The 122,934-nt window shown below is 50.1% G+C and overlaps 4 protein-coding genes across 6 annotated transcripts; 2 read left to right on the top strand and 2 right to left on the bottom strand.

Moving 5' to 3' along the window:
• Window positions 1-12,956: 12,956 nt before the first annotated feature.
• Window positions 12,957-37,276, bottom strand: RGS9 (regulator of G protein signaling 9). Its single transcript, XM_062506053.1, has 17 exons — window positions 37,214-37,276; window positions 31,464-31,560; window positions 28,908-28,958; window positions 28,636-28,742; window positions 28,117-28,168; window positions 27,022-27,080; window positions 26,550-26,626; window positions 25,068-25,149; window positions 24,642-24,713; window positions 20,390-20,419; window positions 19,708-19,769; window positions 17,435-17,548; window positions 16,448-16,563; window positions 15,814-15,901; window positions 15,169-15,307; window positions 14,453-14,538; window positions 12,957-13,128 (listed from the first exon to the last, which is right to left on the bottom strand). Exons 1-17 carry the CDS (start codon window positions 37,274-37,276, stop codon window positions 12,957-12,959), a joined length of 1,467 nt encoding a protein of 488 aa, XP_062362037.1.
• Window positions 37,277-44,267: 6,991 nt separating this feature from the next.
• Window positions 44,268-73,427, top strand: GNA13 (G protein subunit alpha 13). 2 transcript variants are annotated; one of them, XM_062506158.1, is made up of 4 exons: window positions 44,268-44,560; window positions 46,845-47,071; window positions 64,300-64,350; window positions 68,731-73,427. In XM_062506158.1, exons 1-4 carry the CDS (start codon window positions 44,278-44,280, stop codon window positions 69,301-69,303), a joined length of 1,134 nt encoding a protein of 377 aa, XP_062362142.1. In that variant the 5' UTR covers window positions 44,268-44,277; the 3' UTR covers window positions 69,304-73,427. The 2 variants fall into 2 exon arrangements, with proteins under 2 accessions (XP_062362142.1, XP_062362144.1); XM_062506160.1 differs by lacking the exon at window positions 64,300-64,350.
• Window positions 73,428-88,663: 15,236 nt separating this feature from the next.
• SLC16A6 (solute carrier family 16 member 6) lies at window positions 88,664-97,425 on the bottom strand. Of its 2 annotated transcripts, XM_062506023.1 has the most exons (6): window positions 97,293-97,425; window positions 95,112-95,353; window positions 94,362-94,505; window positions 93,508-93,636; window positions 91,793-92,614; window positions 88,664-91,223 (listed from the first exon to the last, which is right to left on the bottom strand). In XM_062506023.1, exons 2-6 carry the CDS (start codon window positions 95,344-95,346, stop codon window positions 90,985-90,987), a joined length of 1,569 nt encoding a protein of 522 aa, XP_062362007.1. In that variant the 5' UTR covers window positions 95,347-95,353; window positions 97,293-97,425; the 3' UTR covers window positions 88,664-90,984. The 2 variants fall into 2 exon arrangements, with proteins under 2 accessions (XP_062362007.1, XP_062362008.1); XM_062506024.1 differs by lacking the exon at window positions 97,293-97,425 and having other exon boundaries at window positions 94,362-94,685; window positions 95,112-95,226.
• Window positions 97,426-104,552: 7,127 nt separating this feature from the next.
• On the top strand, window positions 104,553-122,287 carry ARSG (arylsulfatase G). The gene is made up of 11 exons (XM_062506181.1): window positions 104,553-104,755; window positions 105,067-105,254; window positions 106,071-106,118; window positions 106,197-106,308; window positions 106,587-106,724; window positions 109,250-109,440; window positions 110,009-110,089; window positions 113,157-113,265; window positions 117,562-117,682; window positions 121,387-121,477; window positions 121,768-122,287. The coding sequence occupies exons 1-11, from the start codon at window positions 104,553-104,555 to the stop codon at window positions 122,085-122,087; spliced, it is 1,602 nt and encodes a 533-aa protein (XP_062362165.1). The 3' UTR covers window positions 122,088-122,287.
• Window positions 122,288-122,934: the final 647 nt, after the last annotated feature.

The raw sequence follows: 122,934 nt of genomic DNA on the forward strand, positions 1-122,934 counted from the left end.
CTGCAGAAACAGCCAGTCCAGGGATGAGTTTGCCTGGAGAGAGACAGACAGATGGACAGCCAGGCAGACACTGCAGTTTAGGATTTGCTTTAAGCATTTAGCCTTGAGAGCTGTATAAACCACCTCGAGCTGATTTCCGAGTGCAGATCTCGGGTGTTGTGTCCAACAGAGCCTGTCAGTGGTCAGGCATTGATGAGATGGTGGTGGAGTCACCGTGGGGAGCCCAGGGACTTGGTGGAGTCACTGTGGGAGTGTTCAAGAGGCATCTGGGTGTACTTGGGGTTGTGGTTTAGGTGCTGGGTGATGATGGGACTGGATGATCCTGAAGGTCTCCTCCCACACTGATGATTCTGTGATCAGGGGAAGCCCAGATAAGTCAAGCAGAAGACATGAGGATCCCATCTGGCTCCAAGGTTACCACTGAGGAACAACTGGGTTGATTCAGGTGTGACCTGTCCAGGATGTCATCAGTCTGACAAGCTCAGAGCAGCTCAAAGCCTCCCTGGCAGATGAGAACAACATTTCAGTGCATTCTGAGAGTGGTGGCTCCAGTCTGTGTGTGAACCACAGAGCCAGAGAGGGTACAAGACCTTTTCCCACCTCTCCATTTGATTATTCCTGTCCTCACACAGCACACACGACCTGCAGGTGGAATTTGTGACGAACAAGCTCCTCTCTGGCCACATAATTACATTACTGTAATAATCTAATTTTGATAAAATTAAAGGCAAAGAGAGCACTCCAGCAGGTCTAAAACATCACTCTTAAGGAAGGACAAGGCCAATTCCACTGAGAAAAGAGCCAAGCCCTCAAAAGCACACACATGTCTGCAAGTGTGCACATGTATGCTCAGGCACGGACTCCTGCACCTGAACAGGATAAAATCAGATCATCCCTTTCCCAAAGTCCTTTTACTATGATTTTTCTCCTCATAGTAACAGGCTCTGCAAAGTATTTTAAAGAACAATTCAGCAATAATTCCCAGGAAACCATTTGTTACCTGTGGTTAACATCCGATCTGCTCACGTGGCAGCTCAACTTTCTGACACAGAAATCCAGGAGAGCACTTGGAGAAATCAAGACCCAAATTGGTTCAGCCTCTGAGGATAATAACGACTTAGAAATATGTATAAATTTAAGTGGTTTTGAATAAGGACGGTGTTTCAAAAAGCACTCGAATTGTTACTTTGAAATAAGCCATTATTTTCTGCTTTTTAAAATTCCAGTCTTTAATAGGGGATGAGACCCAGCCTGCCAAGAACCAAGGAGAGTTTTTGATACAAATGAAAAGCGACATTTAAGATGTGCAAGTATCCCATAATAGAGCCCACACCACATTGCCAGCTCCCAAAAACATCCAGGGATCCATCCAGGCTGTGACACCAGAGCAAGGAGGTTTAGAGGACCCCTGACCTCATGGCTGACCTGGTTTGTGCTGCTGAGGCCTCAGGACTCACACCACAGCCCCACATTCAACTGTTTCCAGTCAAAAAAACACAGAAATCCCAACCTGGAGTGAGATCCACACACACACAGGCAGATGTGGCCACGCAGGGAAGGGATGGATGACAGGAGAGCTCCTGGAGGCTCCTTGGACTGGTTTTACTGACCCTACCCCTGCCCAATGTCCCAGGAAAAGCTCAGTGGGATTGATAAGGAAGGGCCATACTTGGAGGAAAAGACCTCCAGCAAAGAATCATCACTGGGATGAACATGAGTGATTCACACACCCAGCAAGGAGTTCAGGATCTCCACACTCAAACCCTCCATGGACACCCAGTACTGGCAGTGCCAGAACTCCCCAAGCCACTGCCTGGTGGGTGAGAGGGGAAAGAAGCAGCTCATGGAGAAGGCAGCTGCAGGAACCAGGCACTCCCTGTCCTCCCCATGCAGAGAGAAAGGAGCAGGACATGGAGGGAAAGGAGCAGGACACAGAGAAAGGAGCAGGATGTGGAGGGAAAGGAGCAGGACATGGGGAGAAAGGAGCAGGACACAGAGAAAGGAGCAGGACATGGAGGGAAAGGAGCAGGACACAGAGAAAGGAGCAGGACGTGGAGGGAAAGGAGCAGGACACAGAGAAAGGAGCAGGACATGGAGGGAAAGGAGCAGGACACAGAGAAAGGAGCAGGACATGGAGGGAAAGGAGCAGGACACAGAGAAAGGAGCAGGACATGGAGGGAAAGGAGCAGGACACAGAGAAAGGAGCAGGACACAGAGAAAGGAGCAGGACGTGGAGGGAAAGGAGCAGGACATGGAGAGAAAGGAGCAGGACACAGAGAAAGGAGCAGGACACAGAGAAAGGAGCAGGACATGGGGAGAAAGGAGCAGGACATGGAGAGAAAGGAATAGGACATGTCCTGCTCAGCACCAGCCCTGCCATGGCTCCTCCCAGGTGGCCAGGACAAAGTTCTGCCCTGGGAGAGCAGAGCCAGCTCTGCCAGGGACGAGCTGAAGTGGTGGGGAGGAGATGGCAGGAGGGGGTGAACCATGGAATCGTTAAGGCTGGGGAAGAGCTTTAGGATCCTCATGTTCAACCATCACCCAGAACCACCAGTAACCCAGGTGCCACATCCACAGGGTTTTTGAACCCTTCCAGTGGTGGTGACTCCATCAGTGACTCTGTGGTGACTCTGCCTCCAGGGGTGGTCACTGTTTACTTTGGGCAGGTTGTTCCATGCTTTACAACCCTTCCCATGAAAAATTAATATCCAACCTAATCCCAACCTGGTGCATCCCCAGAGGATGAGGCTCTGGGATGAGGCCCCTCATGCTGGGGCAAGTGGGAGGAGGGAAGGTGGGAGCAGGGAGGAACCTGGCACAGCAGGGGAGTGACAGAACAGGAGCTGGCCCTGGACAAAAGGGCCAATTAAAGCGTCCTCCTGCAAACAAACATCCCCACAGCCCAACTTTTTCAAAGAGGGCTCAGGAAAGAAAAAGGCCACGGGATCGGAGGGATCAGCCTAAGTCATGTACATCTATTTAACAAGAAAACTCATTGATAAGCAAACCACCTGATGCTTGCACAGCAGAAAAGAAAACACCTGGTTCTGCCTGTGGGTTGATAAGCCAATATCTTTAATCTTTTTTTTTTTTTTCTCTTGATGACTGAAGTACACACTCTGTGCGGCCCTATGCTCCAGCCACATTGGTAATAGTAACAAAGCTTTGATGTCCCCCTCATTCAACAGAATGTTGTTTAGTTCAAAGCGAAGAACAGAGGCAATTCTTTGCTTTTAAATTATTAGCTCCCTAAGTCTTCTGTAATGATATAGTTTGACTGAAGTGTGCAGTTTATTAACTACATAAAGACGATATTATTAGAGCGGAGAAAGGCAGCCGAAAGTTTTGCCTTTCAGCTCAGCAGCAGGGGTTTTTGATACTTTGATCTCAATCAATGCTAAATGTCTTTGTGAGATAGAGGGAGCAGCAGAAATTACCTTTGGCACCATGACTACATCAATTATTTAGTTCTTTTTCTTATAAATTAAAGTGTTCTTCAACTTTTACCCCAATTTTTTCTTCCTCTTCCTCTTCTTTTTTTTTTTTTTATTTTTTTTCCCTTCAGTTATTGGGGGGAAAAAAAAGCTGACTGGAAGAAGTCTGGCTGTGAGTATTAATAAAAATTCCACCAACCTTTCCCAGTCCTGGTCTGGGAGGGTCTTCTCTGTGTGAGGAGGTGGATTTATGGGAACAACAACAGCAGAAGAGGGGCTCAGGGTAATAGGCTGTTTAATCAAATGACTGTGCAGGCTCTTATTGCAAATTTGTCTCTATTTGGCCTAATTTCCTTTTATTTTTTTTTTCTCCTTGGTCTTTTCCAGTATTAATACTATGATTACAGCTGGAAAAATGGGACACCTGACAAGAAATGTGGAGGGAGACTATTTACAAGAGCAAGTAGTAACAGGACAAAGGGGAATGGCTTCCCACTGCCAGAGGGCAGGGTTAGATGGGATATTGGGAAAACATCCTTCCCTGCAAGGGTGGGGAGGCCCTGGCACAGGTTTTCCAGAAAAGCTGTGGCTGCTCCATCCCTGGAAATGTCCAAGGACAGGAACGCCCTGGGTGGTGGAAGGTGTCCCTGTGGGACTGGATGGGCTCTAAGGTCCTTTCCAACCCCAACCATTCAATGATTCCAGGAGTCCTGAGGCTGAAAGCAGAGCTTACCCCTGGGGCTGCAGCAGCTGCCTGCACACTGATGCTGCATGCAGAAACTCTCATTAAAGCCACTGGTGCCAGGTGATCCCACCCAGAGCTGTCACCAAACCCTACCCACACAGAACTCTTGTCCATCCTAAGAATTCATCCCCTAAAGCCAATAATAAACCATTCCCACAGCTGATTCATCCCAAGAGGGGTGACAGACTCCTTCCCTGAGGTGAGCAAGGATAACACAGCTCAGTGCTTCCCTTGGAAAACAACGAATGAGTGGATATTTCAGTGGGATTTTTGCTCTTTTGATACTTCAGGGGAGAGGCTGCAGCAGAGCCAAGGGAGGAGGGTGTCCCTGCAATCCTGGGGACAGCAGCTGGTGGCTGGGCTCAGTGCTGTGGTGCACCAGAGTGTGTTAGAAACCACTGGAAGCAGAACCTTGGCTGAGAACACGAGCAGCAGGACCACAGAGGTGCTGAGGAGGTGCCTTTAAACCAAGATCTAAAACACTGACCTCTGGCCAGAAAAATTCTTTGTGAGCAAGAAATAAAGGAGGTCTTTGCAGAGGTGCTGAGGCATGAACTATGAGAACTTCAATATATTTATGTGTAGAATGTGTTGGAGAACAACATAATTCTGTTTTCATGGTGATCAAAGTTTTGCAAGAAGGAGGACTTGAGACAGTGCAGTGAGCTGCTATGGCAACATGAATTTTAAAAAGTAAACTGACTTGCAAGAGCTTATCTTTTCCTCCTTAGTGTGGTGCAGAACAGATCAGGGAACCTCTACCTGAAAGGGATCCTGTGAGGTGCTCACCTCTGCTTCTGGGCCAGGTGTATTGCAAAATGCACAAAACACATCCCTCGTGGCAAGGGGAAAACAATTCCGTGACTGGGTTTGTCCTGCACCCCAAAGAGCCAAGTCATGTTCATTCTGTCACTGTGTGTTTATCACAGCTCAGAGGTTCAGATGTTGGGGTGGATGCAGCACGAAGCACTCGGGCTCTGCTGGCATCCTATTCTGGGAGCAGGGTGGGCTGCCAGGCTTGCTCAGGGGTGAATTCCACCCACGGGCAGGCGTTTCCAAGAGCACCATGACGTGGGCTCGGTTTACAGCTCGCCTTTCAAGCCACCCGCACAAAATGTAAGAGGCAGCGGTGTCAGGAACCCTCCCTGACAGCTCCTTTCAGGAGGGGATGCTGTGAGGAGCTGTCACGCTCTGAGTCAGCTGTTCTTCCAGGGCTGGCATTCCAGGCAGGAAGAGGAACCATCCCAACCACGCCGCCTGCCAAAACCACACTGGGAATCCCATGGGAACCAGCCCTCTCCCGAGCCAGCTGGTACTTCCTGCTCCCGAGGCCTGATCCTGCTGGATGCTGAGCATTCTTTGTTCCATTTTTAAATTAATGAGGCTTGAGCAATGCATGGGCCCAGACCCCAGGCAAGAAACGGCCCCTGGGTGTTTTCAGCACTTTGGCCGTGTGGCCCAGCTGGAGAGGAGAGGGAAATGTCAGGCTTTGAATGAAGGGAGGTATGAGAGATGCCTGGAGAACAAATCTGTAACCTGGGGATTTCATCCAGGTTCTCCAAGCTGGCCGTGCTCCCACAGCCAGCTCTCCTCCCAGCACAGGCTGTGACCCCCAGGACTGGCAGCCCCATCTCTCCAGAGAAGGATGAGGATCTCCAGCTCCAGTGGGGCTCGTTCCCGTCCTATCTCAACAGTGTCCCCTGGAGACTGCTGGCTGAGGCAGCTGGGCAAGAGCCTTCATGGAGGTGCAGGGGAACCCCAGAAGCTGCTCTTGTGTTCCAGGCTGCTCCAAACGACAAATCCCAGCACCTGTGGGTCAGCCTGAGCAAAGGAACCTGGAGGAGCCCACCTCACCATGGGTGTGGGACCTCCATGCTTGGGAGCGGAGCACTTGGAGAGCCACTGGGGTAAGAATCTCCTTCCAAGTTCATTCTGGGAATACCCAAAGCTGGACCAGGCAGCAGCTGGAGGGTGGGAGCTCCTGGGAGGGTCAGTGCAGCCATGGCAGGTTGGAGAGAGGAGTTTCTGCAGAGGGCACAGGGCTCCCTCCCTGCTGCTGCTGCTGGAATCTCCTTTCTTCTGGCAGCCAAGCAGCAGGGAGTTTCCTGAGGAACTGCCCACAGGGAGCGATCACTTTTTCCAGTCATTAACCTTACACATCCCTCACATTACAGGAATACCTCGGATGTCTAAGTTGCTGCAGCGAGCTAATTCCTCCAGGTGACTCCAGGCAGCGATAAGTGGGCTCCTGCACAGCCAGGGGTTTGAAGTGCCAGAGCTGAAAGCGCTCCCGACTCTGGCACGCCAGGCCTCCAGCAGGGGACACAGCCTCAGATGTCACAGCACGGTGGCAGGAGGGGTCTGGAGCTGTCATTTCCAACCTGCAGGCAGCGGGTACCCAGGGGAGCCAAGGCAAAGAGAGGAGATGCACAATGCCCCCAGGGAAAAGGGCAGGAGGTGAAGGGTACTGGGGAAAAAGATATTTGGAAGATGTTAGGGAATAAAAACCAGTGGCCTGAAGGGACAAATGTTGGGAACTGCAAGTGCTGGCCTCTGGGATAGGTGTGTACCTGGCTGGATGTCACTGCATGGGGTGTCCCAGCCCTGGCAGAGCAGCAGATTTGCATCTGAACTCCTTCCTCTGCTGTGGAAGATGAGCATGAGGAGTATTCAAAAGCAAGGAAGTGCCCAAGAGATGCCTGAAACCAATGAGAGAAGTATTTACAGTAGGATGGCTTTAATCATGTGTACATAATACTAAATAAAATATTATTTTCTCTGAAAAATCGCAGTGTCCTCCTGTTATGTTTCCTGAATTATACACCACCAGCATCCTGCCAGGACTGGCTGCGCAACAATATTAACACAAAAAAATTGCAGAAGATACCAGTTTTGTCTCTCATCAATAACAGATGTCCCTGTCTGTGACAGCAGAGCAGAACCAGGTCCCTCTGACCGAACAAAGCCATTGACAGCCAACGTGTGTTTGTACAAGTGGAGGACCATGGGCACTGAGGGCCAGCAGCCTCCTGCCCAGCTCTTGGCTCCCCTGGGAAACTCTTCAGAGATAGAAGCAGCCTTCTGATATTCCCAAACTGCCCTGTGACAGGAAGTGTCAGCCCAGACCTGGGAGAAACAGGGAGCACTGAGTGTGTGAGGAGAGATTCAAATCCCACAGCAGGACTGCGCATGTGGAACCACATCAGCCACACAGGAAAAACTCCATTTATAATCAGAAAGTACAAAACAGCAACATCAGAAGTCACAGGTCATGGCCAAGGTACAGAACAGGGACCCACAGCATACGCACAGTGAGGAAACTCCTCCAGGGAATAAAACAACCACCTTCAACCACTGACACAAGGAAGGGAACAATCCAATACTCATTATCAGCACAGCCTGTGGCAACACATCAATCCCGGCTTGGAGGGGCCCAAAACACAAACAGGGATTTGGCTTGGATCTCCCCGGGTGTTCCCAGGTCAAGCCGTGGTTTCAAACCCATTCCCTGGGAAGCTGGAGCTAAAGCAGGAGGGCTCTGCACTCCTTGATGCCTCTGGATGAAGGAATGATGCTTTGCCACTCAGCACACAGCTGCTCATGAGGGACACTCCATTTTACTTAATCAGAGTGCTTTAAAATTTAAAAATTGTAATTAAAAGGAGGTGGGCCCAGGCTGGGCACACAAACACACCCCAGTTTTTTGCACTGGAGCCTGAGTCCTGTTTCTGACAGCCCCCTGGCAGCCCTGCTCCAGCTGTGCTGTGTTCAGTGTGCTGACACCTCATGGCCAAGCCAGAAACTCCGATAAGACACAGGACATCATTTCCCAGGACATCACCCACACATCTGCTCCAAGGCACGAAACCAGGCTCGTTTATCGACAGGTTTGTCATGAGCAGAACGGAACACACCAAAGATAGGAAAGAAAACCAGTCCAGAAAGGCTCGGAGCTCTGGGATCACACCAGGGGCTGTTATCTGTAGCTGTGGTGGTCTGAGTGTCCCTGTGCTGGAGGATGGCTCTAACACACTTCTCCAGCAGCACGGTCCACGTGCTGAGCCGTGCACAGCGCTCTCAGGCCTGGGAGGAGCAGTGCTGGGGTTACTCTGCTCTCCCCTCCTCCGTGGGGGTCTCCCAGGGGCAGATCAGCTCCTTTGCAGAGTCCTTCCAAGCTCGGTGCTGCCTGTCCTCTCCCTGCCCGGAGCCCCTGGGGCAGGCTCCGCTCTCCGAAGGCGTTTTGACTTGGAAGAAGCTGCGTTGGGAAACAGAAACTCATCACATACACGCTTTTTGATGTGCTCCGAGGTGGAGAATGAGCTTGGCTTTGAGATTTCCACTGTTCCAGCCCCAAATCCCAAAGCAGAATTCCTGAGCATGAGCCCACAGAGAGGGAGGGCGAAGGGAATGTGTGCTGCCACCCCTTTGAAGCTGCAATGCCGTGTGACAGAGCTCTGGAGCCTTTAGCCAGGTAGGGCAGGAACCCTCAGATTTGGAATTTATAATGTGCACTCATCCACTCGGCCAGCAGCAGAGGTGGGTTAAACCAAATCAGAGAGTTACTGTTCCTGGTGAGGGACATGGCCAGGGTTTGGTTCCTGCAGGGGCTGCCTTTCCAGGCAAAAGTTCCCCATCTCTACCCTGGAATGACACATAGCCACTCTCTCTCAAGATTTCCCCTCCCTTGTCCTTCTGGTTCTCCTCTGACTCGAAACCACTAAACCAAACCTGAGTCAGTGCTCAAGAATACTGAGTGTTTCCAAATTCAGGGATTAAAAGTAAAACCTGGGGTTTTGCACCCTGAACAGGAGGTGAGAATAGCAGAGGCACTGCCAGCATGGGCTCCTGGCCTGCTCCCACTGGAAAACTGCAGGAATAGAGTCAGGGAAGAGACTCTTCCAGAGCCAGCGGTTTGGGGCAGGTGTGGCAAAGGTAACTGTTAGGTTCTCAGGGACCTCTCCCTCTGGCTAATCCCAAACCAAAGGGGTCCTGGAGCTGAGCCCTCTCCGGGGCAGGTGCCCAGGTGCGGTGCTCACCTGCTGACCGTGCCGCTGTCCGGCCGCAGCCGCCGCTCCCGCCCGCCCAGCGGCTGCACCTTCCCGTGGGGCACGGCCGGGCACCGGCCCGACAGCCTGGCCAGGCTGGCCGAGGTCCAGCAGCCCCTCCTGAGCAGGCGGCCCCAGGGACGGGTGGCCGTGGATCTCCTGCTGCCCGCCAGGAAGGGGCCGGGGCTGGATGCCCGCGGGTCCGGCTGGGTGCCCGCGGTGCTGCCCAGGGTCAGGCTGGTGGGAGAGGGGCAGGAGGTGCCCTGGGGCAGGGCCGGGGACCCGGGGGACACGGGAGGCAGGGTCTGGGGGATGGCTGGTGGTGATGCCGGGGTGCTGGGGCCGGCGTGGGCAGCTGGGCCAGGGGAGCAGGAGGCGAGGTGGCCTGGCTGTGGGGAGGAAAAAGAGAGGCTCGGTCAGCTCTGGGGGTGACACCCAGGGCTCCCCAGGCTTCTTCAGGAGGAGAATCCCTCTCTTTCTTTGGTGCTGCCAACAGAGAAGGGCTCAGCTGGGAGGCAGCTACAGCCACCCCAGACGAGCCTGTGCCAGTGTCCCCCTCTCCTGCAGCTCTGTCCTTTCCCTGCCCTCCCCCTGCCAGAGCACTGAGGTGTCACAACTTGCCTGCGGGGTCACTGCTGCCACAGCCCCAGCAGGTGCTGACAGATCCAGCCCCACACCCCGGGATGCTGGAGGAGACACCAGCTTGTCTCATTCCTCACAATGATTAGCTCCAAGCATGGAGGGGGCTGTCATCCCGGGAATGTGATCTTGGTTATGAACAGCACAACCACGTCACACCCACACACCAGACACCAAGAGACCCCGAGTCCCAGCCCTGATGGCTCGTAGTACCAATCATATCTCATGCTGGAGCCCCCAGTGTCCCTAGCTAGGGCTGGGAAGGCTCCAGCACAGCTCAGTCAGCCCTCAGGACAAGCCCAAGCACAGATGGGACAGGACAAGGACAGCACATGCTGCATGCCAGGCCCCCTCCCATTTCTCAAGGACTTACTCCCAACAGAAATGAAATGCAGCTCAAGTGTCCAAGGAGAGGAGCTAAGAGCAGAGGCACACACACAGGACATATACACACGCATGCAGAGATGGCACAGAGAAGGATGAACACATTGAGACACAACAGAATGATGAACTCTGTTCTTTTTCTGTTTTCTACATTTATTTTTATTCGACAGATGAATGCATGGAAGCCATGGCCAAAAAAACAAAACACACGGAAACAAACAATTTCTTGGCTGGCACAAAGTAAAGTTCAGCTTGTACCAGGCAACTTTCCTCTTTGGGGACTGAGCAGCAAAGGATGAGGAGCAGAAGGCTGGGCTGGGACAGCTCCATCAGCCTGTGGCAGGGCAAATACAGCTCCTGCCCATGTGTGAAGGATGGCTGTTTGTTCCACACACAGTAACTGGTGTTCCACATGAAATAACTGGTGTTCCACACACAGTAACTGGTGTTCCACACGCACAGTGACTCCCGAGCATGCAGCACAAACCTATGGCAGGGGAGCAGTGATGCCAAGAAGCAATGATAAAAAAAAATCAGAGAAAGGAATGGCTACAGAGAACATAACAAGTAAAGCAGCAGACAAAATAGAAGTAGAATCAGAGGGACTGATGGGAACACACAGATTTGTTATTTATTATTCATATCCTCACTTGATCTTCCACATGTTACTACATACTGGCAATGCCAACATGCTCAGTGCTCCTCCATGTTAAACAAACTCTGCAGAGACTGTGGAGCTCATCACAGCCAAGTAGCTTTGGGCCAACCCTGCCAGGCTCTGGAGTGTCTTCCAGTGCTCTGATGTCAAAGTAGGCTGAGGGTGCTCAGCACCTGATGTAACAAAGCCTTGGGGTCTTAAGCAGGATTTTAAAAAGGCAGCCTGAGCCTGCTGCCCTGTACAACAGTGCAGAATATGCCTGTGCTTCCAGCAGGAGTTGAGAACAGAGACTCAGCACAGACATCAGAGGGAAAATCTGGGGTAACTCAGTTTGATTTCCTCTAAGGAAGTTTATCATGGATTGGTAAGGAAGGGCAGGACAATCTCCCTGGCTCAGCCACAAGTGGAGAAGTGACACCAGATCAATGTCTAGCTCTGATCCTACCTCTAATGCCACACATAGGGAAGGCCAGAGTCACTGTTGGAGCTACTGGGGACACAGTGACATCATGACTGTCCCCTGTTCACAGGGAGCTGCCCTGCAAGGAGCCCAGGGCTCCAAGGCCCTGCATGCACCCCACTATCCAAGGGCTCCCACTCCCTGCCAGCTTTCTCCAGAAGCTGGAAGTGTCCAAGGCCAGGCTGGATGTGGCTCTGAGCTGCCTGGGATAGTGGAAGGTGTCCCTGCCCATAGCAGGGGTTGGAATGAGATGAGCTTTAAGGTCTTTTCCAATCCAAACCATTCTGTGGATTCTATGATCTCTCATTTTCCATAAAACCCTATCAGTATTAAAAAGGGATGAACAATATGAACTGGAGAGAGGCAGCTTCCCAGACCTCAGTGCTTCCATCCAGTTTTTCTGCTCCCCCAAAATTTTAACAAACAAGGAAGCTTTTCTGTCCCTTCTATTCCCTTTTACTGGGCTTTGCAGGAATCTTCACACTTCGGGTAATCATTGGCTGGGTCCAAACATGCTGGGCTTTTCCAGCAAGGCCTGGAATCTCCCTGAACTCTTTAGCACTAATGTATAGTATTTTAGCTTGCCTCATTCTACAGAGCAAAAGAGACAGAGCAAATGAAAAAGAAAACACTACTTAAAGTTGAAACCAGCTCTTAACACCTCTACCCTGTTCTCCCTTGCCTCTGGGCTACAAGCCAGTGACAACTGCAGCTACCTCCTGTTGGATTTTTAACAACAGAAAATAGAAGAGCAGGAAAAAGACAAGACAAGAGGTGGGAAGGATTGGATAAAATCTCTCTTGGCCTGGTGCAGGCTTTGGCAAGGGGCAGCTCTCTGCACCTGCACTCCCAGCTCAGGGCACAGGAGTCATGGGGAGAGCAGAGCAGAGCTCCCTGCTGATCATCTCCAGCGTGCCAGGGGTGTGGGAGTGTCATTCAAATTCAGAAGGTCAGCTAAACCTTCAGAAATGCTCCTGCTACTTACTGCTCCCACAAGCAGCTCTTCTGCCTCTGGTCCCTGGTGCCGGCTGGAGGCGCAGGGCTCTTGGAGTGGGGGTGTGCCCCTCTCAGGGGTGCCAGATGCAGCCCTTGGGAGGGTGCACAGCCCCCCGAGGGCATGGAGGCCAGAAGGGACACTCTGGGCTGGGTCACCTCACCCTGCTCCCCGCGGGGTCAGTCCCCTCTGCGCCAAGGAAGAACCCAAAGCACTGGGGCACAGCTTTACCATGCCCTGTGCCATCTCCACCTCCTGGAGCAGCAGGGAGAGGCAGCCGGGCTCTGCAGCCTCCCGGGGGGATGTGGGGGCAGCAGAAGGGATGTGGGGGCAGCAGAAGGGATGTATCTCCCCCAGAGGTGTGCGGGGTGCTGCACCCCAAGCCTGGCACAGCAGCAGCCCGGCTGTGCCAGCACTCCCTGCCCTTGCCTGGGCAGCCACATCTGCTCTGCAGCAGCCATGGAAACGTGCGGGAAGCTGGCGGAGGGCAGAGCCAGCCTGGGAAACCTAAAGCAGCACTGACACCTTCAGGAAGGGGAGACGAAGCTCAGCACCAGCCTCGCCTTGTCTTTTCCCTGCGCCCTGCGAGCTCAGAGCCTACTTGGGAGGAGCTTCCTTCTGGAGCTGGTTCCTGCGGTCCAGCTTGCTCATGACCTGCGTGATGTCCACGGTGTTGGCGGCTTCCCTGGCTTTGGCCTCCTCCTCCTGCTGCCTCAGGATGATGGGGCTGGGGCTGGAGCGGAGGTGGCGGCGTCCGAACAAACCCGTGCTGGGCAGAGAGAGCAAGGAGAGGGGGTTAGTGAGGAGAAGGGCACCAAAACCTCCCCCTGGGAAGCAAAGTTACCCAGGAGGGCAAGCTCGGACACAGAGATGGGCAAAGGTGTGCAAAATGCTTTAAACAGCACTGGGTGACTCAGTGTCACACACAGAACTGCTGGAAGTGTGAAAGTCCTGCTCCTGAGGGACTCCAGAGCCCACCCACCTCATTCCTTTGTTGTGTTTGCACGTAACTCACACTCAGCGTGAAGTCAAACAGTTCCCATCCGTGGAATTTTCTCCAGTGCCCTCAAGAAGATCAAGGCAGGGACCACTCTGGTGGACCATATGGACCACTATGTTTCTGGTGTGTGTGATGCTCCCAAATTCACCCAATACCTGCTTCAGCAAAGCCCCTTCCCCAGCAGTGGGAACAGGTGCTAACCCACCTCTGGATGAAATACCAGCTCCAGGTTAATGGGATGCTGAGGTTTGGGGGGGTCCAGAACAAGCACTGACAAACACAAAGGCAGGATCACTGGGATCAGCCAGCATCTGCCAGTGACCTCGTGATGTGTGGCTCAGAAGAACTGCCCAAACCTCAGGCCAGCCAGCAGCAGGACTTTTTCCACTGACTTCAAACAGGCTTTAGATGAACCAACAGTGTGAAAGTCCACGATTCCTCTTTCTTGCCCACTAGGTTGATGAGTGGAAGAGGAACAGAGAAAGAAACACCACCCAGTCTGGCACTGCACACTCAGCTGTAGGAGCAGCTGCAGTTCAAATGGCCTGAATTTGCTGTATAACCTTCATCTTCCTGGGAAAAAGCCATTTCCAAGGCTATCCACCTTGTGCCAGCTGTCACTCACAGGGTGCTGCTCGTTCCCACATGCCTGTCACCTTCCCTTACACCAGGGGTGAGCAGCTCTGTCCAGGCAGAGCTGAGCAGATCCTGTGGATTATCCCAAACCTTAGGTCTGTTTCTGCTCTGGCAGCCAGTGTTTCATGGGCAGGAGTTTTCCCATGCTCAGGACAGCAGTGCTCTCTCCTTCCAGGAAAGGAGCCATGAATTAATTCAACAACTCCAGCCCTTCTCTGCAGACCCACCAGAGAAGGCAGCTGAGCAATCAGCAGCTCCATTCCGACTGTTCACAAGCCACTTCCAAAGGGCTCATGAATAAACAGCACCATCAGTCTCCAAGCAAAGCATCTTCTCAGTGCAAAATTTTATTTAATTAAGAGAACATCTAAATCATAGCAATTTTGCTGCAACTTAGGCTTTTTCTACCCTTGCTACAAGAAAAACAAACCCCACAATTACAGCCAGTTTCACTTGCCTTTTTTTGACACCCTCTTGTGGCACAACAGCCTTGGCCAGCATTTCCTTGTATATTGGAGACTTTAAATAGCGGCCATAGGAGTCCTACTAGGAGAAAAAAGAGAAACTGGTAGTTATGGGTTGCAAACACCCTTATTAAAATCACCACCAAATACAGCTGCTCAGGAGCCAGGGAGGCTGGGAACTGGATAATCTCCCCCAGCAGCCCAAGGGACTTTGCATCTTTCAGGCAAATGTAGCTATTTAAACCAATATCCTTTCATCTTGCTGTAAAATTCTCAGGATTTTCCATCTCACAATAAATCTTCACCGGTAAGACCCAGATCAAAAGATCTGAATGAAGCTTAGCCTGAGCCAGCAGGGTCTCAGAGTCACTGCAAGGTGAGGAGCTTGTATTCCAGGAGCCAAACTTTTCAACAAGGGGTGAAAATCAGTCCAGTTCTGCTGCTTTCAGTTCATGAGCTGGTGGCCCAAGCTGGAACTGAAAATCAGGATTTGCAGGACCTGACCCCCTCCACCTTGGGGACAGGCTGCCTTGGAGGGAAGCAGCAGCAGCAAAATAAAAATGTCTGAAGCAGCACTTGCTTAACTCAGCAAATTTGAGGGCTTTTCAAACAAGAGCCCCTTGAAAGGGACAGCTGATAGCACACAAAGGCACTGAAAGGCCCGGAGGGGGCTGGAATCCCCCTCAGGCTCTGGCAACAAACAACAAACCTTTTTCATCAGCATGTAAATGTGGGTCTGAGCAGCATCTAGAACATAACGATGAGGGTGCTCCAGGCCTTTGACTGTGATGCCCATTGTTTTGCCATCGATGTTAATCCAGCGCCTTGCCCCTGGAGCCAGGAAGAGCCTGCCAGGAGGAGGAATCAACAGTGCCATTAGTAGCTGGAGAATTCAGATTCCTGTCTATGCATGAAAGGAAAAGTCCCTTCAGCTCCCCGCTGCAATCTGCTGTCCTGGTCTTGGGCAATCAATGTTCTCTTCATCAGAGACTGTGCTCACTTCCTCTTGTACATAATACAAGCCAAATTTTAGCTCACTGGAAGCAAAAAGCCTCTCCCCACTTTGCTTGTGGCAGCCTCAAAAACTTTGCTGTTCCACGCCGATATTTAAATTACATCCTAACACTAAAATGTAACAGAAAACAGAGAGGAAAAGTAAATATATATATTAAAAAAACACCTTCTACTTTCATCTCTAAAAACTCCTTTCCTACATGGGGACAAAAGATAGCCACATCTGAAAACGGCCCACATGTAAAAATCTTAAGAATTAATAATTTGGAGAATGAGAACCTGTGGAAGGTGATGGGACTCACGCACAAAGACTTTAAGAGTGGAAAATTTTCACACTCACTTGTAGATTTCTTCTGCTTTTTCTTTGACCTTGGATTGGTCTCCATACTTGAGATCCTCACAGGCTTCCCAGAAACCCAGATTCTCTCCTGCACAAAAAGCACACAATCGACAGAGAGTGAGACTGAGGAAAACACAATCCCATTTATTAATTCCTGGATTTGTTTGGCACAATTTGTTGGCCCCAAACCAGTCTCTCCAATTCTTCTGTGACTGAAAGAGGAAAACAGCTTTCCCCTGTTCTCTGCCCACTGACACCTCTAAGAACTTGTGAGCTCAGCCAGTTCCAGCTTCTCTGGGAGCAGTCATGGAATGTTTTGGGGTGGAAGGAACCTGAAAGTCTTCCTTCCACTATCCCAGGATGCTCCAAGCCCCATCCAACCTGGCCTTGGACACTTCCAGGGATCACACAGCTCCTCTGTGCACCCCGTACCAGGGCCTCCCCACCCTCACAGGGAAGAATTCCTTCCTAAAAATGCCATTGAAACCCTGGCAGCCAGTTCCCCGCGGGGGGACATCCCGGGCTGTACCGTGTGTCCCATGCCACTAGATGGTACCGCCTGCCCTGGCTGCAGCAGCCCTGTGCCACTGCCACCTCAGCCTGGGGACGAAGGCAGGAGACACTGCCCACCCACCGCTGAACTCCTTCTTCAGGAAGAGCTGGAAGTTCTGGCGGCCTTTGGGGTCCCGGATCAGCTCGCTGAAGTTGAAAGCCCATCGCTCCACACGCATCCTGGTGGGCACCTCCACCCTGCGCGGGGAGAAAACCAACAGCACCGCTGCTTTCCCTAATTAGCAGGTTAATTAAAACCAAAATGCCCTTTGCTGCAATGCCAAGGGACTTCTCAGCATTCTCTTGTTTTCCAGAGTGGTGTAACGAGCTCCTCAAGTCAACCCACTAAGTTGTAATTAAACAACTCGGATGAGGATTTAACTGGGATTTATGCAGCTCTCACAGTGGCAGCCCAGCCTTGCCCTGGGGTTTGATTCAGTCCCATCCTGGAGGAGGCACTGGTTGCTGCCCAGAGCTCTGCTTCTCATAAAGGCATTCAGTGCAGGCATCCCCTGGGGATGTCTAATGGGATACAATCAGTCCATAACAGGATTGCTGCTCTCAGAACCACTGAGATGTTGGATGCTCCAAGCCCTGAGATGCCACCGTGTAATTAGCAAATCCTATCCAAAGGGGAGATCTCAGAGAAGGGATGGACCACCAGTGTGTGCCTCCAACCCAAAGCCTCTCCTAAGGGAGCAGCCTGAGGAGTGACCAAAGACCCAGGGGAGCAGCTGAAGCCTGAACTGGTCCTTTTCCATTCCTGTGCTAGTTCAGGTGGGCTTCACTCATCCAAGGGGAGGATCAGACCACTCAGCAAGGGCTGAGTGCACAGTCCCACCATCAGCTCAGGAATTTCTGTGATGTTAAGGAAGGCTCCACTTGAAGAAGGCCGTGCTGAAAGTTCAGCATGGAGTATTCCAAATTTCAACATAAGTCTGAAAGGGAACGCTTCTCTGAGCATCAGAGATCAGATACCACAACAAAAATCAGTGGTTCCCTTTCCTGGTTTCTATCAGCATAAAAGTCACTGTAAACCACAGGCTGACAAAACAGCGGAAATACATACAACTTTGCATTGAGATCCCAAAACTCAGGGTCATCTGATATCCAAGGGTTGCTGGGGAGACATCCAGACAGGATGGGATCATTGGAGAGGAACTGCTCAGAGTACTTCACAATCCTGCAACAAATCCAAAATCAAAATATGAATTTGGAAGCCAGAATGACAGCCAGCCCCCTTATAGCCCAATAACAGACCACAGATATCCTCAGAGGTGCAGGACTCTCAGCATAGGGATCTTGAACATGGCCCCTGCCTCCTCAGAGAAGTTGATTTATTAGCTCAGTTAATCTTTTCCATTTCCCAACAGAAGTCTCCTGGCTGTCTTTCAAAGCAGTGAATTTGTCAATTCAAGTCCAAGGAGATATAAGACTCTTCCATCACCTCCCTTTGCCTTTTCATTTTAAGGAAGAGGGACTAAGCCCTCGCCACAGTTCCTGTCTCCTGTTCTCAGCTGGCCAAGGCCTGATCCTGCACTGTTCTGGAAGTGTCAGGGAAAGGAACACAAGGGTTGTGGTCACTCAGGTAGGTTCTCTGCTGCCTTCCCACGAGCCATGGAGAACTCAGGGAGCTCTGGGAAAGTGAGGGAATGCTGAGGGCTCATCCCAGCTTCTCCTTTCCTCCATCACCTACCACAGGGCTCATTCCTCTGCGACTGGCTCTGAGGGCTTGGCACAAAGCAGAACTGTCTCTCTCCCATCAGGAACCAGACAAACACTTCTCCCACCTTCTAGCTTGGCCAGACTTCTAATTACAACCGATTTCACTAATGTCCTGGAATTTTAGCTCCTGCCTCCCTTTTTCATTCTTGAAAAAAAAAAACCAAAAACAAATCCCTCTGGTTTCTGCATTTAAAATTCCTTCCAGGCCAAAGTGCTTTCATGTGCTCAGAGCTGGGAGTGCAGTGTCCAGAGCCCTGTTGCTAACAGGCACCTTGGCACAGATCCTGCAGTTATACAATGCTCCTGCACAGAGCAAACCACAGGGCTGGCACACAGCTGCTCCATCCTGCCTTCCCACTGGGAATACCAAGGCATCCAGCACCTGCATCAGGCACTCCAGCCCATATTCTGATCAAGCAAATCTAAACCTGTCAGCTAAGGTAGCGCTGTTGTGTGCTCTTGAAGTGCTTTGCAGCTTGTCCTAAATCACTGCAATGCTCTGAAGCATGCACATTGCCCAGTTGCTTCTCATATCCTCATTAATAATAATTTAATTTGGACCCAACCCTGCAGCTGACACAGAGTTCCAAAGTTCCTGAGATTTTTCATCTGGGTGATAGGCATTATCCCACCAGAATTAATGAGAGAAAAGCCCCATTGCCAAACAGCTAAGCACCACAAAATTCCTGGAAAGCAGCCAGGTGTCCCCAGCTCCAGCTCAGTTTGGAGAATTGAGGCAGCAGTTTTAAGTGAGTTGGGAGTTCAGCGACAGACAAAACAAGCAGAGCTACTGGTGCCCTGCAAGTTGTGGCTCTCAGAAGATTCTCTCTTGCACCCATTTCATTCCTCCAAGACTGTGTTCTCCAAGGAACTGGCCTGAGCACCTTGTTTATCTCAGATGTGACAGGAATCTCTGGTGGCAATGACAGTGCAAACCAGGCAGGTGCTCTGGGCTGCACCTCAAGGTGCCTGGTCAGCACGGGAGGCTCCAGGTAGGAATGCCTCTGGCAAACACACCAATGCCTAATGCCTGGGCTGGAAGCTTCATCAAGAACCTGATCAGGAAACACTCCCACTGGGAAGGGGAACTGCTAATTAATTGCTTGGATGTTCATGGAGAGGCTGTTTCCCTTTCCAGTACAGAATAACCAGTATTACATAACCAGAGGTGTCACCATGGGGCAGGGACACTCATGGGGGTGAATCCAGCCCAGGGTGGGGAGCAGTGACAGAAGGGTCAGTTTGTCCAGCTGGTTGCTCCTCCTGAAGGACAGACACACTGCTGGATCCTCTCCCTGCTGCAGCTGCCTCCCCCAGGCATCACAGCCTGGCCCAGAGCAGTGGCAACATCTCCTGACTTCAGTGGGATTCTCAGCCCACAGGCTGGTGCTGCTCTGCAGCAAAGCTCCCAGAGAGCCTCTTCATCCTGCCTGGGACTCTGATCCCACCTCAGCCTCGTGCCTCCTGGCCCAGACAGCACAGCCCAGACAGCACTGGGCCACCACATGGATTCCCTGGCTGAGTCACCAGCTGCCAGAGCAGACAGCTTCAGCAGCTCATCACGAGATAAGCACTGAAGACTAATTAATGTGTGGACAGAAGGAAATCAGGACTTACCCTCCAAGAGAGACAGAAGACTTCACTCTGGTCTTCAAGATAGCCTGCTGATAGTACATGATCTGAGGGGATCAGACATGGCCATGGTTAGGAGCATGGAGGTTTGAAGATAAGGCCTACCTAAACCTCAAACAGGTTCTCTCCCAGGTAGTGGTGGTAATTACAGCAGAGACTGCTTCTTCCCTAATTACTAGATGTCCAAGGAACCAGAGAATCCCTGAATTGTCTCAGTAAAAAGTCTGTTTTCACTGAGTTTACTGCAAACATCAGAAGCACACTTTGCAATGTGCAAGTAATTAAAAAAGCACTCCCCATATTATATAGAAATTGAATAATAGCTACCATCCTCAGCACCTACAAATGCTCTGGATGATTTAGCATGCAATTATCATTGATTCTTGGCTGTCTCTGTGCTGGCACCACTGTGATTTCCCCACCACTAATTTTGATCTATTGGATTTCAGCCCTGGTGTCTGTCCTTGCCTGAGCCTTCCCGTCACTGGGAGAGCTGCTGGCTGCCTGCAGTAAGAGGGGATGTCCTGAAATTACATTGATAAAAGCTCCATGGGGCAGGGATTCTGCTTTTCAAAGAGCCCATCCCCTGCACAGAGGGCTTTGAGCCACACTGGTGTAAGCAACTCATACAGGATGAACACAGAGAAGTGAGGGAAGCACCACTTACCTCTCTCCTATAGAATTCCATAGTATTTTTCTGTAAAATAAATTTTTAAAAAATCATTAAATTGGGATGGGTGTTTACGCTTGCTTCTTTTTTTTGAGACATGGAAACACCGTTGCAGGGCTGCCATTGTGCAGTGCTCTCCAATTAATTCTGATTACAATTAAAATCAAACACAGCAGCTGAGCTAATCAGGGTATCATCAAAGCTAAAGGCATCCCCACATGGTAAATTGTCCCATTAGCTGTATTTACTGTTTAGCATTGCTTCTCCCATCACAAGCTGCCTGTATGCCTTCAATTAAGGGGTTATTCTAATGGAGCTAAAATAGATTCATTTACGAGACACAGATTAGATCATTCAATATTAGCTAAAGGAGACAGGAACCAACACATTGCAAAATATAAACACCACAATTAAAAGCATCAGAAGCAGTATCTGCTGTGCAAAGGGTGTTTACGTTGTGATTTGAATAACTCAGACTATGTTACATGTCATCCACAAATGAGCAGGCAATCGAAGGCAAGAAATTAACTGCAGGGTGTTTATTCACACAGCTTCCTTTGAAGCACAGTTACTTTGTGTGGAATAAACTGCAGAAGGAAGAAGGAAAGACAAGCTAAGTCAGGGATGCTCCCAGCAAGCATTTAAAGGCTCAGGCAGGGCTTCAGTTCCTCAGCTCCCGTTTCAGTCAAGACCTGCATCCCAAAATTATTCTACCAAACAAACCCTGTGGCAAGTGGGGGTCTGCAGAGTGCCTTGGTGAAGTGCAGGTTATGAGGGATGAAGATCCTGGTACTGAATGCCACAGGCAGCTCTGCTCTCCCCTCACCTCCCCAGAGACCCTGCACCCCAAACTGCCTCTATTTTGGAAAAGGCAAGATGCTCTCCCAGGGCTGCTTTGTGAGGACACCACTGTGGGGACACTGATCTGCTTTTGCACTTTAACCATTGTCACCAGTCCTGTTCAGGAGGGAGAAACTCTTCTCCACATGGCAGAAAATCACACAAATTTTGCTGACACTTAGTTTTGAGGGGCCCACTCATCATTTCAGCAGCAGGAGCCAGATATGCAGCAGATGAGCCCAGTCTCTACAGCACCACCACAGAGCCAGCCCTGACCCAGCCTGGCCAACGGAACACCAAAAAAAAAGAAAAAATCCTCACACTGGTATTGTGAGGGGAGGAAGCTTTTCCTGCTGGGAATACCACGACCAGCTCAGAGTGGGCAGCACAGACCATCTCAGCAGAGACAAACAGGGCAGCAAAAACCAGCAGAGATGCTGTGCTGGCCCCTGTGTGAGAAGGGGAAAGGACTGAAATATCAAGGGAGAGAAAAAGCTTTAGGACAGCAGGATCATTGCTCACATTCCTTCCCTGCTGATTCACAAGCTCCTGGGACACCCTTATAAATGATGGAGGAATAGTTTTCACCCTTCTCTGCTCTTAGCTGCATCCCTGATTCCAGGCCACCTTCCATATAGACATCATTTCTTCCCCTCATTTCTACAGTGTCATTGTTTCAGACAGACTGCAGAAATGGAAGGGAAAAATCACCTGTTTGCACAGAGCAATTTATTGTATTTACTGTCCCAAAGTGTCCTGTTTAGAGACCTGTGTTTCTGCTCCAGGCCAGCTGCCTCCTGCACAATATGAATTCACTGTCTCCTTGGGGAATCAGATATAAACCAGATAAACTTCATCAGATTTACAAGTGCCAGCTGAAGGGTTCCATTTGATGGGACTTGTGGCTAGAGCACTGATTTCAACACATTAAAATTATTTTTAAAAACCCTATTTTCTTCCACTTTTTTCTCAACTGGGGCTTCAGACAGGCCTGGTGCAGTGGGGAAGTAGAAGTGGGTGCTGGCACAGTGGCTTGAAGGCAGCTCACGTGGCAGGAGAAGTGGAGTTATCTTCTAGAGGGGTCTGAGAAGCTGGCAGCACACCACACACACAAGACAAACAGCTGTGGGAAAGAGAAAAAGAACACAGTGAGTTAAATGTTATACAGAGACAGAAAGGGATCAATTAAAATGTCATTGCAACAGAAAAATTATATGTGGGTGAAGAAAAATCTGTAAACAAGGGGAGATTTTATATTCTTAAATGCCTCACACACCAAGGATCCCCTTCTGCCACAATCTGTGTGGAGGCCAGCGTGGTGGGCAGCTGCTCCTGGGAAAACAAAGGGGATTTTGCTGGGATGCTCCAGGTGGGGAGAGGATTTGCCAAGGCTCCCCAGAAAAGGGGCTGAGCATCTCTGAACAGTGGCACAAACTGAACTACAGCCAAATCCAAGGGAAGCCCACTGCTGAACACCCTGGGAGGCTGCAGGTGCTGGCTCTGCTCAGCCCCTTCCAGTTCTCAAATCAGCAGTAACTGGGAAGAATCTCAGCTATTTCACCCCAGAGCTGCTCATCATTTCATCTCCCTTTCTCCCACAGTGCCCCCACAACCAGTTCCCAGTTCAGTGCTGCTACAAGTGGCCCTGAGCACTCTCCATGTCCCACTGAGCGCTGCCAGCTGTCTCCACCATCCACCCAGCCTTACCCCCACTGCTGACTGCAGCAGTGCCAAAGTGCCCTGCACCACCCACCCACTCTGCCTCATTTGGAGGGAAATCATATTTGGAACAAAAGAGTCGTTTCTCATAATCAGATTAATTTTGCAATGCCCTTAACGAGTGACTTATCGCAATTACTGCGGATCAGCTCCCCAGCCCTGCGGGCTCCAAATCAAGATGGCAATTAGTGAAAGGCCTCAGTCTGGCTCAAGTGAGTGCCACGAGCTGTTCCACATCCTCTGACACCCCCGAGACACCCCGTGGCACTGGGACACTCTGCCTGCCCTGGTCATGCCCTGCTGCCACCAGCTCTGTGCTCCCCTGGCAATGGGGCTACAGAGCCCAGCTGGGAGCCAGCCAGGACCTGCTCCAGAGCCCTGTCTGGAGCAGAGCCACATGGCTGAGGCCACCAGCTCTGACAAGAGCTGGGATATCTGCTAATTCCCAGCTATCTGTTTGCTCCTCTGCTCGGTGTGAGACTTCCTGACCACACTGGGGAGATGATGGTCATGGCGTTTTTGCCTGCCTGGGCACTGTTCCCTATTTACAGAGCTCATAAACACCTGAAAACAGCTTTGGGTGGATGCCTGGAAGGAGCTGGGAGTAAAGAACAAACACAAAGTTGTGCAGAGCTTGCTTGGGACCAGGACACTGCAGATCCCACCCTCACTCCTCCCTAAGTGCTCCATGCACAGAGCTTGACAGGCTGAGGCTGATCCCAGGAATCCTCTGCAGGGAATTGGCCACTGAGCACGGGGCAGAGTCAGCCCAGTCTCCCTCCAGAGCTCTGGGCAAGGAAGATCTGCCTCTCCAACCCTGCAAAGTGCACCCCAGCACACACCCAGCTGCCTCTGCACACCCCAACACTCCTGCTCAGTGCAGAGCCACCCTTTCCCTACTCTCAGCCAGCTGAGAGCCTGCAGAGGCAAATCCTGACTCTGGGATTAGATCATCTCAACACTCATCTCCACTGTGCTGGTGCATCCAGACCTGCAGCTGGAAACCAAATCTGCCACAGTCTATGCACCCAGTTTTGTGCAGATGGCCATTTTTTCCCTTCTCTGGTTTATCTGCCCCTGACCCTGTGCTCCTCATCCACTGACTGGATCCATGTGATTTCAGACCCTGAACCAGTTCAGCCAGTTACAGCCCTCATGGTCTCTGTTCATTGATTCTGTTTCTTCATGGTCCACAGTAAGAATTTTTGGGCAATATTCTGTCTCCTATCCACGACACTGACAACTTCATCTTCTTACCACACATTAATTACCCTTTGGGAGGTATTCTGTAATTTTATTTTAAACCTGGATCTTTGCACTGACCCTTTACACCCCACAAAGTTCATTCAGCACTAACATAAAGGCTGCAATGAGCACCTGGAGATGGAGGATTCCTTGATTCAGTTTCACCAGCAAAGAAAACATGTCCTGCAGCCAAGCACTCACACTAACTGGTATGGCAAGAAAGCTGACAAAAATATTTTCAAGTCAGGAGAAGCTGCCAAAGCCTATTTTGAGGGCTTCACCTCCTAGGTAAGAGAGCTTCAACCTCTGGCCTCTTAAGCTGTTAGAGCTGAGCTGACACACGCAGCCTGCAGTGCCCAAAAAATGTCAACCCCAGAGACATTTTCTGGGTACTCCCAGATAAATTCAGTAGATGTGTAAAAAAAAGGAACCAACCCTTTCTCACCTGGTTTACCTTATTTTCATTGGGATCTGTCACACGGTCTAATCCATACTCGAGGACATCCAGCATGCCCGGCTGTGGTGAACAACAAAGCTTTGTAACTCATTTGGTTTAAAGGCTGTGGGTCACACAAATGCAAGAGGAGACCTCCAGGCCTCCACTGCCATCAGCTCCCAGCCAGCAGTGCCTTGGGAAACCCCAGATTTTGGAACTCCCCTCTTCAAGCATGGGTCCTGCAGCTGGACCTCTGTCCCTTGCAGCTTTGAGAGCAACCAAGGAAAGGTGCTGGGGACTCAGAGCAGGTCTGGGCTGACCCTTCCCTGGCACACAGCCCAGGGGCCATGCCCTTTCCACGTGGGAGCTCGTCCCAGATGGCTGCAGGGAGGGCACCACCGAGTCACTACAGTCACCCTGTCACCCTCTACTCACAGGAGTTCTGTTCACAAGCCAGTAGGCTCTCTCCTGGCAGTCCAGGGCGTACCTGTCCTCCTTCTTTCGCTCCTTCCCTGCCCTGCAAAGCCAAAAACAGGGGAATTCATGGATTTTGCCCTCCTAAATTCAGTGGGATGAGAAGCAGGGCACACCTCCAGTCTCCCGTGCCCCTGGGTCCCAGCCTGACTGCACCAAGGATGCTCTGATGCTGCCTCCTGACCACATCCTGCCCTGGCTAATTCTGGGCTGCAGATCATGTTCACACGGCCACATATGACTCTGGCTTTTGAGAAATCATCATCTTCCTGAGCTGAGCTGGGAGCAGACACATCCCCTTTTGATTAGGCACACAGCCCTCTGGCAGCATTCTGCTGACTTGCCCTCAGTGCTGCTGCTTCATGTTTATCCCTGTCCAATGTCCTTGGGCAGAATCCAAGGGCTGCCACCCAGAGATACATCCTGGACATGTCTCATCCCTGTCTCTCAGTAAAGCAGGGGCATTTCTCACAGAAACTACCTGGAAATGGTTCTGAGGAGTGTTCCCAGGCACTAAAACCCAAATCACCCCCACAAATAAATAGAAGAGGCATGGTTTGGGCTTGGACCAACTAATTCTTTCCCAGAAAAGTCCTGAGCACAATTTGGGACTTAGCATGAGGAAGGGAGCATTCTTAACAGGCTGTTTGCATGTGGTCTCCCTGCTGTGGTTAACAGAGTGGGTGCTCTGCACCAGTCTGCCCCAGCAGCACCATCAAACAGCCTCAGACAAGTTTAATCTACTGGTCCAGACACAGGCTGGGTATCTAACTTTGAAACTGCATTTGGCATCTCTTAGCCCAAGTCTGACCTCAATTTACAAGAACAACAGTCTCGTGTTTAATGAGACAGTTATCTGATGAGCTGTACTCCGAGGACTTGGCTGCCATCCCAGGGAAGACACAGAGATTGCTGAGCAGCAGAGGCACTGCCTGCTGTGCCAGGAGGTAAAGGAAGGTAAGAGGAGTCCACAGGAGCAGGAAAGATTCTAAAGGAGTAATCCCATCTCATGTTCACCAACTTTCCTGGGAATTTGATGGTTTCAGCTCCTAAAATCGATTCATTTTAGCTGGGTACCTATGCATGCACTTCAGTTTTCTCCAGAAGTCCCTGTTGGGAACATTTACTGCTTCTTGATTCACTCCATTCAGCTGAGAGATGTGCAAGCAACTCCTGACCCAGACCAACAAGTTCAGTGTCTGATCCACAAACACACATGGAGAGCACTGAGTTAATGAAGCTATTTCTAGTGAGGGCTTGCAGCATCAGAACCCAGCTCTTCACAGAACCACATCAAGTGCAAAACCTAAACCTCCCCTCCAAGCCATTTTAGAGCTGCACTTGGTGTTTTTAATGTGTGAATTAACTGTGCACTAAGATAGCCAAGCTCTGCTCCTCACACCCTCCCCAGTGATGCAAACAAGGGAATGCAAGTCAACTCACTTATACTGCTCCTTGGCCTGCATGATAACAAAATCCCACTTGTAGTTTATTTTTTGATTGAGCATGTTGTAATGTTCCTGGAATAAAAATAAAAAAGCAGTTAGTGTGAAAATTCTGACCAGGGCACTCCCATGCTGGGATTTTCTTGACTCTCCGTAGTTCAATGAGGCCAGGCTGGTGACTGAGCCAAGAAATCTGGATTGTTCTGCACGTAATTACAAGAATTGCAACAGTTCAAAAATACCATTGTAAGGAGAGCAATTACCCCTGCTAAAATTATAATTGACTTCACAGTAGCTTTTCTGTACTGGTCATTTTTTCACTTGAAAAATGTTGGCTTTTGATACTGCTGGAATAACACCTCATGCAATTGAAGAGGCGATTTTTTGCTGTGCTCTACTCATTAGCAAAAAAGGGCTAAAGTTGTAGCAAATTAGGGTCTTGTAATGAAACAAGTGTAGTGTCTTCTCACCTTTTCATATTCTTCCAAAATCCCTTTCCTTTTAATGTTCTTCTTTGCTAGATAAATTGCTGTGGAGGTAGAAGCAAATCAGCAGTCAGTAATACTTAGACCAGCAAGTCCAGGAATAATTATAAATTTACCCATGTTACAAACACAGGAGCCTTTGTCTGCTACAGTATCTTCCCAGGCATGAGCTCCAAGCTCACAAAAGCTCAGTGAAGAAAGAAGAACTCAGTGCTTTTGGTCTGTCACTGATGCCCAGGCTGGGAGCAGCCAGGCAGAACAGGTAGCATGTGCCTTCTGCCAGCAGCCACCCTTCCCTTGGGAACTCAGCCAGGCTTCCATGGGTCAAGGGATGCTGGAACAAACTTTTCAGGTGAGGAGGTTCCTCAGAGTTTGACTTCCAAGTTTTCTGAGCATGGGCCAGTGTTTTTTTGGTCAAATTCTAATAAAAACATTCCAATCTAAAACGGGATTTTATTTCCTTTTTTTTTTTTCCTCAGAAGACCTTCAGCATGATGCAGATAAAAGCCACAGAGGACAACTCTGGTATGGACAAATCAGACTGTGAACTGCACAGCCCACAGGAGCAAACCCCTGATCAGCCTAAGATCCATTATCAGCTCTACAACAAAAAGCACCATAAAGTCAGCAATAGATTCGTATGGAAAGGGCTGTCAGGAGATATTGGAAGTCACTGTGCTTTCTATAAAAGACAGAACCATCTCTGAATGTAAGGCTTGATCCAAATCTACAGGAAGACAGCCTTGGGCTCAGATCCAGGAACACACTTAACTACTCAGGGAAATCTAATCTTGTGTTTAAAGTCTTTCCTCCCCAGCAAGGTAATTCAGATATGTTCCTGTGTGATGGATCTTAGAGAAACATAAGAGCTTAAGCACTTTCTCTCATCAATGCCACCACAGGATGGTCACACACTCAATTCACCACTTCTGAGAAGTATTCACAAAACAGCAAGAAAAAAAAAAATGCTAGGGCTGGTCATTGCAAGCAGAGATGCAGCACAAGAACATGAAGAGCAGGTGTGGAACAGGACTGTGTGACAAACCCACAGCCCTGGACACCTGCAGTGCCACCACTCACCATAGTCTGTGTCATCAGCAGCCCAGCTCTGCACTGGCCAGAAATAGGGGGTCTGCAAGGAAAGGAGCCCCCTGTTAGTGCACAAAGGCCCTGAACTCGTGGACTCCTCATGCCAAGTACCGGGAAAATCCCAATTTCCCATGGCAGTGGAAAGAGTCCAACCATGAACCTCGACACCATCCTGTTATTACTGTGCTTTTTGTATATTCGTTATTCGGTGCCCCCACACTGCTCTATTTCCAACCAGCAATTCCATTTGCTACTTTAAGAACTGGAAAGGAACACTCTTTAGAGGAAAGCACAGCTATTCTTAGATGGAACAAGTACACTAATTTCATTGAAGAAACTATCACAGTTTCCCTGTAAAGTGCAATCTCAGTCTTCTCTGTGCAGACTTCTCTGGGTCTTCTCCTTCCTCCTGCACAGCTACACAGCTCCTGGGAACTGCCCCAGCTGCCTGTTTTTAATAAAAACTAATGCTGAACTCACTCTCAGCAGCTTAGAGGAGCTGCAACTCACTTGAAACCTGTAGAGGCTGCCATCTGCCTTGAGGGTGAGGTTCTTTGGCTCCTGAAGAGGGTAGATATATCCATATTTGACAAACAGGTCTCCCAGGTGGAGTGCCTCTGGAAATGGAGAATGCAGATGTTTTCATTGCACAGAAACACTTCACTGGAATTAAAAGTGAGCTCTTATGCAGGGGAGATTCAACTAAAAGGTTTTGCCTCTTGAGATGCTAATGCTTTATAACTGAAAGCTGAGAAAGCCTCAATTTCCTCATTTTTACCCACCTTCTGCAGTGATCTGCAAGCGCTGAAGAATCCACTGCATTATACCATTACCTGCAAAGCAAAGAAAAGGTCAGGTTCTTGAATCAGGAGTGTGCCCAGATCCATGGGTGGAAATGAGATCTCTCCAGTCCTCACTCCTCACTGTGCTCTGGATCCCTCCAAGGGCACAGCCCCCCATTCTGCAAACGTGCTTTCAAATGCGAGGAGCCACAGAAAAAATAATTAATAAAGGAGGCACTGCTGGGCTCCCACTGGCCATGCTGGCACTCCCCAAGGCATCCAGCCCTGGGAGAGAGCCTGAGGCAGGCAGGGACCTTGGGGTGGCACAGAGAGAGTGTGCACCAGCTCACATGGCCTGAGCAACATCCAAACCTCATCAGTGGCTTAGAAAGGGCTTAAGGTAAGATTTATTGCAAAGAAGCTCCAGATTCACTGAGCACAGTCTTGTCTCAGTTTTGTAGAAGACCAGTGACTGACCCTGTAGGAGTCCTTTAATGAGCAGAAGGGATGTCCAGATCTCAGATCCAAGTGGCAGTGGTTACAGGGTTAATCAAAGGGAAACAAAATTTCTGTATTCACACACATTTTATCTCTGGTAGTTCTTTCGTTGGATTGTGAGCAGTTGTACCCATAGGCAGCATAAACCTCCAGAAGTTTTAGTTTTACGTTCTGGGGTGCAAATTTCATGGAATTCCTTCCATTTAAAGAGGGCAAAAATGCACTTGTTCCCTAATCAGTTGCTGGCCTTCTCCTCCAAACCTCCCCTAGGACTGCAGACTGAGGTGTTGACCTTTCTTGACATTGCAGTGATGACTTAACTTTCTAATAGGGGCTCAGAGCTCTTATCCTACTGCCTGCTTCCTGAAATAGATGAAATTAAAGGATTATCTCATCACTCATTTCTAGACAGCTCCCTCTGTAAGCACTTTCCCCCAAAGGTGCATATTTAACATGGAGGTTTATCTGTGAGCCATTTTATCAACTTTCACTAAATTTAACTACTTAGCTTCCTGCACAGGCAGAGCCAGGCTCTCTCCAATGGATCTGCACCTCCTGCTCCAATATCTTCACCACACCCTCATCAAACATGAATCAGTCTCTTTTGCAATACCCAGAAGCCAACCAGTATTCATGCAGCACTAAAAATATCAATTTAGAGAGGGATGACCAACACACAGGGGGAGTGGAAGTCACTTGCCTCTCAGAGGTGGACTAGAATTTATGACTTATGCAAGAGGGAACTTGCAGAAATTCTAATTAAGGAATCAGAGTAAAGCAGACAGCACGCAATGAGGGTGAGTGCTAACACATCAGACACCACTGGACTTTTAGGAAGTGGGATTTTACACTGGGCAGACATCGAGAGAAGCTCTCGTTCCCCTGCACTGCATCTGCGTGGGACGTCATCCCCAGCACAGGGAATCTCCTCTTTGTGCTGCCTTAACTATTCCCTGACAGCTCTGGGAAGCTCCTTTGTACAGGCAAAGCCTCCACCCAGCTCAGCTGCATAATAGCTGTGTGAGCCAGGATGTGGTTTGCACTGCAGTGCCTGGAGGGTGCTGCTGAGAGCAGCATTCAGATGTGTCCAATTTCTCCTGACCCTTCCACTGACTGGCTCTTCTCATGGGCAAGTGACTTCAGTGCCTCTGCAGCCTCTTTTTTTTTTTTTTTTTTTTTAACTGGGGCAAACGACACACTGGGCTCTGCAAACACCTTGGAGAAAGTCTCTTGACTTGCCTGGAGCAAACTCACTGGTTTCAGTGGGAGTTTTTGTTCTGAATTTCAAAGTGCCGAAGGAAGAAAGATCGAAGCAGGAGGAGGAAACTTGGGTATGGAGTATGTGTGAATATTTATAGCAGAGGATTCCTACAAGAGCTTTTGTGGAGGCTTGGAGAACAGGGAAGCAGAGGTACTGATACTGCCTGGTGAAAGGAGTAGCAGGCACAAGGAGACTGTGATAAGAGCTGCCTGTAACACCCCACATGACACAGCACAGCTCCTGTCTGCTGCTCCTTCAGCCTCCTCCAGGGAGGCAAAGCTGTCATTTACAGGCACAGAAGTAGGTTGAAAATGTTGTTCTTTTCCTGCCTACTCAAGAAAAATTATTACTAGCAGTAAACATTAAAAGGGAGACTAATTGCTTATTGCTCATTTCTGAAGTAGCATCTTTCAGTCTGCCTCCAGGCTGCTTGTTTTAACTGGATTTTAATATTTATCTTTATTTGTGATCCAGCTTCACTGGAAGCATGAGGATGGAGGCTGCAGCATGTCCTCACCTCTGTGCTAAGAGAAGGCAAGGTCACTTGAGTTAACCCCCCCTGAGACAGCTGAAAGTGCCTGGGGATCAACCTTTGTGTCTGATTCAAAGAGTAGGAATGAAATGAGGCAGAGTGAGAACAAGATAAAGGGAGCAGGTACATTTCAAATGATGTACAGCTGATATTTACTGGGAACAGAGCTCCAGCACACTGGCACTGGCAGCCCTGGCCTTAGGAACCACACACAGATTTTCTCTGCTGAACTCAGCCCAGTCCCTTCCCTCAGGGAAGCTCTTACCTGTCACAGCGTGGGGGATGTTGGTGACCATCACAGTCTGTGTCTGTGTCTTGATTCCCGTGTCTGGGTTCTGCATCTCCATCATGAGTGTTTCAATCTGCAAAGCAGAGGATAGGATGGGATGGATTTCAGGAGTGGGCAGGAGGGAGCACTGGGAACCAGCATTCCAGAGGGGTGGGCACTGGTGTGCCACAGCAATGCTTGCAGTGGCCACAGCCCTCTCTGAAGCTCCCTTTGGCACCAGAGATGTCACCTTCAGCCCATGGCAGCTCACACTGCCACTGGACACAGACACAGCCAGGGCTAGCACAGGAGGGACAGGATGGAAACACTCCATGAGAGCTTAGGAAAAAAAAAACTAAACAAAATCTCTGCTACCCATAAAGGTTCCTCTCTGACTCACTGGGTACTTAGAAAAATGGGGAGGGAACAAAATCTGTGCTTCTGTTAAGAGGTGCAAAGGAGGTATGTGAGGGGCTTTCTGACCATTCCTGTGCAGGGCTGCACTCACCCAGCAGCTCTCAGCCCCTCCAGGGATGGGGCAGGGACATCTCCTGGCCCCATCTGGCATCTCCCATCAGATCTGGCAGCATCTCCTGCCCGGGATTCCTCAGGGATCCTGGTGACTCATTTTTAACAGAGGATGAGTCTCACACTCAGGGCCAGACAACTTCTATTTCTCATTCCCAATTAGCTTTATTTCTTTTTTAAAAGATAATGATTTTCAAAGGTATTTTCCTCCTCTTTGTCTTCCTACCAGCACCATTCCAAAAACACAAAGCTTCTACTTTCACTTGGGATCGGTGCTCAAATGGATGGAGTTGGGCCACACTCCTCATCTCCTCGTTTTTGATTATCTGAGTGCCATGAGAGCTTTGGGGAAGATGTTCTTCTTTTTGTCTTCTGCTTCCAGGGATAGTAAATCACAACTGGTCCAACAGGACCAATTTGGTCTCTCCACACATTTGTTTTGGGTGAGGCTGTAGCTTTTAAACTGAGAGTAGAGGATTTAACCAGTATGACTTGATGACATGCACGCATAATGGAGGGTATTGTCTTCACAGGCACCACAGTGGCTTTGGTCCCAAGTCTTGCCAAGTTCTGTGAGGATTTAAGCTGTAGTGACAGGATACACTCTGGGCTTGTCAGTAAAACTGGATTTTCCAACTGCTTTTAAAGGCAGCGACAAAATAATGCCAGAATGGAGAAGCCTGGTGGAATTTAACATAAATATTTGTAAAAAATACTTATAAAATATTTTAAAAGAGCAAAACCAGACCAGAAGCAATGGAATATGAAGACATTTTTGAAGTCTTTTAACAGAACCCACAATTTCAGCCTCAGAAATTTCAAATGTGTGGGATGAGGTGAGGCAGGCAACTCATTTAGGAAAATGGGATTCTAAGCAAACACAGGTACCTTGGGAAGTCAGTCTCTGTGACAGAGAGCAGAGATCCTGGGGGCAAACACAGCCCTGCTCATCCCCCTGTCCCAGTGCTGTGACCACCCAGCAGAGCCCACCAGGATCCCCCAGGCTCAGGCAGGATTTGTTCCAGGCAGGCAGCACAGCACATCCTGCTCCAGCACGCAGCTGCTGTTCTCCAGGTGGGCTCAAGAGACACATCTTCAACCAGCTGAGAGCAGGGAATTGGCTCAGAAACCCCCAGAGCCCCACAGTACAGCATGTTCCCTTCCTTTAACCAGCAACGCTTCAACTCTCGTCGTGCTCACGCTCTGCCACACTCCCTCTTGTCACTGGAGAAATGACAAATATATTAAAAAGCGAGGAGCTGCTCTTGGGGGGTGCCTAGCTCTGGCTGCAAACCATCTACCTTGCTGATCAAAACTCAGCCTCTGTCTCTTCTCCCAAGGGAACAATGGATTACAGTGATCAGGAGCTGCTATCAGAGCCAGCCTGCCAGAGGGAGACCAGGAGGGCTGCTTCAGACACAGCAGGAACACTTCATTGCTTTGCTAAGGGCTCTAGCACATTTTGTCACACTTTCAGCCAGGAAAGAGCTGTCTGGTTTGAATTTTGCAGAGCCAGAAGCCACTTCCTGACTGGTTGATGGGTGGAGATGCACACAGAGGTAAATATCAGGACTGTCAAAGGAGCTGGGCTCAGGGCAAGCTCACATCATGCACAGAGACACCACAAGGCATGAGCCCCATGGAGATCTCCCTTCAGATCAGCTGGAATGTCTGCCTGGAGGTGAACTCACCCTGAAAGCCACAGAGGAGACAATAGGAAAGCTATCTGTCCTTCCTCTGATTGCACAAAGTCACAGGTTCAGTTCACTGAGTGCAACTCAAACTGCCATAAAGTAAAAAAAAAAAAAAAAAAAACCAACACATCACTGGATTTCAGGAGCCCGTGGGAAGCCCCAGGGATAGGCAAATGGCCAGCAGCTGATGGGGTGTCCATGGTTCTGGAGAAGGAGGATGGATGCTTTCCTATAGCATGGAGCAGTGGGGGCAGACCACTGCTGATGGATTGCTTGGCTGGGTTACCCTGGTGCAGGTCCCATCCCTGTTTGCCTGAGATTTACCCTTTGGGACCCACCAGCTCCCCAGGATCAGGGCATCCACAATGCAGAGAAAACAAATTCCAGGTGCTGAGACTCAGAAATGCAACAGCAAAACACTGCCAAGGTGAGGAGCTCAGCCCTCCTCAGCATCAACCCAGACAGAGGCATCTTTGCTTCAGACAGAAGAAAGATCAATTTTCCCAGCAGGAATTTCCAGTTCCCAGCTGAGTGCACGGTCTGGTGCTATAATTAAAGAGCTGCTGCTTTCTCCATCACATTTGCCTGGTTCCAGCTCCCCTCATTGCCTGCTGATGTTTGCACGGATCAGCCCTACCTGCTCTGATTTCCAAGGTAACAGTCCAGTCCTTATCCCCATTCTGGCCTCTGAAGGCTCATTCAATTGTTTACTAGATCTACAGCTACCAACCTTGCTTTGCACATTGATGGATGATCTGAAAAAAGAAGAAATGAAAAAAATCCATTGTTAACCACCTAAAACTTCCTGCTTTTTCTTAATTAAAGCTGAGGAGAAGTGGCTTGTTCCCACTGAGTGATGCCTTGGCTAAAGGAAGTAAATCTGTGAGTGGGGAGGGCAGGGCTGTAGCTGGCTCTTCCCAGTCTGGAGGGGATTTTTTTCCAGAGAAAGATACAGCACTGGCATCTCCAAGCCTGGAACAGGGAAAGGGAGGATGGGATGAGGCTGAGCTTGGCCTAAGGCTCAGCTTCAGCCATATCCAGGGCCTCACTTAGCAGGAGTCTACTGGATTCCAGCAAAAAATACAGTTCAGGTGCTCACACCTTTCTGGAAATGCCCAGGAAGAGGAGAGCCAGCAGCTGCTGGAAAGCCTAAGCCTGAAGAAGCAAAGCCAGGCTGGAAAAGCCCCCAGCCATGCTGCAGACCCTGGAACAGTCCCTGCCTGGTTGCTGCACAGCTTGGGAAAAGCCACCAGGGACCAGTGTGAGGAGGAGGCAAAGGAAGAAGGCATCCATCAACCCTACCCACAAGGTGTGAGTCACAGTGCAGCTCGTGTAGCACAGCAAGGAAAAATACCCAGCCCAGCAGCTCCTGGAGAGCACAGCCCAGCTCTGCCAGCTGATGCCCAGCAGAGCCAAATCTGGCTGCTGGAGCAGGCACAGGCACAAAGAGCTTGGGTTCATCCAAGTCCTCACAGCATCTAGCCAAAATGCACTTCACACTTGCTTGATATCCCAACAGACTTTTGGGTCATTCTTCTTCCAGGCAAGATGGTTTAGAAGCGAGGGGAGAGACAGAATTAAACAACCTAAGTGCTAGCTTGATGAGCAGGTGTTGCAGGGGCCCGGGGCCTCCGATCCCCTCATAGCTCATCCATAAAGACCAAGCTGCACATCCAGCCCGTTCAGAGCAGCCTCACAGCAAGAGCAGGGGACTGCCCACCACCCCTACAGCAACCCCCTGTCCTTTCCCTGTGCCCCATGGCAGGATTGCTGCTGTGGACACCAGCTTCATGCTGGAAAGGCAGCACAAGGAGGTAGGTGCATGGCAGCTGGGAAAGCACAGGGGCCCAAGGGCTGACAGCACGGCAGGAATCCCTCCCTGCAGCTGCAGCACCCCAGGCACAGCGTGTGTCAGCTGGCAGCAAAGCGTGAGCACCGGCTTAAGCAATTAACAAAGCTTCTTTCTAGGATTTTAGCTCCTCATGGGTCTAAGCCTGTAAGGTGCTCGCTGGGTGCATCCTCGGCTCCTGCCATGGGCAGTAAAGGTGCCTGGCAAGCAGCAAGCAGCTCTGAGGATGTGGCTGTCTACACACAGACATTGCCATGGAACAGCAGAGGCTCCCAACACGGCTTCTGCAAGGTCAGGAACAACACAGCAGGAATGAGAGTAGAGATGAGAGTCAAGGGCTTTCACCGACCACCCGGAGCTTCCCTTCCTACTGCTACCAGGTCCTGCCCTTGCAAAGCACTGGAAGTGCTCAGCCACCCCGGCTGCTCGCAGTGTGAGCTGTGCGCACTCTGTAACAGCGATTCCCTCTTTTCACTGATCTGCCCACCTGAGGAACTCAGAGCACTTTGCAGAGACTGCTGCACTCCCACGCAGCAGCTGAAGCACAGCTGCAGGCAGCTGTTTTCTCAAAGCACACAGCTTCTCCTCTGCACCCCCGCACGCAACTCCACCGAGTATTACTCAGGATAGAATTTGGCCTGGAGCATTTCCCTTGGAAGGGCTCCCCAGCCAAATTTACCCTGCAAGACATAGCACCAAAGAAAATACCCTCTTTACTTCGTCTGGTGTAGTAAGTACAGGGCATGTACTGCCAGGCTCATACCTTAGCATTGAATATCCCCAGATTCCCCTCCCTTTATCCCTGGAATCCTCTTTAGGTTGTGGGTGTTGAGGAAAGCTAACTACAATTCGAACAGCAACTTGCTGGTTGTACTTGTCACTGGAAATTCAGTTAATTCCATTCAACACGAGAGGTGGGTGGGAGAAAAGCTAGCTTAACACTCTGCTTTTGAAAATCTGGACATATCAGCTACACTACAACTGGCTATGCTTTGAATGAACGCTACAGAAAAAGCCCACCAAATGCTTTACAAAATTACACATTATACCCGAAAGCGTGGGCATTCCTCATCCCACTCCTACTGCTTCTGGTCACAAATACACTCATTTCTGAAAAACTGGAAGGAGGCGGAAAGAGGGCAGCTGGCTGTAATACACCCTCTGAACGTGGACATCAGCTGCAAGCACTGGGAACACACACTGGACCGACTGGACCAGAGCTACACTGAGTGGCCTGGTGCTGCAGATGATGGGTTTTTCCCTGGGAATGGACGCGGCTTTGAAGGACTTTGAAAAAAAAATTGGAAGAGGGAGAAAACGTGTCAAAGGAACCATTCAGCTGAGATAAGCTACAACAGATAAATAACATTTCAGTCCTATTTTCTCCACCACTTCAGCACACGCTGCCTTTCCAGCCTACCTCCCGAGCCAGCTGGGATCCACAGCGCTCTGCAACAGGTCATGGCCCCAAAACTCCCGGGGAGGGGCTGCCACCCCTCCGGCCCCACACGCCCAGAGGTGGCCCGGGGAGCCGCGTCCGAGCAAGATGCTGTGAATACACATCATCCAAAGCACCGCCAGCGCTGCTCTGGGCATCGCATCGCATCGCCCCGCCCGGACGCGGCCCCGGCGTGTCCATAATGGTGCGGCTGTCCCCGGCGCTGCTGAGCCCTCACCTTTTTCAGGAAGGCCATCCTCGGGCGGTAGCGCTGGCCCTGGTCGAGCCGTGTGACGGTCATGGTGGCGGTGCGGAGCGGTGCGGAGCGGACAGCGGCGGAGCAGCCCCGGCCGGGCGCACCTGGCTGCGCACACCGCCACCCGCCGGGGGCGGCGCCACCGCTGCGCGCCGCAGCCAATCAGCACCCGCCGCCCCGCGCTCATTTGCATGAAGGCGTGGGGCGGCCGCCTGGGGGCGCTCGGGGGAGAGCGCGGAGAGACTGGGGTTGGATGGGGAATGGAATGGAATGGAATGGAATGGAATGGAATGGAATGGAATGGAATGGAATGGAATGGAATGGAATGGAATGGAATGGAATGGAATGGAATGGAATGGGTTTGGAACAGGCACAGAAACCGATGGAGGCTGATTGTCTATGAAGGGTTGGGCAGTGCCCAGGGCAGCATTTCAGGCGATGATCTGTGGTCACAGCATCCTTCTCAGCCACGGCTCCCTAGGACTTGTAGTGTCCAAGGAATGGCAGCCCCATCCCCCAGAGTTTCGGGTCATGACCTGTTGCAGAGCCCTACAGATCCCAGCTGGCTCTGGGGCTCAGGCTAGGGGGAACAGCATGTGCTGGAGTGATGGAGAAAATAAAGGCATAAGATCACTCCGGAATTTGTGAAGTCAGGTAAAACAAGCTAAGGCCAAGATGTTGTGATCGAGCATTGTGCAAGTATGAGGGCTGAGCAGTGCTTTGGGCAGCTGCCCTTTGAATGCCAGCAGTCTTGGACACCTCAGCTGTGGACGCAGGAGCCAGGTGGACAGTTTGGGGAGTTGGTGGCTTTTTCACAAGGGGAAATTGTGATGAAGAGTGACCAGAGGAAGACCATGTGGTTAGAGTGCTTCCTCACAGTGGAACTGCTTTGTGCCATGGGGTGGAGGGGGGAACAGTACCTGACTGGAAGCCAAGAACTCCAGCAAGATTTTACCTGGTTCCTCCAGAAAGTGGAAGAGTTTCTTCTGCTGCCCCCAGCTCAGCTGCCAGCACAGCTGGGCAGGAGGAGAGACTGGGTCCTCACTCACACAGAATCTGTGCCAGGGCTCGGATGACAAGCATTCCCAGCAATTCTTGTCAGCCAAAAGGCACTGCCCTTTGCATGAGTACCTTCCTGCACACCACAGAGAACACACACACAGGAGTGTGTGCTTACACCTGTGTGTGCCTGTCACCTGTACACGTCCTGAGTAGGCACTCACATCACTCTGTCCATGAGCTGATCCCACCCAGCTCTGTTGGCATTCTCCCTGTGTGCCCAGGACACACAGGAACAGATTGGACAGGCACCTTCATAGCCCCAGCCATGTGTACATCACACACTTCACATCCACATTGCCATGTCACAAGGGGAGCACCCACACTTCCCACATGTGTGCAGTTGTTTCTCAGGGCACTGCCTTCCCCTCCACGATGTTTGTAACTGCTCGGGATTTAGGATCTGTGGTTCTCACACTTGAGGGGAACAGGCTGGCTCTGAGCTCGGAACAGAGCTTTTTCCATGAACAGCAATGCCCTGAAGGAACAGGCTGCCTTCCCAATTGCTTTGCTGCCCTCTTGGAAGTGTTTTATCTCTAGTTCTGCTCTTTCATAGCACCCAGACAAGCCAATGCGTCTGCTCAGCCATTCCCATGTGGAATTCCCCTCAAAAGTCACAGCAGATGCTGGATCAGACACTCTGCTCCACGCAGATGATGAGCAACCTCTGTCATTCCACACTGGTATCCAAGTCATTCTGCTTCATGCTTCAAGGCATCAGCTGATGGCCAAAAGGAGCAGGAGGAGAGTTCCTCATGTTTGTAGTGTCTCATAATTCAGGGTCTGAGGTGCTGTTTGGTTGGGCTAAACCAAGCTCACATCCTGATGCCCCCCTGAAAGGCCAAGGGTGACAAACTCCAGTAGCACAAATAGTCCTGGAGGCAAAAGGCAGAAAAAAGGGAGTTCAGAGGAGAGTTAGGAAGCAAGAGAAAGGACAGCAAAGGCATGCAGGCATTTTGACGATGCTAGTAAACTAAAGTGCTTCCATCTCTTAGAGAAACAGATACTGGCAGGAGTACATTGGGAAGGAATTCTTTGGGAATGTAATATGTGAGTAAGGAGCACATAAAAGGATATAGCTAATTTTCTTGGTTTGATAGGCAAAACAGGAAAATTTGTTATAATCTACAATGATTCCTCTGAACCATTTGCAGTTTAAAACCAAACAACTTGGTCTGTTACACAAGTGGTGGTAAAAGACTCAGAAATACTCCAGGTGTGGTTCTAACACTGGCCTAAGTAAAGGATCAACTACCAACAACTTCCTGTTCCCCACTTCCTTAATGGAATAAAAATGGTCATTTTATCCCAAAATACTGACTTTAACAGCTAGACTGAGAAATATAAGTGTATTATTCACAAGAAACATTTAAAATCTGGGTCTTCAAGTGAGTTCAGAAATAAAATGGTCTTGCAGGAGATCCAGGAGAAATAGCTCTGAGAAGCTCATGCTGAGGTGTGAGCTCTTCAGCCTCACTGAGCTCCAAAGATTCCGATAATTTTAAATCCTTCCGATCCCCCAAACACCCCCTCACAGGTCAGGTGTGGGGTTTTTTTTCTATTTCTAGTCTTCTCTGACAAGCTATGATAAAGCTTACAGATATTCCTCTATTATAAAGCTACTTTGTGTAATTTCCACAAGATGTCCAAGGTAAATTCAGCTTTGTTAACATCTGTGAGTGACCCACAGCACCAAACACACGGTGAGAAATGAGCTGAGATTTCACCTGTGCCCAGGTGAACCACCCCAGCAGTTAATGCTCTTTGGCAGATCTGCCACATGAAGCACGAGGCATTTAAATCAGATTATAGAGGCTTGTCTAGAGCAGACACTCCTGGGCCTCTAATCACAAAACCCACACTTGTGGAAAGCAAAGAATTCTCCAGACTTTGACACAGCCTGGCTGGCTTATGTGTGATTTTGTTGGTCAAGGAAACAAAGGACTCGCACAGCAGGAAGAGTGGTGGAGAGCACCAGCAGCAGCCGTGCTCCCTCCATATTTCTGAGTCCCCACGTTCATCCTGCCCTCCAGATAATACAGAAAGACATTCTCTGGGGAGTCCCCTTTACCTCGTGTTTTGTATAATAAATGCAGTGGTATTTATGTAGCTGCAAGTTTCCATGGGTGTTCTACCACACACAGGGGTTAAACGATGCTGTAGTGGAAATACACTCGTGGTCATCATATCATATCACAGGGCAATGGTCAGTGTCCATGGGCTTCCAGAGCCCACAGATCCCTGACAGCCTCTCACACAGAGTGTGTCCAGGCTGGGGAAAGGGCTGCTGAAAAGCTGGATTTTATCCCTCTGGTCTCCTTATGAAGCAGCACAAGTTGTGATTGTTCTCAACAGACCCACTCTCAATTCTCCAGAGTTTCTCCTGTGGAAAGCGCTGCCAAGGGAATGCCCCCCCCCCCCCCCCCCCCCCCACCCCGTTTTCTTTAAAAGGTCACATTTCCTACGTGGTTGCCCCTTCTTCACACATCAGAAAGTTGAATCATCCAACACAGAAGGCATTTGGTGAGTAAGCCACCTTTCTATGTACGGAAGCTGGGGACAGCCCTGAAGGGAAGGAAGGGGTAACGTAAGTGAAGCAAATGACAAGTGGAGGCTCAGTTTCAGCACGCTGTTCCTTCCAGGAAGATTTCAAAGCAGTTAAAAAAAAAATTGTGCGAACTGTAGCAAAGAGAGAGACGTGACTTAAGCTCAGGTCTGCCAGCAAGGCAATGGTTAAAGAAGTATCTCCAGAGTCCATTGTCCTGCCTGGTGGGGCATAAGCACTCAAAATGAGAAGCTTCCTTAGCAGCCTCATGGGAAGAGCTGCGAGCACAAACGGGCAGCATTTGTTTCCCATCATTCCTGGGCTTTCCAGGAAAGCTAAGGAAAGAACTGGCAAAGAGGAAGGAAAAAAGCCAAGCAGAGAAAGACCTTATGCACCCTGCCTTAGAGATGAAGCCTGGCTGCTGGGATGGGAGGATGCAGCTGGCTTCACACCTGACCTGGATGATGCTGAGCGCTCTCCAGGGAACATCCTCATGCAGGGCAGGAACAGCCCCTCCCGCAGAGCAGCACGCTGAGAGCCAGGCTGCTGTGCCAGGACACGGGGAACGGAGCACCGGGGCTTTTGGAGAGCTCCTCATGTGAAGGGGAGAGGAATGAGGAGGTTAAGGGCTCCCCAACACTTAACTGACTTGATTGTAGAAACTCAGGAGTCCTCTGCAGCTAGGGAGGTGAGATGACAGTTGAGTCAAATATCTTAAAACTTAGACCAGAGCTCAAGAATGACTGGCTTCCACATCTGTACCAAGAACACCAGGATATACTCCTTGTATTAATTTTATACCACATCCTGTTCTCCTATGAGAAATGTTTTTTGGTGCTTTTTTTCCCCTTTTGGTATGGCCCTGTGAAATAACTTCCATGCAGTTCATCCCTACGTGGGACCAACTGATACCCATTTCAGATTTTGAAGGTCCTTCCAGTTGGGGCCAAGTTCTAAACTCACCTTGCAGTGTCCACATTTATAGTGTCCACATTTATTTCTTTCTTTTTCTAAGTTATGATTGATGTTGGCCAAACAAGCAGAAAAAGATTGAGAGGAAAACTCAGCAGGTATCAAAGAATAGGAGATGTAAGGAGAGACAAATGCTTAATGCAATCTTTGTACAACAATAGTGTACTGATGGTATTTCATTTATTAAACAAATGTCTAAAAGAACAGCTGTGCTTAGGGCTGGGTTGAGTGAAGTGTGGGATTTTCAGTCCCAAGGTTCCTCAGATTTGCAGGTACCTCAACCTTTGCAGGTTCCTCAGCCTATGAGTTGTTCTACCCCTCACACAAAGGGTTGCCATTGAAAATAATATCTTTGCTCCTTTTCACTCGGTATCAGATGGAGTCCCACTCTCTTTTGCTCCTTGTACAGCCTTGTGACAGGTCAGACCCAGAGTGTTTGCTCAGCTTGGTGCTGCAGCCCTGCAGTACTGGGCAGCTCTTGTCAGCCAGGCAGAGAGGAAGGATGTGCCAATTTTTCAAAGTATTTTAACAAAATGACTCTTTCTGCACCGAGAAAAAAACCTGCTTAGCAGGCAAGCACCATCCTGCCCCCCTGACCGAGGGCTGACCTGCATGGGCTGCTTGCCCAGCAGCTTCCCCACAGCCACAGGGCCAGCTGAGCCTGGCGCTCGTTTCCACGGAATCCCAGATTTGTCAAGGTTGGAAGAGATCACCCAGTCCAACCCCCCTGCCAAAGCAGGGTCATCCAGAGCAGGTGACAAAGGAACAGGCCCAGGTGTGTTTGGAATGTCTCCAGAGAGGGAGGCTCCCCTCAATCTCCCTGGGCAGCTGTTCCAGGGCTCTGTGCCCTCCATGGAAAGAAATTCTTCCTCATGTTGAGGTGGAACTTCTTGTGTTTTAGTTTATGGCCATTGCTCCTCATCCTGTCACTGGGTACCACTGAAGAGTCTGGGACCATCCTCTTGGCACTCACCTTGGAGATATTTATGTGCATTACTGAGATCTCTCAGTCTTCTCTACTAAACATACCCACGAGAAGCCAGGGACAGGTACACGGATGAGGACAAGGACAGGACATGTGTCAATTGACATGTGTCAATTCCTGTGTCCAGTTCTGGGTCTCTCAGTTTGGGAAGAAGACTGAAGGGCTGGAGCATGTCTGGAGAAGGGAATGGAGCTGGGAAGGAGCCGGAGCACCAGGAGCTGCTGAGGGAACTCTGTGGACTCAGCCTCGAGAAAAGAAGGTTCAGGGTGGACCTTCTCACTCTATAACCCCTGACAGGAGGGTGCAGGCAGGTGGGGGTCAGGCTCTGCTCCCATGGAACAAGGGACAGGGCAAGAGGGAACAACCTCAAGCTGCTCCAGGAGAGGTTGGGGTTGGATATTATGGGAAATTTCTTCATATAAAGGGTAATTAGATATTGGAATGGACTGCCCAGAGATGTGGTGGAGACATCCTGAAAGTGTTTAAGGAAAGACTGGATGTGGCAATTGGTGCCCGTTGACAAGGAGGTCATCAGTCACAGATTGGGCTGGATGATCTCAGAGATCTTTTCCAACCTAACTGACTCTGGGTTTCTATGAGTTAGTCTCTTCTGCCATGCCTACAGTGAGAGGATTGGTGGACATGGCCTCAAGACGAGACATGGGAGATTCAGACTAGAGACTGGGAAAAAAAAATAAATATCACTGTTAAGGTGGTCTGGAATTGGAAGGGGCTGCCCAGGAAGGTGGTGGAGTCACCATCCCCGAAGGTGTTTGAGAAACATCCAGACCTTGTGATTGGTTTTATGGTTACAGCAGCAGTGCTGGGTGGATGGTTGGACTTGATCTTAAAGGTCTCTTCCAAACCTTAATGACACCATGAAGTCATTCTCCACCTTATTTTCCATTACAAAGCACGTTAAAATTATGATCATGTGCATCTATAAACCTTTATCCCCATTACACAGCAGCACCCTGTGCCTGAACGTTCTTTCAGTGTGTTTCCTCGTGAACAGCCTGGCACCTGCCAGGAGGTACGGCCTGGATCTCCTCCAGGAACGGTGCTCAAAAATCGCAATTTCAAGCTCCAGTTCAAAGCGAGTCGGGGGATTTCTCGAGGAAAAGGCAGAGTTTTACAAGTAAATTGCCAGTCCGGTTAAAAGGAGCTCTGCCCGCCAGAGCTCAAGGAGCGTTGGGACAAGGCTCCGAGGCCCCTGGTGGATGGCTGGGGTGCGCAGTGCAGGGCCAGGGTCGGGCTGTGCGCTCCTGAGAGTCCCTCAGGCTGACGCGACCGCAGCCGCTCCCGCCATTTCCTGTGAGGGGCCGCGAGGAGGGCGGGGCGCGCGCTGTGGGCGGGGCGCGCGCTCGTCACGCGCCGGGCGGGAGCGCGCGTAGGCGGGCGTGGCGGGACGCGCAGGCGCGGTGCTGGGCGCGCGCGGCGCGGAGCGGCGGGCGGGCGCTCCCCTCGCTGGCAGCGGTCGCTAAGATGGCGGATTTCCTGCCGTCCCGCTCCGCGCTGTCCGGCTGCTTCCCCGGCTGCCTCCTCACCAGCGGCGAGGCCGAGCAGCAGCGCAAGTCCAAGGAGATCGACAAGTGCCTCAACCGCGAGAAGACCTACGTGAAGCGCCTCGTCAAGATCCTGCTGCTGGGCGCGGGCGAGAGCGGCAAGTCCACCTTCCTCAAGCAGATGCGGATCATCCACGGGCAGGACTGGGACCGCGCGGCCCGCGAGGAGTTCCGCGCCACCATCTACAGCAACGTGATCAAGGGTGGGTGAGGGCGGCGGGGACGGGCCGGCCTGTGGGCGCCGGGCCCGGCCGGGCCGGGCCGGGGAGAAGCGGCTCGGGCGGGTCCCGCGGGCCGGGGGAGCCGCGGGGCCGCCGCCGCCTCCTCCTCCTCCTCCTCCTCCTCCTCCTCCTCCTCCTCCCGCGCTGTCCCGGCGCCTCATCCTTCCCCCGGGGCCGGCGCGCAGCCCCTCCGGGTCCGCCGGGGTTGTCACCGCGCCGCCCGGGTGCGGCCCGCGGGGCGGCTCCGGCGCCCGGCCCCAGGAGCAGCGGTTTGAGCCCGGGAGGTCCCGGGTTTTGCCTCTTGGTGCTGCGCTGGAGCGAGGCCAAGGAAGGGCAGCAGAGCTGGGGAAGGGGTTGGAGCACAAGGGGCGGCCTGGTGGGGCTCAGCCTGAAGAACAGGACGCTCAGGGGCGATTTTATCGCTTTCTACAAGCACTGAACGGACGCTGTAGCCAGGTGGGGGTCGGGCTCTGCTCCCAGGGAAGCAGAGATAGGATGAGGAGACAGTGTTAAGCTGAATCAGTGGAGGTATATGCTTGACATTAGGAAGAGTTTCTTCAGATACTTGAATGGGCTGCCCAGGGAGGTAGTGGAGTCACTGTTACTGGAGGTGTTTTGTGACTGGACGTGGCACTTGATGGCAGGTCTGGTTGACGAGGACCACCTCGTTCGGTCATAGGTTGGACTGAATGATCTCAGACATCTTTTCCAGTCTAATTGATTCCGTGATTCTGTGATTTCCTGGTAATGCGAGTGCAGTAATGAGCGGTAATGGATGGGGGGAAGATGCACCTGGAAGTGCGTGAGGAGGAGCCCAGCCCTGTGCTCTCAACATTTTGCTGCAGTGGAAGAATTGCTGCTGTTGTGTTGGAAACTCGGCTGACACATCAATTAACAGCAACCCGCAGGCAGAGCCTCTCTTCATAGATGTTTGCCAAAACTCCACACATGGTTTAGGGGAGTAGTGGATGCTTGATTTCACTGCTGTCATCCTGACTTCATTGGCTATCCTCACTCATTTTCTCTCTTATCTAAATCGCTCGTTGGATTTTCAGTTTGGACTATGTAATGGTTGGAGAAAATCTCAATGAAGTTTTTCAAAACAGCAAAATGTTGCCAGACTCAGCCCCTGAAAATCCAGCAGTTCTCAAAGAAAATTGTTTTACAAACCTGCTTATGAATCAAACCTGGAAAAGCTATTGATAGCAGGGCACTAGAAACCACGAGCATATATCAACCAGGTTAAAGTTTATTTTTAAAATGACTTTGTACTCTGTGAAAGCATGCACGTAGGAACTGCACATCTGTCTGGGAAGCTGTTTTCCTGCAGTCACAGATAGATTTGACAGATACCTGCCTTTGACACAGAGAAGAATCATGGAAAGGGAGTGAACCTTGACAGAACACTGGCACTGAATGAGTATGTTATTGTACAGTCATTTGTTGCCACATCTTAATTTCCTTATGTCTCTTCCCATGCCTTTACAGTTGCTTATTCTTCCTGGAATTTTCTTTTTTTTTCATTGCTAAGTTTAGTACTAGAAATAATTTCCTTGCGTTTACCTTATAAATATGACCACTGGGTTTATATTGTTCAGAAAGACTTTAAAAACAAAGTTTAAAATACTCTCTTCTAGAGAATATTTACCAAAACAACCACAGAAGTGCAAGGAAGCCTTTAGGTGATACAACTCCTTCTGCACTTAAGCTATAGAAACATATTTTTAGCAAGTGCAATGATTTTAGTACATGTCTTAGTCTCTCTGGAAATATTAAATGCAATGATAGAAATACTCAATGATAGAGATTCTTTGCATAATTTTTTATATAACTGGATACCAAGTTGATAAGAACACAAAAGCTAGAGAACCTTGAAGCAAGCCATCAGGTCGTGTAACGTATTTTAAAATAAACTTTTAAGCATACTTTGTCTTGTACTCATGCCAAGTGAAAGAGTTTGGTAGCACAGGTTGGATAAACTTAGTAATTAAAAGTAACGCTTTTTGAAGAGTTTAACTGGCACTGTGGATATAATCCTGTTGATCATGGTCATGTTCTTTGGGTCGCAAACCTGGGGTTTGGTATCACCTGTAAATGTAGTGGTCTGAGTCAGTTTTGTGGACGCTCCCCGGTTCCCTGTGGGTGGGTGTTCCTATTGAGCTTTGTACAGACTGGGTGCTTTGTTTGCCTCTGCGCAGCTCTGTGGGCTGGTGAAACAGTAGATGCTGAGAAACTCTGCTCACAGTGCTCTTCCTTGTCATTGCAGGTGTGCGAGTCCTCGTGGATGCCAGAGAGAAACTCCATATCCCTTGGGGAGATCCTGCCAACCAGAGCAACGGGGACAAGGTGATGGCTTTCGACACCCGCGCGGTCACCGTGGTGCAGGGCATGGTGGAGACCGGTGTTTTTTTAGACTACCTGCCGGCCATCCGAGCCCTGTGGGCAGACAGTGGCATCCAGCACGCCTACGACAGGCGCAGGGAGTTCCAGCTGGTAAGATTTGGCCTTCAGTGTCTTTAACTGCCCTGTGTGATTTTGCTCCTGCGTTGCTCCTCGGTGAGGCCGCTTCCGTATGCGTTTTTGAGTGGTTGACTGTTACTCTGTGGTGTTGCACACAGCTGCATTTAGCTACTTCCCCCCTTTTTTTAATAATAATGAAAGAGATTCTGACGTAATCATCCTCATTTCGTATGTGGGAAAGCTGAGGTATTGAGGGCTTTTAAGTTTTGTAACAAAGCTGGTACCTGCACAGTATTTTTACCATATGATTATTACCACCCTTTTGTTAACTGGTGCATCAACTTAAAAAACCAAGCCAAAAAGAAGAAAAAAAGATTTGCAATAAAGACAGGCCTAATAGTAATGTGATTTTTAAAGAAAAGATATGCATGGGTTAATGAGAAGAATTTAAAAACCACTCCCTTCTCTATTCCAGTTTGAGCAATCTAGCAAACATTCCCTGTGTATACTTCCTGTTTAATTTTGAATGTCTGTGTTAATACTCATGTAATGAGATTTTTGTTACGTTGAAGTTCTCAGCTGAAGATGGAATACACAATTTAATAGTGGGGTAGAGACAGAGTATACAGTTCAGTAGTGGGGTTGGAAAGGGAAAAGAAACCTCTTGATTCTTGAGCTGCAGCTCAAGCTGTCTGTGATAGCTGAACTCCCTTTTCTCCATTCCCATGCAAATGCTGCAAAAAGAAATAAAAAATTGAGTTAAGTTTGATTGTTGGTTCACAGACTTGTGTATGCCAGTGGCTTGGGTTTTGTGGAGGGTAAGGGTTGAAAACCTTAAAATAGATTCAATCTGTTCTTGTAGGTCTCTCAAACATAAGTGGCTTTGTGTTTTTATATCTTAAAAATAACCTTTGTGTTAGTATGAATTCAGACAATAGCTCATGATGTCTGCTGTTGAGCTATTATGAATGGTTGTGTAATCATAGCCTGACTTATAGAGGTTGTGTAAATATTCTATAAATATGTATTGCCCTGATCATGGAATGTCTTCTGGAGATTGCAGAATGGGCAGGTGCTGCAGTGGCCTATCACCTGCCCAGCCCTGGGCTGAGCTCTGTAAATAAGTTCCTAAGGAAACCTGTTGCTCCTTGAGTTTCACCTTCAGCTGATGTAGTGAAGATTCTGGTGCAGATGTGACTTTTAGTGGTGTACTTGCTGTGCTGGAGCGATCTGCTTTAAGATCTGTTCTATAAAACAGTTTTGTCTTCCATTAAACATGTTTAGTGACTTGAGGCTGTGTAGCAAAGGGAAGGGAGCAATTACTGTTTTGTCATCTTGAGGCTCTGGAAAGTGGGTTCTTTCCATAACTGAAACATGTGCAGAGCTTCACTTTGAGTGGGTTGAGAAGAATTTGTTCTTCTGAACCCTACAGAAAAAAAGCTGTTGCTTTCTTCCGTAAGTCCCTAAATCTGTATAATTATCTGCTACATATATATATTTATCATGTTGTGCTATAGGGAAAACTCAGGAGTATTTTTTAGGTGCTCTTAATAATTGAGTACTGTCCTAATAATTTTTGAAAGCAAGGTAACTGCTTTATTTTTACTTATATTACTTTATTTCCTAAATCCTTTCAAAATCTCAGCTGGACATATTTATGCCATTATAAACATGAAGGGGGGGGGAAAATGCAGCTGAATGATGTCATTGTGTTGAGTGCAGGCAGTGTGATCTGTGCTGGCCAAGCATGAAGTCTCAGTTTTACCCCAGTAAGCTTCAGCTTAAGTTCTGCCAGAGCTCCGTGTGGGCAGCAGAACAGAGGGAAGCTCCTGGAGCAGTGTGGATTTTTGCTGTACCTGCTCCAGGCTTTGCAGGGGAGTGTTCAGAGAGTTCAGGTCTGTGCTGTGACAAGAAAGGAGGACACAAATGGTTAAGGAGGGAGAGACAGGCGTGTCCCAGTCAGGAGGTAGAGCAGGGGGAAGTTGGGAGAGACATAGACAGTTCAGGCATGTCGAGTACAGACTCTTGAAGGAAAGACTTCAGACTAAAATTTGTTAATACTGTAGAATGGAGAAAAAGAGGAAAATACGGTTCTGCTTCCAGTTTAGCTACTTGTGGCAAAAAACCATGATGAAAGGAGAGATAGCAGCAAACATTAGATGAGTAGGAGAGGAAGAAAAGTGGCACAAAAAATAGTGTAAAGTGCTGGGACTGACATGGTAGAGCAGCATTATTGAACTATATCTGCTCTAACTTCTTTTCAGACTGTTGAGTTTAACTTTTCACTGGACTGAAGAACATGGTTATACTAAGAGCACAGGCAGAAACACTGGGGTGGTGTTTACCATGGGAATAAGACACTGGGACAGAGGTGAGCAAATGGAAAATGGAGCAGTGATGGCTAAGGAGTGAAATATGTCAAAATTTACATATAAATTCTGGAGGAAAGGCAGCAAGAACGTGTACTGTAGAAGCCATTTGTATCTTGGGCAGGTAGGAAGTACAGAGGAAAATGGTTTATGATTGAAGTTTCTGCAAGAATATGGTTAAAAACAACATACATGTACATTTGTGAGGGCTTGTTAAGCTGCTCTTGCTTTTTTGTTTTTTATCCAGGATCTTTTACTGATGATGTTGGGAGCCTAAGGAAACAATGTAATCTTTTTATAGCAGGAAAAAAAAAAAAGAACTTGGTTGTATTTTAATGGAATTAGGAATCAGCATTTCCATGTCTAGTTCACTGGAGTGTCCTTCCTCATTTTGTTAACTCAAGTGGTCATGGGATTGCCAATATAATTTATTTTCTTTGGTATAAAAATAGGGGCCTTTTGGCTACCAGCAGCAGCATTTATGAAAATTCATTAGGTCATTCTTGTGTAGTGCTTTAAAACTAGAAAGAGCTAATTACAGCTTAGTGCAATATGTGCCACTTCAGTGCTTCCCAGGTGGTTCATGTTATAATCCCTCACATTTTATTGCAAACCAGATTCATTCAGGTGATTGCTCCGCTAGCACAGGTAACTGCACGCTGTGCTGGCTCTGTAGCTCAGGCAGTTCTGTAACTTCTGGAGATTGTGCTCATCCTCAGGCTTCCCCTCCTTCAGCCACCAGGCTTGTTTCTCCTCTGGCCTCTCAGGTGGCTGAGAGGATGAGTTACAGATTTAGTCGAATCAGCCCGACACCTTCTGACACCTCATTAACATTTCCTGCTTGGGTTCCGCTAAAAATCTCCGGAAACGACTTGGATAAACACAGCCATTCTGTTAATTCTGCAGCATGCAAACTGACTTACCTGGGTATTTCCTGGCTTTTGTGTTTGTGCTGGTGAGCTGTTCAGTGTGTGACTGTGAGGGTTTGCTGTTCTCCTGGAGCTTTGCTCCGAGGCACTGGCAGCTGAGCAGCGTTTGGTGCTGTGGAACACTGAGCAAGGCCCTCATGAGTAAGAGCAGCCTTGTATTCCTCTCTCATGTCAGTCATTTCTTGAACTTGCTGTGAGAGCTGTTAACAGAGAAGCATTTTGAAGTATTCTCCACGAGTCTCCTCTCAGAATGGGAGAGCGTGATGAGAGCCGAGTTGCTTGGAAGTGATAAGCTTTGAATGTGTTCAGGGTTGTTCTTGTTAAAGGGAACTTTTGGGTGGGTTTTCATCTTTGCTACCAGCAGTTGTTGATCTTCAGACAGATACTTTTTGCCCTATTTGCAAGTTATGCTGGATGCTGTTGGGTATTTTTAAGCCAGAAAGCTGCAGAGGAAGAGATGACGCCTTATTTTTGTCCGTATTTGCATAGAGCTGCAGATACAGATGATATTGTAAGGATTGTAGGATATGTGCTCACCTCTGGATCACAGCTTTTTCTGTGACATGTCTGCAAGTGCTAGATCAGATTATAGAAGACAGGAAAAGGCGTGTTCTGCTTGAAGTTACACTGATAGCTTTGCAGCAGCTTCCATGTGGTGTTTTTCTGTTGCAGATGAGTCTTTTTGGCAAGTATTGTTCAATGTACTGGGAGATTGTATTGTATTTTGTTTTATTCTGCTTGGGTTTTTCAAGGTTCTGTCTGAATATTGGTGGGGCTGTTGTACACACAAGAACATCAATTAAGCTCTACTGAAAATATGAGTCCTCAAATGGACACTGCAGAATATTAGGAAAGTTTATTGTTCCTTCAGGTGCACGGGCAGCATATCTTGTAATGTGCCTGATTATAGAGCCAAGTCCTGCAGAGGTCAGTTGTATGTGAAGCCAGGCTAAGTTGCCAGATGTTGAGGTCTTCCCCTTTTGGGACAGCTGTGAGGTCAGTGCACAAACTCCCTCTGAAGAGACAAGTGTAGAGCCTGGAAAAAGAGGTCTTACCTGGCACTCATCAAAGTCTCTACAGTGTGTTTGTGACAGTGACTATCAGAAGCCTTTCAGCAGCTTCTGCAATGTGTTGGCTTTCATCTCTTTAACCTCCCCACATGCCTCTGTTGGGAAATAATAATGGCTTTCTCCTTGGATCTCCTCTTGGATCTGGGATTGGGTGTACAGTTGTCCCACTCTGCTCGAAGGGTGCAGGAGTTGCTTCTGTTGGGACATGACTGAGTGCGTAAACTGTTGGGAGACTGACAGGAGAATCTTCATAACAGACATGACATCCAGAGTCACCCAACATTTTTCTGAACATTGACTGTCTGGCCGTTTAATCACATAATTCAGAGTTAGTTTATTGAAATATAGTGTTGTAATTATACCAACTATTGCTTAAATTTCTGTGTGGAAACCCAAAAAGCTGCTGCTTTATATATGTTGAAATATGAAGAGTTTTTTCCCCTTTCCCCAGTCAATACTCTGCCAAACATCAGATCACAGGATGGCCTGTGTGCAGTGAGCATGACTCCTTAAAGCCCTTGGAAAAGGCTACTTGCCATCTCTTGGTCTTAAGGTGAAAAGGATTTATCAAAGATAGTTGCTATAACTGTGGAAAGAAAAATGCTTTACAAATTTATACTTTAAAATGGGCCATTCAGATCCTCAAGAGAGACTTGGATTTTTTGAAGATTTGCTCTTTTCCAGCCCCAGTGACAAGATAATGGTGGTTTTCAGTTGGTATTAATAAGCCTCCTTATAGGGATTAACTTTAGAGTTCCACAGTAGAGGATTGAGTGTCCTTATTCCAGGTTTGTTGCCAAAAACCCTTCAGTGTGTGCCTGTGCTTTGGTAGTGGGGATTCACCATAATATTTCAGTCAGGCTGAATGATCTTCACATGAATTATTCTGACTTAACACAAAGTGCTGTTTTTTATCGTTTTCCAAGTTGGGATTACATTTCCATTTCAGCCTCTGAGAGCTGAAATGCTGTTTCTGGGACTGCCTTCTCTCCTTTCCACCACTCTTCCTTTCCTGCCTGCTGACTTTTCTTGTTAGCAGCAAAATACTGAAGTGTTTGGAGGGTGGACTGGTCTCGTATTGCCAATTGGTGCTCGTCTGATTTTACTGGAGAACATCTTTGCCTTATTTTTTTCAGAATGTTTGTTTGTTTGTTGCTGTTAAGCACAAATGTGGCTCTGGAATTGAGAGGACTTTCAGGCAGGAGCTGTCTTGATGTAGATGTGTTGTGCCAGACTGAAGCAGGATGAGGTGTCTTCCAGCCAGGAATGCCTTGGGAGTCCTGTGTGCTACACTTGGCTTGTAAAAACCTGTATTTTCTGCATGGTTTCAGTGCAATCTCTGAGGATGGAATTCTTAATTTAAACTCAATCTAGACATTGAGTAACCTGGTCTAGTGGAAGGGGCCCTGCCAATGGCAGCAGGGTAGAACAAGGGGGTTTTTAAGGTCCCTTCCAACCCGAACCATTCCGGGACTCTGATCTGTTTAGGAGGAACCACTGCTTTTAAAATGCAGACTTGCACAATGCAGTGTGGGAGCACAGAGGGATGTGTTCTTACACATATTCCATCTCCAACAAGATGTGTTGTGTTGACAGTCATGTGCCTTAGTTTCCTAAACATTTTATTGCAGAAGACGAGGTGACCTACTTCTTGCAGAAAAAGGGAATTCTATAACCAAGCCATGGTTAAATAAATACAAAATACAAGTGCTCTTCTGAATATGAATGTTCACGTCTTGAGCATGTGAACTTCTCAGCAGGTTGTTTTAAATCTCTGCAAATGTGCTAGAGGAGCTTTTGCTGCTTGTGCTGTGCAGTGTAATGTGAGCCCTTGGTACAGACATTCATTCCAAGCTCATTTCCGTGCTCTCTACTCACCTGCAAGGTGTTGCATGTTGGTACCTGCAGAACTGTCTCATTACAACCTTTGGAATTTAACCAGCAGTAGCTGCACCCATTCTGTGTCCATTTAGGAATGACTTCCTGCACAGTCCCAGGATTTGTAGCTGTCAGCAAATCTCTGTGCTGGCAAAACATGTGGTAGAAATGCAGTGTCATCTTCCATGGCTGTGTTTTGCACCTGAGGCAAAGAGTAGAGAGGGATCTTTTTCACGTGGAAATAAGGAATCCTTCAGGACTAAGGTGCTGTGCCAGAGGCAATGTTGATTTGTGCTGCTGTTCCCTAATCTGAGTTTGCTGTAACAAGGCTTCAGCCTTAGAGACTGGTGAAGTGTGTTTTCACCAAGCACATCTTATACCCAAGTTGTACTGGGTGACTGGTTTGGCTCTTTATTGTCCTAGAATTCAGTTAATGGTGAATGCTTTGCTATTTTCTGGGTTCAGGCTGCACCTCTTACACAGAACTAGCAAAGGGGTAGGAAATTTCAGCTTGTGCTGGCTGAGGAAGTTACTTGAGAAAATGTGAGAAAACCCAAGTGCAGCTGACCTCAACTACGTAAGAAAAGCAATAGAATAACTAGTTGTGGGAAAGCAAGATAATCTCTGTGCCAGCATTGTGTCTGCTGGCACTTTTCTTTGCTAAGGATCTGAGTTATCAAATTCAGTTGAGAAGTTTGGAGGGTGCAGAACCTGCCCTTTTACAGAATAACAAGCTGTATACTCACAGTGCTGATGGAGGCTGCCCGATACCAAGTATTCTATCTTGTATTACTCTGGAATATGAAGCCTTTGTTTATATCTTAAAGATTAATAAACGAGTCATAGAACATGATATTAGTTAACTTGGCAGCCTCAAACTGTAAATAAAATGTATTTAATTCAAATAAAAATCTGAATAATGCTGGAGACTAACACTTGTATTTTATCCCAGAGTTGCCTGATGGGTTGAATTTAAATAGTGATAAAGAAAATGTTTATGAGTACATCAGCAGCAACAGAAGTCCTAAATTACTTCTGGTATCTTCTCCACTTGCATGTCTACATTAACAAGAAACATCAGGTAATAGAGCTAGAAAAATTGAGGAATTTTAAATACAGAAAACACACTGAGTTATCCTCACAGTAACTGACAACAACTACTTCAGAAAAGAAAATTTTTGAACAATAATGGGGAGAGAGCTGCCTTTTACAGCACTCAATTCACTGTACCATGTTGCACACCTTTCCATCATAGTCATTCCTGCCTTAAATTTCTTTTCCTTCAGAGCTTCCTCAGTTAAGAAGTGAAATATCATGCTCTTCTTCAGAGACTTAACCAAGGAACTGAAAAGACCCCAGATTCTTTACATGGATCAAGGGTACAGGAATGTGTAATACCACATCAGTTTCTGTTTCTTTTTCCTTTGTTAAAGGTGCTGGGGAAATTATTTTAAACAAAATGCAGGGATCTCTGCAGCCAGCCTGGGAGCACATCTCTCTTTGGGCACATGATATTTTGTCACCCACTGGTGACCAAATCAAGGGGATGCAGAGTTTCCAGGTGTGGGAACAGTGCACTGGTACCATCTGTATTTCAAAATATCTAAACAAAATTATGGGGGAAAAGAAGTAATGCAGGGTGATTACTAAAATTTTACATGTGGGTGGTGTTGAGGCCTTTAATTGGTTTCTAGCAAAGTTTATAGTTGCTCTAGTAATGAATTTATTCAGCCTCTTGCTGCTGTTCAGGGAGTCTTGTGTACTTTACTGTTACTTTGAGCTCTCTTAGACACAGCTTCTAGTAATTTTTAAAAACACTAACATTCAGCAAATTATACAGGTAGATCTTTCACTAGACCCCACAAATTATCACAGGATCTTGTCAGATAGCTTGGAACAAGAGCTGGTTTATGAGTGCATCACTGGCTACAAACAGAAAAACCAGAACTTAATTGAAATGGATTCTTCTAATTGAGACAGAGGAAGGAACTAAAAAGCATTTGGTCATCTGGATTTCTCATGAGGCTGAAATAGGAACCAAATGTACTTTAAAACTGAATCCTGGAGAAATGCATTGGGATCCAGTTCAGGGCTCTGATTTTGAAATGCTGTGATTTAGTGCAGAGTTTATGCAATAATGGACTTTTCAAGCATCTTCAAGTTCAGCATGGCCAGTTTTAGTGCTGATACATTTCCACGTGCCAAATATTTGTCATGTTTTTGGGAGCCTTTGCTGGTTTTGTACAACTTGGAAGCAAGTAAAGCTCTAAATGATGGATGGCAGATCTGCAGACTCACCACTGCTCCAGCATTAGATTAAATGCAGTTGGAGTTGCAAACACATGAAGTCATGGAGCCAGTGGGTCAGTGCTCTGAAAGAAGAGCAAATGTTTACAGTCTGGTTCCAGTCTGTTTTGTGTGCAAAACATCTGAGGTTTATAGAGATGCTGCCCAGAGTGTAAATAGTAACTAGGAGGTGGCAGTTTCTCCTTGGTCAGTGCATGTTTTCATAGGATTTCTAGGTCTGTGTGTTCTGGGGCTTGGAGGATTGCTTTCATCAATGAAATTTGAAAATCTTCTGCAAAGTATTGGTGTCTTTCTGAAAGTAAACTTTGTGGAGGAGTTTGGATTGTAAATACTTAGGGAGGGAGTACAAAGACATTTGAAGAAACAGAGTGCACCTGATCCTTGCTTTCATTAATTCTGTTCAGGTTCTGGCAGACAGCAGCTTTTTGGTTGGATGCTCTGGGTCTGTGGTGTGTCCCATGTGTCAGTTCATGTGTTCCTCAGCCTGGCTCTGATCTCCAGAAGGGGCTGCAACAACCTTGAGTTTGCTTCCTATTTGAAAGCATGGCGTTCCTAAGGAAAATCATGGAATTCCAGAATGGTTTGGGATGGAGGAATCTTAAAGCACATCTTGTTCCTATCCCAACCTTCCACTCTTCCCAGTGTGCTCCAAGCTCTGTCCAACCTGGCCTTGGGCATTCCAGGGATGGGCCAGCCACAGCTTCTCTGGGCAACCTGTGCCAGGACCTCACAGGAAAGAATTTCTTCATTCCAGGATTAATGCTGTGGACTCTGAGAGTTTTTAATTGTTGGAAGGAGTCTCAGCTGTTTATAGAATGTCACATCCTGATTTCTAATCTTTCCAGTCTTTCAGAATTAGAAATACAATAGCAGAATGCCTGGTGTGGAGAAATCGTAGTTTTATAGGCTTTAGTGGATTTCTGTTTCCTACCTAAAAGCTGTAGTAAATGTGCATATTTTTGAGCAATTAAGAATCTGGCAATTAAATGCCAGCAGGAGAGGGGAGGGATACCTAACTAAGAAAACTGAAATGGATTTCTTCTGGAACAGTTTGCTGTGTGGTATACTGGTTATGCAGATTAACTTCTTTTTAGAGTTTAATCATGTTTTAATTAATTGGAGTGGCATGGTATATATGAAACTGTGTGAGTGCTGTACTGATGGAGGCAATCTGAGTGTGAGTTGTGTGAGTCTGGCACGTTGAAGGGAGAGCAGTGCTGAGCTGGGAGCAAGAAGGAGCAACAGCTGATGCTGGAGCCTTGTTTGGAGTACTTAGTTCCAGGCTGGCTTGGTGACATCCTTCTGTCACTCTCAGGGTATGGCAGATGTCCCCAGCTTGCAGGTGCTGCTGGGATGTCACAGTGCAGGCCCTCAGGTTGGCGTGCTCTGTCTCCCTCCATTTGTTATCCACATTTTGAGAATTATGGATTAATTGGATTACACAGCAAATAGGGGATAATAGATTAAAGGGATATTATTGGCTTAAACCCCTGCTTAAACCCCTTCACCTTTCTTTGTTAATACCGTTATGCAAGATAAAAAATGTCAGTCATGAAATAAACTTGTTGTGACTCCTCCCTTGGTGCTTTTGGAGTTGAGCACCCTCCAGCCAAAGTGATCCAGCTGTTGCAAACACAAATTCTGCTCTGCCACCAAAGGGTTTTACAAAAGATGGCTTCTATGAGTCAGGACCTGAACCTTTCCTTTTTTAGGACAGATACTTGGTTTGTGTGACCAAACACGAGGCAGGTTTCACTTCTACCCGGCGTGACGCAGTTCTGATGGCTCTGAAAAAAGGCAAGCACAGCTCGAGCTGCACGCAGCGAGCTCTGAAAAGGGGAAATGGGTTGGTGCTCTCAGAGCTGGGCTGAGCTGTGACGCGTTTGTGATGTGTGTTGATGAGGAGCAGCATTATTTTGTACTCCTGTATCAGCAACTGTGTCTGAACTCTCCGTTCTTGCAAAAAAACGGGAATTAATCCCAGTGTGTTGAATTTTATCTCTGGAAATGGGCAGATCAGGTTTAAATGACTATTCAAATGTCTGAGCTGGAGAGAAAGAAGCTGGGAGATGTGAGATGTCTGGTCTTGACACACACTGTCTGTGCTTCAGCCCTTTTAAGGCTGCTCCATTCATGCTTCCACAGGCAGCAGTGTCATTTTCCAGCAGTTTGCCCTTTGATTTTGGAGAGTTCAGGATTAGTTTCACATAGAACAGTTGGCTGCTCTGAATATGGCCACATTAATGCTCGTGTGGGCATAAATGGGGACTGCTGTGCTTTGGCCGTAACTAACACCTCACAGGGAAATGTGTTTTGTGTTAGTGCACACTCAAATATTTTGACACCATTTTGCAGTTTGAAGAGTAAGTATACTACTCCTCACATGGGTCTTTTTCCCTAAATACCTTCAGCACCATTATGAAGAATTAGTTACTGTATATGCTTATTGTAAACTTCCAGCATGCTACTAGTACTGCTTGAAGAGTGAGTGTCAAATCAAGTATTAGAGCATGGAGTGGAAATTCAGAAATAAATTGTCTCCCCTCACCTTAGGAGATACCTATCAGGTTGCTGGATTGCTGCTATAAAACAGGGAAATTATGTTATTACAGTTTAGTTCCTTGAGTAAGCAGGTTATAGGTGAGAATGTGGGGAAGTGTTGTCCCAGTCTATTGACTGGGACATGTTTGAAAGACGAATTCTCTTCAAAAAGCACTGGGAGGAGTGACTGGAAAGAGAAATTGTAGAAACCTGAAAGCTGTGAAGGAACCAAGATTGTTTCATTTATCTCCAAGTCTGCACAGCAAAAGAGACCAAACCAGTTGAATGTCTTGACGTGAGACTTGGTTAAACCTTCTGGTGTAACAATCAAGACAGTTGTGGATTTGAGCTCATTAAAGTAATTAGGATATGCATTCATGACATAAATATATCATCTGGATCATCTCCCTCCTTCGTGTAATGCTGTGGATATTCCCTGTTTGGGTGGAGGAGGTTGTGCCTTCTAATCTCTCTTCCTCTGGGAATCTGCATTGATTGATTTGATTGAAACATTTCTCCATTCATTATCCTTCTGTTTATTACTGTCATTTCAGAAGACATCTGCTAAAAACTTCAGTGGCAGCAGTATTGATTTGTAGTCAGTCTTCTTTTAAATCAGCTTAGGGTGGAGTGGCAAGAAAGAGAAGCTGGTAAAGATTCTTTCCTTTGCCAAAATCCTCACATATGGATTTTCTTGGATTAAGCCCCTAGCAGAAAAACACCCTGTGCATAAATGAAGTGTGTGCTATAAGCATTACTAGGGTCATGTAAAATGCAGATTTTTCAGACTCTGCTTATTTCTCCATAGTCTTCCTTCAAGCTCATTCTCCAGTGTTATGGATGGTTTGGTTTGCATATTTAGGCATGTACATACCAGCCTAAAAACACTGCAGTTACTTGTTCTTACTCTAAACTAGGTTTGTAAAAAAGCTTATTTTTTGGTGGTGTTTTTTTTTTCTTGTGTTTTTGTAGGTTTTTATTAGATAAAGTACAAAATATTTGTTTCTCTTTTTCAAGAAATTAAAGTAAGGTCAGAAAGAGAAAATGTTTGGTGGTTCTTCAAGTTCTAATATAGAGCTGCTAAGTTATATCTCCTATTTTCTTAAAATATCTCATTTGTTATTTCAGATACTTAATAAGCCTTGTCAGTTCAGTATGTTCCACTGAACTTCCAGCCAAACCTAGATGGTTTGATAAATTGTTTCTTTCTTTAAACCTTGTGAGGACTAAATCTTTAGTTGATGCTTTTTCTCTTTTTTCTTTTTTAAGCAATTGCTAGTGGAAAAAATGCTGTATCCCTGATCCCCTTGAAGAGCTAAAAAGCCATTTGGCTATGCTAAGGTTTCAACAAATCACATTTAAATTGCTGACATGGTTTTCATGGAAACCAAATAAATTGCTGCTTCCTGGGTTTAAAAGATGTGTTCATCTGGTGTGTATTTCATGTAGATTTTTTTTTTTTCCCTCCCCCCAAAATATTTCTGTGGTTACTTTGCTTTAGGCAGTAACCAGGCAGTGATCTCTGTGCTGTGTTCTGCTTATAAAAGATACCTGCTTTGGTTACTGCAGATGACCACACCAAACTGAATGACCAACTCTGCTGTAACCATGTCTTTGTAAAAAGAATGAATTATAAAACTGGAGCTATTTCATTTAACAAGTAGTTAAATGCAGAGTTGTAGGGAGAGCTGTTGTGGTATATGTCAGGTACCTTGATAGGAGTGAGGTTTCAGTGTTTTCTTGTACATTCTTGATGAATTGGCTCTCTCAGGGAGGATCACAAGGCTCTAGGAGACACAGGCTGGTTTGACTCAAACCTTTCTGAAAATGGAATAGTTGACAGTTATGAATAAGTTACTTAACAGTCAACTTCCTGTGGTTTACATGCATTTCTGAATCAAGAGGAGGCTGAAGGGCCACAGCTGAGACATGTATGTTCCATCTGAACACAAAAAGGGCATCTTTCTCAAGCATTCTAAGGGGACTGCTTAAAAATCCGATATCTTGATATAATTTAATAAAGTTTTAAACAGCCAAAGCAGCCTCCTGCAACACCAGAAGGTCTTTGAAGCTGATGTGTGGGCTGTTCATTCTGCTGTATCGGGGTGTGCTCAAGAAGTTGGCTTGATTGCAGTACCTCAGTATTCATTTGGGATGTGTGCCCAAGCCTGTGTTGGATTTTGTCCTTGGATCAGCATCTTTGGGCTGTACTTGAAGTGCAGCAGAGGGAGGTGGGCAGGGGATGAGTTGGGCTCCATGGCATGGTTGGTTCCTGCAGTGTCATTGCTGGCCTTCAGAGATCTGCATTTCCAAACTCCTCAACCCTATAAATTACTTCAAAGGCTTCATCTGCACTTAAAAATGAAGGTTCACCTGTGACTGGTTTAAAGTTGTCACACAGAACCGTAGAATGATTTGGAGGGACACCTGCCATTATCTCAGGTTGCTCCAAGCCCTGTCCAACCTGGCCTTGAAAATTCCAAGGTATGCAGCATCCACAGCTCTGGGCAACTTGTGCCAGTGTCACAGAATCCTCAAGGTAAAGAATTTCTTCCTAATAACCAATCTAAATCTGCTTTCTGTCAGTGTGATGCCATTCCCCCTTGTCCTCTCACTCCAGACCCTTGTAAATAGTTCTTCCATTTTTCCTGTATGCTGCCTTCAGGTACTGAAGCCTTCCCTTTTCCAGGCTGAGCATTCCCAATTCTTTCAGCCTTTCCTCGTAGGAGAGGTGCTCCATCTCTATAATCAGCTTGGTGGCCTCCTCTGGACTCCCTCCAACAGGTCAAGGTCCTTCCTGTGCTGGGGACATCACTGTATTTTTAGCTAATCTTTAAATTTCCGTCCTATGTACTCACAGAACGTGGGTGTGAAGACAACAGGAGTGTAATGGAGAACTGTAGGGGTTTGAATGGGGGCAGAGCCTTCAGTTTGTCATTACTGTCTAGATTTTGCCCTTGGTGTGGCTCCTTTGTGGCGTGACACCACAGATGGATTGCGGAGCAGCCACGTGGCAGGGCTGGACATGGTGAGCCACACTGGCCTTAGTGGGACAGAGTGGGGAAACCCAGTTTCTTTTTCCTAGTCATCTTGGGTAAACCAGAGAGTTTACAGTTTGTCAGAAGGGAAATTTTAGAGTGACAGCTGTTGAGTACAGCTATTTAAATAAATATGGTAACTGTCATGGATTTACTGAGTGGGATCTGGTTCTCTATCTACTAAGAAAAAGCAGCCTAACAAAGAAGCTAAGCTGATTTTGGGGCTGTTGTACTGGGATGTGAATGGTTCCTTTTCTAACTGGTTTTTAAAAATAGGTGGCATTAAGGCTTTCCTCGGTTGTCCTGTGCTGAGTTTTTCAGTGCGTTTCTCTTCATTATTGGATAAATTAAAAATTTCACCCTTTGGGAAAGGATTGAAGCTTGGCTGCTTTGTAATGCTGCCTCTTTGAAGTTTGTTTAAATGGGTCAAAACTCTCTGGTTCTCCAGTAGTGCATTGTGATAACGATCTGTTCAGTGAGGTCGTTTGCTGATCGAGAGTGTCTGTAGCTAGCAGAGCTCAGCCTGCTGATGGCAACATGACCAGGGGAAAATTGCCACTGGTCAGGCCCTGGATGGGGCTCTGTGATATGGATGGGTGGCTGGAGTGGGATGGAAGAAGAGATGATGAGTTTGAGGCTGTTCTAGGTTTTTAATTGGTATGCAGATTGGTAAAGCTCAGTGAATGAACAACTTTTGTCCTTGGTTACAGAGCTGAGTCATGTCCAGAGCACTTGCTGTCTGAACAGATTTTTATGAGGGGAGAACCCAAGCAGCTGAGACTGTGGTGTGGAGGAGGGAAGCTGGAATGTCTCTGCTTAGTGAGCTGTGTTAAGTTATAACTGATGGATTTAATCATTCGGTCTCTTCAGTTTCAGCATGGCCACCTTGGTGTTTGTCTGCCATTGACTCTGATAGGTGACAGCCCAGAAGTGGAGCTGGCATCTCAGTGTTCCCTGGCAGTGACTTTGCTGTTGGATGTGTGGCTCTGGAGTGTCGCTGTCACTGCAGGCCCATGTATTTTGCATTTTTGATTTCAGGAAATCCCCTCTTTTGGAAAGCTGCTTGTGGGGGATGTTTTGTGAATTTTCCAGGCTGTGGTTTGCTTGTCTGTTCCAAATCCATTGCAGTAACTGCAAGCCCTGGGACTTAAAGGAGAGGTAGTAACTTCCACATGAACTGCAGAGTTAATGCTTCTTGGGGGAGTAGATATTGCTGTAAGTAGTGTAAAACTGTCTAAGATTAAAATGCACGTTTGTGCACACACACATACACACAAATTCAGCCTCTGAGGCCCAGGTATTCCAGAATAAATACCTGCACTTACTGAGTCTGAAATCTGCCTGATTGGTATGTAGCCAGCCCTGTGGGGAAGGGAAGGTTGCCAGCTCCTATTGGCACCTACAAAAGAAATTAAATCTGACCTTAAATTTTATTTTGCCTTAGTATTCAGCTACAGACGGTGGTTTTAGCACTTGGAAGGCCTGAATTCTGATCCTGTCACTCCTTCTTGGGAAGCTTGGTGGATTCATGCATCAGGGTTGTTTATTTTCTGTGAAATAGGAATGCACTTACCTGTACACCTTCCTTAGAGGGTTGAGGCTAGAACAGATGCTGGAAAAGATGCAGTACTGCTATCATTGCAAGCAGTTGCTGCTGTGTGCTACTAAAATGGTGTTCCTGTTGCAGTTTGTCACCCCAGAGAAAACAGGACAGCTGAGCCAAACAGGAGGTAAAATAAGGTAGTAGAGGTGTGTTGGGCTCTCCCTGCAGGTGTGTCAAGCATCAGGCATGTTCCAACCAGAGCCCCAGTCTTGCCTCATTAAACCTTAATGTTCAAATTGCACACTTAAAGGTGTGGTATCCACTTGTATTATGTAACTTATTTTAGTGCCTGGAAAACTTGCAAAGGTACATTGCTGATGTGCTTGCCAGAACCCTTTTTGGCCTGATATTTACCCTACTCTGCTCAGGGTAGATGCTGAGATGACACAGTTGAATAGTGAGGTTTATGTTCTTCCTAGATAAAGTTTGCAGAGTTCAGATTGAAGTGAAGGGAGGTCATTATCAGGGTGTAGCTCCTGTCCTAATTCACTTGTCTGGATTATGTGTAGTCACCCTGGCCTCAGATGCTGCTTGATTTTCTCATCAAGAAAGCTCAGTCAAAATTTCCACTCTTCCACCTGCAGAGTGAAAACACAGGTGGTTTCTTTTCTGCACGTCCTGTAAAATGAATAAGTGACAGCTGGTAATTAAGAACTTTCAAAAGGAAGCAGATTTCTGCTTCTGTGAGGATGCTGAGTACCTTAAAAAGGTGTTTTCCCCTGCAGTGAATTCCTATTGCAAGTGAACTCAGGTGCAACAGTATCCATGGAAGAATTCCTCCTTAATCCCAGCACCCTGATGGAATTCTACAGGGTTCACTGTGGTTCAGGTTTACCATGAAAAAGTCTTTAGTTCCACATTACTGGAGGGATTAAAAACTGCAGCTACCCTTTGCCAGGATGGGGATGACTCAGATCCAGAAGATAAACCTGAAGAGTGAATGTGATACCTTGCACAGCAGCCTGGAGCTCTGCTCATCACTCAGCAACATGTTCTGGTCCAGCTTGATGTCTGGTGGGAAACCTGAGTAAAATGCTTTGTCTGCTGTGGTTTCTCATCCTGTGTTCTGCTCATCACTCCCTGTGCTCAGGGGAAGTACCTGTGGGAATGAGTCCTGTGGCACTGCAGTATAAATGAACCTTCTCTGGTGATTAATCCCTGTAGCTGAATGCCTGTGTGTGCACACTCTGCAAAGCCTCAGAGGAATTGAATGTTACTTTTCATAACAAAGGTGTGGCTGCTCCATTGATGCTCCCTGTGGATAACACTTGGATTTATTTATCAAGTCTGAACTTGGAAAGAATTTGACTCTTACAAATGTGCCTTTTATGCTTTAAAGCTTAAATATTAACTGGCCTAAGAATAAATCATCAGCTGTGTTCTTAGGATAGCTGCTTTTAAAAATGGCAGTGATTAAAGCTTACAACACTTAAATGTAGGTTTCGATAAATTATCTGGACTTCAGAATGTAAACTATTGGGATCGAGGACGTCGCTTATTTAAATAACTCTTTGATTTGTTTTTAGGGGGAATCTGTAAAGTATTTCTTGGACAACTTGGATAAACTTGGAGAACAAGTAAGTCCTTTTTTATTTTTCTTTCTAGTCTTGAGTTTTAAGTAGTCTTTGTGATCTCTGGGTTTTAAATAGATGAAATGTAATTAGTGTCTACTCCAATAACATTATCTTTCGTTAACTTGCACTGTCACATTATCTCAGCAGTTCATCACTGACATGTCAGAAACACGGGGCTAGGAGACTTTCTGGAAATAAACCTTCTGTCAAAATTGAACAAAAAACAAGTTACAAATGCTTGGTCAGGCAGGAGACTGTTAAAGTAGCTTTTCAACGCTAAATGACATCCAAAAATGACTGGGTTTGGGGTTACATGTCCACTTAGGAGCTCTGAGTTAAATCAGTCACAGGTCAGTTGTACCTTCCAGGAATATCTACTTGAACATAAATTCAGTAAAGAATAAAGTCTGTTTTCTCTGGAGAAAACAAAAAGCCTGAAATTTCTGCAGAATACTTTTTTTATAGAACTGTTAATTAGCTCTTGAATAATGATAGTGTCTGCTGATGCTCATCAGTTATGGATTACAGGAATGGCATGTGGGGAAAATGCCTTTAAAACAGGAGTTTTAATATGATGCTTGAACTCTGTGGGGAGGCAGTTTTCTCCATGGTCATTCCCAGCTGATGGCAACAAATGAAGGAATCCAAACCATTTCAGTAAAACCCTGCAACATCATGCTTAATTTCATTTTACTTTTTAACAGATTAAATTTGAAGACAGACTATTTTTCTCTTTGAACTGTAATTGTGCTGACTAAAGCACTGGTTGTCATTGTGCTTCCCAGATCTCGGGCTTGAGAAGTCCAGCACTTGCTCTCTGAATTTGGATTTGGTCTCGAGTTATAAGACTTGCACTTACTCTAATGAACTGCTGAACTCTCTGCCAGTGGTGGATTTCTCATGGTCTTTGAATCCAGTGCCTTTAAGTTTCAAAGGGCTTGGATTTTTCCCCAGCAATATTGGATAGAGTTTTGGAGCTCCATTTCAAAGCTCTTTATGGAGAAACTTCGGTCCATTCTTTGATTAAAGTGTGAAACATAGTCAGTAGTTGGGTTTTTTAATGTTTTTATACATACACACACTTACTGCAGGTCTGATGTTGCTATGGGGGTGCTGTGAATTGCAGGTTTTCTGGCCTCAAGCTGGACCAAATGGTGTTGAGAATCAGAGGGACTCATCAGGATCTGCTGTTGTAAAAAATGTTAAGTCTTTGAGGAAAAAAGCACTAGCTAAGTTTTGTTAGTGAAAGATTTGATAGGTTCTTCTGGTTTATTCTTACCTATATTCAAGATTGTCTAATGATTGTTTCCCCAAATTGTAAATAAAACTATTTGTTCTTATCTGATGCAACTGGGCTGACTTGCAACTAAATTGCTTATAAACATATATCTGCAATTCACGTGCCTCTTGCCAAAAAGGAGCTGATAACAGCGCTGAGGGAAAAGAACTTAATGTTCAGATTTAATCAGATCAGCAAAATAAGAGTATCTGACAGGCAGACATGCGTGGGATCTCCTGGATTCCTTGCAACTGTGTGTTGCTATTTCAACTGCCAGTGCAGACTGTATGTATCCAAAATACCTCACAGAGAGACTTGGCTTTCCATCTTGTGATTGGATCTTAGTCATGCCTTAAATTGTAATTTGAACTAGGCAAACAGTGATGTGATAGCCAAAAGAGCTCCTGATAACCAAAGGAACTCCTTTAGAAGGAGCAGACTGCAGTGAATTTGAGGGAAGGAGATAGGAAAATCAGGAAGAAAGCACGTGTTCCAAATCAGTATCAATGTGAGGATGCTTAAAGGGGAAAAAACATATTGAGAATGGCAAAACATTGAAAGAACTTGGAAAATAATACTCGGTGCCATCCAAGGAAAATATTTACCTGATGCTGCAGTCTTCAGACGTGGAGAATGGAATCAGCACTGAGAAAGGGGCAAGCAGCTTGTATTCCAAGGATCTGGGCATGAGGAAGAAAACATAATTGTCCTTCAGCAAGATAACTAAAATACTGAGGGAGATCCTCAGAGTTGCTGTGTTTGGTCTCCTGTAGCTAGGTGGTGGCTGGATACCAGCACTGAACTCACAGAGCTCTCATTTGCTGCCTGTTGGATCAGAGTAGCCAATATCCAGGATAAAACATGGAATGGTTTGGGTTGGAAGGGACCTTAAAGATACCCAGTTCCATGGTGGGTCTTCTGTGAGTGTAGAAGTAGGAAGCACTTGAAAGGATTCTCTTTGTGGCTGCAAGTGTGGAAGGAATTTTCAATGAGTAATAGTGCTCGAGAGGGAATTTGTCAGGAATTCCGGGGATAAGATCCTTGTTCTTGAAAGCTTTACTGGGTAAACATTACAGGCCAGCTCGCAGGAGAGTTTGCTTTGTGCTCTTGTTTCATTATTGAAGGTGCATGTGGCTTTGCCTATTATATTAGCTGGTTATATTTATTTATGTAATTTAATAATTTCGGTCACTCCGGAGCTTCCCTAAGACGTTTTCATTTTGTTCAAGAAGTTGAGACTAACTTCCAGAAAAACAAAAGAATATACATTCCTATTTGGAAGGTGGAATGAGTGTTGAACCTGTAACATTTCCCTACATATTGTCAGTCAGCTTTGCTCAAAATCCTTTCACGTGTGCCCAGTGACATTTCATACAGTCCCTGCACTGCTTTTGCTGATCCTTTTCTTCTCTAAAATTTCAGTAGAAAAGACCCAAGATACATTTAACAAAGGGAAAAGTCTTACCACCCTTTAAAGTTGTTCATTAATCAGGCAAGGGAGTGGCAGCACTTCTTTGGTCAGTTTGGAGGGAACTTGATGTTGCTTTAGCAATTCTCTCCTCCAGATTTGGTGCTGTGGGGTGTGGATGTGTAACAGTGCTGCAGCAAAGGCTGCAGGGTGGAGAGCCTGTTCTTCAGAGCTGCTTTGTAATTTGTGCCACGATAAAAATCAGTGCCTTAGTCATGGTCAGCTCTGGAAAAGGAACCTGGAGTTCAGACAAAGCCCATTCTCTCTAGTTTCACTTTGGAACTTAGAGGGTAAAGCAAAGTGATCCTTGAGTTTTGCACTCGCTTCATGATTTTTAAATTCTGTTTTTGTGGTTTGAACTTGCTCAGCTGCCTTAAACTCGGGGTACAAGTGCTGAAATAGCCACGGTGTTGTGTGCCTGTTCCACCACCCAGCTGACAGGTTGAATCGGACTTTCTGCACCATGGTCTCGCTCATCTTTATAAAAGCTCCAAGTGTGGGAACTGGCACTGTCAAAGGAAGATCCTAGATCATTCGCTTTGTAAGAAGAGGTTGAAATTCCAAAACCTAAATTGTGCTCTCTGAAATGGTGATGAGAAATGCTGGGAATATGTGAGGAAGAGTTTCCATCACAAGTGAACAACAAGGTTTTGAAGTCCAACACAGGCAGCTGTGTGGTAGAGATGCACTTTGTAGATAACAGAAACCATAGACAAAAATAATTATAGGAATGAAGAAATCCCCAATCCAAGTGTTGAATTTCATGCTGTCAAAAGCTGGCTAATAATAATTCCTCTTCCTGTAGTATTTGCATCAGCTGATGATGTTCATGTAACAAAAAAAAAGTAGTCTCTTGAATGCCTCTTAAATTCTGGGGGAAGGAGAGCTGGAGAACTTCAGGATAGAGCTTTCTGTGCTTCCCCCCCCCACCCCCAAGCTGGGAAGTCACTGCTGTCCCCAGCTCTCAGTTTCTTTCTGCATTCTATTCATTGCACAGTAAATTTTGGGCAAAGTCAGGCACTGTGAGCTCACCAGTGTGCACTGATAGAGCAGGATGCAAAGATGCATGGCACAAACACAGGAAGTTGCTTAAGTTTTAGTTTTCAGGCATAATTGATTGCTCTGAAGTTTAGCTGGTTTTTTTTCTGGAGGCAGTCATGCACTTAGCAGGGGAGGAATGGAGAGCCCACAGCTGGCATGGGATATCCTGTAGTTAGGGGTTTCAGAAAGCTGCTTTGGAACCCATTTGCTGCATTGTAGTGTTGGCAGGCAGCATTTTGGGAAGAGAATGAAAGAAGCATTAAGTGATCCAGAATGAGGGAAAGTGGCATGAGGAATTGCTGGTTATGGATCTGAGGCTCTCAGATCCTCTCTCTGAGGCTGGTTATGGATCCTTGTCCTGTGGCAAAGGGAAAGCTTAAGTTCCTTGGGGTACGTGTTCTGATTTAATATTGGATATGTTTCCTGCTGTGGGCTCCCACTCTTTCCCTAAAGCTCCAGTGTTAACATGGAAACCCACATCCATGTCTTTCTCTTGAAAACCTTGTCCTGTTCCCGTGCAAGCGTCTCTCTCCACTGCAGCTCAGGCCATACCCATGATCATATCCTAATCAAAAACCTCTCCTTATTTCTGTAGGATTACCTTCCCTCACAGCAAGACATCCTGCTGGCACGAAGGCCCACCAAAGGGATTCACGAGTACGACTTCGAAATCAAAAATGTCCCTTTCAAGATGGTCGACGTGGGTGGCCAGAGGTCGGAACGGAAGCGATGGTTCGAGTGCTTCGACAGTGTCACATCAATATTGTTCCTCGTGTCCTCCAGTGAATTCGACCAAGTGCTCATGGAGGACCGGCAGACAAATCGCCTCACGGAGTCCCTGAACATTTTTGAAACAATAGTCAACAATCGGGTGTTCAGCAACGTCTCCATCATCCTCTTCTTAAACAAGACGGACTTGCTCGAGGAAAAAGTACAGAAAGTCAGCATCAAAGACTATTTCCCAGAGTTTGAAGGGGATCCCCACTGCTTAACAGATGTCCAAAAATTCCTGGTGGATTGTTTTCGCACGAAACGCCGGGACCAGCAGCAGAAGCCCCTGTACCACCACTTCACCACTGCTATTAACACAGAGAACATCCGGCTAGTGTTCCGTGATGTTAAGGATACCATCCTGCACGACAACCTCAAGCAGCTGATGTTACAGTGATGTGCAAAAAGACTGGTTTATTTCAGTAACTCTTGTGTGTTGTTTTTTTTTAACTAGAAGTTTACAGCAGGAGTAGAGAAATCCAGATCCTGTCAGACTTCTTGATATGTGGCTAAAAGCTGCTGCTGAACACATTATTGCCAATTTCTGCAGAAATTCAGGCTTAATCTCTTCCAGTGTAGCTTCAAGTTGACTCAAGTTATAATTTTATAGCAGACCTATGTCTAAGTTACCTGTAAAGTGGTAAATTTGACCTTTTACGAACACGTGTATTATCCTAGAAAATCCAGAGTTCCAAGTCAAAACTCCAGTGAAATTGTTGCAGTTATTAGACTGTGGCAGTAATTTAAGGTGAGAGGGGGGGAGAGAGAAACTTCTCACATCTAACTTCATTGTAAAGACTGTGATACCATAGCTGACTTATGATTTCTCAGGTCTATTTTTTGTTAGAAATCCCATCAAATCCCTTGCTGGAATCATCTCTTTGAAGCGCGGGTTCCTGGGTGTAACATACTTCCTGTTTAAGTATAAATCATGGCATTGGGTTGGAATAGGAGATGCTTTAAAAATAGGTAAAATCAGGAGTTTCAGACACGTCTGTCAGGAAGTGCTGAGTCCAGTGATGAGGGATAGTGGTTGGCACAGTACACGGATTCACAGCCTGGAGCCATGGCAAAGCACGGAGCACTCTGATCAATCCTCTTGGCATTCTGGTGTGGGAAGGGGGGAGCAAGCCCAGCTTGTGTTTATCATCACTGTCCAGATGTTACCTGGAGGTAGCAGATGTTACCTGTGGGTCACCTGTTCTGGAAGCGCTTTAACTTAGCACTGGTTTATTTGAACTCCCTGCCTCCTTCCCAGGTGCCTCCTCTGAGTCAGGAGTGTTTGGTGATGGAGAGAAGGACTTGCAAACCTAAGTGCCTCCTTGTGTTCTGTCCTCCTCTGGCATTTGCAGTGGCCTTATGAATTCCCAGCAGAGGCCTTGTGTAGCTGACACCATGCAGATGAATGTTTCTTAAAGACCATGTCCCAGCAGAATGTGCTTCAGCTGATGAGATTCTTTCTGAGTTGGGTCTAAGTAATCCTAAGTGTACTTGAGCCAGATACATTGCACAGCATCTTCCAGAGTGCTGCTTGTGACTATTTTACCCAAAGTCCTTTTGCAGTTTTGTTTAATTTTCTTATGGGGAGTTGTTAGCATTGCCATGTGATTAAAAAAAAAAAAAAGAAATAATAATAATGAAAACTAGTGAAAATAAAGCAATCCTCATGTACCCCACAGCACACTGCAAGAGAGTGAGGTTGTGATACAAAAATCAGTGTCCCTACCACACTGCCCCCAGGCTCTAGTGTGGTGTAGGCAGTTCAGCTGCCCCTTTGCCCCGTGGAATTGGCCAGTTCCTGTGGATCATGCTGGTGGCCAATTCCTGAACACATTTTTATTGTCATCCCATGAGCTGGGGGTGACATGGTGGTGTCACTGCTGGGAGCAGTGGCCCTGCCAGGACATAGGAAAGCTGCCTGTCTCCTGAACTTAGCCTTTACTTACTGTGACTGTAAGTTGTATTAACATCTCTGTACCTCGTTCTCCTGGCAGTAGAAGGGGAATAGTGTATTTTTATTTAGTTAGGTGCTTTGAAAGACCTCTATTTTTTTATCTCATCCAGTGAATAGTCATAGATTAGTCTGAGATTGTGGCCATCAGGCACTGTTTGGGGAGGAAAGAATTCTGAATAGAGCTTGGGAGAAGTCACAGTGCAGAGTCTAAATATAATCCTAAAGTCTGGATGTAGCACTGATGTCAGGAGTGTTAATAGAATCTTGGATGGGGATATTTAATGTAGATTTTGCCTCTGCTGGACATGGATTATTTCTGATTTGGTGTGTTCAGGTTATATATGAGCAATTCAAGGGAGATGAAGCAGAGACCTCAGGAAAAGCTGAGGAGGCCCTTTCAAAGACTGAGTAACACACCTGTGATGGGAACAGAAGTTCTCCTTTGGGCTGTCAATGCTCCATGAGCAGATACAAACCTCTGGTGGCCTCCAGGTCCTGTCTTGGAAAGCAGAAAACAAATCCACGCCCTTGGTTGTCAACAGGAGGAGGAGTTGGGTTGGTTTTTCCTTTGCTGACCGTTGTCTGAACAAGTGTCTTTTCAAAACAGAGACAGACCTCTGATGAGAGGTTGATTTGGAGAGGTCTGCAGTAGGTGCTTTGGAGGGTGTCAGACCAGATTGCAGAAACGACTGAAGACTGGTAGTGGATGATAGGATGAGTACCAGGGATTTGCCTAAATAATTTATGTGAAGTGTTGATTAATTTTTTTGTCAATGGAACCTGTTAATTTACTGAAGATCCTCAAAACTGATAGCACTCTGAGGATGTGAACCAAAAGAAGGGTCCAGTGCTTCTGACCTTAGCAGAAGTGGGGAAAACCTCAGCAGCTTCTCCCCAGAACCACCACAGAAATCCCTGTTCTGAATCCTTTCAGATCACTCTCCTGTGAACCCCAGGGCCTGTAAGAGAGTGAGGGGGACCCCAGTGCTGGGTCACTTGTAGGCCCTGGTAGATAAAGCACTATATGAATCTCAGGCAGAAATTAATTGTTTTAATGAAATAACTGAGTCAAATCACTTGGATTTCCCACTGCCAGTGTGTGAGAGGGGTGAGGCAACGCACCTGGATGTTTACATGGTTCCTGTGTTGTCCTACAGCCAAAACCCCCAAATCAACACCCTTGTCCATCTTCAGGCTCACTCTTCATGAGCTCCCTGAATGGAGCATACCTTGGACTGTTGTATTTCCTGTTAGATTTGTTTCTAAATATGGGTTTTTTTATAGCAGGACATAAATCTGGTACAAGAGCTGAAGGGTTGATGCTCTGAATTGCTGAGTTTTGTCCTGAAACAACCAGAGTTACAGTTTGCTGGTGAGAGTGAAGTTTCCTCATGGAAACCAGTCTGTGGTACAAGGTTGGGATGTATTCCAAGTGAAGGTGGGAAAGCAGATAGAAAGTGAAGTATCCCAGAAAATCAAGTTTCCAAAAACTCCTTAGTTCTCTTTGCTGGAGTGAGTTGTGTTCTAAAGATCACTGACTGTATGGAGATAAACCACTGTCCTGTACAAGCTGTACTTGAAGGTGAAATTGGTGTTTTAGTGACTGTTCCCTGCTGCAGAGTGTTCAGCTGAGATGATTGATACCTAAAAACTGTGGCTGTTCATCAGGGCTTTAAAAATGTTAACTTTTTGTTTTTTCTATATATTCTGTGTGGGAGCATAAGCCATCAGTTTGTGTGAAACTTCAGCTTACTTCTAGAATAACTGCTCTTAAAAAAAAAAAAAAAAAAAAAAGTCAAGTTGATCTCAAAGGCTGTTTATGGGGCTTGTTTGTGAGTAGCTTTAAATTCAGCATTATCCAGCAGAGCGATGGGGTGGGTGGGTGTTCCTGGTGGGTCCCTCATGCCCATGGCCAGAACACCTCCCTGGCAGTTCCTTTTCCAGCACCACTCCTGTTCCACACCCTTGGGAAGTCTCCTGCCCTGCAAATCCTTCACCAGTTCACTTTACAGGTCTTGTCTCTCTGATGGTACCATTAATGTAGGTTTTAATTACACAGCATTGCAATACAGTGCCATTTTGCAATTTCTTTGTGTTGTACTTGAAAATTAATTGAATTGCAAACTATTTAATACTGCTTTCCTGCGCTTTCAGTAGCAGTGAGAGCTTACCTTATGTGAAGCCTTTATGTAAAAATATATTTTATAACAACCTCATAGATCTTTAACAAAACCAAGATTTGTATTAGCTTTGTATAAATGTTTGTGGCTTACAATTTTATATGTTTAACTTTTTATAAACTTTCCAGGGACTACTTTTTATTGTAAATTTTTTTTTCCTCTCCTTGCTTTAGTTAAGATTGGCAATAAATTATTTCCAAGGGAGGTCTTAGAAGAAAAAGCATCACTTCTTTTTTATAAAACGGTTAAATCAATTCATAGTTTCAGACCTCTTACACTTGCTTGTACATTGCTCTGTACATATTCTCCAAAAGTGTTGCCTTTCAGCTATTAATATTTGCCTTGTGTACAAAAATTACTGACGATGAATAAACATATACAGCCTCATGTTGGTGTGATGAAATAACCTTTCTCTGTTTATTAACGAGCAGAGGCAGCCAGCTGACTTTTTATTGGTTGGCAAAACCCAGCTGGTTTGCTCCTGCAAACACATCTTGTGTTTCAAATAAAATATGTAACAGAGTCAAACAAACTCTGCTCAAAAGGCTCCTCCAGGTTCTGCTCGGCCTGATGACTTTGTCCCCAGCAGGGAGGCACCAGAAATTGCTGACTTGCACTTGACAGCCATTTTTGTGCTCAATATTTACAATATTGATGGCATTTGGGTGTGTTCTGCGACAAACCTCTATGAATTATGGATCTTGATGTAGCAAGAGTTGTTCTTGTGGGTTTTTTTTTTAGCTTTTTGACTAAGCCAGCCTTTGCCTCCTGGAGAAGAGACACACTGTCTACAGCATGAAGCAGAATTTTGCAACAAAACATTGATTTCTCATGAGTTTTTATAGGTCTGAAATGCTTCATTTTCCACAGGAGCTCATTGGATTTGGCTGGCATGCTTGGACACTAAATCCCCAGAAATATTCAGCCCAGGTCATCCTTGTTTGTAGAGTTGGAGCTCAGTGTTAGTGCTGGGCCTGCTCCCAGGAGCACAGGAGCTGCAGGAATTGTCAGTGTGGATGTTGTGGGTGAGTTGGAGCCTGGGTGCTCTCCGAGCCACCTCTGATCACTGAAATGAGTGCAAAACCTGCCAGATGTTCTGGAACTTTGCTTCATGTGGTTTGGATTCCAGGTCCTGCCTATCCCTTTTTCACTCTGGAAAAGTCACACCCGCTGAACACTCTGATGTTCCTCTGACTTTGAAATCCAGAGGTTTTTTGAAGTCTTTTTTTTCTTTCTTTTTTTGTATCCTATTTCCTGAGATGCCACCCGAGAGGTAAAACCAAACCCATTTAGAACTCAGCTTAACAAGTTGTGTTTGTTGAGTTTTATAATCCAAATATCACAAGTGTGATTGCATCGCTTTCACCTCGACTTCTGGTGAAGCTTTTGGGAACTAAACCCTTGAGCAAACTTGTCCAGTGGAAGGTGTCCCTGCCCATGGCAGGTTGGACAGTTCCATGGTTGGAACTGGATGAGCCTTAAGATCCCTTCTGACTCAAACCATTCCATGATTCTGTGATAATTCTATGAAGGAATTAATAACATATAAACAACTAATAATTTCTTCTTAGGAATGGGTTAGTGGTGTTGGACCATCCTGGGTTCTGATCACCTCACCACACTGATGTGCTGGGGGCTGAAGTGGTGGGAAGAGCAGAAATGGGGAACAAACCCCGTTCCAGGATTTATTTCTAGGAGCAAGCAAAGTTTCTTCACATTTACAACAATTTGATTTACTGAAACACCTCGTTGCAGTGCTGAGTGTAGGTTGGGTGTTCCAGCCTCTTCCTTCCTGTTAAAGTAACTCAACAATTGCACAATAACTGACAGGAGGGATTAAAAACCAGTGGGGCTGTGCCCAAAGTGTCCCTGGCTGTCCCCTGGCAGCGGGAGCCGTGTTCAGAGCCGACCTTGGTCCCATTCCTTGAGGGAGCAGAGGTGACCCTGGAGGGCAAAGTGCCGGGGAGCGGCTGCAGGAGAGAGATCCCGTGGGGAGTCCTGCTGGAAACGGGACAGGAATCTGCTCTGGCACAGACCCTGCTGGGTTTGCCCTCTGAAACACAGCAGGTGCTGGCAGGGAGGTGCTTCTGGCCCCTCCAGCTGGTGCACCGACCGCTGCGTTTCCCACTCTCCTCAGTGTATGTTGAGATGGGAATTACTTGACCAAATGGATAAGAAGGACCCAGATGGATGGAGTCCCGCAAGGCTCTGCAGTAGTGTTTTATTTGTGCCTGACTTCAGCTCTGCCTTTCTCTGCTTGCTTTCTTGCACTTGAGAGGCAGGACATTGGTTCCAGCTGGAGTGCAGCTCCCACAGGCAGCGTTTGTCTGGGCCATGGGTCCCTGCTCACTGCCACTGCTAAGAGCAGCTCCTGCTGCAGCCTGTGAAGTGCTGCATGGCAAACAGGCAGCAGCAGATGACTCGGAGATGAGGAACCCAAAGATCCCCAAAGAGATGCCAGGGGAGAGCAGTCCCAGCCGAGCTGCTGCCTCTGCACAGGGAGCCCAGGCTTTGATTAATTGCTGAGCACTGGATCTGACAAACCTGGATTTGGGGCTCTGCCATGGTGCCTGCAGCTCCATGCAGAGTTAATATTTAAAGGCTGAGCACTCCCAAGCTGTGAGCAGCAGCTCGTGTTTGCTGCTCCTCGGGCAGGGAGGGCTCTGAAGCACTGCAGGGGACAGCAGGAACGTGTTTGTCAGCAGATCCAGGACGTGAATAAATCCCATTTCTCTGCCTCCGTGGCTGGAAACATAGTGACCCATTAAGATGATGCTCATCAGTGAAGACTGGTTTTTATTAATTCAGGACTTGCAGAGCAGGAGGAAGCACGAGATCCTGTCCATCCAACAATATCCAAAGTGAGTTTTTCCCACTCCCAGTATTCAAAAGTGGATCTTGCCTGTATAAAAGATGCTGATGCCCTTCCCAGGATTCTGCCCATTGACAGGAAACAGAGCCCAAATCCGTCCCTGATGTCCAAACCTCTGTTGACTCAGGCCAACCTTGGGTGGCCCTTAGCCAGGCTGCAGGTGCTGTCCTGTCCTCTGTGTTGTTGCCTGCAGCCTGGAACACAACCAGATTCTCTGACGTAGCAAAAAGCCACCTCTTTATCAGATCCAGAGGGGAAGTAGGAGTGGGAAAAAGGAGAAGGACATCCAATTTAACATCCTCCTTCCCCCAGACAGCCTTTGTGCTGCTTAGGGGCTGAGTGACTGTTTCCAAGCTGATTGTACTCTGTGTCAGTGAAGTCTGGGGGATGACAACAGCCGTGAATAACTCACCTCCAGGGAGTGACCCCTCTCCAGCACTCCCTGCATCTGGCTGTCCCTGCAGTGCCATCACCACCTCCACGTGAGGTTCAATTCCTCTGTGCACCCCCAGTGTGTGCCTGGGGGCTGGTTGTTGTTTTCAGCTTTTATTGGAAGAAAAGCCAGCATCTATCAGTGATACAGATCTTTCTGGGGTTGCCTAGGCAGAATATTTTGCAATTTTTTTTGTATGAGCTGATTCTCTTATATTGATCCAGAGTCTAAGGGTGGGAGCAGCTGTGAACTGATGACTGTTTCCTGCTGTAGCCTCCACTTTCCCTGAAGAAAAGGGAAGCAAACAAAAGAACTTCAGTGGAATCAGCATTTTCAATGCATTATTAACATCAGAACATGCAGGGGGGCAAACTGAGCAAGGCTTCAACAGCATCAGCCTTCTTACATCACGTCTGGCACTTGATGAAAAATTGTCTAAAATTAAGGGGAAAACTTCCTTCTTTGTTCTTGCAGACAACCCACTCAGACTCTCCTTCCTTCTCCCTCCCATGCCCACTTACAAAACGAGGAGAAAAGGGGATATTTCTCCTTTTACTCTCTGCTGTGCCCCATAAGCTGCCTGGGGAAGGGACACCAGCCTGAGATTCTGCAGCAGAAGCCACTCCAGTCCCTCCCGTTGATGGTACCCCATCTTCTCCCACAGCAGGAAACCCTGCTGCTGCTGCTCCTCTCACCTCTGCAATAGTCAAAGTGAAATATTATTAAACACGGTTTGTTTTTTTTGTTTTTTTTTTTTTTTTTGCTACCGTGTGGCAAATCCTAAGTCCTCCTCTTGTTTCAGTGAAAATTTGGCTTCCACTGTAATGGAGCGGGATGGAGTCACCTCTGGTGTCCTTTGGGGATGTCACTGGGGAAAGGAACATTTCTGCATGTGCAAAAGCAGCAGATCTGTGACTGTCTCCTTGTTCAGCTGATTGACACCACTGCAAGGACATAATTTTGGTCTTCCAGTAGCTGGAGGAAGCCTGAAAAAAGATTATTTGCAAGGGCCTGGAGTGACAGGATAAGGGGAATGTCTTCAAGCTGACAGAGAGCAGGTTTAGATTGGATATTGGGAAGAAATCCTTCCCTGTGAGGGTGGAGAGGCCCCGAGGTTGCCCAGAGCAGCTGTGGTTGCCCCTGGACCCCTGGCAGTGTCCCAGGCCAGGCTGGACAGGGCTGGGAGCACCCTGGGACAGCAGGAGGTGTCCCTGCCATGGCAGGGGTAGCACTGGATGGGCTTTAACGTCCCTTCCAACCCAAACCATTCCACAATTTCTCCCTTTAGAAAAGCAACCCCAGTTGGCTGAACTGGGAGGTTTGATATATGGAGAGTATTTCGACATTTATTATTCAAATTAATTGCCAGAGGGAGCTCTTCTCTGAAAAAGCTAGCAAGGTAAAGTGTTGTTCTCCCCTCTCCCCAGCAGCAGGGATGGAATATGAAAGCAGCTGGCAGCCACCCAGCCATTCCTCTGGAGCCAGGCTTCCCACTCCTCATCCCCTTTGCTTGCAGCAAGACAAATGCCTGTGATGATGCCAAGGGAAGGAGAGCAGAGGAGGAAAGCACAGCCTGGCACATTCCCTTCCTGCCATGGCTCTGCAGGGAGGGGAAGGTCCGTGATTCCCTGGGCAGGGGGAGCCCTGGATGGGAACTGCTGCCCACATGGAGGGAAAGTTCCTGGGTGGTGCTTCCAGGGTGAGAAAAGCACCTGCAGAGAGTAATCCTCAGCATGGAAGGTGTGCCAGGTGGGTGGGACGAGTCACTCCCAGATGTGACCAACTCAGCAGTGTCAGTGAAGTGAAACCACTTGTGCCCCACACCTTTGTGCCCAGTCCCTGATAAAGGCAGGGTGGTGTGAGTGTGATAGTGCAGAGCACTCCAGATCCTTGCAGGAAAGGCCCAGACTGTCTTCCTGCTGGGGGGGTTTCAGGGCTGGACTCTCCTAGGTCTGTTGTGGCAGGATTTCACCTGTCCCATCTCCAAGTTCACATTTATAACACTCACAAAACTTTGTATTTAAATAACTCCTTGTTATTTGTTTGTATTTAAGTAATTCCTCCTCCTTTAAACAGCTCTTGGGAGTGATGTGGCACATAATCCCACATATTTATAGTTCCTGTAAAGCAAAAGAACAACTAAAATATCTGAAATGAAACTAAAAACTGAACAGAGTTTCCCATTTCCAAAGCTCTTTGGATCTATATTTCTTTAGCACAGGCTGATTTTTTTCCTCCATCTTCTGGTCAGATGGAATTTTTGTTTATGGGACATGAATGTCACCCCATCCTTATGTTATTAGGAAGAGCTCCTAATGCAACGTTTGTGAAAAATACTTCAGAGCTGAATGTATTAGTAGGAGAAACAGATTTTTGCTTGACTGATGTGGCAAGATTATTGTCTGCAGCCAGTTCTCTTTCAGCCCTGTGTCAGTTTGAAGCTTCAGCCCAAACCATCGTGGAGGAGCTGGAGGGGCAGAGGGAGGACCATGATCCATGTCCATGGTGCTGTGCCATGATCTGAGCACAGGATGGATTCCAGGAATATCAGAGCACTAAATATAGCAGCTGTGCTTGCTCAGCAGCTTCGGGTCCAGCAGGCCAAGGGGAGGTGTGAAATTCAGTCTCAATCACCACATTAGCAATGCTTCCTGAGAATTCCAGGATCCTTCTTTTCCCTCATTTACGTCTCTTTGAAATGCTGGAGAAAATAATGAAATTATCAGGGTGAAAAATAGAATGTTAATATATGGCTATAGGAACCATGGGCCAAACTCTTCCTCTGTCTCCCAGCAAACCTCACCAGTGTTTCTGTAAAAGCTTCTGAACACAAAAAGCATCACGTGAGTGTAAATATTTTATTTGTTTTGTTTTAACAAAACCCCCAAAGCTCTGTTGGGTTTGTTGAGGAAATGCTGCTCCTGAGACACCAGTAAGCACAGAATGCCTCTGGTTATAGAGGACAATATAGAAGTGTTTCCTAGGGAAAATGCATGGAGGCAGATCATTCCCTGAAGGGTTTCAGCTCCATGCTGAGTGTGGTCATGGTGCATTGTCCCACACGATGCTTTTCTCCTCAGTTTTTCAAATGATACCCAAAATCTCCTCCAGAAAGGGCAATGCTCACATTACCAAGACCTCAACGTTCTCCTTCCCTTCCTGCTGCTTTCCTGCAGGTCTCTTGAAACTTTTAAATGAGCTGGATTAATAAAATATGCTCCATCTCCCTCATGCACACATTTTAAATTAATAATGGCAATCCTGCTGTCAATTCAGGCTGGAACAAACCAGTCCAGCACACCCAGTCCTCCTGTCCCCAGCCTGTGTGTCCCTGTCCTGCCTGTCCCCATCCCGTGTATGTCCACCCCTCCTGTCCCTGTACCGTGTGTCCTCATCCCGCCTGTCCCTGTGTCCCCATGTCCCACCTGTCCCTGTCCCTGTCTGTCCCTGTCCCTGTGTGTTCCTGTCCCTGTCCCTGTCTGTCCCTGTCCCTGTCTGTCCCTGTCCCTGTCCGTCCCTGTCCCTGTCCCTGTCTGTCCCTGTCCCTGTCTGTCCCCATGTCCCTCCTGTCCCTGTCCCGTCCCGCAGTCCCTTGGGGGGCCGGCAGGAGGCGCGCGCGGGCCGCGCTGCCGGGGGCTGCGGGAGAGGGGACGGGGGGGACATGGGGGGGACATGGGGGGGACATGGGGGGGACACGGACTGGGGACATGGACTGGGGACATGGGGGGGACACGGACTGGGGACATGGGGGGGACATGGGGGGGACACGGACTGGGGACATGGGGGGGACATGGGGGGGACACGGACTGGGGACACGGACTGGGGACATGGGGGGGACATGGGGGGGACACGGACTGGGGACATGGGGGGGACATGGGGGGGACACGGACTGGGGACACGGACTGGGGACACGGACTGGGGACACGGACTGGGGGCATGGGGGGGACACGGACTGGGGACATGGGGGGGACACGGACTGGGGACATGGACTTGGGACATGGACTGGGGACATGGGGGGGGACATGGACTGGGGACATGGACTGGGGATACGGGGGAGGACATGGGGGGGACACGGACTGGGCACACGGACCGGACATGGAGGGGACACGGACTGGGGACACGGGCACCTTCCCCCGTCTCGCCGATCCCTCTGCTCCTGCCGCCTCTGCACCGCCCCAGGTGAGAGCCCAGCACCGCGGCCGTGCGGGGCGCACGGAGATGGACACGTGCGGGGCCATGGTTTCCCTAACGCCGCCTCTTTGTCCGCCCCTGACTCCGGGAACCGGGAATGGTTTTGGTCCTTGTCATGGCCAGGGGACGCAAGCTAGGATGCAGGGCTCCAGTCACCTGTAGGAATGGGACTGGCATCCTCGGACCTGCCCAGGCTGGGGATGGGATGGGATGGGATGGGATAATGGGACGGGATGGGATGGGATGGGATGGGATAATGGGATGGGATGGGATAATGGGATGGGATGGGATGGGATAATGGGACGGGATGGGATAATGGGATGGGATAATGGGATGGGATAATGGGATGGGATAATGGGATGGGATAATGGGATGGGATAATGGGATGGGAACCACAAGGATCATTCAAATCCAGCACAGATACCCCAACAATCCCCACCAAAGTCTCCTGGAGTCCTGGGAGCCTCGGGGCCGTGCCCATTCCCTGGGGAGCCTGGGCAGTGCCCAGCACCCTCTGGGGAAAAACCTTTCCTGATCTCCAGGCTGACCCTCTGCTGACACAGCAGGCTTGAGGCTGCCACTGGCTCCAAGGTGACAGAAAGCCCAGGGCAGGGAGCCTGGGCAGTCACCCAAAGCTGCACCCAAACTCTTCCTTCCTCCCTTCTGCAGTGCTGGGGCCGTGCTGGTGGCACCCAGCGCAGAGCACAGCCCCTGGCCTGCAGAAACCTGTGCCATGATGTGAGGAGCACACCCCAGAGCTGACAGCTTCACCATTCCCAAGGTCCCTGAGATAGAGTGGGACCAGCAGGATGCTCTGGCTGGCTTTTGGCCACTCTGCTTCCCTGGAGCCTAGTGCCTGGCTGGAGGTGTGCTTGTCCCAGACTTGCTGGCCCTGGGAGCTGTTGCCTGGCCCTGCTGGTGTCACCTGTGCCTGGGAACCACCCCCTCACACCTGAGCCTGAATTTCACCCCCATCAGCCACCCCTGGTTTCTGACTTCCTCGCAGGATGCATTTCACAACCCCTGCCTCAGTTTGTGTCTCTGTTGCTGTAGATACCACCAGCTTCTGCCTGTGTGTGTTTACTTGCTTTTCTCATCTTTCTATGGCCTTACAGACATAAAAACTGTAAAAATGCATAAGTTCAGGGCTTCCAAAGGAAGCTGTGGTCTGAGACATGAAAAGAAATGTCAGTGGTAGAGAGTTACACTTGTGGTTGGTGACTGTTTATTTGTTTTGCTAAGTAGAAGCAGGTGTTACAGAGGGTACTTGGGGAAAGAGGAGAAGGGTTGTGCTGTTCAGAGGCTTGAAAACTTCTCACCAGTGTTAACTATTGTGTTCAGACACCAGAAGCAGAATGCAGGCGAGAGAGGGAAGGATTTTGCTTTGGTCTTTCAACATGAAGATTAAAATCTTTCAGCTTTCTCCTTTCATTTTCATGTTGTGTGTTACAACTTGAAAACCTTATTATCAAGGACTGCACAGAGATGATAGTGAAGCAGTGGCAGGAACCCCAGATGAGTTCACCCAAACCCCTACAAGCGTTCAAGGAGAACCATGAGAGATTATTAAAATGCCTTGAGATGCTGCTGCAGGATTGAAGTATAATATATGCAGAAAACTTTGTGTATTTAAAGGGTTACTCTCTGCCATTTACTATGGACTATTTTAAAATTTACTGTCTGACAAGGAACTACCAGTGCACTAAAAATTCTTCTCTGGAAAGCTAATGTTTGTATCTCTTGGCTGACGCTGGTTGCTAGCATGATGCTCAGTATTTGGTCTGTGCTGAAGCTGCCTGTATCCAGGAATGTTTGTCTACATCACTCTTGAACGCCCCTAAATCGAGTCTGGGGTGTGCTGTGGGATCTGCCCAGAGCATGTGTTCCAGGGAGGGCAGATAAGTCTAGTTGCATCTAAGATAATTCATGATATTCGGGAGAAAATGCCTTGAATTTAATCCAGGTTATTTACATAGTTTCTCTCTCTCTCTTATTTTTTCTTTTCTTTTCCTTTTTTTTTTTTTTTTAAATCATGTTCACATTTTTAATGGGTGCTTTGTGTGAGAGGTTTAATTTCCTGTGTCAGGATGTTATTTGTAATTACAGTAACCAGGATTTGGGCAGGTTTCCGTTCTTTACCTCTCCCAGGTAGGACACTTCCTGCTCTGTGCTGGCAAATTGACTCCCCTGTACCTGGGCCCCAAATCAGGCTGATGGGGCACATTTCCCACTGTGCACAATTTTCAGGTCCAATTTTTACTTTCAGCTTTACAGATCTGCTTTTGTTCTCCCTTCCTGCCCTCACATACTGTGAGCTATTAACTCCTCTAAAGCATGTGAATTTTGCTTTTTAAAGTCCACACCAGAGTTCATCTATACTCATTTTAAAACTTACTTTTTTGAAATTGAACCACTTATGCATGTTAATATTTACTGCTACAGTTTCCTTGGTCGATAAAATCGAATTTGACATGGATACAAGGTTTATGTCCCGTTCCCACTTTACACACTGAGCAGTTTGGCCTCTCTGCTGTGCTCAAGGAGCTTTTAATCAAGGAGAACTCCACTGGTGGGTCAGGCTGCAGGGTCAGTGTCTTGTCCTTGAAGACAAACACTGAGGTTGGAATTCTTGACTCACTCAAAGCTGTGCAAAGAAGGCTGAATAAAAACCTTTGAGATGTGATGCTGCCCGTGTAGCTCTGGGGAGGATTGGGGTTGTCTCCATAAAAACACTTCATGAACTGAAGTTTGAAGGGTTTAATTTGTATTTAATTATTTGGGTGATCTGTTTGCCCCCAGGGTTTGCTGTGAGTGCTGATGAGGGTGTGGGTTCACCTGCTGGGTACTTTGTGCTGTTGGCCAAAGCTGGGAAAGGCTCTGACCTCTGTCAGTGGAGGCAGGAGGAGAAGGGCAGCAAATGGGAGAAGAAACAGAGAAATTCCCTTTGTGCCTGCAGACCCTTCGCAAGGTACAGTTTGTTAAATATATTTTTCATTTGGGTGGGGAATTGCTGAGTGCCCGAGAAGGGGGAGCTGTACAGGGCCAGGGAGTCTCTGTGGATGCAGGTGGGAGGTTTCTGTGTGGGCACAGCAGCGCCCTGGCTGGGCTCTGAGCAGCTGGTACTGGGCAGAAAAGTGTTTGTCCCAGTCCAGCAGAGTCTGTGAGCCCTGATAGCCCCAGCACAGGGCAGGGCTGTGCCTGCCCAGCCATGATAAGGCTGTGGCAGCTGCCCCGGGGGTGAGGATGAGGCTGACACAGGGAGTGTCTGGGACTCTGCTGGGTACAGCGATGGGGAGCTCGGGGCTGGCAGCACGAGGAGGGGAAGGGAGTGATTTCACGGCAGCCTGTGGGAAGGAGATGGCTCTTCTGGGGTTCTCTCCAAGCTGTGGCTCCCTGTTTCCAGTTCCCCAGTGCTGCAGTGCTTGGCAAAGGCTGGCTTGTCCCCCTGCACTGCTTTTGTAGGAGCAGCAGAGGCACATCCCATCCACAGAGGCAGCCACAGGGCTTCATCCCACCCTGCAGCCACAGGGCTTCATCCCACCCTGCAGCCACAGGGCTTCATCCCACCCGGCACCCACAGGGCTTCATCCCACCCTGCAGCCACAGGGCTTCATCCCACCCTGCAGCCACAGGGCTTCCTCCCACCCTGCAGCCACAGGGCTTCATCCCACCCATCACCCACAGGGCTTCATCCCACCCTGCACCCACAGGGCTTCATCCCACCCATCACCCACAGGGCTTCATCCCACCCTGCACCCACAGGGCTTCATCCCACCCATCACCCACAGGGCTTCATCCCACCCTGCACCCACAGGGCTTCATCCCACCCTGCACCCACAGGGCTTCATCCCACCCTGCAGCCACAGGGCTTCATCCCACCCTGCAGCCACAGGGCTTCATCCCACCCATCACCCACAGGGCTTCATCCCACCCATCACCCACAGGGCTTCATCCCACCCATCACCCACAGGGCTTCATCCCACCCGGCACCCACAGGGCTTCATCCCACCCGGCACCCACAGGGCTTCATCCCACCCATCACCCACAGGGCTTCATCCCACCCATCACCCACAGGGCTTCATCCCACCCGGCACCCACAGGGCTTCATCCCACCCTGCACCCACAGGGCTTCATCCCACCCATCACCCACAGGGCTTCATCCCACCCTGCACCCACAGGGCTTCATCCCACCCTGCACCCACAGGGCTTCATCCCACCCATCACCCACAGGGCTTCATCCCACCCTGCACCCACAGGGCTTCATCCCACCCATCACCCACAGGGCTTCATCCCACCCTGTACCCACAGGGCTTCATCCCACCCATCACCCACAGGGCTTCATCCCACCCTGCACCCACAGGGCTTCATCCCACCCTGCACCCACAGGGCTTCATCCCATCCACAGTGAGCCCAGCTCCTGGTGCTGGGGTGTGGAGGGTCCCTTGCTCTGCCCTTCCTGCTCTCTGTGCAGGCCAGGAGCATCTCTCACTCCCGGCTCTGCAGAGTGGGAATGCCGGGAATGCCAGAGGTGCAGCAGGTGCCGTGCCAGCTCCTGCCTGTGGACACAGCACTGGGAGCAGGGGTGGCCGTGTGTGTCACACTGTGTGTGTCACGCTGTGTGTCACCGTGTCCTCACTGTCCCTGCTGTGCTCCAGCTGCCAGGGCTGGCTCTGGCCAGGACACAGAGCCATGGGATGGTCACTGCCAGCAGGGGAGGTGGGGACAGGGACCTGTGAGGGGAAGGGTTTGGGCAGCCAGAGGGCTGTGTGATGGATAAAAGGCTCCAGTGGCAGGTTTGTCCCAGTGGCAGTGTCAGAACTGGACCTTTCTGTGACTCCTCATCCATCACTGCATTATTTGGTTATTAATTTCCAATTTATACCTACTGAGGGAAATCTCCCCTGGCATCAGCACGGAGGTGGAGCAAGGGGGTGAGGGCACAGTGAGGGGAGCTGGGCTGTTCCCTCCATCCCCAGGACAGTGGCTGGGAGGGTGCTCAGCAGGTTTTAGGAGTGTTCTCATCTTAGGCAGGAGCATCCCCCTGAGCCTGTGCATGGGCAGCAGTGGGAATGGAAAACCCCTGCCCCAGCAGTGCTGTGGTTCCCCCGTGCCTGTCCCCTGCCGTCCTCAACACCACCAGGTACAACTTCACAAATGGCCTTTGCTCCTCAGGGCCAAGTCTGGGTCTTTGTCTCATTTTGCAGCATGTGAAAGATAAAAATACCTGTCACGTCGCAGCAAAATGCAAAAGCCCAGAGGTGCTGGAAATCCCTAATTGTGATAACTTCCCATAGGCCAAGCCCAGACTGGTGAGGATTAAAGTGATTCAGTGGAGCACAGAGGCAGATGGGAGGTAGCAGCCCTGCTGGGAGAGCAGTTTTGCTGAAGCAGGAGCACAGGGTGATGCTCAGCACCCCGGCTTGCCCTCACCCCACTCACCCCAGCTCGCTGCTCTCGGGCTCTTTGGGGCTGCTTTGGGCTGCCCCTCTGCCAGGCTGCCCGTGGCCAGCACCCAGCAGAGGATGAAGCAGAAAAAGCGTTCACAACATTAATGAAAGCTCTGACAAAGGGAAGCGAGGGGAACTATTGTCTCCTTGGCCTTCTCCTCAGAGCGTCTGCGTGTAATGAGACTTTTGGTTATGCTTGTGGCTTCTGTGACAAAGCTGTGATTTAAGGGCTGTCTGTTCTGAGGCAGAGTTGCTCACACGGGCCAAAGTGCTGGTGAGTAATATTTTTACCACAAATTGTTGTAACTGGAGCTCGACGACTGCAGTGGAAGGAGGGGGGGGATTGCATTTGATTTATTAGATGACTTAGTGCAATTTGCAGAGTGAGCTTTGTGCTAGTGTGGCTGTGGATTTGCATATCCAGCAAGTAAAAGTCCATGGGAATGGGAATGGGACTGGGGAGGGGAAATCTCTGTGGTTTGCTGCCACGATGTCCAGAGGAGAGGGGCTGGATCCGTGGCTGCCAGCAAGCTTTGGGGACCAGCAGCAGCTTTGGGAACCCTCCCCGTGTGTGTCCAGTGGAAACCATGGAACCACAGAATGCAATCATTAAGGTTGGTAAAGATGTCCAAAATCAAGTCCAACCTTTGATCAAACACCACCTTATCAACTAAACCAGAGCACTGAGTGCCACGTCCTGGTGTTCCTCGGACACCTGCAGGGATGGGGACTCCAAACCTCCCTGGGCAGCCCCTTCCCATGCCTGACCACCGTTTCCATGGAGAAATTCTTCCTGAATTACTCCCTGCAGGGTCCTGCCTTTGAGCACAGCCATCAGGTGTAAAACAACCCCTCTGGACAGGGCTCGCTCCCTCAGCCTTCAAACCGAGCCAGAAATTCAAGGGACACTTTCCTAAACTCCAGGCTTTTCCTAAACCTGACCTGGGAAACATCTTTAGGATGGGTTTTGAGGAGGAAGGAGCTGTGGAGGGCAGGCTGCTGCTGGTCTTGCATCACTGTGAGAATTCAGGTCATGTTTACTACAGGCAGCTGGAACACGATGATCTCAGATGGTAACAAGTAACATCTGAGGGGACAGTGTTAAAACATTCAAGCTGTTTGGTAAGCACCTACTTTGCTTTCTTTCCAAGCCCAGTTTGGCTATCTGCAAGGACTCATTTGTCCCCTTAAGAACCTGGTGTCATCCTGTTGAAGTAAGTGAAAAAGAACAAGAGGTTCCCCTTCCTTCTAATTTCAAGTGGAAAAAATGGTTTTGTCTTTTTATTTTTTTTTGGTTGGTTGGGTGTTGTTGCTTTTGTTTTTGTTTTGTTTGTTTTGTTTTGTTTTGTGGGGTTTTCTTTTTCTTTTTCTTTTTTGTTTTTTTTTTAAGTCCCCAAAACAACAAACAAAGCCCCACAGTCCAGCTTCTTTTCTGCTTCAGCAGGGACAGACACCTATGGTCTGAGGGCTTCTGGCCTCTTGCAAGCTGACCTTGTGTAATTTCCTCTATTTACATTTGGCCAGCACTGGCCTCATTGACTACAAGAGTTTATACAACCCCTTTTGAGAGGAATACCAAGGATTGCTGAGGCACGTCCTGCCCCACATTCTCCTGTTTACTGTGCTGCTAAATAGATGTACAGTGCTACTGAATAAATATATCCTTATCCTATTTTGTTCTGGCTTAAATGCCTTTGTACCAGGATAACAGAGAAGGTCACCGACAATTAATTTAAACCAGGTGGGAAAAACGACTCTTAAAATCTCTCTGTGCAGGGAGACATCTGATAGTTCTCCAGTTAAATGTGTTTTTATTTACATGAACTGTGTGCAGGCTTTGTAATGCCTTTTTTTGGGGGGGTGTTGTTTTTGAGGAAACCATTGCAAATAATGTTTGTTCACTGCTGTAAGCCGGCCAGAGTGGAATTTGGAGAGAGATTATCTTCCCTGGACTTTGGTGCTGGTGTTCAAGCCTGCTCTGCTCGCATGCACGGCTCACCTCTGCTCTAGGACTTTTGCAACCAGAATGGAAACAGCTTGTACTTAACACACATCAGTGTCGTGATGATTCCCTCAGCAAGCAGAGCGTTTGCAAACCTAATGCATGCAGTGCTATTTGGGACGTGGCAGCACTGCTTCTTGTTGGGTTTGGGCATGCTGGGCAGGGAAGGGCGTATCAAGAAATTAGGTTTGAGATGAGAAAATTGCTCTTTAGCACGACTAATCTGCTATTTAGTGGCTTTTTTCTTTTTTTAAGTAGATTTTTTTTTTTTTTATACAGGAGTTGCTCAGCCTGGCATGGAGAAAGTATTCAGGGATGATAAAATAATTACATGATTGCGTGTTTCAGGAAGACACGAGAGGAATGCTCCCAAGTGCCACCAGCTCAGGCACTTGGGAGAAGAAAAGGCTCCCTCTGATCAGGGCTCCCGGGGTGAGGGTTTACAAGAGCACCCTTGAGGTCAGCACTAATCCACAGCTTGCAGGCAGCTCATTTAAAGAGTTGGGATTGCCCAACTTGCAGGGAAAGCCACTTCAGGCTGGAGGAGTGGCATGTGACAGCTTCACACAAGCAGCCCAGGGATGGAGAAGAGGGAGAGGAGAAGTTTCTTCACTGTGTTTATTATTAAAAAAAAAAAAAGGGGGGGGGGGGGGAACGGAAAGAGAGAGGAGAAAAAAACAAAACAAAAAAAAAAAGTTTATTGCAAATCTCAGTGTTTAAGAGTATTTCCAGAGTCCACTCGGTTACGTTACAAAGAAATCAGTAAATCCTGCTTGTGCTGTGCCCTCACACACACACACTCACCACTCGCTCCCCTGCTCGTGCTGCCACGCAGACAGGAACAGAAACGGACTGTGAGGTCAGTGACAAACGTAGTATTTGATCTGTATTGGAAACTTGGCTAAAAAAAAAACCCCTAAATACAGTAGAACCTCGCAAATCTGCAGAACAGGGAGCTTCCACACACACGCAAAACCTGGAGGCCTTATTCCACTTCCAAGCAGTTGTAATAGCAAAGTGCTGTAGTGAGGTCTCGTATCACAAAGACTTCAATGACCTTACAAGGATAGGCTACAGAACATTTACCAAAACGCTTGAAGTATCATAAATTAACAATAAATTAAAAGTACGTCGTAATGCAACGTGGTTATTTGTTCACTGATCACCGATTCACACAACTCTAGTTCTCTGTAAGGGATCTTCCAGTCCTGGGTGCAACGCAGCGAGGTTCTGCTGGCTGTGATAAAGTGCTGAGGCAGAGGAAGGACCGAGACCGCAGGCCCCGGGCAGTGAGGATGAATTGCTCCAGCCACTTGGTTGCAAGAGTGCCTGTATCTTTTTTTTTTTCTTCTTCTTCTTTTTTTCCCTTTTTTAATTTCTTTTTTTTTTTTTTTTTGGACATCTAAGACAGAAAAAACAAATCGAGCACCTTCCCAAAAAGAGGTTGTTCTTTTTTCTTTTGCAGATTGTCCCACATTTCTATGGCTGGTAAAACAGACAGGTCAGCGTAGCAGTTAATGGATGATGCCACTTCCACTCAAGTACACAGAAATGGTGGTTTGTGGTTTCTTTTTCCCCCAAACCAGAACAGACTTGTTTGATTTGTCCCCCTGAGTTGCCTAGAGGCGAGAAGATGCATATAGGTGGGGTAAGCAAGCTGGTGCCACTGCGAGCAGGAATCTCTCCTGTTAAGACTGAATGAACAGCTCAAATGTTGTCTTTTATCCTTCCCTTCGTGCACAGGCTCCGCTTCATTTCTCACTGAAGTCAGAAACAAAAAATAAAAAGCCGCTTGCTGATTTGAGGGGAGAGCTGGGGCAGGGGGTGCAGCTCAGCCCCAGCACCCCGTGGCTGGCAGGGGTGGGGAGCAGTGAGAGGGGAAGGTCCTGGGAGGGCCAGAGGCAGCTGGGGCTGCAGCAGAGATTTCCTTGTGCACCTGTGAGCCAAGGTTTCAGGTACATTAAGAGATCCTGGGCCAAACCCTCCCTGCAGGGTAGGATGGTTCCAGCAGCCGTGCCAGATCCGTGGGCACCAGCTGAGCCTTTTTCCATGGAAAGAGATGCTGGATCTGTAGCTATTTGTTTTGTTTGGTGGTTTGTTGTTTTTTTTTTGTTTTTTTTTAAATAACTGGGTTACTTAAGACTTACCTATTAAAAACAGCTACACTTTATGCTGTAAGAGTAATTTTCCCAACAATTTCACAAGCAATACAAGATAGGCATTGAAGAGACTGATGTAAAGACAGCTTTCCGTTCTGCAGAAGATCATTTTTCCTCTCCTGTTATTTAAGATAACTTCTTTTAACAATCTCAGAATAAATTAATAAATACTAGTTAAATTAGAAACAGTACATCAGGTCTGACTATCGACAGAAAACAGTTCTAAGGATCCCAGTCAGGAGAAGAAAAATGATCTTGTGAAATATGTGCAGTAATAACTGGCCATAAAGACACGTGGAGCCTTTGATTTCCCAGCATTTGTGACATTCAAGTTAAGATCATTAGCAATGGTTTCTAATTGTCAGCTACCGAGCCTAGCCTCTTCCTCCAAGCTAAAAGGTGAGTCTGTATCCCTCCAGAAGAACCAGTTGGCTACTGGTGGTGTATGAAATGCTCCAGTTCGTATCACTGGGTCTGTGTGGAATTTCTGGTGGAGGATGGGTGACAGTCAGAGGCTGAGCTGCTTCTGCTGTTGCTGTTGTCAGTATTTATGGGATCAGTTGGAACTTTACCTATGCTTGTTATCAGGAAAGCAAGTGTGCATCACATCTTCATGCTAGACAGAAGTTGTTCTTACGTGACTATCCGTATTTTCTATAGAGCTTTCCATTGTTGGTTAAAAAAGTTCTGTCTAATATTTAAAAAAAAAATTGTTGGTAGCAACTGTTCACATTTAAAATTTCACATTCCCTTTAGAATGGAGTTTTAAAACGTGGAGCAGAGCTGACATTTCTCCCAGCCTTACACTGAGTACATTAGATGGAGAAGGAATAGGACTTTTTATACCACACTGTCAGAGCCTTTTCCTGAATTTTCTGCTTTTCCAATATCCATGTCTATAAAGTCATCTGGTAGTTCTGGTGGTGGCCCTGCCGTGCTCTCCACCTGCTGCTGCTGGTGGTGGCACAGCCCAGTCTTGCATGGCCTCACCAGGGCCAAAAACACAGCCCCCAGGACCATGCCAGCAGCACAGGAGTAGAAGGCTGAGCTGTAGTTCTTTGTCGTATCCACTAAGACACCTAGGAAAAAAAAAAAAAAAAAAACATTTACAGCAGTTAGCCACAGCCCACTCCCCCCCTGTCCTGCCCTCCTGTAGGGTTTTGATCCGTGGCCAAAACTCGGTGACAATCTGATGCCACGTTAGAAAAGTAAACCCATTGTGTTCTGGGGTACACAGTGTCATCTTCAGGCGAGTCAGAAACCCCTGGGCACTGCAGGGATGCTGAGCCCAAGATGCATCAGGCATCTGTTTGTTGTGGCAGACTTCACCTTTCTGCAGTGCGTGGCACAGGCACAGCGAGAGGATTTGCCTCTGCTTGTGCCTGAAGTGATGCCAGGTTTGGGTTTCTAACAGGATCAGGGTAGCACTGCAGTATTTCCCTTCCCTCTGAGGTTCCTCAGTGCCTCATCCGTGGGACTCTGCAGAGCTGCATTGCAGTCTTCTGGCTCTGGGAGACTCCCAGTAGCAGTTGCAGGGATTTTAGGGGAGTTCTGCAATTAGTGCTGCCAGAATACCTTCTAGACAGAGATCAGCACCAACAGCTGTCAAACATCTCCAAAACAAAATCAAGACTGAAGTTTGTGTTACCTGCAAGGGGTGGTCCAGCCAACCCAGCTAAGCTTTGAATGAAGACGTAGACTCCAGCTGCAGAGGACATCCTCTCGATGCCAACCACGTCATCTTCAGCCAGGAGGGGAATATGTGTGCCCGCTACAGTGCCGAGCATGAACCCAAAATAAACGCTACATAACATCAAGCCCCAGAATCCAGAGGCAAAAGGGAAGGCAACCAACGCTACCGACAGCAGGATGACGCAGATGAGCTCGATGTAGATCTTGCGGATGGGCTTCTTGTTGAGAACCCAGCCTGCAAAAATCCTCCCGAAGACCTCGGCGATGGCCATGGCTGACAGGATGTAGGCAGAGTGGTCTTTGCCAATGCCCAGGCTGCGGCTCAGGGGGATGATGTAGAGGGAGGGAGCGAAGAAGCCCAGGGTTGCAAACAGGCCAAAGAATGCATAACAGATAAAGCTATAGTCTCTCATCACAGAGAAGTCCAGTAGTTTGGTTTTTGGTTCTGGAGGGGTGCTGTTATTTTCAACGGGATTCTGTCCGTGTTGCTTTGGTTCTTCACTTTTCGGCTCTGCTTTGGTTTTTCCAGGCACATTGCTGGGTGAGGTAGTTATATCGACTCCTGAGTCTATGGACTCTATTGAGGTGCATGTTTGCTCGTTTTCAAGCATGTACTTAGTCTCCGTGGACTCCTCTGGAGGCTGTGCTTTCACTTCTTCCTGCTCTCTGATGACGATGGGGCGCAGCAGCGATCCGCAGGCAGTGATGCCAAGCTGCAGCACCCCGACAGAAAGCATGCTGTACCTCCAGCCAATCTGCTCCTTCAGGGCCGTGATTGCTGAGGGGAGAGGAAAGGTGTAACTGGGAAAGCCTGTAGTTGCACCAAGGAATTGAATTTGCAGCCAGGGAAGGGATTGGAGATTCACCACTGGAGGGTTCCAAGCACCTCTCAAAAAAGGCTGAGCAGGGGTTCCTCCTACCCAGGGGCCTGGCACCCACCTTCCTCCCCTCTGCTGCAGCAGACAGAAGCTAAAAGCTGTGTTTACCACCTGGCTAGCAGATGCTACCCTCGAGGTAGCTTCTTTTGAGGTCTCGGCAAATTTGGGGACAAAGGGGGGTGTTGTTTTTAGAAGAACAAACTCAATGCTTGAGCTTCCTTTCTCAGCTACCCCCACCCTGAAACCAACTAATGGAGGAAGTCTCTTAGTTCTGCTCAAAGGTGCACGTCACTGCTTAATTATCAGCCTTCATTTGCACCCAAAGCAGCTTTCCAGTGGGTATTAGCCCAGAGCACACGAGCAAAGCAGAGCACATAAACCTCCAAGGGCAGGTAGTGACAGGGCTGTGACGCCTGGGGACAGGACCCCAAAAGGCTGGAACACTTTGGCAGCCCTTGCTGAGCACAAGCCCAGTAACCTTTAGGAGCAGTTCTGTGCACTGTGTGTGTTTTAAATAGCTGAAGTTTCTCGGGCTTATTTTTAGCCTGCCAGATCTATATAGGGAGGCTGGCAGGCTGCGTATCAGCCAGGCATGTCCTGGGCTGGCACATGGCACCGGGGGGCTCGGGCAGCGTCACACCCGTCCCCAGGACTGCTTGTCACTCTGCCTGCCAGGTGCCATGGGCATGTGAGCAACCACTTGTGGGCACCGAGCTGGGCTCTGGCTGTTTGCCTGGGGGAAGGATGGCAGCAGTGTTGTGCCTTTGGTGCTCCTGGCACGTGGGCACCGTACCTGGTGCGAAGGAGAAGACAGCAAAACATTCCCCTGTCGATGCCACCGCTGTGACCAGCGAGCGCCTTTTGTCAAAGTACTGTGATAAAATGGTGACAGTCGGGAGGAAGGAGAGGCAGTATCCCAGGCCTGTGAATAAATGCCAAAAATTGCCATAACAACAAGTAAAGGAGGGGGAAACACCGATGCAAGAACACGTTAAGTCGGCTTTCCCGGTGGTCATTACAGTATCATTTCGGCCAACTCAGCAAGTCACCCTGGAAGAAAATCATTGGGGAAACCAGGATGTTATTTTTTTGTAAATTGGAGGTGGGGAAGAAAAAAAAAAAAAAAAAAAGAAAAAAAAAAAAAGTAAAAAACCAGACCAAGAGACCCAGCCTCCCAAACCTACTAGATAATGCCTTCTGCTCCCAAACAGCCATCAAGGTCCACTCTGAGGACCTCATCTGCTTAGAGTATCTGAGCCTGTATCAGCTGTTCCCCTAAGCAAGGCAAGCTCCTGGCCATAGACATGAACTGGACACCCAGGCCAGGCTGGAGAGGGGGGAAAAGTAGCAAGAGAAGAAACCAGAGACAGAGGGAGCATTAGAGGATTTGATCCCGGGCACAGCTTTGATCTCCCCAGCGATCCCAATCCATCAGAAGCGACCGCTGTGAGTGCAGGGCTGAGTCCAGGGTGGTGCCCAAGCTGGGACAGGGCAGAAAGCCAAGCCTGGGGCTCATCCCCGCTGCAAGATCAGCTCAGGAGGGGCAGCAGCACCAAGCACGCCCCGTGTGCGGAGAGCCAAAACCCCGTGGCGGCTCGTGGGAGGGAGCAGAGCGTGTGGCAGGCAGGGGACAGGAGGGTGACTCACCGGAGACGATGCCGATGGTGACGTACATGTCCACCACGCTGCGGGCGAAGGACGCGATGACCATGCCGGCGCTGACCAGCAGCCCCCCGGCCATCACCACCAAGCGGTGGCCGAAGCGGTTGCTGAGGACCGTCGACAGAGGAGCTGGAGAGGGAGAGAGCCCTGGTCAACACCCACCTCAGCAGCTTCACAGCCACCGTCTCCTGCAGAGGCTCTTCTCGTACTCCTGCCCGGGTCCCCACGAGGTGCCACCTCCCTGCACAGCACAGCATCTCCCTGGAGCCACCCTCGGAGCACTGCACAGCTCACAGCACTTAGGACATGCTAAAAAATCACCAGAACAGACTTTAAGACAAGAACGTGGAAGCCTGGGAAAAATCTCCAGCCACGTGCCTGGACGCCACTGGATTTCAGCAAGGCTCAGATTATTTCTAATCCTTTGCACTGCAGACTTTGGTTTGAAAACTCTCCTTTTTTGGTTTGAAAACTCTGCTTTTTTTGCCCCTTGCTGGTGAGATCTGAACTGGGTCAGGCTCACTGATAAGACCACGTCCCTACACCACACGTGGACACGAGCTGGGACTGCCAGGCTGAGACAGAAATTTCTTGGCATTTGAGGAGCAGCCTCTGAACTTTATGGCTGTGGTTTAATTTATAATGGAGCCATTAGAGTCACAAAAGTCACAGGTGCTAGGTCCTTGCATGCTGAGTCAGCAGCACCACTGCCCCTTGCACCTGTGCTCCTCTTACCTGTGAAGGTCTGTACAAACACACATATGGATATTATCCAGGATATCCTGCTGTTGGTTTCATCAAAGCTTTCCATCAGGTCGTTAAAGAAGACTCCAAATGATTTTATGATGCCGTATGTCAGGGCTTCCACAACAAAGAACGCAAAAGCGATTGTCCAGCCCCATCCTCCGTCAGGCACTTTAGTATAAACGTTTGCAGAGGTGCACGGCATCTTTACAGCTTTGACCGTCATTTTGGATCTGGGAAAAGAGGGGAGAGGGAGCCAGGCATTATTTTAAGATGAATTTTGCTGGAAGAGGCACAGCCTGGGAGCTGTAGCAGCCCTAAGGCACCACGAGCCGGACCCTGTGCTGCTCTGGGGGATTAAGTGTGGGAGTTGGGCTGATGTTTCTGCCTCTGACCACCCGTGGGCTCCTTCCTGAGCCCAGCACCAGAAACTCTCAGCTCAGCACCCAGGCGAGCTGTTCCCAGCAGCCAAGCCCAGGAGATGGGAGCTGTCATCTGTCTGTCAGTGCATGGGGGCGGATGGATGCAGTTCGTGAAAGATCCACCGCGGAACCCAGCGCGGGCTGGGCTGGTGGAGCCGCAGGAACCCCTGGGGCACACATCCTCCCCAGCCTGGCTGTCCCCAGAACAGCAGCTCAGGGCTGCCCACACCTCAAAACGGGGAATGGGGACACCCCTGCTGCCACCAGCCCCCCTGCAGCCCTTGGCACCACTGCCACCCCCCAGGGCAGGGGGGGGGCGGATGGGATCACCCCATAAGGTACGGGGTGTCCTCAGCCCTGCCCAGCGTCACCCGGGGGGCTCCGGCTGTTCAGGTGTGGCTTTGGTCCCACACGGAGCTCCCCAGCGCTGCCACGACTGCACAGGGGGGACAGCACAGGTGTCACAGCCAGGGGGAGGACTCTGTGCTGGGGTCACTGCCACACCTGCACAGGGGGGACAATGTCAGGGTTACAGTCTGGGGCTCACTGCCACACATGCAGACGGGTCCGCGGTGCCACGGTCACCTGTGCAGGGGGGACAAGTGCCAGGGTCACTGTCACACCTGCACGGGGAGCCAGTCCTGGGGTCACCGCCACGGCCAAGTGCGATGTGCCAGCGCCAGAGCGGCCACCGCGGGGTCAGCCCCGGCTGGCGCTGGGTCCCCGCAGCCGCCCCCGGAGGGCACCGAGCGGCGGCCGTGGGCAACCTCCCCGTCCCGCCCGGACCTGCGGCTCGGGCCGTGCTCTCCCCCCGCGCCGCCGTCCCCGGCAGCCACCAAGGCATTTCCCTCCTCCATTTTAGACTCGGCTCCTCGGCACCACCACGTTCTCGGCGCGGGGAGCCCGGGCGGACCCGGCCGAGCCGCCCCAGCCCTCCGGGGAACTTCGCACGGCGGAGCAGGCGAGTGCGCGGCACCGGCCCCGCGGCCCCGCTGCGGCTCGGCCGGGCTGCGAGCCCACACCGGGGGTCCCCGAGAGGGGCAGGGGGGGTCCCCAGGCCCCGCAGCCCCTCCTGCGGTGCCGCATGGCGGGTGCGCGGCTCCCGGGGGATTCTCTCCGCCAGGGATGGAGCGAGGCGTGGGCTCCTGCATCCCTGCGGTGCCGCCGCGGCTGCGGCCGGGCAGGGCGAGGGGCACGGGCGGGACCCCCGAAGTTAGCGGGAAGTGCCTGGAGACCCCCCGAGAGAGGGGACGGGGCTGCCATGAATTCCTGTGTCACTGCACGGGGAATAGGGGTGGAAAAAAAGCAGATCAGGAGGAAGCACGCTTAGGGAACAGCAAAAAAAAATAAGGAAAGGAAAAACAGCCCGGCGAAACTGCAAACCTGGGCGTATGTTTTGTACATTTAAGGATTAAAAGAAATAATGATGGCGGGGAAAAAAATTGAAAATGAAGAAGCCGGAGCGCAGGGGCCCGGAGTGGCCCCCCCTTCCCTGCATCACTTTCCCAACATTTCAGCCCTGATTCCTGCATCGCCGGGGCCGCGGGCTAAAAATACAGGGATGCAGGCAAGGGGAGGTGGGGAGGGAAAACGCTGGAAAAATGAAAAAAAAAAAAAAAAGAAAAAAAGAAAAATGTTAAAAAGCGCCCCAAAAGAGGGCAGAAAAAAAAAATATATTAAAAAAAGGGAAACAAAGCCCTACCCCCCCCACCCAGCTCCTCCGGAATCCCCGGGCGGGAGCCCCACTCACCCGGTGCTGCGGCGGGGTCAGGGGCTGCCCATGGCCCGGGAGGGCGAGCGGGCGACCCTCGGCGAGGAGGCGGCCCCGCTGCCCGCCGGCCTCCGGCCGCTGCTGCTCCCGCTGCCCGCGGCGGCGGCTGCTGCTGCTCGGTGCTCGCTCGCAGCCCTTTTATACCGGCTGGAGCCGGTCTCCGCCGGCGGCTCCGCAGCGCCCATGTGCGCGGCGCCGGGCCCGGCTCGCCCAGCGGCGGCACCGCGTGTGCGGGAGGGGCGGTGCAGCGGCCGGAGCGGGGCGGACCCGCGGGGTCCCGCAATCCCCGGCAGCCCTTCCCCCCCCACCCCTGAGCCGCACCTGCCCCGCACGGGGCTCTCCGGCAGGTGCCGGGCTACCCCAGCCCGAGCGGGATCCGGAGCATCCTCGGGATGCGGTGCCTGGAGCATCCCCGGGCTGGGCGCGCAGGGGATGCGGGAGGAATGCGGGGAGCCCCCAGCTCACGGTGCTGGTTCTGGGGGTGGCGCGGGGTGTTTGTTCCCTCCGAGCTTTGTGCCTGGTGCGGTGTTAGGGGAAATATGCCCCTTACTTGTATTTTTCAGGACAAAACATCTCCTTTAGTTGCATTTCTAGGAAAAAGCGTCGCTCTTGGTTGTATTTTTAGGGGAAGCCACCTCCTTTAGTTGTATCTTTAGGGAAAGCCATGTCTTTTTGTTGCAATTTTAGGAGAAAACATCTCCCTTGGTTGCGTTTTTAGGACTAGCATTTTCCTTACTCGAATTTTTAGGGGAAACCATCTCTCCTCGTTGTATTTTTAGGGGAAAATATTTCCCTTAGTCACCTTTTTTTTTTCCTTTCCCCAAGGGAAAAAGCCTTTCCCTTAGTTGTAATTTTACAGAAAACATCTCCTTTAGTTACATTCCTAGGGAAAAACATCTCCCTCAGAATTTTAGAGGGCACTGTCTCTGCCAGTTGTACTTCTGGGGGAAACATCTCCCTTGGCAATATTTTTTGGGGAAATCATCTCCTTTAGCTGGACTTTTAGGGAAAAAGGTGCCCTTTTGTTGCATTTTTTGTAAGGAAAAACATGTCCCTTGGTTGAATTCTAAGGGGAAAACATTTCCATTGGTTGCATTTCTAGGGGAAACCAACTCCCTTAGTTGCATTTTTAAGGGAAAACACATCTTTTCTGTAGGAAGCTTAAAAAGTAGGGATTTGTGAGTCAAACAAAGCAGGAGAGACCGACTCACCACCTACAGGGATGGGGAGGGAGGGAGCAGGGTTTCAGTCATCCTAAAATCACAGAACATCCTGATCTGGAAGGGAGCACTGAGTCCAACCTGTGCATACTCCCCAAAAATCCCCCACTGTCCTTGAGGGCGTTGTCCAAACTCTCTTGGAGCTCTGGCAGCCTCAGCCCCCTGCTGCATCCTGCTCCTGGTTTCTGTGCTGGGCACAGATGGATGCTGCCAGGAGGATTTGGAGTCTTGCACCATTTCTTGTGACTTTTGGGCCAGTGACTTCTGCCTGCAGGGAACAGCAGAGGGGTCAGAGTGGGTGGGTGGCCACACCTCTCCTCACCTGCCCTCCTGGGATCTGCCCCCTGTGCTGGCCCAGGAGCCCACCACAGTGTGCTGGGTTAATGTGGAACCTGCTGGTCTTGCTTCATACCCCTGGACAAAGCAGCCAGGTTAAAATGTTCCTGCAGTGCAAGGGCTGCTGGGTTTGGTTTGGCCAGAGTTCCTTCTGCTGCTTTTCCCTTCCCTTGCCCCAGTGGGATTGCTAGTGGGACAACACAGCCAAGGGCAGCAGGTAGTTGGGGCAAAATTCTCCAGATTCCCCAAAATGAGGCAAATTGTTGCTTTTGCTCAGGAATTTTGGGAAAGCTGCTGCTGGTTTCTCTTGGCAATGCTGCCCCAACAGCCGCTGCTTCCAGCAAGTCCTGGTGCTCTCAGAGAGGTTTCAGCAGCTTCACTCCTCACAGTCCCCTCCTGAACAAGCTGAAATCCTTCTGAAATCCATCAGAAGCCCATCAGAACTCTGGGTACTCAGCCATGGGAGTGCACCCTGTGTGTCCTTGAGAGCCTCCTATCTCCTTGTCCCACAGGAAAACCCCTTCCTCTGAGGGCCATTTGAGGTGGGTGTCCTTTATCCATGCCCTGCCTTTCAGGGGTGCAGATGATGGGTGACCACCCTTCTGGCCTTGCAGAGCCAGTATCCCGTTATACGAGCTTTTCCTTGGGAATGGGTCACCCCTCCCCGTGCTGAAATTCTTCCTGGTAGCGACAGTGCAAGTGGTTGTGGGACAACAAAAGAGGTTTGTGCCTCCAGGGGAGAAATAAGAATGCAAATATCTTTGGCATGAAAAACCCAAAGCGATTTGCTCCTTGGTATTTCTTGTCAGTACTTTGCATCTGTCTCTGCCTCACCTTCCCATTCCTTTCCTTTGGGTTTTGCAAGAGCAGTAAGGCTCTGGGGAATGATGGGGGCTGCAAGGGTCCTGTGGGGGGACAGGGATGATGACTGCAGCCTCTCCAATCCAGAGCTTCCCAGCCCCACTGTAAAAGGCTTTTCCCCCATATTGTTCACCCACTTTGGGGTGATTTCCCTGCTGTTTGGCTTGGCTGTGCCTCGCTGGGATCCTTTTCCCCGGCACATCCATTGTGGGTCCATCCCGTGCCTGGCAGTGCTTGCACCAGGACATGCCTCTTCATCATCTCGTGAACTCCAGCAGCATGGCTGAGTTTTTAAGGGCTCTGTAATCCATAGGGAAGCAGAGCAAGCGTCCTGTCTGCGGGCATAAATCATCCAGGAGCTGGAAAACAGCGCGGGCTGGGAAGAGCAGGGGAGCGCGGGCCCCTGTGCTGAGCCGCCGGATGGCTCGGGGACTTCCAGTTCATTTATTCTGCTGGGGTTTGCCCAGCCCTGCTCGGCATGTGAAATGTTTTCTCTGAAAGACCCAGCAGTGAGATGGGTGAAAAACATTTCTCCTGTCCCAGGAGCTGGCAGAAATCCTGGTAAATCTGCAGAAGTATGTTTTTGTCGGTGCTGCTTATTCTGTGAGGAGAACTAGTATAAACTCTTCCAGCAGAAAACCTTTTTCCTGGAATAAAGTCCTGAATGTGTTCAGAGCATTGTCAGGGTGGTTGTGCTGGGAATGGAGCTTTTGCTGGTAAACATGTCAGCACTGGGGAGGCCCAATGGGGCAGACACAGAGCTCCTGCCCCTCTGCCCCACAGGCAGACCCCTCACCTGCTGCCTTTCTCTGCTCAAACCAAAATCTCTGTAATCTTAAATTGCAAACAAGACATAGATTTGTCTTCCTGCCTCCTGAAAGCTCTGCTATCCATCCCCTCCAGGCTGTGGCTGGGCAATCTCCAATGGGGTCAGCACCAAGAGCCTCATCGTGGGGATATGTCCCTATCCCATGTCATTCAGCAGCTGTGGGGCCAGCACAGCCTGAGCCATCACTTCTGCTTGTCTGCCTCAGTTTCCCTGGCCCCAGCTGGCACAAAGATCTCCTGCAGTGATCCTGGATAACAGCGAGTACCCACTCAAAACTTCGGTTTGAATTTCTCATCCCTTGCTGCATCCTTTTCTCCCTGCTCCTCATGGCCGGGATGGGGATCCTGCTGGGACTTTCAGAAGGGCCACTGGATGGGTTTGGGCTGGAGATCAGAGCAGGGACAGCCCGGGTGGGTTGTGAGCCCTGGGAGCTGGCAGGGGGTAGCTCGGCACAGCTGGGTGTGCTTCAAAGGGCAGCAGGTTTTTCTGGGCTTCTGCCGCTGCTTTGCTCTGCAGGCAGACGTGAAAATGTGAAAGAATGTGAAAAATGTGAAAATGATCATGCTGGCCTCAAGATTTGTAAACTTTCTGGTTAATGTGTAATAAATACATGACAGATACTGCCAGTGCTGTGAGGGTGACCCCTCTCTGGTGGCACTGCCAGCGGTGACATCCCCGAGGGGCATCTCCCCTCCTCCTGTACACCGGGGCCAGCCCGGGGGTGTCCTGCTTGGAGAGGCTTTGGGGCTTTTCCAAACCGGTTTATCTGGTTTGGATGTCTCGAGGTTCCTGTGAGCCACCTTGCCTGACTTGCAAAAGGCAATTATTTGTTTGTTCGGTCCTCCCCTGGTACAAGGTGCATGCTGCTTGGCCCAGGTGTGCTGTGTCCAGCTGAGGAGCACGCTGCCAGCACTGATTATCCAGAGCCCTTGGATGCTGGAAGTGATTCCTCCCAGGTAGCTCATCCAGCTGTAGCCACCTGTGCAGCATTTTCTGCTTGGCACAAGGTGAGGTGCAATGTTCCTGCCATAGGCAGCCTGGGGAATCTCTCCTGAGTCATTCTTACTTTTGCAAAAATAGCTGAAAGTTGGTGGGTCAGCTCTGGGTGGATCTGGCTGCAGCAAAGCCAGAGGGGAACAGAGGTGCTGCAGATCCTGGTGCAGTGGTGAGCAGGGGCTGGGATTTATCCCAGGGAGGCTCCCACCTCCTCCAGGGGGATGTACACAGCCCAGACTCACCCGGGAATTTGAGCTGAAAAGGGTCAGAGAGGGCTCAGAGTGCAGGGAGGTTGATGCCGAGGGATGGCCTCACACTCGTGGATGTGCTCTGGATGTTCCACGGGCCGTGTTCCACCTCACCCTCAAACATCCTCTGAGCATCAGGGATCAGGAAGTTTTGTCTGATGCTAATGCATGAATTTCAGCCTCGGATGACTTTCCCTGTAATTTAGGGGAGGAGAGAGTGTCCTTTGAAAATTTTTTGGATTGTTTTTTGTTAGCTGTGTCATCCTGGAATCCCTCTCCAAAGTAAATGGAAGGGACAGAGGTTTGTGGGTTCGGCTGCTTTGAGGTGTGCTGGGTTTTCCTGGGCAGCTGCAGGTGCAGCTGGGGGGTCCCTAGGGCACACTGAGGGGTGCAGAGCCAGCCCTCAGGAGCGGGACTGGGTCTGGGATGGTGCTGCTGGGAGGATGTTTGGAGAGGCTGGGATTTGGCACAGACACCATGCTCAGCCTGGGAGGGGCTGAGAGCTGCTGGGTGCCAGCTGAGGTGCCAGAGGGCAGGATTAGGTGGTGTGTCTTCCCAGAAAGCAGGAACACCAACTGCCTGAGGAGCTCAACTCAACTTTTGAAGCCTTATTTTTCCCCCGAACCAAACCCTAGGTCTAGCACAGGGTGATATCCTGCTCCATTGTGGAGATTTCCAGTCAGGGGACTGGGATGGCGCTGGGATGGAGCTGGGATGGGCTGAGGTCTCCCTGACCACTGTGAAGTTGGTGGCTCAGATCTGTGCTGTCCTTGGCCAAGCTGGGCTCAGCCCCTGAGCACGGGGTGTTGGACCCAAGCAGAGCTGCTCCTTTCAAGTCCCCATCCATGAAGAAATCCACGGAAATTGCAAAGGAATTTTTGTTTTGAAAGCAAAGGCAACTTAACTGCCATCAAAACTTGTCCAGAGATCTAATCTCGATTGTTGGAGCTGTGGGGGTGCAGAAGGGTGCAGAACAGAACCTGAGCTCTTGGGCTTTGTTGGGGCAGGGCTGAGCAGCCTGTCCCACAGCTGAGCCCCCTCCTACAGCTCAGCCCCACCACCACATCCCACCCCCATTAGCTGATGTACCGAGAGCCTCCAGGGTTTATAAATTAACACTCTGGGCTATGAATTATGAATGGAGCCACATCTCTGATCACTGCAATGCTCTGCTGACAGCCCAGGAGCTGCTGATCCAAGTGACAGCCCAAAGCTTTTAAAGATGTGAACAGCAAAACCTGGAAATAATTTACTTTGCAAGCTGCAAACTGCTTGGCCTACAGATGGGGCTCATCATATTCCCTCTCCTGCCTGCTCCTGTCCTGTTCTTCTCTTTTGTTTCTCAGGATTGCCTTCTCTACTCTCCCTCTATGTTAATGGATGTTGTCTCGCCTGGCTGTGTTGACCATCCCTTGGGAGCTGCATCCCTCATGCCACGTTCCTGCCCCGGGGTTGCTGGTACCAGCTGGGGACAGCTGGGTCCTGGCCATCCCCAGCCCAAGCACAGATCCCCACAGCATCCCCACAGCCAGTGCAGAGCTCCTGGTGCAGGACCCAGCAGGATTTTGGCATATCTCTTCAGCTTCATCCCCCTTTGGCCATAACTTTGTGTTCAAGACATCGTATTCCACAGCTCCATCTGCTCCGTGGAGCTCTGCCACATCTCTGTCTCTGCCATTGGTCTTTGGAGGGTTTGTCCTTGAACCTTTCCATCTCTGGAGGCCAAATCCTGCCATAAGCAGCTGGATGTGCTTAATCCTGGGTATTCCTGGGGGTTTTTTACCTTCTGGGTTTGTATGGATTCCTGCCTCCTCATTTCTGGGCAGCTCCCTCCAGCAGCCGGGCTGTTCTCCCTGCTCTGGCAGCAGTGGGGCAGCAGGAACAGAAATAAATTTAGACAATGAGCTTCAGGCACTTGTCAGTTGTCACAAATGAAAGCAGGGCTCTGTATGTCCCCCTCGTGGGGCTGTGCCCCTTGCAGCACTCGGGAGAAAGCCCTTGGCAAGCCAGAGGGAGCAGGGGATGGCAGGAGCAGGGGGTGGCAGGAGCACGGGAAACCATCCCAGCCTGGGCAGTGAGTGCAGGGAAGGAACTCTTGTTATTCCCAGTCCTTTCCAGTCGAGCCATTGTGAGCCAGGCAGCAGAACTACTTCAAAGGCAAAGTGTCTGGAGAAGGTGTTTTGCTCTGGGCTGGGGTGCAGGAGCACTCCCCACGTCCTGACTATTTTGCTTCCCTTGCAGAGGGGGTGCTGTGACGAGGTGAAGGATGGACTGACAGAGCCCCAGCAGTTTCTTCTCCACCCAGAGGCCGAGGGGCTCAGCCTGCAGGGAAAGAGCCATTTTTGGACACAAACATCCCCCCGGCTGCGGTGAGGGGAGAGGAGCTGCGGATCGAACCCGCTCCTGGAGGAGAAAATACCGCTTCGGTTTGGTGTCTAATTAGATATTTACCAGGAAGGAAGGAAAGATATAAATAGGGTGACAGTGACTTCAAAGGGTGTTTTTTGACTTCTAAGAATAACACCTTTGCTGGCGCTGATTTCGGGAATATCGGCTGTGCCGGGGTGTGAAACACGGAGGAGGTGTCGCAGCTCGGTCGGCAGCCAAGGGAGCAAACTCAGACCCCAGCCCCCGTCCAGCCCCACGGGACCAGCTGAGGAAGGGACAGAGCCCGTGGAAAGCTCAGCTGCATCCACAGGGACACAGCAGGGGGAGTTTGGTGCTGCAAGGCGGGCAGGAGGTGACGTCCATGGGGACCCCATCCCTGTCCCCGTGGGCAGTGCTGGTGCTCACCCTGGTGCTGGTGGGGCTCTGGGCTCCCTGTGTGGTGAGCAGGAAGCCCAACTTCATCGTCATCCTGGCTGATGATGTGGGCTGGGGGGATCTGGGTGCCAACTGGGCAGAGACGAAGGAGACCCCGCATTTGGATCAGTTGGCTGCTGAAGGAACAAGGTAATGTCTGTTCACCTTCCCTGCCCTCACCCAGCATCCCTGGTTCCTCTGTCCTGCAGCACAGGGGAATTCAGCCCTGTGGGACTGGCAGGTGAAGGGATTTCATTGGTGTGGGTTTGGGTGCATGGGGAGGGCAGCCAGAGCCTGGTACCTTGGGGTGCAGGTCCATCCATCCCTGCTGGAACCTTCATCTCCCACTCCCCACCCTCATCCCCAGAGCGAAAGGGAGAGTGTGCAGGGGAGCAGGGAGGGACAGGGCAGTGTGAGAGCACACAGGGTCTTGTGTGGTGAAGGGTCTTTTCATTTTGCAGGTTCGTGGACTTCCACTCAGCTGCGTCCACGTGCTCCCCGTCCCGCGCCTCGCTGCTCACGGGGCGCCTGGGGGTGCGCAACGGGGTCACCCACAACTTCGCCATCAGCTCGCTCGGGGGCCTCCCCCTCAACGAGACCACCCTGGCCGAGCTCCTGAGGGAGGCTGGGTACACCACAGGAGCTATAGGTAATGCCCAGAGTGCCAGGGGGCAGCTGGGGAGGTGGCAAGGAGTGGCAAAGATGCCCCTGCAGAGGAAGTGCTTGGGTGAAACGCTGGCAGTGAAAGGAAAATCTAAAGGATCACGTGTGAGATAATTCACACATCCCCCTTGGATTTTGCAATGCCAGACTCAAAATCTTCCTTCTCAATGGTGCTGCTGGAAATCCAGAGCTCTCCATTTAATCTCTCATTGCTTTACCTCATGAGGAATGTGCTGGGTGTTCCTCAGCTAACAGGGCCCTGCTCACCAGCTCTGCCATCCTGCACCCCTCACCACGGGCAGTGCCACTGGCCCCGTGGCGTTGGGCACCCTCCTGTCACTGTGGGTCCCCCTCAGCCAGCACAAACCCTTCGCACCTGCAGCTCCTGCTGTTGGGTACATTGTGCTGGCAGAAAATCCCCGTGTTTCTCCATTGCCCCTCAGTTTTTGCAGTTCTCTCTCTTGGATCGGCGCATTCGGTGGGAGCAAGGGTGTGCTGGAGGTCAGAGGATGAAGCTGGCTCTTAGGGAGGGGTGAGGAAGCCGTCTGCTCAGAACACAAACACATGAAAGGGCCTTTTAAGGCTGGAAACAGTCACTTTGCACAGGCACGAGATACCTTATGCATTTTGTCTGGGTTTTCTGCAAAAATAGACGGCGTTCTGGAATTGCAGCCAGCACAAACAGGGAGCCTTTCTTGTAGCTTGATAAAAGCCCCCAGCGCTGCGGGCACCTCGTGGGTGAGGGCTGTTGGTGGCCAGAGCTGTGTCACATTTGAAATGATGTTCTGTGACTTCCACACAGGCAAGTGGCACCTGGGACACCACGGGCACCATCACCCCAACTCCCGCGGTAAGGGCTGTGCCAGGGGGGTGGGCTGAGGGTCCTGTGGCCACCTGGACCCCACTGAACCCCTCACTTGCCTCTCAGGCTTCGACTACTACTTTGGGATCCCCTACAGCCACGACATGGGCTGCACGGACAGCCCTGGCTACAACCTGCCGCCCTGCCCGCCCTGCCCACGGCACAGCACCTCTGCCAGGTACGGGGCGTGGGTGTTCCAGCGCTGGCATGGCAAGGTGGTGTTAGCAGCAGTGTCCCCAGCCCTGAGGGCTGCCCTTGGCTGTGGTCACCTCCCCTCACTCTCTGTGCTCAGTTCTCCCCTGCAGGGTGTGGGTTGGGAGCACCCCGTGCCACGGTGCCATGGGGACATTGGCACTGCTCCTGTTGTTCTCCCTTCCTCGGCTTTCTGGAAGCCAGGACAGCAGCCAGGCTCCATGTTTGGTCCGGTGACAAGCCTGGGGTGGCTCTTCCCAGCAGGGTGGCGAGGAAGGACTGTTACACGGAGGTTGCCCTGCCTCTCTACGAGAACGTCACCATCGTCCAGCAGCCCGTGGAGCTCGGCAGCTTGGCCAGGCGCTACACAGAGGAGGCAGCACGGTTCATCCAGAGGGCCAGGTGAGGGCCACCCGCTGTCCCCTGTCTGTCGCCTTAGCTAGGAGAGCTCCTGGGTCGCTGCAGGACTGTTTTCCATCGTGCTGGTGCAATGTCAGGGTAGATGGGTGTTGCCTCGTGGTTCGGATTTGGGGTGTCCGTGGCTTGCTTTCCTGCTGGATGAGGCACTGAGGCTCTTCTGGTGTCCTCTAAAGGGGCCGTGTGTTTTTAAAACATCATTTTTGAGGAAAGTCAAAGCCTTTGAGTGGGGCTGTGCCTCCTTCCTGGGGGGGATGTCAAGGCTAGTGGGGATGGGACGGAGGCAAACGCTGCTGCCCTCGGTCTGTCCATCCCTGCATCCCTGTGGACGAGGTGGCAATGGGGTGGTGGAGGTGCCTCCATGGGTGTGAAGTGCTGGCAGGGGCTGTAAACAGGCCCTGAATGGGGCACAGGGTGGGACCAGAACAGCACCCAGAGGTGTTTGAACATGCCCCGTGTGTGAGATTGGATCAATTTTGAGGATAAAAGCACTCCGAGATCTCTGGGCTTCAGGATGTGCCTCCCCCAGCCTCACAGCACAGGAGGAGGGGGACAAACGGGGTGTGTTTGTCCCCGAGGAGCGAAGTGGCTCCTCTGAATGACGCCCCCGAGCCCTGCTGACGGGTTGTGTAATTTTAATCCCCATTATTGGCGGATTACGAGCTGTGACTTTGCAAAATGCCTCCCTGCAGAGTGAGGAGAGGAAGCGCTGCCGGGCAGCCCTGTCCGAGCCCATCCCCTGCCTGCATCCCGGGATAACGCAGGTCCAGGGAAGGCTGGTCCTTGGGGTCAGGTTTGTGTAACAGAGGTGAATGAACCTTACCTTGGGGTAAGGCTTGTGTAACAGAGGGCTGGGCAGGGACCAGCACGTGGGGAAATGGTTCTTAATAACCTGCGTGCTGTTTTGTTGCACAAGACCTGTAGTTTATCCCTTTGGGTACCAAGGATTTGCTGTGGGGTGGCTTGGCCGTGTTTGGGATGCTGAGGGTACCCAGGCTCTGGGCTGTGAGGCAGCAGTTACCCCTTTTCCTGCCAAACCCCTCGTCCTCGGGGCTGCCAGGATGCTCTGTGGCTGTGAAACCAAGTGTGTAAGCTCTGAGTTAATAGGAAAAACCTTTAAACTCCCAGAAGTGTTTTGGGGTTATCTGCGTTCATTGAAAACAGGATTAAGCAGGTGCCTGCCTTTTCTTCCCTTCCCTTTGATGGCTTATTCCAGTTTTCCCTTGCCTGACTCATTCATTACAGGGCAACAAAAGAACACCGGATTTGCCATCTCGGTGGTTTTTTTTAACCAGTCAAGGTTGAGCAATTTGTGACAGTGAGACGTGGCACTGCTTGAGCACAAACGAGCTTGGGAGCAAAAGTCAGGGACTCCCGTCTTCAGTTATTGATTAAATGTTTGCTCGATCTTCAGGACCATTCCGAGGTATCCGTGTGGCAAATGAGAGGGATGTTCAGCTGAGCATCACAGCCACGATGCTGGATGCTGCAGTGATGCTCCCAGGCGGGATATGAACCAGGGGAAGCAGCTTTCCCTGCTCCAGAAGCTCTGGCATCCCATGGGAAGAGGTCTCACAGCAGAAGTTTGCAAGGGGCCCAGGAGCTCTCCTGACCCCCACGTCCTGCAGGGACAGGCAGGCTGCCAGGGGGACACAGCCCAGCACCATAGGGGGATGCAGCAGCTCCGGGCAGGATGGGCTTTACTCATTTTGCACCCTAGCTGGGGGCCGGGCAGAGGAAGGAAGCGCTGAGACTCCCGTTGGAAGGGCCCCGAGAGCTTGCAGGAGGCAGGGATGGGGCGGCCGGAGCCGGGCGCGTGCGCCAGCCTGGACACGTCCCTGGGATCCGGCCCCTCCCCGCCACTGGCCATCCCACCCTTCCCCTCCGAGGTCCCTGAGGAAGAGCAGGCCTCGTTGGAGCAGATAAATATAGCTGTAAACAAGCAAACAGGACGTGTCCTGCCATGATTTAGGAGCGCGCGGCGGCGGGGCAGCGCTCCCTGTGCGGGGCTGGGTGGCACTGCCCATGCTGTGCCAAGGCTGGTGTGGGTGGCCTGTGGTGGCCTGTGGTGGCCTGTGGTGGCCTGTGGTGGCCTGTGGTGGCCCATGTTCTGGCCACAGCGCCAGCGAGGCCAGGTATTTGCTGGGGAGGGGGACAAAGGGCCAAAATGGGCCCCCTGAGAGAGGGGAGGGAGGAGTGGGGGTGCACCAGCGTGGGGTGTTTGGCCACTGGAGATGGAGGAAGGGACAAATCCATCCCAAAGGGGAGGACAGTTGACAACAGGGGGACAATGGGGGGAGGTTTAAGCAGGAGTAAGGGAGAAGCTCAGCCAAACTCCCTCCCTGTAAGGAGGGGCTTACCTGCAGGGTTTGCAGGTGGGCTGTTTTTCCCCAAGGAGCTGCGGCTGAGGCAGGGGTGGAAGGGCCACTGATTTTTGTCCCCAGGCTCACCATCCTCCTGCCACTGCCTTCCCCTGGAGGCTGAGCACTTTCCCTCTGTCCCCTGTGCAGTGACAGTGGACGTCCCTTCTTCCTCTACCTGGCCCTGGCTCACATGCACGTCCCTCTGACCCCCCCGCTGCCCCCTGCTCCGGGCAGGGGCATCTACGGAGCCTCCCTGGCTGAGATGGATGCGCTGGTGGGACGGATCAAGGAGGTGGCCGACAGCCTCGGGAAGGGCAGCACACTCCTGTGGTTCACAGGTACAGCAGGAAAACGGGCTGTGGGTGACACTGGGGACTGCACCTGGGGTGGGAGGCAGGATCTGCCTTGTCCCCTGCCCTCGATGCTCCCATTGCTCTGTGGATGGGTGGTCCCAGCTGGGGGACAAGGGTCCCAGGCTGCTACGGCCACTCAGCTGGGTGTCCACCCTGCCACCCCCCTCTGGCTGTAGGGCTGAAGTGACTTAATTAAACCACAAATCCTCGTTCGTTAAGAAGCCCAAATCCGTTCTCTGCCGCTGAGCAGCCTCCCTAATGAGGATGTCTTGCTCCTGATGACAGGAACTGCTCATTAACACCCAAAGCTGGTGGCACCGTGCCCCCCCTGCCCTGGCCTGGCTGCACTCCAGACCCTTGCCCTGCACTCAGCCCCTGCAAACAAACTGCTAAAAACCAAAACCCATCAACCAGCTGCTCTCGCTCCTGTGGATATGCATCACAGGGGTGGCAAAGAGGGATGGAAGCGCCAATTGTCCTTGCCTAGCCCCCACTGCGGAGGTGTCCCCTGCACTCCTGGTGTCTCTCATGGGGACGTGTCTTTCTCTCGCAGGTGACAATGGCCCCTGGGCACAGAAGTGTGAGCTGGCAGGACGCCTGGGGCCATTCGTGGGTGCCTGGCAGAGGCAGCGAGGTAACCTGGCAGCGTGGGGGCTGCCCCAAAAAGCCCTTCACTGCCCATCGAGGGGGCACGGGCACCATTCCACCCCCAGCCTTTCCCTGACTGCTGCCCCGGCCTTGAACACACCCCAGAGCTATTGTTTTTTCTTCCAAACAGTCGAGTTTCCCCCAAAACTGCCGCGGGGGGTGGGCTGGGGTCCCCATTACCCCGGAGCTTGGGGTGGGTGTGCTGGTTTGGAGTTTGGATGTTGCTATCTGCTCCATCAGGGGCTCACAGCCCCTAGCCCCATCCCACCCAAAGCAGAGCACCCAAACCCTCCCCGCACCCCAGGACTTTGCATTCTTTCTCTGCACCGTTTTGTTTAGGTTTTTTTTGGTTGGTTTTTGTTTTGGTTTGGTGTTTTTTGTTTTTTTTTTTTTTTTTTTTTTTCACTCTTCCCTCCTTTTCCGGCCAAGCCATCTGCTTGGTGGGTTTGTTTCGGCCCGGGGCAGCCAGAAACATTCATGAGTCAGGCATTTCCCACTTCTGCTTGTATTACGCGGTGTTAATGTGCCAGGCTCGGCTCCCCGTGCCCGGGGTCAGCACTGAGGGGCTTCCTTCTCCTCTTCCTCACACCCCACCCACGGCACCGTGACCGCATCCCTGGGCAAACTGCGCTGGCTCTGCCCCATTCCCAGAGCCCTTCCTCCTCCCGGCTCCGGCATGGAATCTTAACCTTAATTTTTTTTTTTTTTCCCTAGTAAACAAAACCCCGCTGACGGCCCCGGGTTGTTGCTCTTGAGCAACCCACGGTCACAAGCCCGAGCTGCTGGTACAGAAACTGCAGCGTTCGGGAACAGGGCGAGCAAAACACGGCCCCTTCCCAGCCCCTTCCCAGCCCCTCGCTGCCCTGCAGAACACCCGGAGCCCGCCTGCGGTGGCGGCTGGGGAGGAGCTGGGGCTGGCAGAGCGCTCCGAGCTGGCTGTAAACACCGGGGTGACTTCGGAAATCCCTCGGCTGCTGGCGGCACGGATGTTTGGAGAGCCGGCCCGGGCTGCTGCCGGCTGGGCTGGCACTGCCCGCACCGCCCGGGGCTGCCGCGGGTGGGAGGCTCAGCCTTGCCAGCCCGGGGATTGTTCCCTGGTAGGGAAAAGCCTCCGAGGAGTGGCAGGGCAGGGGAAGACAGGTTGCTCCCGGCTCTATTTGTTTCCATGTGTTTCCATATGTCTCTATGTGTTTCTACATTTCCACATGATCATGTAGGTCCCTGTATGTTTCTAAATGGTTCTACATGGTCCTGTATCTTTCTACATCTTTCTGTATCTTTCCACATCTTTCTATATCTTTCCACATCTTTCTATATCTTTCTACATCTTTCTATATCTTTCTGTATGTTTCCCTTAGCTCCATCTTTCGTTTTAGGGTCCAACTCTAAATTCCAGGGATGTTTTCCACTGATTTCAGGCAGTCACTGGAGCTGGGAGAGAGCAGCATATCCGTGTGTGCTGCCCCTTTCTCTGTGCTTCCCACAGCCCCCACCCCAAAAACTTGTCTCCCACCTCGGGGTCAAGAGTCCCTCAAGGGGGGGGGGATTCTGGGAGAGAGAAACATTTTGGGGATGTGATGCTGGGTATGTTTTGAGGCAGGCTGGGGAAGTTCCAGACCTGGTGTCCCTGTGCTGAGGACCTGCTGTGTGTGTGGTGGGACCAAGGTTTTCATCCCACCACGGGAATGCACAGTTCAGCTTTCCTGGAAAGTCCCCACAGAAGCAGGGCTGCATCATCCCCACTCTGCAGAAAATTGCCTGGTGGGGTTTGGGTGTTTCAGCCCTGTTTACTTCCCAAAGTGTTAATGTGACCTCATTCCCAGGCTGCTCTGACCTGACCAGCCAGGGGTGCTGGGGTGGCTTGGTCAGGAAATATCCCTCTGATGTCCTTCCAGAGACCCCTGACCATGCCTGGAAAAACCCTGGAAATGCATCCAGGATGATGAGTTTTTAAATATATATGCAGAGATGGGGATTGATATTAATTGCTGTAATTGCTGTGATTTCCTGGTGTGTCTGAAGGCAGAAGGGAAACACCAAAAGTTTGGGTGGGGAATGGGAGAGACTGGGATGTGCTCAGTCTGTGCCAGGGTCAGAAACCTTTTCCCTGTGGCACCTGTGCCAGTCGTGTCCCCGTGGGCACGGCAGCGTTGTTTTGGGGCACGGATCAGCCCGTGGGCTCAGGCAGTGACTCCGGAGAGGCCGGGCAGGGCTGGGGACAGCTCAGGGACTCTCTTGGCTGTGCCCGGAGGAAATGGCTCGGGGCGAGTGCCGTTGCCATGTGCACACTGAAAGGCAGCGCACAAAGGCTGCTCCTGGGAAGTTTGCTCGGTGAATCGGGTTGGGATTTTCTCTTTGCCCCATTCCCAGCCCCTTCCCCCTCCAGCTGCCTGGGGCCCTTTGGGCTGCAGCCAAAGCAGAGGCTCTCCAACACCCTTCCAGCCCTTTGGATGCTCGGTGCTCCCATTTTGGGGCTCAGCACCCCAATTTTGGTGCTCAGCACCCCAGTCCCAGTGCTGAGCACTCCCGGTGCTGGAGGGAATGGGGAGCTTCCCTGTGCATCTCAAGTCCAAGGGCAGAGCAGGCGTGCTTTGGGTGCTGTCAGGGAAAGGATGGATCAGGTTCATTAACTGCCAGGAGGGTTATTAGCAGGATGGTATTTTTAATGAGGCAGGTTTCCAGTGGGTGGGGAGGGGGGGGGGCTGTTGGTGCTGAGCCCTGCAGAGGACAGAAGCCCCTGGAATAAATTCCTACATTTCCTGCCTGCTCCATTCTCTCACCTGGCATCAAAAGTGGATGGAAATGCAATGACTCTGGCAGCTGCTGCATTTCTCATCACTCACTGGAGCAGAGAAACACAAACCAGTGCCCAGCTGAGACCCCTTTCTTTTCCCTTTCAATCTGAAAAACTCCTATAGTTCTTCTCCCTTCCCTGGCCCAGAGAAACCATCCTCCTTTGAGGTGATTTACACCAACTCTGCCTCTGAACAGTTCCTCTCCCAGGGAAACTCTGGGCTCAGGATGTTCTGATGTTCTGCCCTGTTCTCCTGCAGGTGGGAGCTCAGCAAAACAAACAACCTGGGAAGGAGGGCACAGGGTGCCAGCCCTGGTGTACTGGCCTGGCCGTGTCCCTGCCAGGAGGACGAGCCACGCTCTGCTCAGGTAAGAGCCCCTCGGGGAGCGGGGTGGCCCCATTGGGAAGGGCCCCCCATCCTCACACTGCGACCCAGTCATCACCTGGGTTTTGGCAACAGCAGCTGCCTGCGCTGGTTATTCCCTGCCTTGTGCCAGACTGTACTTTTGTCCTCTCCCAAGACTTAATGCTTCAGCTGAGAGGAGCTGAAAGGGCTTTTTGTGAGGCTGGAGGGTTGGTGCTCGCAGCCACCGGGCTCCGTGCGCTGCTGGCCGCGGTGGCCAAGGGCCTCCCGATAATTAAAAGATGACGATGTTCTCTCTCCCCAGCGAGGAGCAGGCTCAAGCTTTGTGGTCTGTGAATGGCTTTATGTGGAGGAGGGTGCGGTTGTGAGGAGGGATGGCGCTGGCAATCCCTGCAGGATGCGGCCGGGCTGGGATCCGGCGGCAGCGAGGGCAAGGGCTGTGCTGCCCCTCTCCCTGCAGCATTTGCACCCCTTCATGTGCAACCTGCACCTCTCCTTACAGCCCTGCTTGGCAGCAGGTGTGGGCCACAGCCTGGGGCAGCGCAGGGGGAATGTCCCTGTCCATCCCTGATGGATTCCCGTGAGCTGGGGGTCAGGGGTGGGGTTTGGGGGTCCCTGGGCATTGGTTTGTCCTGTCCCTGTCCATCCCTGATGGATTCCCGTGAGCTGGGGGTCAGGGGTGGGGTTTGGGGGTCCCTGGGCATTGGTTTGTCCTGTCCCTGTTCATCCCTGATGGATTCCCGTGAGCTGGGGGTCAGGGGTGGGGTTTGGGGGTCCCTGGGCATTGGTTTGTCCTGTCCCTGTTCATCCCTGATGGATTCCCATGAGCTGGGGGTCAGGGGTGGGGTTTGGGGGTCCCTGGGCATTGGTTTGTCCTGTCCCTGTTCATCCCTGATGGATTCCCATGAGCTGGGGGTCAGTCTGGTGAGGTTTGGGGGTTACTGTGCATGCCTTGTCCCCTTTCATCTTCGAAGCACGCAGGGTGGTGGGGCAGGGGGTTGTTGGGTGTTGGGAAAGAATGTCCCAGCTGCTGGAAGCAGGTCCTGACTGGTGGCCCCTGAGGCAGTGTTGGGTGTTTCTAAGGTCCATGAGATAAGCTGGAGACACTCACTTGTTCCACAGCCCGAGGGCAGATCTGGGAGCTGGAATTTTGCAGGCAAGGGAAGGTTTGAGCCATAAGCTGAGTCACTGGTATCTGGTGGAGGGGATGGGGAGCACGTAGCACCCCATGGTTTCACCTTCAAATCCTTTTCCTCCATGGGGCAGAGCTGCCAGCCCCTGCCTGCTTGGGCAGCATGTGCAGGATCAGTGCCCATCCCATCCCCCTGTCCCTGCCTGCAAGCTCAGGAATTCTGATTATCTCCTCAAAGACCTTATCTCCTGCATTTCCCAGCTCCAGTCTGGAAGGTTGGACAGATGGAAATCTGGAAGTCCAGCAGAGGCAGGTGTAGCACTCCAGGTGCTTGGAAAGTGGCTCTGTAGCTCTTCAGGAGTCACAGTGCTGCTGGTGTCCCCCACAGCAGAGGTGGCACTGCCATGGGGCCATGCCCAGGTGTGCAGGGTGATGGTCTGGCAGCAGGAAGGGGCACCCCCTCTTTGGGGGGCAGCACAGAACCAGCCTGGGGGGCATGAGCAATGGGTTATGCTCAGGGAAGTGTCACCACCGTGGTCACAGCTGTGGCCTGAGGTGGGACAGGGGAATGTGGAGGGACACAGAGGGACTCTGTGGAGGTGCTCACAGGACAGGTGGCTTTTCTCTGTGCCTCTGTTCCCCCAAAGATGAGCACATGCAACAGGGACATTGAAATCCCCCCAGCTGATGGGAAGAAGCTGGGGAGGTAATGAAATGTGTGTGCAGGAGATCTGGGAGCCCTGGGCACTCAGATTCCACCTCAGCCTGGTGGGATCCCCGGGAAGAGCTGGGGAAGACCTGACCCATCTGCACGGATCTCCTCTTCCCCTGGAGTTAGGGAAACACCTGGCTCGGGCACAGAGTCTGCTGGAACTGCTCAGGACCTCGTGGCTCCGTGTCCTGCCTGGCCAGGGAGCACAGGGGTGAGCGAGGGTGAGCGTGCCCAGGGGCCAGGGAGCTGGAGCCAGCACAGCAACGCTGAAGCCTCTCCACAAACCAGCACCTGCACGCTGGGCTCTGCACAAAACTGCCTTGTCTGCTTTTCTTAATTATGTTTAATTGTCAGAGCCACCCACTGTGCTTCTGCCCTTCCCTGCCCCAACCCGAAGTAGGGCATGGAAGAAGTAGGTCAGGAGGGTGGTGAAGGAGGAGATTGCACCATCCTGGCTGTGCTGGCAGCGTGGGGCTGGGCAGGTTGGCTGAGCTGGTGGGGTGTGAGGAGAGCTGCTGCAGCTGCCTGTCAGCACCAGGCAGGGCAGTGCTCTGTGCCACGTCGTGCTGGGGGTCAGGATGCCCATTGTCCCACAGGCAGGGAGCTGCTGTCCCTGGGCACTGCCGGGCCCTTTCCCCTTGGTGCTCAGGCAGCAGCAGGATGCTGGAGTGGCTTTATGTGTTAAATCTCTCTTGGCCAGGGCAGGGGTTGGCAGCGTGGCTTTCCCTGAAGCATGGCTCCCAGGATGTGCCCGCTGCTAGGGCCTTTGCTTTGATGCCAACTTCGACCAAAATCCTGTTTGTTGTGCCTTTTCCCGAGGGGTGCACCTGCCCATGCCTGGGAAAAATCTTCAACCACCTCTGCCCTCAATCATGTGGTTCTCCCAGCCCAGTGTTGCTTTCCAGAGGTCCCATCCACTGGGTCAGGGCTTCTTGGGATGCACTGAGATGGGAGCTGGATCCTGGGGGTGCTGTTCACCCGTGGGACCAGGGCCAGGCTGCCCAGGTGAGCTGCTGTTTTGGGAAGGCCCGCTGTGCCCCCAGCCAGGTGCCTGCAGGGATTGCAGTGGAGAGCCAGGATTTTTTTGGGCGCCTCCCGGCCGGCCTGGCCATGGGACTGTCTCAGTGAGCTCTGCTGCTCACAGCAGTGTTTGTTCTTATTTGTTCTCTCTGTCTCTTAGCAGCTGAATTAAAACTCGTTCAATGGGAGCACTGGGGGCTCTTAAGCCCAGGGCTCTTTCCTCTCTCTGCTTTCCTCTGTCCGTTGCCACCACGCAGGGACAGGATCGTGGTGGTGGCAGAACCTTGGTGACAAGGTCACAGTGGAAGGACCCATGGCACCACCCTGGTGACCCCAGTTCCTGGTGCTTTTGCCTCCTGTGCCAATTTCCTTGCCCCAGCAAAGCTGAGCTTCTGGCATGGGGCTTTTGTAGCCAGAGGGGTGTGGGTTGAGTCCTTGCAGCAGTGCCAGCTGTCAGCTCCTGTGCCACAGCTTGGTCCCCGAGGGCAGAGCTGTGATGTGTCACTTGGCCACGCTGATGTCCCACTGTCCCCTGGAGCCATGGGACATCCTGGTGCGGGTGGTCCGTTTTAGAGCTGTGGGGTCACCTTGTGACTGCATCTGTGAAGGAGGGATGCTGTTGGGGCACCAGGCGGGATGGGGGGATCAGACACTTGTGCCCCACAGGATGTGAAGGGTGAGGGAACTGAGAGCAGGACGTTCCCATCCCACTGGAGTCGAGTCTGGACCCCTCTGTGACACATGGAAGAGGGGGAGCCTGTGCCCAGGCTGCGAAGGGCTGGGATGGGAATGACCCAGCCCCACTCCCAGCCCATCTGCAGCTCCTTCACGCCACAAGGATGTGCCAGGTGGACACAGTCAGGGTCCCGGGGCACAGGCAGCAGCTGGGAAAGCAGGGATTGTTCCTCTGTGCATTCCCAGGGAACCAGAGGGACTTTGGGTCAGCTGCCCCTTCCCTGCGTCCCTCTGCTCCGAGGGCTGAGCTGAGTCCCGGGTGCTCTGTTGTGGCTGAGGCCGTGCACAGGCTGGGGCTGGCACTGTAAAGGCTGACAGGGCTCTCCTGCTCCATCCTGCAGCAGCCACACTGCATTTCCTGGGGTGCCAGGAGCTGCTGGCACTGGCCCAAAAACCCCTGTGGTGGCACTTTCTGCAGAGGATCACTGACCTGTTGCCCTCCTGGTGTCCAGGGGGGTCAGGAGAGGCTGCCCTGCTCCCCTCCGTGCCCCTACCCCAGGGAGAGGCACATCCTGACTGAGTCTGAGCAGCTGCTGGGGGTGGGAGGGGTATGAAGCCAGGGCTTGCCAGGGGCAGAGCGGGGTTCAGCCTTTTTAGCTGTTGGCAGCTCTCCTGTGGGGGACGTGGGGTGCAGGTGAGGTTGGGGAGACCCTCCAGGGATCCTCACTCTGTGCTCTGATGAGTGTCCCCTCTTTCCCCAGCATCCTGGACATCTTCCCCACGCTGGTGGCCCTGGCTGGGGCAGTGCTGCCCCCGGACAGACGCTTTGATGGCTTGGATGTGTCCCCAGTTCTCTTCGGCTGGTCGGATGTGGGGCACAAGGTAAGGCAGAGCCAGCCCCAGTGCCACCCCCTCCTGACAGCAGGTGCCTGAGCTAGAACAGGTCAGTGGGGGTGGAAAAGGGCTCAGTCTGGGGATGTGCCCATCCATGGGAGTGTCAGCCCCTGGCCTGCAGGAGGAGGACAGCTGGAGATGGTCGAGTGCTCTGCTGGGCCAGGCTTGGGGTATCAGGCTTCGTTCACAAATCTGGGATTAGGGGCGGAAATGCCTGTGCCTGCAGCTTGGCACCTTCATGTGTGCCTCAGAGCTGTGTCTGTGATCCCAGGGACATCAGCCCGGGGATGCTCAGGCTTGTGGCAGCCTGCAGTGCCCAGCACAGCACCTTTCTGATCCAAAAAGGTACATCAGTGTGGGGAAGGGGAGCTCCCAGGGGTTCAAACTTGGTTATACCCATTTATTTATCACACCAGACCAAGACATAACAAACCCCTCCTTCTCCCAGCTCCGGGGTGACAACATTCCATCAGGACAACCCGCCCCATATAAAGGAGCTGGCAGTTCCTTTCACCCCAAAAAACACAAGTTTGCTGGACAAGCAGAGTGGCCACAGGTTTGTCTTGGAGTTGCACAAGACTTTTGCAGAACCAACAAAAACAAACAAACAAAAAAAAAAAAAAAAAAAAGAAAATGGCTTTAATAGCTGTCCCATGGATAAATCCTGATTTTGCTTTTAAAATACACCCTCCTGCAAGCAGCACGAGCCAGCTCCCAGCGGGATCCTGGATTTGCTTTCAGTGTCCATCAGGGGTTTGGTATTTGCTTTGTATTTATGGAACCCTCTGCTGAACTGGGAGACAGAGCAGGGAAGGGGATTGGATGTGGCCAGCATGCTCTGCTCTGCTCCTCGGGATTAACCCTGCTCTGCACAGCCCGTGCTGGGAGCAGGGCACTGGGGGCTGCTGGGAGCAATGGTTGCTGGGAGCGATGGTTTTTTGGGAACGATGGTTTTTTGGGATCAATGGTTTGCTGGGAATTATGGTTTTTTGGGAATGATGATTTGCTGGGAGCAATATTTTTTTGGGGAATGATGATTTGCGGGCAGCAATGGTTTGCTGGGAGCAATGGTATTTTGGGAATGATATTTTAGTGGGAATTCTGGGGTTTTTTTGGGAATGATGGTTCGCAGGCAGCAAAGGTTTGCCGGCAGCAATGATTTGCTGGGTGTCAGGGTGCAGCCATTCCTGTGTGGAATTCCCCCCATGGGGATCACACTGCCATGGGATGGGGTGACCTTGGAGGGGACCCACCGCCCCTGGGGTGATGGGAGCAGCTGTGTCCCCCTTCCCTCCCTCCCTGGCTCCTAGGAGTGGCCGACAGTGACCCCCGTGCAGGGCTTTCCTTGACACAAATCCTCCTGAAAGCAGCTCCTTCACTCACTCCAATGCCCAATTTCCACACTTTCCTAATTGGAGTCACTGGAGCTCCCAGTGTGGGCTGCCTGGGTGACACTGCCCCAGTGTCCCAGCTTGGCACTGGCACAAACGGGAACGGGGCTGGGGTGACACCAAGGTCATGCTGAGAGCAAGGGCTGTTGGCAGGAAAAATAAACCACGTCCTCCAAGGAGCACCCAGGGTACCAGGGCATTAAATCCATCTGTCCATCAGCTGGATGTGAATAGCCTGGAGCACCAAGTTCAAGCAATGAATTTTCAAGGGAGAAAAGGCTTTTCCCTCTGCTTCCCTATTTTTTATTTATTAAAATAATAGCCATGGATTAAGGGAAGAGTTCCAGATCTGGGAATGTTTCTTGAATCAAAACAAGGTCCTTAATTGTACAGTAAATTATAACAGGTTTTCTAAGTGTGGGGTTTTAAGGGAGGTTTGAGTGCCCTTGGCATCATCCCAGCTGTGCTGTTAAAGGTGTAGGCAAAGCTTTAAGGCTTTGACAGATGAATTGATTCAGTTCCTGGTCCCTTGGCTTCACAGGGCCTTGAATATTTGCTGATTCCTGCTTTGGAGGTCTTTTATCTGCCCGAGGAGTGTCAGGAGAATGGGACTCTGCAGCAGAGCTTCCTTCTTGCACGGAGCTCACACTGCACCACCTCTTCCACTTTACACCCTTCTTATTTTCCCTTAAAGCCATAAAGATCTAACTAAATTCCAAAAGGCAATTTTTAAACAAATAATTTACCTTACAATGGAGGGCAATAAAAGAAAGTGAGAACACTTGAAAATCACCCCCTACCCTGAATCCTGGTGTTTCTTGGATGAGGATCCTACCAATCACATGAGATAATGGCTACATCCAGGCCAGGCAGTGTGGGATGGACACCTTTGTGTGCCTGGGATCCCTGGAATGCTCTGCCAGGCACTGTGGGATGGACATCTCGGGGTGCCCAGATCCTGGAATGCTCTGCCAGGCACTGTGGGATGGACATCTCGGGGTGCCCAGATCCTGGAATGCTCTGCCAGGCACTGTGGGATGGACATCTCGGGGTGCCCAGATCCTGGAATGCTCCCTGAGGAGCAGAGATCTGTGCTGGGCACCTGCTCAGGCGCTGCTGCTCTCATCAGCTGTGAGTGCTGTTACTAAACTTGGCACTGCAGCTGCCTACAACTCCAGCAGATGTTTCTAATTTTTAGCACAGTGGAAATTTCTTGAATCACTTTTTAACTCAAATCCCAGGGAGGAAACCTCAAGTGACTCATCCCTCAGTGAAGGCACTGGCTCCGCGGCAGATGTTATCAGAGAGAGGAGCTGCTGGAGTGTCCAGCTCACTTGTCTCCTCACTCCCCAGTGCCAGAGCAGCCCTCCTGTGCGGATCAAGTGTCCTAAATACCAAAAGGGAGAGATTCGACCCACCCTCCCCTCCATGCCTTGCTGCTCACCCCGTTCCCTGGCTGTTGTCAGGGAAGGGAGCCCTCGCACAGCGGGGTGAGTCAGAGGACGGGAGGGATGTGGGAGTGATGTTCCAGCACCTCACCTTCCCCTCTGCCTCGCATGAGCTCACCCTCAGCTCGTGGCTGGCTGCTGGCTCCAGGCTGGGGCTCGGCTCCCTTGGATGTCCCCACTGCTGACTGAGCTGTGAGCATCCAAGGAGGTGCTGGGTGACACAGAGCACCTGAGACCACCCTGGGTCCCAAAAATTACACAAGGCATATAGTGATAGGACAAGGGGGAATGGTTTTAGAGTAAAAGAAGGGAGATTTGGATTGGATGCTAGGAAGAAATTCTTAGTTTTAAGGGTGAGGAGGCCCTGGAACAGGATATCCCAAAAAACTGTGGCTGTCCTATCCCTGGAAGTGTCCAAGGCCAGTTTGGATGGAGTTTGGAACAACCTGGGATAGTGGAAAGGTTTCCTGCCCATGGCAGGAGTGGGACTGGATGGTCTTTGAGGTCCCTTCCAACCCAAACCATTCTGTGATTTTATGATCATCTGCCCTGCTCTGCTGAAAGCCCCAGAGCCTTTGTGATCCCTTTCTTGCCATAGAACTGGGAGGTAAATTCAGAGGGTTCTGCAGGGCCAGGGAAGTCCAAGGGAGATGTTGGTGTTTCCTGGGGCCCTTTTGCCATCATCCCACCCTTCAGCAATCACAGCTCTGCTGGTTGCTCCGAGTCCAGGGCTTCAATGACATCTGTGAGTGTGTTCAGGGGGGTGATGTGGCTCATCTGGGGAGGGAGTGGATTTCATGGAGCAGGTTTTCCCTGCCGTGGGCTGACAGGAATGATCCTGTCCTTCCTGCAGGTTCTGCTCCACCCCAACAGCGGCGCAGCCGGGAAGGTCGGCGGGATCGAGGCGCTGCGGCTGACTCAGTACAAGGCGTTCTACACCACAGGTACTGTGTCCCTGCCAGAGCTTGGGAAGTCTAGGAAGAGACTTCTGGAATTCTTAGATCCCTGTGGATGCAAATGAAAACCAGCTCAGGTTAATTCAGCCAAGAACAGACCCAAGGATGTGCTGATCTGTGTCTGCAGGATGGTGCTGCAGCCTGGGGTTGGTCTCAGAAATGCTCTTGGAATGAGAGCTGGGATGGGGTGGGAATGGGCCACCCTGGATGGGTAAGGAATACGGAGGTGATCCCTGGACCTCTGTGACTCCAGGGCTTTTCTCCCATTTCCTCCCCAGGAGGGGCCATGGCCTGTGATGGCAGCACTGGGCCAGCGGAGCGGCACCAACCACCCCTCATTTTCAACCTGGACCGAGACATCCAGGAGCAGGAGCCTCTGAATGTGGCATCCAGGGAGTACCAGGCAGTGCTGCCTGCCATCAGCAGGGCTTATGCCCAAGCTCTGCAGGACATTGCAGCAGACAATGTCTCGGTTGCAGATTATTCCCAGGATCCAGCTGCAATTCCCTGCTGCAACGTGCAGCACGTGGGCTGCCGCTGCCGTGGGGCCGTGCAGGATCCCCACGTGGAAAAGAGAACACCACGGCTTTGTCTTTAAGCAGAAAATTGCTCAGGCTGCTCCTTTCCCAAGTGTGGTGACTGTGAACTCCAGGCTGGAGGTGGCCATGCTGGATGGAGGCTGTGGTTCCATTTGCTCCGTGCTGGGAAGAGGGAGGCGAGTTGGGTGTGGGTCTGGGGGAGCACACAGAAGGTCCCCTTTGGACCCTGGGCATGTGGAAAGCTTTTTGTAGGGCTCTTTATCCGGGAAAGAGACATTTATTGGATTAAAACTACCTTCTGTGAGAGCTGGCTTTGGGAGAGAATTCCTCTGGGAAATTTGCTTGGTTTTCCTCTAAAAAGAAACCTTACAGGAGCAGCTGGTGGGAGCACAAGGCAGGGGAGGATGGGGCTCACAGCCCCATGGCAATCAGCCCTTCTGCTGCAGAGACCCTGGAAGTTTGGTGGCTGCAGAGAGAGAATTCCTGGCTGGCACAAGGGGAGTGCTCTGGGAATGGAGCACCTGCCCTCCCAGCTGCCTGCTGAAGTTCATCAGAGGGGTCATGGCAAGACCCAGCTGTCTGTGGAAGGAAGGAAGGGGGTCCTGGGCTGTCCCTGAGGGCTGCCATCCATGTAGGATGGCTGCTCAGCCACGGTGGGGCTCAGGGACTGTGCTGTGACATCCAAGGATTTGGGAAAGGCTGTTCCCTGAAGGTGGCAGGGAGAGAACTGGGGCTGCTCCCCATCAGCTCTGCAGGAAAGAGAAAGGTTTAGCTGTGGGGTTTTGGGAGGTCAGGGAGAGGTTCCTGCCCTGCGCTCTCCCAGCAGATCAGGGCTCCAGGCAGAGAAGATGCTCCAGCTGATCCCAATGCAGGCACAGATGGAGTGAAACAGCTCCTGTGGGGCCA

This window comes from Cinclus cinclus, chromosome 20 (assembly GCF_963662255.1).
Source record: "Cinclus cinclus chromosome 20, bCinCin1.1, whole genome shotgun sequence".
Lineage (NCBI taxonomy): Eukaryota > Metazoa > Chordata > Aves > Passeriformes > Cinclidae > Cinclus > Cinclus cinclus.

Bases quoted from the DNA above. Each gene is read 5' to 3' on its own strand.
- SLC16A6 (XM_062506023.1), bottom strand. From the start codon at position 95,346: ATGACGGTCAAAGCTGTAAAGATGCCGTGCACCTCTGCAAACGTTTAT. The intron at 93,637-94,361 runs GTGAGTCACCCT...ATTTATTCACAG, and splicing joins CACCATCGGCATCGTCTCCG to GCCTGGGATACTGCCTCTCC. The intron at 92,615-93,507 runs GTACGGTGCCCA...CTCTCCCCTCAG, and splicing joins TGTCTTCTCCTTCGCACCAG to CAATCACGGCCCTGAAGGAG.
- RGS9 (XM_062506053.1), bottom strand. From the start codon at position 37,276: ATGACCGTCACACGGCTCGACCAGGGCCAGCGCTACCGCCCGAGGATG. The intron at 28,959-31,463 runs GTAAGAGCTTCC...TTTGCTTTGCAG, and splicing joins CATCCCCCACGCTGTGACAG to GTAATGGTATAATGCAGTGG. The intron at 20,420-24,641 runs GTGAGAAAGGGT...TTTATTTTACAG, and splicing joins ATGAAAATAAGGTAAACCAG to AAAAATACTATGGAATTCTA.
- GNA13 (XM_062506158.1), top strand. From the start codon at position 44,278: ATGGCGGATTTCCTGCCGTCCCGCTCCGCGCTGTCCGGCTGCTTCCCC. The intron at 47,072-64,299 runs GTAAGATTTGGC...ATTTGTTTTTAG, and splicing joins GGCGCAGGGAGTTCCAGCTG to GGGGAATCTGTAAAGTATTT. The intron at 64,351-68,730 runs GTAAGTCCTTTT...TTATTTCTGTAG, and splicing joins TGGATAAACTTGGAGAACAA to GATTACCTTCCCTCACAGCA.
- ARSG (XM_062506181.1), top strand. From the start codon at position 104,553: ATGGGGACCCCATCCCTGTCCCCGTGGGCAGTGCTGGTGCTCACCCTG. The intron at 117,683-121,386 runs GTAAGGCAGAGC...TCCTTCCTGCAG, and splicing joins GGTCGGATGTGGGGCACAAG to GTTCTGCTCCACCCCAACAG. The intron at 121,478-121,767 runs GTACTGTGTCCC...TTTCCTCCCCAG, and splicing joins CAAGGCGTTCTACACCACAG to GAGGGGCCATGGCCTGTGAT.